Source organism: Anomaloglossus baeobatrachus, assembly GCF_048569485.1.
Source record: "Anomaloglossus baeobatrachus isolate aAnoBae1 chromosome 5 unlocalized genomic scaffold, aAnoBae1.hap1 SUPER_5_unloc_1, whole genome shotgun sequence".
Taxonomy (NCBI): domain Eukaryota; kingdom Metazoa; phylum Chordata; class Amphibia; order Anura; family Aromobatidae; genus Anomaloglossus; species Anomaloglossus baeobatrachus.
The window spans coordinates 1,922,802-2,052,689 of record NW_027441784.1 but is presented as its reverse complement, the minus strand read 5'-3'; the positions used below and the strand labels follow the sequence as shown (position 1 = coordinate 2,052,689).

Genomic DNA, 129,888 nt, shown 5'->3' with positions numbered 1-129,888 from the left:
CCCAGATGTTTGCAGAGAGCCCTCCAGAAGCGCGAGGTAAACTGAGTTCCTCTGTCGGACACAATGTGTGCGGGAAAGCCATGCAATCGGAATATGTGTTGTATGAAGGAGTCAGTTAGCTCCTGGGCAGAGGGCAGCCCGGCTGTTACGGTTGCTGCGAGCACTGGAGACTATGTCCAGATTTCTTGCTACTGCACATGTGCGAGCGCTGGAGACTAAGTCCAGATTTCTTGCTACTGCACATGTGCGAGCGCCGGAGGCTAAGTCCTATCTTGGAGCCATTGCACATGTGCGGGTGACATCATCGCTGACACGAGGTCACATGTCTCTGACACCTTCTATGCCGATTGGTCGCTGGTCATGTGCTTGTGATGCCTTGCTCGGTGATAGGCCAGCATGACGTCACTCCTGTCGTTCTGGCAGCGGATTGGCTCTGGTGTCCTCCATCTTGGATGAGGCACAGAGTCTATATAAGACCCTGACACACGCCGCATGGCGCTCAGTCCTCTTGGTTCATGCATAAGAGTAGACGCTCTGTGCGCGTTCCTCTAGGCATTCCTCTGTCTATGCTAGGTGAGCGCTACCGGCGGGGTAGCATTCTTATACCTTACAGCTTCGGCTGCTGTCCGTATCCTTACCTCTTAGGGGAGCGGACATAGGCAGGTGCCTGAGGCACATGGTCTGGCTGGGCCTTGTGGTTCGACTCGTAGGTGGACGTTGCCGCTAGGGTAACGTTCCTTATACTGCGTCTGGCAGTTGTTCGTATCCTCGCACACTAGGGGAGCGAACAGAGGTAGGAGCTTTGTGCGGCTTACGCTGCTGTTCGTCTCTTTTGCACCACTAGAAGAGCGGACCTAGGCAGGTGCCATATCTAGTGGTTCGTGTCCTCGCACACTAGTGGAGCGAACGCAGGTAGGAGCTTTGTGCGGCTTACGCTGCTGTTCGTCTCTTTTGCACCACTAGAAGAGCGGACCTAGGTAGGTGCCATTTCACACACATTGCCTTTGTCTCTGTGATTATTAACAGAGATCATTCCACACACCCTCCAAGTAAGGGAGGAATTGCTTTACTTACTTATTATATCCTTCTGTGAGTTAACAGAGGTATTGCACTCTGCCATAGTCTGCAGCAGAGTCTTTGCACGGTGGACCCTGACTGTCTGATACTCTTTTAAGTTATTATCAGACAGCCCCCCGTAACATTAGGACTGAGCCAAGGGTCTGGCAGTTATGGCAGAATATCAGCAGTTACACCGTTACATACAAGTACTTGAGTCACAGCTCAAGAGTATAGAGGATAAACCTCAGACCATGGTGACATCTGCACATGATCCTCGACTTGCTCTGCCAAACAGATATTCTGGCGATGCCAGATCATGTCGTGGTTTCATTAGTCAGTGTCAGATACACCTAGAGGTCAACTCTTCTCGCTTTTCTACGGAGAGGTCCAGAGTAGGCTTTATCATCTCCTTACTTCAGGACAAAGCCTTAGAATGGGCGACTCCCCTATGGGAGCGCTCTGATGTGGTTACTCTGAGACATCAAGACTTTCTTGATGCTCTTAAGGCGGTATTCATGGGTCCGCAGGTTACCCATGATGCGGCCCTGAGACTGTTAGATCTATCTCAGGGTTCGTTAGCCACTAGTTCTTATGCCATTGCTTTTAGAACTCTGGTGGCAGAACTAGATTGGCCAGAGAAGGTGTTGATTCCTATCTTCTGGAGAGGGTTGGCAGGCTATGTCAAGGATGCTCTTGCTACTCGTGAGGTCCCTGCTTCTCTGGAGGACTTGATCACAGTAGCAACGAGGATCGATGTACGCCATAAGGAACTTAGACTCGAGGTCTCTTCCTCACGCCCTAAGCATCGGGCTATTCCAGTTGTTGAGGGTCCACTACCATCTTCCTCACCATCTGAAACATCTCCCACTCCTATGGAGTTAGGTCATACGTCTTCCAGACTACGCAAGTCTGGTCCTCCTATATATTACGTATGTCGTCAGGCTGGGCACTATGCCAACAAGTGTCCTAGTCGTCAGGGAAACTCCCTGGCCTAGTAACCATTAGAGGGGGGTTACTAGAGACGTCTTCTGCACCCTCTAAGTGTTGTATCCCAGGTCAGCTCTCGTTATCTGAGAATACATGGCCTATTATGGCTTTTGTGGATTCCGGAGCTGACGGGACTTTTGTGTCCTCAGGATTTGTAAAGGGACACAATATTCCCTCTATCATGTTAGAGGCGCCTATTCCTGTCCGTGTTGTTAATGGAACTATGTTGTCTGACTCCATTACATTGAGGACAGTTCCCTTGAGCCTTTCCCTGTCTCAGGGTCACATAGAGGAGATTTCTTTTCTTGTTTTGCCTGAGGGTATAGACGACGTCCTTCTGGGTCTCCCATGGCTTCGTACTCATGCTCCTCACATTGACTGGGAGTCTGACAGCATTATTAGTTGGGGTTCGAAATGTCAGTCCCGATGTCTTCCCTTACCACCTAAGGTCATTGCGGTTGCATCTACTGATCTCTCTCCCATACCTACACCCTATCTGGATTTCGCTGACGTGTTCTCCAAACAGGGTGCTGAGGTTCTTCCACCACATAGGCCGTATGACTGTGCCATAGACCTTATCCCAGGTTCGGTTCCACCTAAAGGCAGGGTTTACCCCCTGTCGATACCTGAGTCGGAGGCCATGTCGACCTATATAAGAGAGAGTTTAGAGAAGGGGTTCATTCGTAAGTCTGTCTCTCCCGCGGGAGCTGGGTCTTTCTTTGTTCGGAAGAAAGAGGGTGATTTGCGTCCCTGCATAGATTAGAGGGGTCTCAACGCAATCACAATAAAGAACAAATACCCATTACCTTTAATTTCGGAGCTCTTTGACAGACTGAGAGGAGCTCAAGTTTTTACGAAGTTGGATCTGCGGGGTGCGTATAACTTGGTACGAATTCGAAAGGGTGACGAATGGAAGACCGCTTTTAACACCCGAGACGGTCACTATGAATACCTCGTCATGCCTTTTGGGTTATGTAATGCACCCGCAGTATTTCAGGACTTCGTAAACGATGTGTTCAGGGATTTACTGTTATCCTCAGTAGTGGTGTATCTGGACGACATTCTGATTTTTTCTCCTGATCTGGAGACTCATCGTCAGGATGTCGTTCGTGTCCTTTCCCGTTTAAGGGAGCACTCATTGTTTGCTAAACTCGAGAAATGTGTATTCGAGCAGTCCTCATTGCCTTTTTTGGGTTACATTATCTCACAAGAGGGCCTGGCTATGGATCCTGCAAAGCTCTCTGCTGTCCTGCAAGGGTCCGAACCTCATTCCTTGAAGGCGGTGCAACGCTTCTTAGGATTCATAAATTATTACAGGCAGTTCATACCCCATTTTTCTACTTTGGTGGCCCCTTTGGTGGCCTTGACTAAGAAAGGTGCTAATCCCAAAGCCTGGTCTACTGAGACATCTCAGGCTTTTGAGGCAGTAAAAAGACACTTTTCAACTGCTCCCGTTCTTCAAAGACCCGATGAGAGTAAGCCCTTCCTCTTAGAGGTTGATGCCTCTTCAGTGGGTGCTGGTGCGGTCTTGTATCAAAAGAACGGTGCAGGTAGAAAAAGGCCGTGTTTCTTCTTTGCTAAAAGCTTTTCACGAGCAGAGAGAAACTATACCATTGGGGATAGGGAACTGCTCGCCTTGAGATTAGCCTTGGAGGAGTGGCGTCACTTGCTGGAAGGAGCGAAACATCCTTTCCAGGTCTATACAGACCATAAGAATCTGATGTACTTACAAACCGCTCAGCGTCTGAATCCTCGCCAAGCCCGCTGGTCCTTGTTTTTCTCCCGCTTTCACTTCTCCATCAACTATCTGTCTGTGAGTAAGAATAACAAGGCAGACGCCCTGTCTCGCTCTATGCTTTCTACCCAGGAAGAGATTGACGAACCTCGTCTTATCCTTCCCTCCAGGGTTTTTCATACACTCTCCCCTGTGACGTTAGACCAAATCCCACCGGGCAAGACCTTTGTTCCGCCTGATCGACAGAATGATATACTGTCATGGGCCCACACCTCAAAGGTGGGTGGGCATTTTGGTATTAGGCGGACACGAGAGTTACTGGAGAGGTGGTATTGGTGGCCACACTTAGCCAGCCACGTCAAGAGATATGTCGGTTCCTGCTACTCGTGTGCTCGCAACCGTCCATTACGGCAGAGACCGGCTGGGCTCTTGCATCCTTTACCAGTGCCAGATAGACCATGGGAGGTGGTAGGCATGGACTTTGTGGGTGATCTTCCATGTTCACAGGGACATAGATTTGTGTGGGTCATTACGGACCATTTCTCCCGGATGGTTCATCTCGTACCGTTATCGAGAATCCCATCTTCCAGGGTACTAGCCAAACTATTCCTCAAGCATGTCTTTAGGCTTCATGGGATGCCAGATCGTATCATTTGTGATAGAGGCCCGCAATTTACTTCCCGTTTCTGGCGAGATCTTTGTAGCCTTCTGCAAATTGAGTTGAATCTCTCTTCGGCATACCATCCGGAGACCAATGGTTTGGTTGAGCGTACCAATCAATCTATGATTATATACCTTCGACACTTTGTTGCTGAGAACCACGATAACTGGTCCTCCCTCCTACCCTGGGCAGAATTTGCCCTTAACAATTCGCTGGCTGAGGCCACTGGGCAGACACCGTTCGTACTCAATAATGGGCAACACCCTAGGGTACCGGTACCGTTTCCCGCTGCTGCACCCCCTCCTCTTGTGGCCGACTGGGCAACTAATGCCAGAGAGGTTTGGGATCGGACTCAAGAGTCGATCCAAGCAGCTAAGGACCGTATGAAGACGGTGTCCGATCGGTTTCGTCGCCCGGCTCCTGTCTTTTCTCCAGGGGACTTTGTGTGGCTCTCTGCAAAACACGTGAGACTTAGAGTGAGCTCTGTCAAATTTGCTCCTCGCTTCCTGGGTCCTTATGAGGTTCTTCGACAGGTAAATCCTGTAGTCTACCAATTGAAGTTACCCGTCCATCTTAGGATTCATGACAAATTCCATGTCTCACTGCTAAAGCCGGCTATTTTACCTCACGCTCGTGAAGTGCACTCTCCTGCCTCTGATTCCTCTCGCTCTAGCTATGAGGTACGAGCCATAGTTGGTACTAAGATGGTTAGAGGGCGCAGGTTCTTCTTGATAGATTGGGAGGGTTACGGCCCGGAACATCGCTCTTGGGATCCTGAGGAGGCTGTCCATGCTCCCGACTTAGTTGCCGATTACCTGCGTCGCCGGGAGGGGGGCCCTTGAGGGGGAGGTACTGTTACGGTTGCTGCGAGCACTGGAGACTATCTCCAGATTTCTTGCTACTGCACTTGTGCGAGCGCTGGAGACTAAGTCCAGATTTCTTGCTACTGCACATGTGCGAGCGCTGGAGACTAAGTCCAGATTTCTTGCTACTGCACATGTGCGAGCGCCGGAGGCTAAGTCCTATCTTGGAGCCATTGCACATGTGCGGGTGACATCATCGCTGACACGAGGTCACATGTCTCTGACACCTTCTATGCCGATTGGTCGCTGGTCATGTGCTTGTGATGCCTTGCTCGGTGATAGGCCAGCATGACGTCACTCCTGTCGTTCTGGCAGCGGATTGGCTCTGGTGTCCTCCATCTTGGATGAGGCACAGAGTCTATATAAGACCCTGACACACGCCGCATGGCGCTCAGTCCTCTTGGTTCATGCATAAGAGTAGACGCTCTGTGCGCGTTCCTCTAGGCATTCCTCTGTCTATGCTAGGTGAGCGCTACCGGCAGGGTAGCGTTCTTATACCTTACAGCTTCGGCTGCTGTCCGTATCCTTACCTCTTAGGGGAGCGGACATAGGCAGGTGCCTGAGGCACATGGTCTGGCTGGGCCTTGTGGTTCGACTCGTAGGTGGACGTTGCTGCTAGGGTAACGTTCCTTATACTGCGTCTGGCAGTTGTTCGTATCCTCGCACACTAGGGGAGCGAACAGAGGTAGGAGCTTTGTGCGGCTTACGCTGCTGTTCGTCTCTTTTGCACCACTAGAAGAGCGGACCTAGGCAGGTGCCATATCTAGTGGTTCGTGTCCTCGCACACTAGTGGAGCGAACGCAGGTAGGAGCTTTGTGCGGCTTACGCTGCTGTTCGTCTCTTTTGCACCACTAGAAGAGCGGACCTAGGTAGGTGCCATTTCGCACACATTGCCTTTGTCTCTGTGATTATTAACAGCGATCATTCCACACACCCTCCAAGTAAGGGAGGAATTGCTTTACTTATTATATCCTTCTGTGAGTTAACAGAGGTATTGCACTCTGCCATAGTCTGCAGCAGAGTCTTTGCACGGTGGACCCTGACTGTCTGATACTCCTTTAAGTTATTATCAGACAGCCCCCCGTAACACCGGCCATGGGAACGAAGTGAGCCATCTTTGAGAAACGGTCCACCACAACCCATATGACCGTGTGTCCGGAGGATAAGGGTAAGTCCGTAATGAAGTCCATTGCAATATGTTGCCACGGAACGGAAGGAATGGGCAGAGGCAGAAGACGTCCATATGGTAGGTGCTTGGGTGTCTTGTTCCGGGCACAGGATGGACAGGCTGAGACGAAGGTTGCGACGTCTTTACGGAGGGACGGCCACCAATAGTGACGGACAATCGTACTCCAAGTCTTCTTCTGACCAGCATGGCCGGCGATCTTCGAGGCATGGCCCCATTGCAGGACTCTCTGTCTGTCAGTATCGGAGACATAGGTTTTCCCAGGGGGTATCTGAGTTAGAGCGACAGGAGCCACCGGAATGACTTTACTGGGGCTGATGATGGGCTGGAACGTCTCCTCCTCCAGCTCTACGGGCACGAAGGACCTGGACAAAGCATCTGCCCGCACGTTCTTATCCGCGGGCCGAAAATGGAGTTGGAAATCAAATCGAGCAAAAAACAAGGACCAGCGGGCTTGTCGCGGGTTCAGTCTTTGGGCTGACCGCAGGTACTCCAGATTCTTGTGGTCCGTGTAGATGATCACAGGGTATACTGCTCCCTCCAAGAGGTAGCGCCATTCCTCCAAGGCCAGCTTGATGGCCAGTAGCTCCCGATCCCCGATAGTGTAGTTGCGTTCGGGTGCCGAGAAGCTCTTGGAGAAGAATCCGCACGTGACCATCTTCCCGGAGGAGGATTTCTGCATCAACACTGCCCCGGCTCCTGAGGAGGAGGCATCCACCTCTAAGGTGAACTGTCGGTTCAATTCAGGGCGATGGAGAACCGGAGAAGAAGCAAACGCCTGTTTCAAAGAGCAGAACGCGGCATCGGCCGCCGGTGGCCAGTCCTTAAGATTAGCTCCCTTCTTAGTCAAGGCAGAGAGAGGCGCAGTCAGGGCAGAGAAGTGCGGGATGAATTGACGATAATAGTTTGCAAAGCCAAGGAAGCGTTGGATAGCCTTCAGTCCGGAAGGAGGAGGCCAGTTGAGGATGGAAGACACTTTCTCTGGGTCCATCTGCAGGCCAGTGTCCGAGATTACATAACCTAGGAAGGGAAAGGACGACTTTTCAAAGACGCACTTCTCGTACTTGGCGTACAGACGGTTCTCTCTAAGCCTTTGGAGTACTAGCTGCACGTTCTCTCTGGGGGTCTGTAGGTCCGGAGAGAAGACCAGGATGTCATCCAGATATACCACGACACAGACATAGAGGAGATCTCTGAACACGTCGTTCACCAATTCTTGGAAGACTGCCGGAGCATTACACAGACCAAAGGGCATGACACAATACTCGTAGTGCCTATCCCGAGTGTTGAATATGGTCTTCCATTCGTCTCCAGAGCGAATGCGAACCAGGTTATAGGCCCCACGGAGGTCCAACTTGGTGAATACACGAGCTCCTCGGAGCCGATCGAATAGTTCGGGGATGAGTGGCAGAGGGTATTTGTTTTTTACGGTGATCTGGTTTAATCCCCGGTAGTCAATGCAAGGGTGCAGATCACCTTCCTTCTTCTTGACGAAGAAAAAACCTGCTCCGGCAGGGGACGAAGATCTCCGAATGAATCCCTTTGCCAGGCTCTCGGTGATATAGGCAGACATGGCCCGTGTTTCAGCAGGGGACAAGGGGTATATCCTTCCTCTAGGAGGCGTAGTTCCCGGCAGTAAGTCGATGGCACAGTCGTAGGGACGATGAGGCCGTAGTACCTCTGACTCCTTTTTATCAAACACGTCCGTGAAGGACCAGTAGGCAGAAGGCAGTCCTGGTAGAGACTCTGGAACCGGAGGTCGTCGGATGGGCTGTATGGATTTCAGACATCTCTCGTGACACGAGGAGCCCCATCGGGTAATTTCACCTGTACTCCAGCTGACCGACGGTTCGTGTGCCCGTAACCATGAGAGTTCCAGCAGGATCTGATGAGACATGCGCGGGAGGACGTAGAAGGTGATATTTTCGGTGTGCAGGGCACCGATCCATAATTCCACAGGCTTGGTGATCAGCGAGACGGTGTCAGAGAGGGGTCTCCCATCTACAGAGGCAATCACCAGCGGTTTTTCTAGTGGGAGAACAGGCACCTGGTACTTATCCACCGTGGCCTGCTGGATGAAGTTGCCTGCTGCTCCGGAATCGAGATATGCCTCTGCCGTGAACCGGGTCTCTTCTGTAGTCACTTGAACAGTCCATGTCACGGAGTCTGAGAGAGTCCCAGCACCTAGGGTGGCCTCTCCTACCAAGCCTAGGCTTTGGAGTTTCCCGGCTTCTCGGGACAAGAGCGTAGCAGGTGTGTGCCATCACCGCAGTAGAAGCAGAGACCCTTTGCTAGTCGTTCTGCTCTGCGTTGCTCAGACTGCCTCAGGCGGTCAATCTGCATGGGCTCGTAGGTAGACGCGCCAGGTGACGCCGACTGGGGAGCGATGGACTTCAGTGGTGGGGAGGAGTGCCTTATCGGATGCCTCTCGCGGGACACCTCTTTGGATCGTTCCTGAAAGCGAAGATCCACTCGAGTCGCTAGAGCGATCAGGGCATCCAGGGTGGAAGGCAAGTCACGACCAGCCAGCTCATCTTTAATACGACCCGAGAGTCCCTCCCAGAAGGCGGCGGTTAGGGCCTCATTGTTCCACCCTAATTCCGAGGCCAAGGTGCGGAAGCGGATAGCATATTGGCCCACCGTCAGAGTCCCCTGACGTAGCCTGAGGAGCGATGAGGCGGAGGCGCGTCCGGGCTCGTCAAAGGTGCTACGAAAAGCCTGCAGGAACTCCTGGATGTTGGTGGTTACCGGATCCTCCTTCTCCCACAAGGGGTTCATCCAGGCCAGTGCCTCTCCCTCTAGATGGGACATCACGAACGCGACCTTGGCTTGGTCAGAGGCAAAAAGGTGCGGCAGCAGCTTGAAATGGAGGGAGCACTGATTTATGAATCCCCTGCAGGTCTTGGGATCTCCGGCGTACCGGGGTGGTGAGGCCAAACGAAGTTTGGAAGTATCCGAGGAGGCTGCCACGGGAACTGCGGCCGTGGACTGTGCAGTAGGAGCCTGAGATGCCAAGGACGTGGCAGTTGCTTGTAGCGTGTTCAGGCGGGTATCCACCAAGGACATGAAGGCCAGCATGCGGGACTGGGTCTCGCGCTGTCGTACGAGTTCCTGCTGCAAGGTGCCCAGCTGGGCCGCTAGTGCTTCGGCGGGATCCATGGCCTGTTCTAGCTGTTACGTCTGGGTGGTGGAAATACTGGACCGTACACCGGGTTCCCTTGGGGAGGCAGCCAGGCCGGTCACCCCGCCAGAGGGTCTTGATGCACGGCAGCCGAAGCACTATTGGTAGCAAGACAGTCCGTAGGGGAGCTGGAAGGTAGATGTCGCTGAGAACACGGAATTCTAGACGGTAGTCCGGGTGACGAGGCTCAGGGTCCGAGGCTGGGTTGTAGGGTCAGGCGGGATCCGGAACCTGCTGAGCGATGGGACGGGTCACCAAACGGAGCCAGGGACTGGAGACTGGCGGAGCTGCAGAGGTGGTGGAACATCCGCCGAAGTCACCGTCAGGGTACTGGCACGGACGTGGTTCGGAGCGGCTGGCGTGGCAGGACAGGCTCTGCGAGACAGACAGGGGTTAATACAGGACACAGCAATACGGGGACCTGAACTCCTAGCTTACTAAACACGTAGAACAGGCCCCGCCCACCAAGAAAGAGAATCCTAATATACCCTGTACCTGTCTATGCAATTTCCTGTTTCTAGGTGCTGGCCCTTTAAGAAAGGGTCAATGACCGCGCGCACGCCCTAATGCGCATGCGCGAGGCCCGTGTGCCAGAAGCCAGTCCAGGGAGCGGTGCAGAGGAAGCAGGAGTGCCCGGCTGAGTGTCCCACGTCGCAGAGGAGCGCCGGGAGCGGGGAGCTGGACGCATGGAGGGCGCAGGCGAGGAAGAGGAGGCCGGGACCGGAGTGGTGAGCCGGGGACGCCGCCGGGAAGCGGGGAGCGGGCCACGGGGACCGGAGAGCGGGGCACGGGGACCGGGAAGCGTGACAGCATCTACCGTCCAGTAAGCCTGACATCAGTAGTATGCAAAGTTTTTGAGGGCATTTTATGGGATGACATGCAAAAATATATTGCAGAAAATAATGTAATAACTGACAGACAGCATGGATTCATGAAAGATAAGTCGTGTCTAAGTAATATTTTGGGGTTCTATGAGGAGGTAAGTGCAAATCTGGATATTGGTAATGCAGCTGATGTGATTTATTTGGACTTTGCAAAGGCATTTGATACTGTAACACATAATAGCCTTATACCGAAGCTGCAGAAGCAAGGACTAGGGAAAACTATATACAAGTGGGTAAGGAATTGGCTAAAAGATGGGAAACAAAGAGTAGTCATAAATGGTATATTCTCTACATGGGCTATAGTAAGCAGTGGGTTACCGCAGGGATCTGTGGTAGGACCGATCCTTTTTAATAATGATCTTGTGGATGGGATTGATAGTAAAGTTTCAATCTTTGCTGATAACACCAAACTATGTAGGATATTAAAAAATGACCTTGATAGTACAATATTACAAAACAATCTGGATAAGATATTGGAATGGGCAGACACTTGTCAAATGAGATTTAATGTTGATAAATGTAAAGTAATAAACCTAGGACGGAGTAATCCTATAGCTGCATATATATTAAATGGAAGTAAACTCAGGACTACAGAGCAGGAGAAGAACTTGGGTAATCAGGATACAATGAGCAGCAGCACTCAATGTCAGGCAGCAGCTGCTAAAGCAAGCAAGATTTTAGGGTGTATAAAAAGAAAGATTAGATCCCGTGATCCCAACATATTGTTACCTGTCTATAAATCTCTTGTAAGGCCACATCTAGAATATGGATCCAGTTTTTGGCGTCACATTTTGAAAAGAACATTCAGAAGTTAGAGTCAAGTTCAAAGGCAGGTAACTAGACTACAAAGAATGGAAGGCCTCCCATATGATGAGAGGTTGAAAAAATTAGATCTGTTTAACGTAGAAAAAAAGACGTCTCAAAGGAGATCTCATTAAGGCCTGTTTCAGATGATAGTGATTCTGGTATGTATGTGCTTTTTTTTTTTTTTATATATACCAGAATCATGGACATACGCAGACCCATTATAATCAGTTGGTCTGCGCACACATCAGTGACTTTTCACTGACCGTGTCTCCGTGAAGCGTACACGCGTGTCCGTGATTGCCGCACGGAGACAAGTCTGTTTGTTTTTTTTGTTTTTTTAACTATATTTTTATTCAAATTTTTCAATAACATAACACTGGCATAATCGAATTCAGCATTGTAAATTCAATTCAAAAACATTACATTGTCATGTTTGATCATCCCAAATTCCATACCAATTTTTAAAATCAATAACCGTAACATGGCAAGATAAAGCAAAGGAAAGCAGCGACCCCTTAACCCATCATTCTTATCATTCCCCCCATTGAACCCTTGTGAACATGGTAATGACATACAATAAAGAAGTCCCACTCAAATCGGTTATTTCCCCCCTCTCCTTTTAGTCAGCTTTCGGCCTTTCCTCCCCCACCTCCAAGCCATCCAATGTATCCTTCAATTTTTCAGTATGATACCAGACTGTGTCTTTGAAAGGTGACATAATCCTGACTATCTCCTCCCGAGTACAATAGGCCAGTATGAATTTCTTCCATTTGTTAAAGTGCTGTCGTATTCTATCCGCCCTTCTTTCTGCATCCAATCCTTCTATTTCAAGAAGATGCATGAGCTGACCCAAGATCTCTTCAATCGCGGGGACCCTAGACTCCAACCAATTTTTTAGTATCGCTCTCTTGGCTGCCAGAAGTATCACATGTATAAGTCTGGGTGGGTTAGTCATCTTCCCTTTGGTATCGTTCCCCTCCTCCCAATGGTGAAAAATAGCGAACCCAGGTGAGAGCCGAACTTCAAGACCCCACACCTTTTGTATACAACTTTTGATCTGTGACCATAATGGACTCAAATGGGGGCAGGACCACAACCCGTGAAGGAGATCAGTTCCACTACTCTTACACTTAGGGCAATACGTAAGCCTGTCTGGCTTTGTTGCTGATGGAGGGAGATTAAAACCATAAATTGCCTTGTGCATAATTCTAAATTGGGTTTCTCGCCAATTCTCATTTAAAATTGATTTACGAAGAGCATTCCACCCTCCCCTAATTTTTACCCCCATAGACGGGTCCTCAAATTGTTTTTCCCAAGATTTAAATAAACCTTCCGGGTGCTGTCCTATTAATAGATCACGCATGGCTCCATAAAGAAAAGAGATAGATGATGAAGTTGAGTTCTTTACCAGACAATCAAAAGAGTTAAATACTACCTCCTGGGTCACATCATGCAACTGAGTCATTATACTATATCTCACTTGGTCATATTGGATTACTTGGTTAGGCCCCAGGCCATACTGTGCTATAATTTCGTCTCTACTCAACCATCTAGGCTCTGAGGTGTGCAAGAGATGAGCAACAGTCCTTCTACCCCTCACCTTCCACTCTTCAAACAGCTTATTGCTTGTCCCCTGCACAAACTCTGGATTCCCCCATATAGGCAAGTATTTGGATATTTTATGGGGAAGTTTGTAGTTTTTCCTCAACGCCTTCCACGCTGCAATCGTGTCTTTAAATAAGGAAGAGTGCTTGATTTTCACTGGGAGATTAGCCTGCCTAGTATGAAGCAATGCCACCAGATCCCAAGGTTGTGCATAGTCTCTCTCAAGCTCCAACGCTAAATAATGCCTAGAGCCTTTAATCCAATCCAATATATATCTAGTCAAACAGGCTATATTGTAACCCCGAATGTTCGGCAAACTCAGACCTCCATGAACCTTAGATGCCATCAACTTCTTAAGCCCTATACGAGGGCATTTCCCCCTCCAAATGAAGTGTGAAAAAGCTCTATTTAGCTGGACAATATCTTTATGCTTGAGAAGCAGGGGAAGTGTTTGAAGATGATACATTAATTTTGATATCGACATCATCTTAATTAGGTGGACTCTACCAATTAGGTTCAATGGAAGGTCGTGCCATCTTTTAAGATCTTGCTCTATTTGGCTCAGAAGGGGTGGATAGTTTAGACTATAGAGGGTTGCCGGAACCTTACCTATTTTAACTCCCAAGTATGTGATATATGACTTAGCCACTGTAATTCCTTCAAAAGGGTTCTGCTCCCGTGTTTGAACATTTGTCCCTCCCAGGTATAGGAGCTCGCACTTTGACGCATTAATTTTGAAGCCTGAGTACGCTCCAAACTCTCGCAAAATTTGTAAAATCTCGGGGACCTGCTGAGCTGGATTCGAAAGGAAAAGCAAAATGTCATCCGCAAAAAAAGCTGACTGAATTTGTCTATTATTTACAGAAATACCCTGGAAGGTGCTATGTGTAGATAACAATCGTACCAATGGTTCCAGAGCCAGATTAAAAAGTAATGGGGAAAGGGGGCAACCCTGTCTGGTTCCTTTCAGTAACGGAAAAGGGGCTGACAGATATCCTGGAATGTAAACTTGAGCCTTCGGATTTGTGTAAATTTCTCTAATGTAGGTAGAAAATGACCCCGAAAAACGCATTTCATCTAGAACTCTATAAAGCCATGACCACTCAATATTGTCAAAGGCTTTCTCGGCATCTATTGTAAGCAAAGCGGGAGATTCTCCTTTCAGAGGCCGAAGGTTAACCCTATCCAGGACAAGAAGAACTTTTCTAATATTTAGTGTCCCTGATCTTTTCTGAATGAAACCGGCTTGTGCTGGGGAAATCAGTTGGGGAAGAATTATAGCTAGACGATTTGCCATAATCTTTGACATTATCTTCATATCTAGGTTGATAAGTGATATGGGCCTATACGAACCTGGATCCTTCGGGTCCTTCCCCTGTTTAGGGATCAATTTTATATATGCCCGGTTATTATTTTGGAAAGACACATTACCGTCTAGTATGCTATTATACAGCTCTAGTAATGTAGGTAAGATCTCTTCCTTTACTGTTTTATAGAATTCTCCCGTAAATCCGTCAGGGCCAGGGGCTTTATAATTATGCATGGAGTTGATTGTCCCCAATACTTCTTCCCCCGTAATTTTGGCATTCAGAAAAGTGCGATGCTCTTCTGTGAGTCGAGGTAGTGTCACTTTAGATAAAAGATTATTATCGGGAAATTTGTCTCGCTTTTCCGACGAATAAAGGTTTCTATAATACGTGCCTAAAGTCTCAACTATTGTCTTAGGGTTTTTGTGTATCTCCCCCTTTTGATTTTTTATTTGCATGGGTCCCTGAGTTATAATCCTATTTTTCGCTAAGTTGGCCAGTATTTTCCCTGCTTTATTTCCAAAGCGATGTAATGTAGCTTCTTGCATTGACCTAGCCATTTGTTCCCGTTTTTCCGCCCACCCATTAAAAGCTCTTTGGGCTATTACCCATCTATCTCTATGGTCCCTATCAGGATGCTTTTGAAAAGAAGTATATGCTTCCCTCAATTTATGGGAGGTTTCAGTAAATTTAAGATGAGCCTTTTTCTTCAAATAGGAAACATGTGCTATCGTTCTGCCCCGTAATACTGCCTTCACCGTGTCCCATAATAACATAGGTGTGTCTTTATGTTGATCATTATGTACCATAAATTCCGTCCACCATTCCTTTAATTTCAAGGAAAAATCTTCGTTATCTTTAAGGAAGGAAGGCTATCTCCACAGATAGTCCGTTCCTCTGGGATAGATGTTTGCTAGGTCTAGCACCACCGGGGCATGGTCAGAAATCACCAAATCCTGGATAGTAGCTGAGTGGAGCGCACGTACCAGGTTCCATGAAATAAGAAAGTAGTCAATGCGAGACCAGGAGCTATTAGCATGTGAATAGTGCGTAAATTCCCTATCCTGAGGGTGCAATAGTCTCCACGCATCCCATAAGGCCGTGGCATTTAACAGAGGACGCATAACTTTATCATGGCCGCGCGGTACATTTGGGGGGCCTTTAGCATTTTTCCTGTCCTCTAGCACAGATACCACCGAGTTGAAATCCCCCCAATTATTAGATTAAAATGGGCATGTTCTAAAATGTTGGCCTCAAGTTGTTGAATGAATGATTTGTTGTTTTCGTTCGGGGCATAAATATTAAAGATTTTATAAATTCCTCCAGGTATCTCCACTGAGACCATCTGAACCCTACCTTCCGTGTCCGCATATGTTTCCAGGACTTGATGTTGTAATCTCCTACTGACTAATGTAATAACCCCTGCTTTCCTTTTAACTGAAGATGACCCATAGACTCCTCCAACCCACAATTTCCCCATCCTCTGCATGTCTGAACCTTCCAGATGAGTTTCCTGAAGGAGCGCAATGTCCGGTTTGAGGCGATTAAGGTGGCGTAATATCTTAATTCTTTTTTGGGGGGAACGTAACCCCTTAACATTCCAGGTGATTATTCTCATAAAGCACATGTAATAAATGGAAATCCTGCCTTTCGTTTACGATGTTTTTGCTGCCCTCCCTTGCCAACCAATTAGACAATTGAACATAGTGCTCACTTGCAATAATGCGAGTAGTAGTAATAATAACTCTGTGTAAAATCTTTGCTACTTCACTTGAATCCAAAATCCCCAAACATTTCAAACATCTCCCTCCCCTCCCCCCCCCAACTATACCATAATACTCAGACTTCACTTTTTTCTGATCATTTTCCAAGCTCAGTCAACCTTATACTTGTATAGCATTTAACCAATATAAAGGAGTGTCCCACCTACAAAGAAAGAGAGAGAAGGGAAAAAAAAAAGGTTCTCTTTCCTTTCCTCCGCCTCAGATTTCTTGAACTTTTTCCACTGCGGCTTCTCCAACCTAAATCAAAAGCAGGTGTCCCACCTTGAACTTTACACATCCGACATTTGTCTATTTGTCTCAGGTTCCCTTAAGTTCCTTGTTTTGTTGTCTTCGGTCCTTCGGGGAAGCTGTAGCGAGCTTCACAGAGCTCCCTTTGGTCACTTTCTGGTCCGGTGAGTCGTTGCGCCCTTGTCCTGGAGAATTCCTGAGGTCACGAGGACTGCTGATCTGCTCAATAAAGGCCTCTGCCTCCTTTGGACTTGAGAAAGAATTGTAGGATCCATCCTGATGTCTGATAATCAACGTTGCCGGGTACTTTAACTGGAAGCGTATATTTCTCTTAAATAAGGCTGAGCATATGTATGAGAATGCCCTCCGCTGCCGTGTGACCTCCGCAGAAAAATCCTCGAAGAGCAAGATGCGCGAGCCTTTCACCTCCAAGGGATGTTTCAATTTCTTGTATGCCTGTAATATTTCCTGTTTATCGGAGAAGTCCAAGTATTTCATTATGACTTGTCTTGGGCGTCTGTTATTTTCACTCTCATCACCTCTCCTTGGCGGACCAATGCGGTGCACCCTTTCCACTTTTCTCCTTCCAGCTACTCCCAGGGTTGTAGGAATAGTGGATTCACACAATGTACGTAGCTCACCAACCGGGTATGTTTCAGGCAGGCCGACAATGCGCAAATTGCTTTTTCTGGAGCGGTTCTCCAGATCGTCCACACGGTCCCTCAGGATCAGATTCTCCCTGGCCAGACGCATGACTGTAGTGTGGTCAGAGCTGAAGTCCTCCTCTAACGTCGACATTCTGGTTTCCATAGCCGCAACCTGTTCCACCGTCTCATCAAGTTGGTTCTGTATGGCACTGAGAGCTGTTGCTATTGATGCTTTAATTGTAGCGAAAATGTCAGGTAGCAAACGATTGGCGACTTCATCAGCCAGACGCTTATAATCCATACCCTCCATTGTTTTGAATACATCCGGGGTCCCCGGGGAATCCTCCATCTCCATCTGATGAGTATTTTCAGGTGACCGAGGGACACTTAATTCTGTATGGGCAGTCACAATCTTTTTTTCACACTGTATGCTGGATGTATGAGGATTTTGTGTTTTGGAGCTGCTGCGCAGCAGGTATCTTTCCATCAAATAGTGAATGAAGGGACGTAAGTTTTGACACTGATTTAGTGTGGGTTGTCAGACAAATCTTGATTCTGCTCCCCCTTTTGTTTATTCTCACTTTCACCCCTTTCTCCCCCCTGCCAGAGTTATATGAATTCTCACTGTCCTGTAACTTTGCAGGGATGTATGTTTAAACTTCCCTCCTTCAGCTTCCCTCACTTTTGCAGGAGCGTTGCACTGAGTCTGTATGTCTAGAGATTCAGCCCCTGCTTGTTATGCACAGGTCTGGACAGGATGGGGGAAGGGCCCAGGGATTCCCTGCTTTTTAACTCTGCTCTTTGCAGAACTTGTCAGTAGCATTGTTTGCTGCTGATATCTTATCAGGACTCCAGGAGATTTATTATTCTGCTGCCGGTTAACTGTTTAGTGCTGGGGGAGTGAGTGATCTGTGCAAGGTAAGCCCTCAGCTGTGTCCTGCTCTCTGTGTACAGATCTGATTTTAGTGCAGGGCAGGCTCCGGCGCCATCTTTATCACGCTGCGCTGTTTCAACTGATTATCTCCACGGCTCTCCATGAGCTTCCCTGCATGCAGCAACTTCACTCACCGGTGGTATGGAGCGGGGGAGGCTGGTGGGTTGTCCGGTATATATGTCAGAGCTGCAGGGAATGACAGAGCTCAGGCGTCCTGTGTCCTACATGATCAGCGCAGGATCCGGAAGTCCAAGTCTGTTTTTTTCTGGCATCACTGATATCCCACAGACCACACTATGGTGTGATCTGTGAAACACGTACCAGAAAAATACGGACATTGAAAATAAAAAGCATTTTCAACTCACCCAGCTCCAGCGATGCTCTGTTCAGCCTCTGCTCTCTGCAGCTTCCTGGCCGGCTCATTATGGCATGCATATTTATGAATTGGCCATAGCCAACCCGCAAGTAGGTGCAGAGGTGAGAGACAGCGGGGGCCAGATGCTGCAGAGCTGGAGAGTTCAGCACCATGGCCAGCAGGAACGGGACAGGTGAGTTTATGTCCATATGAAACCACGGAGTAAGTATCACGGATTGCACATGGACAACCCACGTGTGCTGTGAATCACACGGAGGGACATAGGCATTTTTAACAGTGGAAAAGTCTGTGTTTTTCACTGACGTGTGAAACAGACCTTATATGTATAAATACATGTGTGGTCAATATAAAGGACTGGCACATGACTTATTCATTCCAAAGATAATACTAAGGACCAGGGAGCATTCGCTGCGAGTGGAAGATAAGTGATTCCGGCAGCTAAATAGGAAAGGGTTCTTTACAGTTAGAGCAGTCAGACTGTGGAATGCCCTACCACAAGAGGTAGTAATGGCAGATACTATAACTGCTTTTAAAAAGGGGCCGGATGATTTCCTCAGTAAACACAACATTGTCGGTTATAAATGACTTAATGACAAAATGTATAATTGGTGGAGAAAGGTTGATCTAGATGGACCTAGGTCTTTTTTCAACCTATGTAATTATGTAACATGACCTTTGTGCAAAGAGAGAGGAGCTCACAGCAGAGCAGGTAAATAGTTGGTGTCCACCTACATGTATCTCTGTAGCCTAATAGTTAAAAAAAAAAAAAAAAGCGCAGGATAAACCCTTTAATCTCTCCATCTTCTCCACACCTGTCATCCAATTCTTGTATATGACGGAATCTAATTATAGTGAATGACACCCGGCTCCACACTCGAGTCTGATGCATGAGAGAATATACAACACTGTGAGCTGAGGTCTAAGGGAGAGGCCTGGAGAAACGTCTACCGAGACGCCCCAAATCTACAACACAGAGCGCGTCGGACCCCCGGGACTGAGCCCAGGTCAGAGAAATGGGGCTGTAAGGCCAAAAACATAATAATATGAGAGTTGAATGAAAAGTAATGCCTCTACCTTCATAACTCCTCACAGATGGCAGCGCTGGTATGGGGCAGGTACTGGACTGTTCAGTAGACTCTCCTCTACAGCTCCAGTTGGTGGGAAACCTTACAATGAACGGTTGTGTTGTTACAGTGTAAAGAATGGATCCTGCGCAGGCGGTCAGTCATTGCGATTTAGGCAATGTGCTGTCATTGAATTCCTGACAGCAGAAGGTGTCACCCCAAAGGACATTCATCAGAGAATACAAGCCGTGTGTGGTGATTGTGTTGATGTGCACTGTGCGTCGTTGGGCCAGTGGTAAGATTAAAAATGGTGAGGCGGGAACGTCTGACTTGTGTGACAAAGAAAGAGTTGGACGTCCTGTGACAGAAACCACGGAGTTACACATGGAAAACGTAGACATATTCAGGATGATGGTCGTATCACTCAGAGAGAAATTGTAAGCACAATCAGCATTTCACAGGAACGTGTAGTCACATTATTGCTCTGCTTGGTTATGGGAAGATCTGTGCACGATGGCTGCCCCGGATGCTGACGTCTGACATGAAAGCCACAGAATGGACATTTACCAGGAAATCCTCTCACGTTACGAGAATGAAGGTGACGCCTTTCTGCATTCAATTGTGACAGGAGACGAAGCTTGTGTACACCACTACGGACCGGAGCCGAAACGTCAGTCCATGGACTATCAGCACAAAGGCTCGCCCCAGAAAAAGACATTCAAGAACCCGTCCTCAGCCGGGAAATCCTGGCCTCAGTGTTTGGGGAGATGACGTTATCTATGGGGATTTCCTACAACGTGGAGAAACAATCACTTCAGAGCGTTACACCACAACGCTGCCAACTGTGAAACGGCGACTAACATACACTGAGGAGCTGATCATGTGACCCCTGACTCCTCCCCTCCATGTTACATCATCACAGGTCCTGTAAGCACAGAGCAGCCATATATCTAGTGTTGCGCTCTGCAGGTGGAGGTGTGTGGAGATTCCCCATTACTGGGGCAGGGGGCATTAACCCCTTCAGCTCTGAGACTATTTGGGGCGGGTGAGGTTCCTCTCTCTGTTCCTCGGATATAACGGCGCGGCTCTATCTGTCTCGGTCACATACGTTCTGCTGATATTCTGGCTTCTGTACTGGGAAATGTCGTCTCCATCTTGTTCTATTCTCAGTGTTTTCCCTATAGTGAAGGAGATTTCTTGTATCTCCAGTAATTGTATTATTACAGCGGATTCTCTATGATGTTACACTGTCATCTTCTCCCCATTCAGGTCCCTAGAATATCGGATCCTCTCAGTGAAGATCTTCTATAGAAGAGAATTCTCCTGATTGACCCATGAAGGATGGATATCGACAGGGACAAGATGGCGGAGAGGATATTACACCTCACCCTAGAGATCCTCTTCCGGCTTACTGGAGAGGTGAGAGATTCTGATGAGGTCACATTACATCATTCTTATCTATGGGAATAACAGATGGACAGAACTGGAGAGGTGAGGACTCTGGAAATGTCTGGAGTGAGATTTATTACTGTGTCTCTCCATAACCAGGATTACACAGTAGTGAAGAAGACCTCTAGTGAGCGCTGTCAGGCCCCTGTGTCTGAGGGATGGGGAAGACCCCTGAGCCCAATCACGGGGCCTCCACCTCACCCCCCGATACATGAGGACATCAATGACCAGAAGATCCTAGAACTCACCTACAAGATGATTGAGCTGCTGACTGGAGAGGTGACACTGCTGGGAATGCTGGGACATTATACAGTAACGCTATGAAGGGATCGGGGGTGACGGTATCATTGTATGTGTCAGGTTCCTATAAGGTGTCAGGACGTCACCGTCTATTTCTCCATGGAGGAGTGGGAGTATTTAGAAGGACACAAAGATCTGTACAAGGACGTCATGATGGAGGTTCGCCAGCCCCTCACATCACCAGGTAATAGGACTAAATACACACAGCCTATAATTATCTGTATGTAAGGAATGAATTCAGTCCCTGTATGTGTCTCCTCCAGTTCTATCCAGTAAGAGGACAACACCAGAGAGATGTCCCCGTCCTCTTCTCCCACAGGACTGTAAACAAGAAGATCCTGATGTTCCTCAGGATGTGTTTCCTCCAGTTCTATCCAGTAAGAGATATCTACTCATGTACTTTCTGCACTAATTTTCTGTTTACATTTTTAGGCTTTCTGCTGTGGGGTTTTTTCAGCTGTATTTTCTTTGCTTCTGCTTCTTCTGCTGTTTGTTTCTAGTGTCTTATCTATGTCGCTATGAAGGCAACTCAAAGACCTGCAGAGGGTTCATGAATACCCTGTTTCCTCAAAAAGAAGACCTACATTAAAAATAAGATCTAGCATGATTTTATGGGATTTTTGGAGAATACTTGAAATATAAGCCCTACTCCAAAAATAAGCCCTAGTTACTGTCAGGGCCAACATTGGGAAGAGTCAAACTGCGCAATTTCTCAGGAACCTCACTCTCTTAGGGTCCCCATCAGTTGTATTCTGAAGTTGATTGTTTAAGAACCTTTGATGACTTCAGAGTCATGTGACATGATGTAACCAAAGGTCTCTTAATTGCAGGAGTCTAAATTAATTGAATAGAACACAGGCTGGCATGCAGGACTGGCATTAGGGGAAATGGAGAGCAAACTGGGCAATTTCACGGGGCCCCCATTCTCTTTGCAGCCCCAGTGTTTATATATATATATATATATATCGATTATAGGACTGCTTAAAGACCTTTTTGACATCACGTCATGTAAGCAAAGGTCTCTTAATTACAGAAGTCTAAAGCTGAAGAGGAGACACGCTTGTGTGTGTGTGTGTGTGTGTGTGTGTGTGTGTTGATGCCAATTTTAACCAGCTTTGCCAAAATGGGCAGAGTTACAGCCGCACACTGAAATGCAAAGGTTTTGAACTATCAAAGAAGATGTAATAAAATTATTGCTGTAGAGAATATGAACTACTGGCAAACTACCCTGGAAAGAATGGAGACCCCTACAGAAGGAGATTTGACATCCAGACCCTGATTCATTAAAGCAATTATGGCAGAATTCTGGCATAAATCACTTCAAAAGTTCTCAAAAAATGTTGTGCAACACAGAGTTGTGAAAAAAATTGTTTCACGCCAATTTTAACCAGATTTGCCATAATGGGCAGAGCTTGGCCAGAAGAAGGGTGTGATGCCACCGCCTCTCTAATTCATAACAAAATGCAGTATTCCCTATGCCATAAATCTCACTCCAGTCCCTGACGTCATTTTTCAGTGTCCATCGCCGGTTTTGATGAATTGGAACCCTACTGTTTTTCTGCACAGACTGCAAGACCCTGCTACCTGCTTTGGTTACAAAGCCTAAGGGTTACTTTGCACGCTGCGACATCACTAGCATCGGCTAGCAATGCCGAGCGCGATAGTACCCGCCCCCGTCGCACATGCGATATCTTTTGATAGCTGCCGTAGCGAACAATATCGCTACGGCAGCTTCACACGCACTTTCCTGTCCTGCGACGTCGCTCTGGCCGGCGACCTGCCACCTTCCTAAGGGTGCGGGTCGTGCGGCGTCACAGCGACGTCACACGGCAGGCAGCCAATAGAAGCGGAGGGGCGGAGATGAGCGGGACATAAACATCCCGCCCACCGCCTTCCTTCCGCATAGCCAGTGGAGGCAGGTAAGGAGATGTTCCTCGCTCCTGTGGCTTCATACACAGCGATGTGTGGTGCCGCAGGAACGAGGAACAACATCTTATCTCCTATTTGTACGACATTATGAAAATGACCAACGCTACACAGATCACCGATTTTCGACGCTTTTGCGATCGTTTATCGGCACATCTAGGCTTTACACATTGCGACGTTGTTACCGGCGCCGGATGTGCGTCACTTTCGATTTAACCCTGACGATATCGCTGTAGCGATGTCGCAGCGTGCAAAGCACCCCTAAGGGTGGGCCATCAATGTTACAGCCCCATTAAATATCCGGCATCTGTCTGTAACTATTTTATGTTCGCCTTCGAACGAAAATCTGTTTGAAAAGGTCTATGCTGTGGATCAATGTTACAAGGAGATTTTTGCAGGTTTTGCCAACTGTCATGGCGGCGTCAGGATCTGTGGAAATTATAGATTATGGCACTCTGCATATTCACTTCTCTGATGTCTGTGAGCAGTGCAGGAAGATGCAGGCATCGAACCACAGGCTTGGGCAGGCTAGCAAGAGTTATACTCTGCTGGGCTGCTTGTTAATGTCTTTGATCACATGTTGTAGAGGAGAAAGAATCGTTCGCTCCCCTTCTGTATATGCTGGCTGGATTATTCCATTAATGCCAGCTATAGTTTACCTATACAGGTCTGGTGAGGTGTTGTGATCCAGACTTAAGCGTGGTTGTTGTGCATTATTACTGTGAGCTGTTGTGGTGCTAACCCTTGTTGTCTTTTTGTTGCTGCATTTCTGCTCTTGCTTTTCTCCTTAGTCTCTCACTGTTTATTTCTGTGAGTTTGCAATGTGTCCCATTTGTCTTAATCTGTGTTTCCCATCTGTCTTAATCTGTGTTTCCATCATACTCCTGCTCCTTCCTTTCCCGGGGAAGGCGGGGGGGACAGATTAAATCTGGTCAGGAGAATAGTAAGGTACAGGACTCTGGCATCTCCACCTTCAGGGGCAATCCAGAGGTTAGGAATAGCTTAGGGTCCCCTAGCGTGAGGGACAGTATAGGAGCCCCCTGTCCCTCATTATCCTGCAGTCACATTGTGAAAATCAATCAGATTATTTACTGTAGCACATTCCAGAGAACTGTTGCTAATAATGGGAGATCCGAATTAACGAAGATGTCACTCTAAAGGGGGCTTTAAATGCAGCGACATCGCTAGCGATGTCGCTCGTGAAAGCACCCGCCCCCGTCATTTGTGCGTCACGGGCAAATCGCTGCTCGTGGCGCACAATATCGCTAGGCCCCGTCACACGACTTACCTGCCTAACGACGTCGCTGTGGCCGGCGAACTGCCTCTTTTCTAAGGGGGCGGTTCGTGCGGCATCACAGCAACGTCACACGCCCGCCGTCCAATTGAAGCGGAGGGGCGGAGAGCAGCCGCAGGAAAGTGACGCCCACCTCGTTGCCGGAGGACGCAGGTAAGCTGTTGTTCCACGTTCCGTGACCCCGACGACATTTCATTAGATACGTTGTTGTGTGTAAAGCGGCCTTTAGATGTCGAAATTGAACAACAGATTCAGAATACATTTTTTCCTAATTTAATTTCTGATATTATGGTTTAAAAAATGTATTTTCAAGATAATATCATTAAAACATTCTGTTTATTTTTAGCAGATGACTGTATCGGGAGTTCAGATGGAAATAAAATATCTTCAGAATTTATAACAGATGATGAAAGTATCACACATGATACATATGAAGAGCATGCTGCTGTCCCAGATATACCTCCAGTCCTTCCTCGGAAAGATCTATCATCTGATCTTTTCAAACAAGTCCAAAATTCTGATTTATCACAGAATTGTAAGCAAAATAAAAGTTGCAGAAGGGATGTGGAACATGAAACGGCTCCTACAAGGGGGAAACTATTTTCGTGTTCAAAATGTGGGAAATGTTTTACCAGGAAATCACATCTTAAGATCCATCAAAAAACTCACACAGGGAAGAAGCCATTCTCATGCCCAGAATGTGGAAAATGTTTTACTCAGAAAATAACCCTTGCTAACCATCAAAAATATCACACAGGGGAGAAGCCATTTTCATGTTCAGAGTGTGGGAAATGTTTTATTTGGAAATCAGACCTTGTTAGACATCAGAAAGGTCACACAGGGGAGAAGTCATTTTCATGTTCAGAATGTGGGAAATGTTTTATTCAGAAATCACATCTTGGTGTGCATAAGAAAAGTCACACAGGGGAGAAGCCATTTACATGTTCAGAATGTGGGAAATGTTTTATTCGGAAATCACATCTTGGTGTGCATAAGAAAATTCACACTGGGGTGAAGCCATTTTCATGCTTGGAATGTGGTAAATGTTTTACTAGGAAATCAAGTCTTGTTGACCATGGAAAACTTCACACAGGGGAGAAGCCATTTTCATGTTCAGAGTGTGGGAAACGTTTTAATTGGAAATCAGAACTTGTTATGCATCAAAGAAGTCACACAGGGGAGAAGCCATTTTCATGTTCAGAATGTGGGAAATGTTTTATTCAGAAATCAGATCTTGTTGTGCATCAAAGATATCACACAGGGGAAAAGACATTTTCATGTTCAGAATGTGGGAAATGTTTTATTCAGAAATCAGCCTTTGTTAGGCATCAAAGATCTCATACAGGGGAAATGCCATTTTCATGTTCAGAGTGTGGGAAATGTTTTAATTGGAAATCAGAACTTGTTGTGCATCAAAGATGTCACACAGGGGAGAAGCCACTTTCATGTTCAGAGTGTGGGAAATGTTTTAATTGGAAATCAGAACTTGTTGTGCATCAAAGATCTCATACAGGGGAAAAGCCATTTTCATGTTCAGAGTGTGGGAAATGTTTTATTCGGAAGTCAAAACTTGTTCAGCATCAAAGATCTCACACTAGGGAGAAGTAATTTTCATGTTCAGAGTGTGGGAAATGTTTTATTTCAAAATCAGAACTAGTTATGCATCAAAGATGTCACACAAGGGAGAAGCCATTTTCATGTTCAGAATGTGGTAAATGTTTTACTATGAAATTAAGTCTTGTTGACCATCAAAAAAATCACACAAAATAAACCATTTTTATGTCCTGAATGTGGAAAATGTAATTCTCAGAAATCAGATCTTGTTAAACATGTGAAGAAGCAGCACAGGGAAGGAACCTTTTTCATGTTGTGAATAATTGAAATGTTTAACTGGTAAATCAAGTCTTGCTGACATCGGAAAACCAGCAGAGCAGAGGAGCCATTTTTGCTTTCAGAATTTGCCAAATGTTTTTATCATTAATCAGGTCCTGTTGTCAGATAAGTCACACGGGAGAAGCCATCACGATGTACCATAATTCAAAGGGTTTTATCCAAAAATCGGCTACAATTCCTTAAGTGAGAATTTGTGAGGGAAATTTCTTTTATTTCTTTTTAGTCTTATCGTATTTTTTGCACCATAAGACGCACCTAGGTTTTGAAGAAGGAAAATAGGGAAAAAGATTGAAGCAAAAAATGTGTTCATGAAGCACTGTTATGAGGGGGATCTGCTGCTGACACTGTTACAGGGGTAATGTCCCCCAATTCTCTACTAATATCCTGGGCTCCTTCTAGGTATATGTGTCTCCCATACTCGTATATATATCTTTCATCCTGGTATACATGTTGACCATGCTTATCCCATCCTGGTATATATGTTCCCCATCCTGGTATATATGGATCTTGCCTTAGTATACAGTATATGTCCCATCCTTGTATATATATATATATATATATTTCCCCATCACGCTGCACACATAAGACAATAAATGATTATACTCACCATCCCTCTGCTCTTCCGGTGCACGGTGTTCTCTTCTGATACTGGCAAGTGACTTCAGCATGTAAGCGGCACAGCGCATGACATTACTGCCATGTGCTCTCAGTTACACGCGGACGTCAGCTGCCGGAATATTCACTGCTCCCCACAGCCGGGATTATGTGCTTGGGGAGCAGTGAATATTCATTATCTAATAGACACACATGATCGCAGCCACAGCAGTATGCCGGCGGCTGAGTGATCATGTGTACCCGATATTAAAGAATGAATATTCACTGCTCCCCACGCTAATAATACCGCCCACATCTTGGTTGGCGCTAGCTTCATTGCCTAGAGGTGGGCGGGATTATGGTGTGGGGAGCAGGGAATATTCAATTTCTTTTTTAGCTGGCACAGTTTAGTTTTGATACTCGATTATGTTTAGAATCTCAGGTTTCCCACTGATTTATTTACTAAAAAGCGCAGCCTCAGATTGGAGATAGGAACTTAAGTATATCACATTGTATATAATTGAATTTAAAAACTTGTTGTTTTGTTAATAAATGCTTGTAAAATATATATTCTTCATGCCTGTCTTTGTCTATTGTCTAGATGCAATGATTTTGCCTCAGAACCTCTGGAGTTAACGCAGAGCTGTAGGCATTTCACACCAAAATAGCGAGGGGAGAATTGAATCACACTGCAGCCTAGATATGTGGAAGTTGTAAAGACGCTCTGGTCCCAAATCATCAAAGCTTTTATGCCAAAAAAAGTCACAAAAGCTCTGAAAAGTCTCAAAAATTCGGAACGTTGTTTCAACATTTGGTGGCTTTTGGCATTTTCACTCTAAAATTGGCACAGGTTGGGTGGGACGGGGGCGTGATATGACAACGTCTTTAATTCATGATGAGCTGTGGCGTTTTCCTATGCCAGAAATCTCACTCCAGTCCCTGAAGGAAGTAATATTTCTAGCATGGCACAAGGAAGCACATGCCACTCGTCAAACGCTCCAGATTCTTGACGAGGCATGTACCCCTTAATGAATCAGGAGTGGCCCCCACATAAATTGGTCCCTTTATGTTATAAAAATGATTTTTTTTTTACAAAGGATAATTGTAATAAAAAAAAATAAAGGATTTTATGTCTGATATCCAAGGGATTATATTTTTTGTGGGGCTACCCACAAATAGAGATTTGAAGTTGAAGTTCGGGTTCGGCTTTTTTAGTCGGACTTTAGATAAAGTTCAGTTCAGGAACCGAACTTGTCCTGAACCCCATTGGAAGTCACTGATTGGGCAGTTCGGGTCTCTGTCCACATGCAACCGGCCATAAAGAAAGCATTTCCATTTTTTTTCCTTGTACACAATACATCCTATAACAATGTTTTTATCCCCCATGAAATCCATTCAAACACTGCAAGCAGCTTGCACTGGGCCGAGCACCGAGTGTACCCGAGCACACCGATGCTAGATCAAGCAGCTAGAATACGTAACGACCCCAATCTCCAAACTCGAACACTGACTTTTTGTAGAAAGTCTGTATTTGGTACAAACACCGAACTTTATTATTTAGGTTCACTTGTCTCTGCCCACAAACCTTTATTACAGTTTAGATTATGGGTGTAGAAGAGACCAGAACTAAAAGGGCCCTATCTCTTGATGCAGAGCAAGTAACATATATGATACCTATGCTGGGGTTTTGTGAATTTATGTTTAATCTTTCTTTATTAAAGTAAACAAGAGAATTTACAGGAAGAAAAAAAAAGGAAGATTCAAATACGTGATTACTTCATGTCGGTGGTGTGGCCTGCATGCTGAAGGCAATGGCTGCTTAAGAGAGAAGCTCTGTGCTGTGGCTGTATAAACTGGCTCAAAGCTGCTTCAAATCGCTGAGAACTCTCCTCTGAAACAGTGAGTAATCCCCCCTGCACAGTATGCCAAAGGGTAGACCCCGGAAATCTGGCCCCCCAGCCAAGCTTACTGACTTTTATCCCGGGGATAGGGGATCCCCCTCTCCTCAGAAGATGTCTGCTGCTGCAGTGTCTCCCTTACACCAGGAAGAGACAGGGTTGGGAAGCAGTGTCACAGGCACTCCTCTCACAGAGGAAAGGCTGCAAGCCATGCTCAGTTCTCTGAAGTCATCACTGCAGGAAGATTTCAGGGATCTTAAGAACATGATTAAAGAAGTTAAAGAGGAAATCAAATCACTGGGGGACCGTACAGACCATGTAGAGTCTAAAATGGCTGAACTTGCTCAGTCACACAATGATCTGATTGATGCTAACACAGCACTAGAGGAGGAGGTGGGGATACTGAAAAACAAGCTTGGGGATCTGGAAGACAGATCCAGAAGGAACAATCTTAAAATTAGGGGCATTCCTGTGTCAGTAGCTGAGAAAGAGCTGCCAGATTTCTTTCACAAGTTTCTCCAACTACTGCTCCCAGAACACACAGAAAGAGATCTCATAGTGGATAGAATACATAGAATCCCTAAACCTAAAGGGATCGACCCCACTCTGCCCAGGGACACGCTGGCACGACTGCATTTTTATAAAACAAAGGAAGCAGTGCTCCAGATACTGAGGGATAACCCTATCCTCCCAGATGAATTTAATGATTTAAAGGTGTTCCCGGACCTGTCTGCTGCAACTCTGGCAAAAAGAAGAGAATTTTCCCAGTTCTCCAGAATCCTGAGGGAGCATGACATACACTATAAATGGGGATTCCCGGTGAAATTGATTATCTTCAGGGATTCTAAAACACATGTATGCCAGTCCCCTCCTCAACTGAGCAAACTACTTGAGTCCTGGGGATTACCCCTTACAATGCACTCAGACTGACGCCGGGAGCAGGGGGATGCTCAGAAGAAAAAGATCAATCCTGAGTGGGAACCAGCTTGAGGGAGTCTCGCCAGCCGCAGGCGTGTGTAGCTCTCATGTGACCTGTGATGTCACTTAAGCCCTCTGTTGTTCTCGCCTATGGCGAGCAAGTACTTCCCAGCTGTCCGGTAAGGATGAAGCTGAAGTATTCAAGTTTTTTTGTTTTTGTTGTTTTTTCCCTCCACCCGTGCACCGTCCCTAACTGGTCCTCCTTGCCTGCCTCTGCCTGCCCTATGCCTCTCAGTCGGCCTGCCTGGAAACATCGTCCTTTCTGGGATCCGCCATGAGTATTAAGTTTCTGTCTCTCAATGTGAAGGGTCTCAATTCTCCTGCAAAAAGATCCATGCTGTGGAGAGAAGTTATAGCATCCAAATGTGATATAGCATGTATTCAAGAAACTCACCTTCTTACTGATGACAATAAAAGGCTACTACATCCAAGATTTCCACATATGTTCTTTGCAAATGACTCTAAAAAAAAAAAAAGGAGGAGTGGCTATCCTGATTAAAAACTCTGTGTCTTTCAAAATGATTCATGTAACCTATGGTGCAGACGGGAGATATATTATTCTAAAGTGTCTCCTGAATGGGCTTTTGTATACCTTGGCATCGATTTACGCTCCAAACTCATCTCAACTAACATTTGCCCGGAAATTTTTCCAGATGTTTAGGAGCACTGCACAGGGGTCGGAGATAATCTGCGGGGACTTTAACACTCCAGTTCTTCGATCTATGGACTGCTCGGCGAGGTCCGCTAAGTCAGGAAAGGAACTGAAACAGTTGGTCGTGGAGTTTCATCTACATGACATATGGAGATACCTTCATGCATCGGAAAGGGACTATACTTTCTTTTCCCCAAGGCATCGGTCGTACAGCAGGATCGACTTCTTCCTGACGGATAGTAAGACTGTTCACAAGTGTACGGGTGCTGAAGTGGGTCTGATAACATGGTCGGATCATGCTCCGATAACTTTGCTTGTACAGGACTCTACTAGTGGATTTATGGTGCCTCAGTGGAGACTTAATACTAGTTTACTGAACCAAAAGAATGTTCAGGAGGAGGTTGTGGCAGGCCTGTTGGAATACTTTGGACATAATGACAATGGGGAGGTCTCTGACGAGACCTTATGGGCTGCACACAAATCAGTTATTAGAGGGCAGTTTTTAAAAACTGCATCATTCTTGAAAAAGCAAAGAGAAGCAGAAATTAAAGAAATTATAGCCCATATTCAACACTTAGAAACTATTAACAAGGCCTCCCCGTCGTCTACACTGTCCAGGGAAATTCTTACTTGCAGGTTTCAACTGCGATCCCTCCTGTTGTATAGATATGAACATAATCTTAAAAAGAGTAAATCAACTTTTTATGCAATGGGGGATAGAGCCAGCACCTTACTAGCTAGAAGAACAAAAAAACGGGAAATTAAATCTAGAATTGAATTTTTGAAGGGCCCAGACGGATCACTTATAAGGCACCCTAATGGGATAGCAGACGCCTTTGGCAAGTATTATGCTGCCCTGTACAATTTAAGGGATGACCCGCAAACCCCTCAGCCAACACCGGAAAAAATTCAGGAGTTTTTGGACGGTCTGGAATTGCCTCGGGTCTCAGACCGGCAATTAGAATCTTTAAATCTTCCCTTCACTATACAGGAAATTTTGGACAACATTAGAGCTTCTAAACGAAACTCAGCCCCAGGCCCGGATGGGCTTCCCTATGAATATTATCAGCAATTTGCTGCTATTCTAGCCCCTTTTTTACTAAAGACCTTTAATTTGTGGCAAACGACCGGGACTATTTCCTCAGAGAACCTAGAAGCAGTCATCACTACACTACCCAAACCGGGGAAAACGGCAGATACCTCTGGGAATTTCAGACCAATTTCATTGCTCAACTGTGATTTAAACATTTACTCAAAAATGGTACCCACCAGACCCCATAAAATAATCCCCTCCTTGGTAGCCCCGGATCAGGTGGGTTTTGTGGCGGGCAGGCAATCCAAAGATGGCACTAGGCGGATGCTGGATTTAATTGGGGTGATGGAGCAGTCGGGTGTCCCTAGTGTATTCTTGTCACTCGACGCCGAAAAGGCCTTTGATAGGGTGCACTGGGGATATCTGGAAAGAGTGCTCACGAAATTTGGTTTTGAAGGAAGAATTAAGTCATCTGTTTTAGCCTTGTACTCTCACCCAAATGCTTCAGTTCTAGCCTCGGGTTTTCGCTCATTAAAATTTTCTATAACCAATGGCACCCGCCAGGGGTGCCCGCTGTCCCTATTGTTTTTGCTCTGGTGGAGGGACCTCTGGCGGAGGCGATTAGGGTGAACCCAAACATAACTGGTATAAGGGTAGGGGAGCATGAACATAAATTGGGTCTATATGCGGATGATGTAATAATATCATGCACTAACCTTGAATATTCCTTTCCAGCAGTGATGTCCACCCTGTCGACCTTTGCTGAGGTGTCGTATTACAAATTGAATGCCACTAAGTCTTTAGTACTACCATTTAATGTACCCGCAAGGTCCAGAAGGATTTTGGAGGCAGCCTTTCCTTTCCAGTGGTGCGAAGACAGTATCCCTTATCTAGGTATCCGTTTGACACCAACCCATTCCCTAATCAGATCCAATCTCGATCACCTACTCAAAAACTTGGGTCAGGATCTAGGCAGGTATGAGTGTCGCGGGCGGAGGAGGGGACGCTGCGCTCTCCCACTGCTCGGGTCCGGCTGCCGCTGCTGCTGCTCGATGGTGGCTCGAGCGGTGGGCCGGATCCCGGGGACTCGAGCGGCGCTCCTCGCCCGTGAGTGAAAAGGGGATTTTGGTTGTGCGGAATTATTGTCCGTGACGCCACCCACGGTTGTGGTGATTTTGGTGACACCACCGCTGCTCTAGACGGGGATCCCGGGAGCGATAACTGGGAGCAGCTTGGTTGTTAGTTCTCCCCTCCGTGGGTAGGGGGTTGGTTGTCCCGGGGCCCGGTGAGGGGGTAGGGATGGATGGCAGGCAGGTTACGGGGCCTGGGGAGGTGCAGGGTCGCGGGGGCAATGCTGTGCCGCACGGCACGGTGGTACTCACTCAGCCCAATGATGAAGACACAGTCTCGGTAAAACACACGGCTGGATGGACGGGTCCCACAGACGGCTGCGGTGTTGTTGCTCCCGGCAGGTTGGTTGTGACTGCCTTTCCCTGCACCTAAGATGTCTGTACGGTTCCAATGGGTTCCCACCGGTAACCCGCTCCCCGGCTTGGATATGAGCCGGAGGAGCCCCTTTTGCCCGCAGGCGCTGGCCCTGAGAAACGGTTGCCTTGGCGGTGGCGGTGTCTCTCTCACTCGGTTGGACGGTTGCCTTCTGTCGGGACTTGACTGTTTGGAAACCCAGGAGGTCCCCTTCACTAATGGATTTGGCAAATTCACAGCGACTCCTAGCCTTGCCGGGGTCCGAAAAGCCCCTGCCAGATGGTGCTGGCTCTTCTTTGTGTACCGGTCCGGTACCGCCGGGCCACCGCCCGTCCACGGTCCTTACGGTAGACTCCAATCGGCCACTCCTGCAGACGGTCACCACCGTCTGCCAACCTTGCTGATCTGTCCGGGCCACACACCCGGACCAACTTCAGGCTGCTCAACTACTACTTCCTTCTGCTCACTTTCACTCCCAAACTCTATCTGCCTGGTTTTCCCGCCTCCAGGACTGTGAACTCCTCGATGGGCGGGACCAACTGCCTGGCCCACCCCCTGGTGTGATCATCAGCCCCTGGAGGAAGGCAACAAGGGTTTTGTGTTCTGGCTTTGGTGTGCCTGCTGGGAGTGTGGGGTGTGTGGGTGTTGTGCTCTGTGGCCCCTGGCTTGTCCAGGGCGCCACATTCCCCCTTAGTTAAATGCAGACCGTCCGCGGGCTGCCCGTCCATCACCGGTTTTATTTTCACCAACTGAAAAAGATAGAAAACGGTAACAGACATACAATTATAATAACATCTTCCCACATCGGGAGGTACTCTTACTTAAACGTTACTAACGGTTGCAAACGGTTACAGCTTCCGCTCTCTCCCACCCAAGCAACCTGGCCCTGATGCTGCCCCTAAGCAAACAGGCAGCACCCCTTGACCCCAGTCCTGCACAAGTTGCCCGAGCGGGTTCTGTCCTTTTCAGGAGACCCACGTCCATGGGGAACCCCTGAAACCCCCAGAGGATTGCCACCGGTTCCGGTGGTGGCTGGGCCCCAGCCTACTCCACTGCGGGCCCTTCCTCCAATCTGCCTCTCCGGAGGCGGTAACGGTAGAAGCTGTAACAAACATTTTTATTTACATGCCACTAGTTTGTGGTTGCCCTGCAAGTTCTCGGGCCTGTTCATAAAGAGTTCTTTATGCAACTTTTTGAACGGTCCCCACGGGGACAACAGTGCCAGCAACAACCGGTTTCAATCAGCATAAATCAGGTGAATCTTCACGGTGTCATTTACTTATCATTTTTACAAAACTTTCAAACGGTGAACAGCACTCTGGTGGTCCCAACGGGGACAACTTTTAGGCGGAGGACCGCCGCCTTTTACTGCTCAACAGTCCATTCTCAATCGCGGGGCTTTAGTGCCACCTACACATGGTGCACTGCTGTGGACCCCGATGGTAGCTCGCTGCGGGTGATCTTCCTCCATATTCATGCGGGCATGCACATCCGCTCTACACCCTTCTCGGGCATCGATCTCTCTGCGCAGCTGCCGTTGCCGCCGCTCCCAGTGTGGAGCACTTTTTGCTTGCTCCGGTTCAGCGTGTGCGGGGGACGGACCCAGCTAGAGTCCCTCTGTGTCGGCTACGACCGGCACATTCAGTAATGAGGGACCCCACTGTGACATGGCCTGCTCTGCCACCTGGCAGCTGCATCCCCGCCGTGCCTCCGGTGCATCTTTGCTGACGGCCTCAGCCTTCGGCTTCTTCCATGGAAGTGGATCAGGGTGGTCATGAGCTTCTGCTGCAGGTCGGTCCGCCGGGGCGGATTGGCAGGGTACCGCTACCGGTGGTGGTGGTAGCGGGCCTAGTGGCGGGGCAGCAGCAGCCAACACGGGTAGCGGGGGAGGTAGCAGGGCGAGCGGGTATGGACCGGGTCCCTCAGCCGCGATGACCGACCCACTAGGGGTACAGGGGCGTGGGTCACTTACCCTCCCTTCCAAGACTCCCTCCACCTCGCGTCTCTGTATGGCCGCCACCACTTCCGCCATGTCGGCCTCCCACTCCTCCAGGAGGAGCTGCATGCGGACCTGCAGACGGCTGCTTAGCTGGACGGTCCGGACTTCCACCCATGCTGCGGTGCCAGGCGCGGGGACCACGGTGTTGTCGGTCGGACTCAGCATCCTTAGCAGCGGCCTCTTCCAGGAACCAGTAAATGGCCGCAGGGTCCTGGCGTCCCTGCTTCCATAGCCGTGCTCACATGCGACCGGCCGCCATTTCGTCCCCCTTAGTCTCTTTCCGTCTCCTCCTCTATCGGGGCGGGGTTTAGGCCTTCGCACCTCCACTACTAGAGGAGACGCTCGAGCGGGAACGTTTCGCGCCCAAGATGGCGGCTTTTCAAATTTTCCGGCCGGACACCATCGGCGGTAACAAGGCGCACCTCTACCAGACGGCAGAGCGGTAGGATCCTGTTCATGATGCCAAGCTGTCGCGGGCGGAGGAGGAGACTCTGCGCTCTCCCACTGCTCGGGTCCGGCTGCCGCTGCTGCGGCCGCTGCTGCTGCTCGGTGGTGGCTCGAGCGGTGGGCCGGATCCCGGGGACTCAAGCGGCGCTCCTCGCCCGTGAGTGAAAAGGGGATTTTGGTTGTGGGGAATTATTGTCCGTGACGCCAACCACGGTTGTGGTGATTTTGGTGACACCACCGCTGCTCTAGACGGGGATCCCGGGAGCGGTGACTGGGAGCAGCTTGGTTGTTAGTTCTCCCCTCCGTGGGTAGGGGGTTGGTTCTCCCGGGGCCCGGTGATGGGGTAGGGATGGATGGCAGGCAGGTTACGGGGCCTGGGGAGGTGCAGGGTCGCGGGTCCAGCGCTGTGCCGCACGGCACGGTGGTACTCACTCAGCCCAATGATGAAGACACAGTCTCGGTAAAACACACGGCTGGATGGACGGGTCCCACAGATGGCTGCGGTGTTGTTGCTCCCGGCAGGTTGGTGGTGACTGCCTTTCCTTGCACCTAAGATGTCTGTACGGTTCCAATGGGTTCCCACCGGTAACCCGCTCCCCGGCTTGGATATGAGCCGGAGGAGCCCCTTTTGCCCGCAGGCGCTGGCCCTGAGAAACGGTTGCCTTGGCGGTGGCGGTGTCTCTCTCACTCGGTTGGACGGTTGCCTTCTGTCGGGACTTGACTGTTTGGAAACCCAGGAGGTCCCCTTCACTAACGGATTTGGTAAATTCACGGCGACTCCTAGCCTTGCCGGGGTCCGAAAAGCCCCTGCCAGATGGTGCTGGCTCCTCTTTGTGTACCGGTCCGGTACCGCCGGGCCACCGCCTGTCCACGGTCCGTACGGTAGACTCCAATCGGCCACTCCTGCAGACGGTCACCACCGTCTGCCAACCTTGCTGATCTGTCCGGGCCACACACCCGGACCAACTTCAGGCTGCTCAACTACTACTTCCTTCTGCTCACTTTCACTCCCAAACTCTATCTGCCTGGTTTTCCCGCCTCCAGGACTGTGAACTCCTTGGTGGGCGGGACCAACCGCCTGGCCCACCCCCTGGTGTGATCATCAGCCCCTGGAGGAAGGCAACAAGGGTTTTGTGTTCTGGCTTTGGTGTGCCTGCTGGGAGTGTGGGGTGTGTGGGTGTTGTGCTCTGTGGCCCCTGGCTTGTCCAGGGCGCCACATGAGTTGTCGTCGCTATCTTGGATGGCGAGAATTCAATCCTTTAAGATGACGTTCCTTCCTAAACTGCTGTACATGTTTAGGTGTCTCCCTCTTAAAATTCCATTTAGATATTTGATAAAACTGCAGTCGATGACCAATAAGTTTATTTGGGGTAATAAAAGAGCTAGAGTTGCTAGTAAGATTATGCATCTGCCATATGGAATGGGAGGTCTGGGTACGCCTAATGTGATGGCCTATTATAAAGCATCTCTTCTAGAATCACTCAAAGAATGGTGGAACACGGAGAGCTCCCATAGGTGGGTTCAACTTGAGAACTCTCTGACAGACCAGGGTTCGACGAGGAAACTGATGGAGGTGAAATATCTAAAATGTTCTAGGTCCACCCTGTGTCTCCCTACTATGACAGCTTCGATAGCCATATGACGCAGTGAGATGATCCCTAAGATCCAGGTCCCGCTGTCAGAAATTTCGCTCAGAGCATTAGAATCCCACATTCCACATACAAATTTGAGTAGATGGGAGGCAGCGGGTTTTGGAGTTTTGGCGGACTTTTACGATGGTGCAGAGATTAGGCCCTTCAACGATATACTTCGGGAGCACCCCTCCCTAAAGGGGTGTTTTTATCAACACCTGCAGATTCGCCATTTTCGAAGCATAAAATTCCCCCCGGGATCAAACCCGACCTTACCCACTGTTAAGGCGCTATTGTTTAAAAAACTATTGAGGCAACCGGGAATCTCTTTAACCTAGAAATGGTTGAACAACCCCTCTGACGAGCAAAAGCTCCCATACATGACAAAATGGGAATCAGATTTAGACATTAATACCTCCCCCTCGGCGTGGCATACTGCGACACAGTGGGTGCAAAGATCCTCAAAATGCATTAACCATTTGGAACAGCTGAAAAAGGTACATCTACGTTGGTACCTTACGCCGGCAAAATTGGTGCATTACATTCCCAACTACTCACCGCTCTGTTGGAAGGGCTGCCTCCAGAGGGGATCACTGGGACACTGTTGGTGGCACTGTCCGAGGGTCCAACCTTTTTGGATAGCAGTTTTCAGACTCATTAGCGAAATGACAGGTGTGCACACCAACCCCAACCCAGGTCTGGCAGTTCTGAATTTGGGCATAGACTCGTACCCGCAGAATTTTAGGGGACTGATTGTGCAAATTCTAATAGCTGCCAGACAGTGTCTGAGCCATTCGTGGAAGGCCACTGAAGCTCCCTCTGGAGCGGAGTTATATAGTAGGATCGACCAACAATGCCAATATGAATACTGCCTTGCCCACTGCCTAAAACAAAAAACTAGAATTCTTACAATATGGGAACCCTGGCTGTCATCCAGCCATGCAACACTTATTACACAACTATTCCCCGGGCAAAGAGCACCTAGTTGAGATAGAGCTGATGGAATCGGGGGGCTAAAGCATTGAGACCCTGACTGAGGCAGCAGGTTATGAGAGAAATCTAGGAGGAGTTGATGGCCCCGGCTGGTGGACTGGGGTTGGAAATGCAGGCAGGCATCTAACCCTCTACCCCTACTACCCCCCCCCACTTCTTCCCCAACCCTACCTTCTTCCCCTCCCCCTGTGTTCTTGTTCCCCCTTACTTGAATGAAGTCCCCATCTTTCCTCCCCTCTCCTCCCTCCCCATGTTGTTGTGTGGTTAAAGTGTAAGGCAGAGGAAATGTAACTGGATTGTCTTGGAGTATACTAATGTATGGAGCCCTCATGTGCGGGCAGTGGACAAATGTTCTCTTAATTTACCATGCATGATTTTGTATCTGCCGTGTTTTCAATAAACGGAAAGCAGTAGAGAGGAAAGCAGTAGAGAGTCAACGCGTTTCAAGAGTCTTAGCTCTCTTCATCAGGACAAGCTGGCAAAGAACATCAAATCATTGCCAGCTTGTCCTGATGAAGAGAGCTAAGACTCTTGAAACGCGTTGACTTGACCTGTGCGTGAAATAAAGAAGCATTGATCTGAAATTTCAGGAGTTGTCGGTCATTGGCGCGGTGTGAAACCCCTCTCTACTGCTTTCCGTTATCTGCCAACTGGGGACTGCTGCCGTGACCTGGAGTTACATGCCTGCATAGGGGTTGTGACTTTCACAACCTGATCTGGTGAGTAGGATTACTTATCTTAAGACCCCCTATATACCGGGGTAAGACCCTATTGCGCTTCTTTTTCCACAGAAATTACTGTGTTTTCAATAAAGACTAATTGGATTAAAAAAAACAAACAATTATTTTACTTTTTTGGATGAGTTTTTTGTTCAGACACAGGGTTGTTCGATGGGGTCCAAATTTTCCCCTTCTCTTGCCAATGTCTTTATGGCATGGTGGGAGGAGGAGTACATTTTTACTGATACAAACACCTTTAAATCGAATATCAATATTTTCCTAAGGTATATTGATGACGTGATAATTGTCTGGGAGGGGGGATTGGAAGACAGGAAAAGATTTATTTATTACATGAACAATAATCCCTGTAATATTTTTTTTACCCATCAAACTGATCCTACTTCAATTTCCTTCCAGGACCTTCAATTGACAGCTAATGCTGGTACTGATAGTGTGGATTGTGACCTATTCAGAAAGGCAACTGCAGGCAACTCCCTATTATATGCCTCTAGTTGCCATCCACGCCATGTCATCAATAATATACCTGTGGGGGAATTCATTAGAGCCAGACGCACATGCACTTCTGAATTCTCTTACCAGAAGCAATGTGATATTATTAAAAACAGATTCAAAAACAGGGGTTATTCCCCAAAGGTTATTGATCAAGCAAAGCTAAAATCTGAAAAGAAAAATAGAGTGCAATATTTGGAACAAAAATCCACTTCTTTTCCTGTGTCTGCACAAACCTCTCCCCAGGTAGTTTTTTCAACCTGTTTTAGTAGTGATTATTATCATGTCATCGATATTGTCAAGAAATGTTTACCTATCTTACAGGTTGACAACACCTTAAAAAATATTCTGTCTAATGGCGTGAGATTTGTGTCTAAGCGTAATACTACAATACCAAATCGCATCTCACCTAGTGACCACACAATGCCCAATAAGAATATAAGTCACTGTTCACATAATTGGTTACCCACATTGGGCTCCTACAAATGTGCTAAAAAAAATTGTGGTTTATGTAGGTTCATGCTTAATACCACCAAATTCACATCTTGTGCTAATAATCGAGAATTTACCATTAAGTCCTTTATTAATTGCGGTACCGCTGCAGTGGTCTACATCATCACCTGCACGAGCTGCCACGTCCAGTATGTGGGAAATACCTCCCGTACATTACGCCGCCGCATCTCAGAGCACGTCTATGATGTAAACCATACCACTACACGGAGCTTGTAAATGTGCATGCTGGCAATCTGACATCGCTCAAAGTGAACGCTGCAGAAAAAGTGATCCTCCCTAAAAGGGGTGGCGATTTGACAAAATTGTTACACCGCTGCGAAGCAAAATGGATAATTTTACTCAATAGCAGAATGCCGTATGGGCTCAATGTGAAAACTGAAATTTCAAATGTATTGTAAAAAGTCTATCTCATGTGCTACCTACTCAGTCGTGTTTCTACACATGTGATGTCATTTCTTTGTGATTTTTTTTTCCCCTCCCCCTTGACCTTTTTTAAGGGCTTTTCATTTGAATGGTGTTGTCTCAGACTAAGGAGGTGATCCTTGGGGCGTGGCCTGGACGGCAATGTGAGGAGACGTGTTTGTGGAGCTCTCCTGCAAACTCCCTTGATAAATCCCTGAATACCGCTGTTATCACTGCCTCAGCGGCTGTCAGGAAGATAAGGTGGTGAGGACTTATCTGGGGTGAGTCTGGTGGATGCAGAGAGGTGCCATGGTCCATCACAGGCAAAAAGATAATGGAGGCGGGAAAGTCCCCAGCTCTCAAGATGGTGCCATGACAAGGCAGGAAGCTGAGAAAGTTAATGCAGCCTGTCAGGAGAGGATGCAGATCGCTGCAAGGCTGGAGAAGTTTGCCTGGACTTCAGAGAAATCACATCAGCATATAGATAACAGAGGTGAGATAGGAGAGGAGGGAGAAGACAATGCCAGCTCTGATGAGATGGGGGATGGTGAAAAGCAGCAAGATAATACAGAAATGGAGAAAGCACATAGTGCAGAGGAGGCTCCAGAAAACCCCACCTTAAAGGACATTTTTGCAGTGGTGTCTTTTTGTAAAGAAGCTCTGACTACCCTGACAAAGCAAGTTAAGGGATTACAGGCAGAGGTTGCTGACATTAAGAAAGACCTCAAGAAAGCCGATCTGAGAACAGCGGCTGTGGAGAAGAGAGTGGGGATAACAGAGGATCATATTACAAAACTACAAAAGTCTGAAAAAACATTTGCACAGCAGATAGCTGAAATCATGGCAAAAAATGATGATTTAGAGAACCGCTCTAGAAGAAATAACATCCGAATTGTCGGCATCCCTGAGAAAGCGGAAGGAAGAAACCCCACTGAATATGTAGAAGACTGGCTCAGGGGGAAAATGGGTGCTAATGTCTTATCCAAGCTCTATGCCGTGGAACGTGCACACAGAGTTCCGATACAGCCACAACCAGCAGGCAGGGGCCCTCGCACTATGCTAGCCAAGCTCCTCAACTACAGAGACAGGGACACTATACTGCGAAAGGCAAGAGATATGGAGGATCTTATGATTGACGGCCAGAGAATTTCCATATACCCGGACTACTCCATTTCTGTTCAAAAGCTACGTATGACTTTTACAGGAGTAAAGAGGCGCCTGCGAGAGATGGGGGTGCAATACTCAATGATGTTCCCGGCAAAGCTAAGAGTGATGGCGTTGGAGCGGGTGCACTTTTTTACAACTCCGGAGGAAGCCATGCAGTGGTTGGACGCAAACGAAAAGTGGATCCGTTTGAAGGAATGAGCTGACTGTCTGAATCTGCAGTGTGTTGGAGAAGGCCGGCTGAGGCTCTACGACATCCTTAGGAGCTTACAGGGGACCCTTCTTGTTTTTTTTTTTCTTTTTCCTCCTTCCCTTTGGGATTGAGGTAGTATGCAGGGGGAATGCGAAGGGTTTGATGTGAGCTTCGCAGGACATGGGGACTGCCTAATTAGGCGCGGTGGTGGTATTTACAATTTGAGATTCCAGTTTAATTACTGTTCGCCATTTTACTGTTATTTTGGTTGAGTGGAATATGATTATACATAGACAGGGTGGGAGTGGAGAATTGTTGGAAAAGGGACGAGTTTTAAAATGTGTCTAAGAGGGGAAGGCGAGGGAGGTAGGGGGGAATTTAGTAGGGATTATGGACCAGGTTTGGAAAACCCGATGCTTCACGGGAGTACTCAAAAACTGGAAGTGGTGGGGAGCAGGAGGGGAGGGGAGCAGGGGGGAGGGGGGAAAGGGGTAGGGTGGAGGCAGCATGGGGAGATACTACAAGGTTTGATGGTTTTACTGGGTGGGATAATGGGGGATAGAATTAAGGTGTTGAGTTGGAATATTAGAGGGTTATCAGATAGGTCTAGGAGAGCGGCAATAATTAAATATGTTCAAGACCAGAACCCGTCAGTAATATGTCTACTAGAAACGCATCTAACAAAGGAGACAACGCATGTTTTAAATAGGAGATGGGTGCAGAAGGCCTATCACTCCACCTTTTCCAACTATGCAAGGGGTGTATCACTGCTGATCCATAACTCTATGCAATATGAAGAGATAGAAGTGTATGTGGATAAAGAGGGACAGTGTGTGGCCGTCAAGTGTAAAATATTTGGCAGACTTATGTGTATAGCTGCAATATATATACCACCTCCATATAAGTGCACCAAACTAAGGGAGATGAGGGAGTTCTCTGAGAAGGGGGGAGTAATCCCTTTTTTACTGGTGGGGGACTTCAATAATGTGATAGACCTGTACTGGGATAGGAGTAGTAGACCTCCAGGTATCCAGGATAGTTGTATGACTTCGTTTGGCACTCTTATTGGGGAACTTGGAATGGTGGATGCCTGGCGAGTGAGGAATGGGAGGGTATCCTGCTTCTCTTGTTATTCGGCTTCGCATAACACTCTGTCCCGCATTGACATGGCTCTAGCTAGTGATCTGATGGATGCAATGATAGGCGACGTGCAATATCTGACAAGAGTGATTTCAGATCATAGCCCAATTCTAGTGTCCATACGACGGGGGACCCTGACAGGGGGAAGGAGGGGAGAGTGGAAGCTTCATCCAGCATGGATCCGTCATATTAATATGGGGAATATAGAACGGGATCTTGGGGATTTCTTTATCCACAACGAGGGTAGCACTGGTCCGCTGGTGGTATGGGATGCGATGAAGGCATACCTCAGGGGGCTCCTGTTCAGGGATATCTGTAAACGTAAAACACAGACGAGGCAGGATCAGAAAAATAGCCTGGAGGCCTTAGATAAGGCAGAGCTGGAAGCAATCTGGAGTACTACTACGGACGCGAAGCAAAATCTTAGGCAGGCGCATGAACAGGTTAATAAGATGCTTTTGGAGAAGACGGTAAGGAAGCAGGCATTCCAAAAATTGCATTTTTATGAGGAGGGGGAAAAAGTTGGTCATCTATTATCGGTCATAGCTGCAGCTCAAAGGAGTAGTTCATTTGTGCATGGTATGGACACAGTGGAGGGGACACAGGTCACTGAGGTTGAGGAGATCCTTGGGGTCTTTAAAGATTTCTATCGCACGCTATATTCTTCTAGCGGAGAGTTGAGGGTGGAAGAGGTGGACTCATTTCTTGAGCGAGGTGAGCTTCCGGTGCTGTCTGTGGCGGATAGAGATAAACTGGAGTCACCTATTAGTATTGATGAACTGGAGGGCGCTCTGCATGGCATGAGCAATGACAAGGCACCGGGAGCAGACGGGCTACCAGTTGAAATTTATAAACAGTTAGAAGAAATCCTATTACCCAAACTATTGAAAGTCTTTGAGGTGGCGGAGGGGGAAGGTGTATTGCCTGAATCTATGAGAGAAGCAATAATAGTAGTAATTCCTAAGGAGGCTAAAAATCCGAGGCTTCCAGACTCATATAGACCCATCTCGTTATTAACAGCGGACGTGAAGCTTCTGGCTAAGGTGTTGTCAAACCGGCTGACTGGAGTTATATCTAACCTAATCCATATGGACCAATCAGGGTTCATGGCCAATAGGTCGACAGCTGCTAATATTAGGAGATTATATCTTAATCTACAGTTGCTGCCTGACAACCCTGGTCGGAGGGTGATCGCTTCGCTAGATGCCCAGAAAGCGTTCGATAGTGTTGAGTGGGGGTATCTGTGGAAAGTGTTGCAGCATATGGGTTTTGGCCCACGGTTTGTAAAGTGGGTGCAGCTGTTGTATAATAGGCCTACTGCTAAAGTTAGAGTTAACGGTATGACCTCCTCAGCGTTTGAGTTGCACCGGGGAACGAGACAGGGCTGCCCACTATCGCCGCTCCTATTTGCTATTGCAATAGAGCCTCTGGCGGCGGCCATTAGGAAAACAAAGGAGATCCATGGATTTAAGTATGGGCATTTAGAGGAGAAAATAGCTCTTTATGCTGACGATTTATTACTTTTCTTGGGGGATCCATCAGCCTCATTGGATCATGCCATGCAGATAATAGAGAAATTTGGAGAAGTTTCGGGACTGACCATTAATTGGTCTAAATAGAGCATCTTTAAAGTGGATGGGGAAGTAGCCTGGACAAATGAGGATACTGGGGCTAACAAATTGAAGAATGTGGACGAATTTAAATATCTAGGTATCCAGATATCTCTGCCAGTAGAAAAATACATACAGGTGAACTTATGGCCTCTCCTTAAAAAATTGAGAGCCAAGGTGGATGCCTGGAACAAGCTACATTTGTCAGTTGTTGGAAGGGTTAATTTGCTAAAGATGGTAGTAATGCCTAAACTCCTATACATACTGCACAATGCCCCTGTTTGTATTTCAAGGAAAAGATTTAAAGGGATAAACTCGCTGTTTAGGGACCTGGTGTGGGGTAAAAAGCAGCCTAGGGTGCGATTAGAGACTTTACAAAGGCCGAAGGATGAGGGGGGTATAGCAATCCCAAATCCGGAATTGTATTATATGGCGGCGCAATGTCAACACCTCAGGGGTTGGTCTGATCGAGAGAAAGATGGGGGCATTAAAGAAGTACTGGAATACATAGTGGGTAGAAGTCCATTGGTAATGGGACTAGAGGATGGTGCGGTGGGGCTCCTGGGTAGAACATCTACAATGGAACTTATAAATAAGACCTGGGATAGGCTGAAAAGGGTGAGAGGGGTGACCCGGTTAACTAAGTTTACACCTATCTGGGATAACAGTAATCTCCCGGAGATTCAGAAAATGGGGAATATTGAGGAGTGGAGACGCAAGGGTGTAATATACATGCATCAGATATTGGACGGGGGAATTGTGAAATCGTTCCCACAGTTACAGAGTGAGTTTCAGTTACCGGCGTCCGGCTGGCTCCACTACATTCAATTAAAACATGCGATTGCAGCCCAAGCGGCTAAACAAAGTGTGGCCATACAGACTGACCTGGTACTGGAGTATGTGTGTAAGGGCGGAGGAAGCACTAAAGGGATCATTTCTGGCACCTATAAAGATATACTACATACCTTTCTTTTAGACTACCCAATTAAAGCTAAATCTAAATGGCAGGAGGAAGTTGGGCCGATAACGGAGGAGGTGTGGGAGAGTATCTTAGAGTATGTCCCTAAACTTTCCATGAGCGAACCGGCCAGACTGTCTCACCTATACGTGATTCACCGGGTATATAGGTCTCCTTTACTGATGTTTAAAATGGGGTTGAAAAGGAATTCGGAGTGTCCAAGGTGTCAGGGATCTGACGCAGGTATTTTTCATATGATGTGGTCTTGTCCGAGACTGGTCTCCTTTTGGACTAAGGTTATCCACAAGATAGGAAGAACATATGGGTGTGTCCTCCCCAGGGAACCAGTGATATGCCTATTGGGATAAGTTGAGGAGCTTGGGGTGGAAAATACTATGAAAATTGTCATTGCTAGGCTGCTGTATGCGGCAAGAAAGCTAATCGCCAGGTCCTGGATTAAAAAAGACCCCCCGACCAGGGGAGAGTACATTAAAAGAGTGAAATGTATTCTTCAGCTGGAACAGGGAGTGTATGAAAGAAGGGGGAATGTTAAAATGTTTGAGAAGCTATGGTCTCCTTGGCTGCAATGCGAATAAGACTAGTGATGGACCAGTAAACTGGTCTGGGACCGGGATAGCCGTCTGAGACCTCTGAGGTGTGTGTTTTGTTTTATTTGTGTTACTAGTTGTTCCTCCTGCACAACGGGATGGTTGCTATACTACAGTTGGAGGGTATTATAAGTGAGTACTATATGGGATGTAGTATCGGGGAGAAGTGTTGCTGCCGGGGTGGGGGAGGGGGGCGGGAGGGGGAGTTAAAGGGGTAATAGATGTGATAAATTTAATTTGGATGCCGATTTGTTATTCTGTTGTATGTATTCTGTTTTAATAAAAAAGTATCTGATTTAAAAAAAAGGAGGTGATCCTCCGAAACGCGTACCTGTTTGAAAATTGCCACTTGTTTTTATACATATGGAATGACCTTTTAATCATTTTGGAATAAAGAAATTCGTTTTTTAAAATAATCTGGAACCTGGATGCTGGAAATTCCTTTCTTCACACTGTACTAGGGTGTACACAGCACAGATGCTGGATTATAGTGTTTAATATCGGTGAAATTTATCTCTCCCTTTCCCTTCAACTGCTGGAGTCATTTATAAGCTATACGGGGTTTTTACCCTCCCAAATATATGAGCGATATAGGTAGCTGATTCGCTTCTCCTCCTTAGGAGGCAAATAGATTGGGAGAGTGTGAAAAAGATAGAGAAGATATGGAAATTCTGTCATGTTAATTAGGTTATCACTACCCAGATATGAGAAACTGAAGATTTTCCATGTAACCAGAGTGGATTGTAAATTGTCGATATACAATTTGATATTAGTTTCATATAATCTGGCAGGGTGCCTCATCACGTTCACTCCCCGATATTTTAAAGAGCAGGTAGTCCACTGGCAGGGAGAACTCGATGCCCACAATGGCCTGGGGGGCTCGTAGCATCATTACCTCTGTTTTATCCCAGTTTATAGTATAACCCGATAACTCACCCATTGCTTCTACGTCTTGTATAAGTGAACCTAGAACTTCTTTAGGGTTGGCCTCGATCAGTAAGATGTCATCTGCGAACGCAGCAATTTTTAACTCCCTAGAGCCAGTCTTGCGTCCCCTAAAGGTAGGGGTCTGCAACAGATAACGTAGTAAAGAGTCAATGGAGAGGTTAAATAAAAGAAGTGACAAGGGGCACCCCTGTCTGACTCCTCGGAAGATGTCTACTGATGGTGTTGTATAACTATGTACTGTCACGCAGGTGATTGCATTTGTGTGTAGGTAGTGAATCTATTGTTGGAATTTTCGGGCGAATCCTCCCCTACCTAAAACCTCATATAAGAGAGGTCATGCTACTTTATCAAAGGCCTTTTCGTCATTCAGACTCATGAGCATTGCAGCCGGTTGCGATGGATCTTGGGCAAGGACAGTAGAGGCGACGGCCAATTGTATGTTTGCCACACTGCTTCGCCCCTGGGTAAAACCCACCAGGGCCCGGCAGTAGGACCTGTAAGTGGCTTGCCAGAATTTTCGCTAACATTTTATAATCGTGGTTGAGAAGTGAGATAAGGAGGTAAGACTGTGGCAGTTGTGGGTCTGTTTGTGTCTCCCACCTGTAGCGATCGCCCCAGGGACTTCACTCCACCTTCAGGGACGCCACAGGGTCTCCACTTTGGTAATTCTGGCGACAGGTATGTCAGTTTTATATATGTAGGAGTCGTGACGCCACTCACGGTTTACGGTCAGGGATATGGGTGACCGCCACTGCAGATTTAACGAGCGTCTGGGGCTGATGAAGTCTGCAGTCTGATGGTGTGGCCTCCTGTGAGTGAGGCTGGCCCCAGGGGCTCAGGTGTGAGGAAAATCAGGTCTCAGTCCAAGATGTCTTCCAACTGTTCTTTACTCACTTTTAGATGTTTTGTGAGGTACCCGGGCGATGCTGAGATTAAACCAGGTGAAACAAGGTATCCTTCAGGCTGGTCTAAGGGTAACCATTAACTCGCCTTCCTAGCACTTCTTGTTTCGGATAACTCCTGACTTGAAGTACTGTGGGATTCTTCCAGGGAAGTCGCTACTGCCTTTTCTCCCCTTTTTGGCCCGTTTGCCGGCAGCATGGACCAAGGCTTTAGGCTTGATCTCCCTTATGGGCCCCCTCGTTGCTGCTGAGGCTCGGACTCTTGATGGTTGGTGAGGGACTTGTAGTTCCCCTTACCGGCAGGTTTAGCAGATCAATAAATGGACTTCTACTCTAAGGACCTGTTCCCCGTGCGTGCCTAGTCCAGGAGTCCCCGTACTCGACCGACTGACTTTCTCAGCGTCTTTCTGACTGACTTGCTGGTAACTGTTCTCTCCCGCTAACGGCTACTACACGTGCAGGGTCTGACTCGCGTGTCAGCGCGCGTCCCGCTCTAGGCAACTGCCGCGCTTTACTCCCAGACTGGCTCTCCTCCTACTTTTCCTGACAGCCGCTGCAACCTAGCTTCCAGCCCCTCCCCCTACACCCCTTTCTGAGATGTGGAGGCAAACCCCCTCTGGGGTCTGCCCAAGGGTCCCCTCTCAAGGTGTGGGAGACCTGGTTGCTATGTCTGTGCCTACACACCCTATTCCAGCCTTTAGAATTACCTGGAAGCTCTGACCCAGCATGGGTCATACATCAATAGATACAGAATCATGAGTACAGAGAACTACAATTACTGATAATATCCAGCTATTAATATGAGAATAAAATTCCTATAACACGATTATAATGAACACAGAATATTGAATATTAATATGAGATTAACATTTCCATAACAACCTCATGTTGTGAGCCCTTCACCGAATCCAAGACCATGGCTCCCAATGGCGCAGTTACACACTCTTTTGGGGGCGTCCCTTTGAGGGGTCCTGTCACACCCCTGTCCTGGGTCTGGGCTCTTCTCCCTACACCCCGGGCTGCTGAACTTTCCTGTGCTCCACATTGGGCTTTGCCAGTATCCAGCGTGCTCCATGTGTGGAGCTTCCGAGGCCTATATAAAGCCGATCAATACATAAACCTGTGCCTTGTAGTGAGACTGTTATTATGTGCACAGCGACTGTCTGTGGTCTCCAGGACGTCTCCTGCTGCGGCTTCTTCTGCTCCTCGTCCCCGATCTTCCCTCACCTCTGCTAATGTCTGATTACAGCTTCCAGTGCCGCACTTTATGACCCCTGACATAAACTTCCCCTCACCCAGCACCATGACACCCAGCACAGCAGAGCCCTGCATACACTGAGGAGCTGATCATGTGACCCTGACTCCTCCCCTCCATGTGACATCATCACAGGTCCTGTAAGCACAGAGCAGCCATATATCTAGTGTGCGGCTCTGCAGGAGGAGGTAGGTGCAGGGTATTATATATCTAGTGTGCGGCTCTGCAGGTGGAGGTAGGTGCAGGGTATTATATATCTAGTGTGCGGCTCTGCAGGTGGAGGTAGGTGCAGGGTATTATATATCTAGTGTGCGGCTCTGCAGGTGGAGGTAGGTGCAGGGTATTATATATCTAGTGTGCGGCTCTGCAGGAGGAGGTAGGTGCAGGGTATTATATATCTAGTGTGCGGCTCTGCAGGTGGAGGTAGGTGCAGGGTATTATATATCTAGTGTGCGGCTCTGCAGGTGGAGGTAGGTGCAGGGTATTATATATCTAGTGTGCGGCTCTGCAGGTGGAGGTAGGTGCAGGTTATTATATATCTAGTGTGCGGCTCTGCAGGAGGAGGTAGGTGCAGGGTATTATATATCTGTGTGCGGCTCTGCAGGTGGAGGTAGGTGCAGGGTATTATATATCTAGTGTGCGGCTCTGCAGGTGGAGGTAGGTGCAGGGTATTATATATCTAGTGTGCGGCTCTGCAGGTGGAGGTAGGTGCAGGGTATTATATATCTAGTGTGCGGCTCTGCAGGTGGAGGTAGGTGCAGGGTATTATATATCTAGTGTGCGGCTCTGCAGGTGGAGGTAGGTGCAGGGTATTATATATCCAGTGTGCGGCTCTGCAGGTGGAGGTAGGTGCAGGGTATTATATATCTAGTGTGCGGCTCTGCAGGTGGAGGTAGGTGCAGGGTATTATATATCTAGTGTGCGGCTCTGCAGGAGGAGGTAGGTGCAGGGTATTATATATCTAGTGTGCGGCTCTGCAGGAGGAGGTAGGTGCAGGGTATTATATATCTAGTGTGCGGCTCTGCAGGTGGAGGTAGGTGCAGGGTATTATATATCTAGTGTGCGGCTCTGCAGGTGGAGGTAGGTGCAGGGTATTATATATCTAGTGTGCGGCTCTGCAGGTGGAGGTAGGTGCAGGTTATTATATATCTAGTGTGCGGCTCTGCAGGTGGAGGTAGGTGCAGGGTATTATATATCTAGTGTGCGGCTCTGCAGGTGGAGGTAGGTGCAGGGTATTATATATCTAGTGTGCGGCTCTGCAGGTTGAGGTAGGTGCAGGGTATTATATATCTAGTGTGCGGTTCTGCAGGTGGAGGTAGGTGCAGGTTATTATATATCTAGTGTGCGGCTCTGCAGGTGGAGGTAGGTGCAGGGTATTATATATCTAGTGTGCGGCTCTGCAGGTGGAGGTAGGTGCAGGGTATTATATATCTAGTGTGCGGCTCTGCAGGTTGAGGTAGGTGCAGGGTATTATATATCTAGTGTGCGGTTCTGCAGGTGGAGGTAGGTGCAGGTTATTATATATCTAGTGTGCGGCTCTGCAGGTGGAGGTAGGTGCAGGGTATTATATATCTAGTGTGCGGCTCTGCAGGTGGAGGTAGGTGCAGGGTATTATATATCTAGTGTGCGGCTCTGCAGGTGGAGGTAGGTGCAGGGTATTATATATCTAGTGTGCGGCTCTGCAGGTGGAGGTAGGTGCAGGGTATTATATATCTAGTGTGCGGCTCTGCAGGTGGAGGTAGGTGCAGGGTATTATATATCTAGTGTGCGGCTCTGCAGGTGGAGGTAGGTGCAGGGTATTATATATCCAGTGTGCGGCTCTGCAGGTGGAGGTAGGTGCAGGGTATTATATATCTAGTGTGCGGCTCTGCAGGTGGAGGTAGGTGCAGGGTATTATATATCTAGTGTGCGGCTCTGCAGGAGGAGGTAGGTGCAGGGTATTATATATCTAGTGTGCGGCTCTGCAGGTGGAGGTAGGTGCAGGGTATTATATATCTAGTGTGCGGCTCTGCAGGTGGAGGTAGGTGCAGGGTATTATATATCTAGTGTGCGGCTCTGCAGGTGGAGGTAGGTGCAGGGTATTATATATCTAGTGTGCGGCTCTGCAGGTGGAGGTAGGTGCAGGGTATTATATATCTAGTGTGCGGCTCTGCAGGTGGAGGTAGGTGCAGGGTATTATATATCTAGTGTGCGGCTCTGCAGGTGGAGGTAGGTGCAGGGTATTATATATCTAGTGTGCGGCTCTGCAGGTGGAGGTAGGTGCAGGGTATTATATATCTAGTGTGCGGCTCTGCAGGAGGAGGTAGGTGCAGGGTATTATATATCTAGTGTGCGGCTCTGCAGGTGGAGGTAGGTGCAGGGTATTATATATCTAGTGTGCGGCTCTGCAGGTGGAGGTAGGTGCAGGGTATTATATATCTAGTGTGCGGCTCTGCAGGTGGAGGTAGGTGCAGGGTATTATATATCTAGTGTGCGGCTCTGCAGGTGGAGGTAGGTGCAGGGTATTATATATCTAGTGTGCGGCTCTGCAGGTGGAGGTAGGTGCAGGGTATTATATATCTAGTGTGCGGCTCTGCAGGTGGAGGTAGGTGCAGGGTATTATATATGTAGTGTGCGGCTCTGCAGGTGGAGGTAGGTGCAGGGTATTATGTATCCAGTGTGCGGCTCTGCAGGTGGAGGTAGGTGCAGGGTATTATATATCTAGTGTGCGGCTCTGCAGGTGGAGGTAGGTGCAGGGTATTATATATCTAGTGTGCGGCTCTGCAGGTGGAGGTAGGTGCAGGTTATTATATATCCAGTGTGCGGCTCTGCAGGTGGAGGTAGGTGCAGGGTATTATATATCCAGTGTGCGGCTCTGCAGGTGGAGGTAGGTGCAGGGTATTATATATCTAGTGTGCGGCTCTGCAGGTGGAGGTAGGTGCAGGGTATTATATATCCAGTGTGCGGCTCTGCAGGTGGAGGTAGGTGCAGGGTATTATATATCTAGTGTGCGGCTCTGCAGGTGGAGGTAGGTGCAGGGTATTATATATCTAGTGTGCGGCTCTGCAGGTGGAGGTAGGTGCAGGTTATTATATATCTAGTGTGCGGCTCTGCAGGTGGAGGTAGGTGCAGGGTATTATATATCTAGTGTGCGGCTCTGCAGGAGGAGGTAGGTGCAGGGTATTATATATCTAGTGTGCGGCTCTGCAGGTGGAGGTAGGTGCAGGGTATTATATATCTAGTGTGCGGCTCTGCAGGTGGAGGTAGGTGCAGGGTATTATATATCTAGTGTGCGGCTCTGCAGGTGGAGGTAGGTGCAGGGTATTATATACCTAGTGTGCGGCTCTGCAGGTGGAGGTAGGTGCAGGGTATTATATATCTAGTGTGCGGCTCTGCAGGAGGAGGTAGGTGCAGGGTATTATATATCTAGTGTGCGGCTCTGCAGGTGGAGGTAGGTGCAGGGTATTATATATCTAGTGTGCGGCTCTGCAGGTGGAGGTAGGTGCAGGTTATTATATATCTAGTGTGCGGCTCTGCAGGTGGAGGTAGGTGCAGGGTATTATATATCTAGTGTGCGGCTCTGCAGGTGGAGGTAGGTGCAGGGTATTATATATCTAGTGTGCGGCTCTGCAGGTGGAGGTAGGTGCAGGGTATTGTATATCTAGTGTGCGGCTCTGCAGGTGGAGGTAGGTGCAGGGTATTATATATCTAGTGTGCGGCTCTGCAGGTGGAGGTAGGTGCAGGGTATTATATATCTAGTGTGCGGCTCTGCAGGTGGAGGTAGGTGAAGGGTATTATATATCTAGTGTGCGGCTCTGCAGGTGGAGGTAGGTGCAGGGTATTATATATCTAGTGTGCGGCTCTGCAGGAGGAGGTAGGTGCAGGGTATTATATATCTAGTGTGCGGCTCTGCAGGTGGAGGTAGGTGCAGGTTATTATATATCTAGTGTGCGGCTCTGCAGGTGGAGGTAGGTGCAGGGTATTATATATCTAGTGTGCGGCTCTGCAGGTGGAGGTAGGTGCAGGTTATTATATATCTAGTGTGCGGCTCTGCAGGTGGAGGTAGGTGCAGGGTATTATATATCTAGTGTGCGGCTCTGCAGGTGGAGGTAGGTGCAGGGTATTATATATCTAGTGTGCGGCTCTGCAGGTGGAGGTAGGTGCAGGTTATTATATATCTAGTGTGCGGCTCTGCAGGTGGAGGTAGGTGCAGGGTATTATATATCTAGTGTGCGGCTCTGCAGGTGGAGGTAGGTGCAGGGTATTATATATCTAGTGTGCGGCTCTGCAGGTGGAGGTAGGTGCAGGTTATTATATATCTAGTGTGCGGCTCTGCAGGTGGAGGTAGGTGCAGGTTATTATATATCTAGTGTGCGGCTCTGCAGGTGGAGGTAGGTGCAGGGTATTATATATCTAGTGTGCGGCTCTGCAGGTGGAGGTGTGTGGAGATTCCCCATTACTGGGGCAGGCGGCATTAACCCCTTCAGCTCTTAGACTTTCTTGCTGTTTTTCTCTCGCTGATTTCTATGAATCGTGAGGTTTTTGTTCCTTTTCCTCTGATAGATACAAACGCCCCAACTATGAGAGGCCGGAAGTGAGGAAACCCGTCTGCCCTCAGTCCTCAGCCCCTTTCTGCCCTCAGTCCTCGGCCCCTTTCTGCCCCCTACAGTATAATGTTTCCCCAGAATGTTCTCATTATATGTTTCCCTTTATTACCTCCAGTATTTGTATTATTACACCGGATTCTCTATGATGTTACATCATCATCTTCTCCCCATTCAGGTCCCTACAATATCGGATCCTCTCAGTGGAGATCTTCTATAGAAGAGAATTCTCCTGATTGCCCCGTGAAGGATGGATATGGACAGGGACAAGATGGCGGAGAGGATATTACACCTCACCCTAGAGATCCTCTTCCGGCTTACTGGAGAGGTGAGAGATTCTGATGACGTCACATTACATCATTCTTATCTATGGGAATAACAGATGGACAGAACTGGAGAGGTGAGGACTCTGGAAATGTCTGGAGTGAGATTTATTACTGTGTCTCTCCAAAACCAGGATTACACAGTAGTGAAGAAGACCTCTAGTGAGCGCTGTCAGGCCCCTGTGTCTGAGGAATGGGGAAGACCCCTGAGCCCAATCACGGGGCCTCCACCTCACCCCCCGATACATGAGGACATCAATGACCAGAAGATCCTAGAACTCACCTACAAGATGATTGAGCTGCTGACTGGAGAGGTGACACTGCTGGGAATGCTGGGACATTATACAGTAACGCTATGAAGGGATCGGGGGTGACGGTATCATTGTATGTGTCAGGTTCCTATAAGGTGTCAGGACGTCACCGTCTATTTCTCCATGGAGGAGTGGGAGTATTTAGAAGGACACAAAGATCTGTACAAGGACGTCATGATGGAGGTTCCCCAGCCCCTCACATCACCAGGTAATAGACAGGACTAAATACACACGGCCTATAATTATCTGTATGTAAGGAATGAATTCAGTCCCTGTATGTGTCTCCTCCAGGTCTATCCAGTAAGAGGACAACACCAGAGAGATGTCCCCGTCCTCTTCTCCCACAGGACTGTAAACAAGAAGATCCCGATGTTCCTCAGGATCATCAGGTAGATGGAGAGAAGGTGCCATGAAATCCCCCTATGATGTGTAGACGGCTGTGAAGGTCTTGTGCTCAGTCTTGTTTTATCCGCCAGTATTATATGGTTTATACTTGTGTAATGAGAGCCAGGGTTGGTCTGGCCCACCAGGGTAGCGGGGAATCGCTGTACAGGGCCGCGGGGCCGCCTGTGTCTCAGAGCCGGCGTTTATTGGTGGGCAGACTCAGCAGCTCATCCAGGGCCCCCACGCTCTAAGGGGCCCAAAGCCTTTCAATCATTAACTTCAGTGATTGTACACATTCTGTATGATCACTAACGTTTCTGCAGTTGCATGACTTTTAGTGACATCACATGTGTCATGTGACTCACCAAAGGTCCTAGCGGTGCACTGCGGGAGTCCCCAGGCCTGCACCGATGAGGTGTGCAGGCCTGGAGACTGCGCCGGTATTCAAATGTATGCGCGTCTTTCAGGCGCGCGTACATTTGTACAGTGCGGCCAGTGACAGGAGGCAGAGCAGCGCTGCACAGCCCGCACCGCAACGGGACGTCATCACCAGAGGAGGAGGATGTGACAGGACTGAGGCAGAGGAGCGCGCCTCAGTCCTGCACCGACATCATCATCACCGGGCCGCAGCTGCAGGGATGAAGAGGAGGACGTGCAGGCACAGGTAAGCGCTCCAGAGGAGCCGAAGATGTACAATAATTTTACATGAGGGGCTGCGGGTGGGGGAGGGACGGTGTTATTTTACAAGGGGCATAAAGAAGCGGTTGGGGACTTTATGGATCATATTATGGGTCAGTGGGGGACATGATAGGGCAGTGGGGGACATGATAGGGCAGTGGGGGACATGATAGGGCAGTGGGGGACATGATAGGGCAGTGGGGGACATGATAGGGCAGTGGGGGACATTATAGGGCAGTGGGGGACATTATAGGGCAGTGGGGGACATTATAGGGCAGTGGGATACAGTATAGGGCAGTGAGGGACATTATAGAGTAATGGAGGACATTATGAAGCAAATTGGCGCATTATAGGTTAGTGGGGGATGTTATGAAAGAAATTGGGACATTATAGGGCAATGGGGGACATAATAGGGCAGTGGGGGACATAATAGGGCAGTGGGGGACATTATAGGGCAGTGTGGGACATTATAAGGCAGTTTGGAACATTATAGGGCAGTGGGGGACATTATAGGGTAATGGAGGACATTATGAAGCAAATTGGGACATTATAGGGCAATGGGGGACATTATGAGGCATCAAGGATTGTGGAAGGCAGCGTAGTATAATGAGGAGGGGGGGGGATTTATGCAGCAATTTAGTATGGGGGAGATATTATAGAAAGAGCAAATTTTTGGGGGACATTTTGGAAAGGGGCTCTTTGTGAGGCTATTTTGGAGAGGAGCAGTGTGTGGGGGATATCTTGTGCAGGAAGCTATTAACATCCCCTTCTGATTCCACTTGTTTCCCCAGACATTAAATAAAAGGGGCCAGGATGAGGGACGTATATTATTAGTTTATGGTGGCACGTGGGGCATAATTACTGTAGGGGCAAATAAGGGGACATTATTACTGATGAAATATAGGTTACTTTTGAGGATATTGTCTTCCATGGGGGGAACAAGAGTCTGACGTGGTGTAGAAATACGGGAAATAGTGAGGAATGTGTTCTGGGAGTGATCGGCTATAGGTGACTGTTATTTTCTGCAGAGTCGCATCATGGCAGGAAGAAGTGATGGCGGTCAGCTCCGGATGAAGAGAAAATGTGAAGATGAATAAAGTCAGCTAGAGACGTCACTGGTAAGTCAGTGTATTACATGAACACACACACACACACACACACACACACACACACACTATACTTAACACTATTTACAGAGCTCCTGTGTATAATGTCACTGGTGAGCACTGTATTACCTATACACTATATACAGAATTCCTGTGCATTATGGCACTGATGATAATATTAGTGTTGTTAGTGTTGTAGTTTTTATTCCTGATCATTATTGTAGTATTATTTGTCCTTGTGTGGTAGTAATATGTTCGGTGGTCATGTTGTACTGATATTTGTCTCATGTGCGGTATTATTTGGCCAATATGTGGTGTGGTTAAAGTGTTGCAGTATTTCTCCCTTGTATGTGGTAATATTCGGTTACTATGTAGTCTAATTATGGTGTAGTAGTATTACTCTCTGGTATGTGGTTGCTTTTGATCACTATGTGTTGGTAGTATGTTATCTGGTCATAGTGTCGCGGTATTTCTCCCCTGTATGTGGTATTATTCAGTCACTTTGCGGTCTGGTCACAGTGTGGTGGTATTTCTCCCTTGTATGTGGCTGTATTTGGTCACTGTTTGGTGGTAATATACGGTCTGGTCACGGTGTGGCGGTATTTCTCCCTTGTATGTGGAATTATTGGTTGTGTTGTGTATGGAGGTCACTTTTTCTCTCTATAAGGGGGAGATTATTTCCAATAGAAATTAAATACTTAAACATTTAACCCCTCCCTGTCCTGTGACTATTACACTGCAGCACATATGCAGAGGTACTCCAGTGAAAGCAAGTAATCACCTTTACTAAGGCCACGTGCACACACTGAGTATTCAGTGCGTTTTTTACCCCAGTTTTTTAAGCCAAAACCAGGAGCGGTAAAATCAGAGGAAAAGTGTAATAGAAATACGGGCACCACTTCTGTATTTATTACCCACTGCTGGTTTTGGCTACAAATACTGATGTAAGATACTGACCAAACACTGAACGTGGCCTAAGGATAAGTGATAACTTATTCATCAGTGGGGTCTGATTGCTGGGACCTGCACCGATCGTGCAACTTTTATCCCCCATTACACTGGAGCTTGTGTCCGACTCGACCCCTGATCCGTTCATTCCCTCAGTGGCTGCGAGCGCTGGGCTTGTTATTATCTGGCTGCTCCACAGAGGATGAATGGAGCTGCGGTCACACACCCCACCTGCCGCTGCAAAAAGTTCCCCAATCTTCCGATCGGTGCGGTTTCCACTGGTCTGGTTCCACCGATCAATAAGTTATCACCAACCGAACCTGTAGATCAGTGATAACTTATTTTCACCAAAGACCCCATGACTGCAAACTACTGTAATTGTACATCCCAGTTATGGTGCACAATATAGATGTGCAGGATCCGCCTGTGTATGTGCCGCCCCCACGTCTGTAGCAGCCTGGCTGCTCAGATCCGGACCTGCTACGTGGCTCGAGGGATCCTCCGGACCCAGGGGTCACGCGGACACGCCAAATAAAAGAGGGACGTAGTTGTACAGGCTTGGCCGTACTCGGTTCATGACACCACCCATGGTGTGTGGTGAAGTGGGACACCACTGCTGCTGTTGTGGGGCACCTGGGGGAGATGTAGTGGCAGCTGGATGTTAACCCCTCCGTGGGTAGGGATGGTTGCCCCGGGGCCCAGTGTCTCTGTGCAGGGTATGGCGATGACAGGGGGCTGCGCGCCCGAACGTATCAGGGGACAGTTTGTTACTCAGTCAGTGAACCACATGAGTATTTTAGTAAACCAAGGGTGCCGGTGGCCGGCTGCTGCGGCCGGTTGTACTCTGGTCCCCCGCCCGGGCTGGTGGTCGCCGTCTTTCGCCTCTGCACTGTGTTTCCGTAGATTTGGACTTCCCGGTCTGGAACACGGGAGTTCGCTCCCGGTTGGCTGTGTACCTGAGGAGCCGTGCCCGCTGACGCTGACCCGTGGGATTCTATGGCCCTGGCGGTGGCCCTTTCCCTTTTTGTGGGTGGTTGTCTGATTTTGGGACTTTGGCTGGGACAGTACCTGTAATCCTGCCCTCAATCGGTTAATTATTTATGCCATCAGTTCCAGTCCTGGCTTCAGGGTACGAGTACCCCCTCTGTGCACGGTTTCGGGGTCGGGTCTCTCTGGTGTCTACACCGGCGGGCTCCAACCCTTCTCCGGTCCATCTCGGATCTCCGGCTGCCGTCTTCACGTCTCCTGCGGACGGAGACCGTCTGCCACCTAGCCAATGTACCAGGGCTCCAACCCTGGCACCTGTCAACTTAAACTGCTTACTTGACTCCTCACTGACTGACACCATCTGTGTCCCGGCTTAAAACTAACTGTTTTTCCCGCCCCGAGCTGTCTAGACCCCTAGGTGGGCGTTCCCTAACCGCCTGGTCCCGCCCACTGGTGTGTCTGTCTGGCCCTAAGGGGGGGTGACTAGGAGTTTAATTGACTTCGTTGTAACCCTGTGAGGGATGGTGTTATGTGGGGGCCTAATCTGTGACTCCTGGTTTTGCCAGGGCATCACATGTATACAGTCAGCGCTCCACTATAACAGGGATAACACTAATGGGTGTTTATATTTAGCTGTAGGGTGAGCCGCTAGAGTCAATTCCCCTGTTGGGCCCCAGACACCGCAATCCGACCCTGATGAGAGCGGTGGAGATGGCAGGATTAGGAGAGATAAGAGCTTTGATTCCTTTTAGTCCTCGTTCACACTACTGTATTTTCTTTGTCGCTCCATTGGGAGACCCAGACAATTGGGTGTATAGCTACTGCCTCCGGAGGCCACACAAAGTATTACACTTTAAAAAGTGTAACCCCTCCCCTCTGCCTATACACCCCCCCCGTGTATCACGGGCTCCTCAGTTTTTATGCTTTGTGTTGAAGGAGGCACACATTCACTCATGCTCCCATTTTTAGTCAGCAGCAGCTGCTGATTATATCGGATGGAAGAAAAGAGGGCCCCTAACAGGGCCCCCGGCATGCTCCCTTCTCACCCCACTAAGTCGGCGGTGTTGTTAAGGTTGAGGTACCCATTGCGGGTACACAGGCCGGAGCCACATGCCGTTTTCCTTCCCCATCCCTTAGGGGCTCTGGGAGAAGTGGGATCCTATCCGGTCATCCAGGCACTGGGACCGGGCTCCCTCCGCAGCCCCTGTGGGATTCTGCCGGACAGGAGACTGAGTATCATCAGGGACAGGGCCCTGCATCTACAGGTACTCTGTGTCCCCTTGGGGACGGTGCATGGAGCACCTTGGCCTCAGACGCTGCAGCGACTGCGGTGTGGTTATGAGACCGGGACTACCGCGCCGACCGCGCCTGCTTGCCGGCCGCGGTTTTAACTTTAGTCCCCGGCTTTTGCGGCCTAGTGCATTGAAATCCCGCCCCCGGGCCTGCCAGTCAGGGGAAAGGGCGGGACGGTCGGTCTGACGCCGACAGTGAGGGCTGGAGCACACTTAGCTGTCCTCCGCCCCCCTCACTAATCACTCTAGGGCACCAGATTCCCGCACTTTCTGTAGTTACGCCCACGGCTCCCTCCTCCCCTGTAAACGCCGACGGCCATGTTTTTAAGCACATTCTGCCGGTGGAGGACTTCTGGCTGCAGCTCTGGGAGACCCGAGGCTGGGAATCTGGTGGCCACACACCGCTTGTGCGGTCGGTAAGCCACACCGGTCACCCGGTGCTGGTACCCCTAGAGTGCCGAACTGTATATATATATATATATATATATATATATATATATATATATATATATATATATATATATATATATATATATATATATATATATATTTTATTTGTATACATTTTCTCGGTTCGGCTGTACTGTTAGCTTGTGGCTATATATCCCTCAGTGATCATTCTCCTGGGAGACAACATGTCGTTCACAAGGAGCAAGGGTGCCAAGACACAGGGTTATTTTGCAACCTGTACCTCTTGTGCGGCTATGCTACCTGCAGGTTCCACCTACCCTCACTGTGAACAATGCTCTGGCCCTGTGGCACTCGCTCAGCCGGAGCCTGGGGCACTGGGGGGGACCCTCGGCCCTGGTAGAACCGCCGGCTACCCCTGTACAGGTGGCAGGGACAGAGTTTGCAGTTTTAGCTGAGAAACTCTCTGAGTCACTTTCACAATCCATGGCACAGTCTATAGACAAATGGTCTGCTAAAATACTAGAAGCTTTGCAGTCCAGACCGGCCCTTACTCAGGCCCCGGGCACTGCGGGATCGCCCCCAGGGCCCTCTCGGTCTGCGACGAAGCGTGCTCCTGGGGTGGCCTCTAGTTATTACGTGGAGGACTCCGGCACGGACCGCAGTCCCAGACCGGCTAAGCGGGCTTGCTTAGAATCTTCCCCGACTTCATCACGCTGCTCGGGGTCTCAGCTTGAGGACTCTCTAGAGGATGAGGCGGACGTAGCAGCACAGGACTCTGACCCTGATGTTGCTCTCAATCTTGATACACCTGAAGGGGACGCCATAGTAAATGACCTTATAGCGTCCATCAACCAGGTGCTAGATCTATCTCCCCCGCCTCTACCTGTGGAGGAGTCGGCTTCACAGCAGGAGAAGCACCAATTTAGGTTTCCCAAACGTACACGGAGTGCTTTCTTCGATCACTCTAACTTCAGAGATGCTGTCCAGAAGCACAGGGCTTTCCCGGACAAGCGCTTTACTAAGCGCCTTAATGACACACGTTACCCCTTCCCCCCTGACGTAGTTAAGGGTTGGGCTCAATGTCCCAAGGTGGATCCTCCAGTCTCTAGACTGGCGGCTAGATCCGTGGTAGCAGTGGCTGACGGTTCATCGCTCAAGGATGCCACGGACAGGCAGATAGAACTCCTAATGAAATCCATCTATGAAGCCACAGGCGCGTCCTTTGCCCCAGCCTTTGCAGCAGTGTGGGCACTCCAGGCTATCTCAGCTTGTCTGTCTGAGATTAATGCGGTCACCCGTACCTCTGCTCCGCAAGTAGCGTCTTTGACTTCTCAGGCGTCGGTATTTTCATCCTACGCCATGAATGCTGTCCTGGACTCTGCTAGCCGTACAGCGGTAGCATCCGCCAATTCGGTGGCAGTCCGCAGGGCCATGTGGCTACGCGAATGGAAGGCAGACTCTGCTTCCAAGAAGTTCTTGACCGGTTTGCCTTTTTCTGGCGACCGACTGTTTGGCGAGCAATTGGATGAAATTATTAAGCAATCCAAGGGAAAGGACTCGTCCTTACCCCAGCCCAAACCAAAGAGACCTCAGCAACGAAAAATTCAAGCGAGGTTTCGGTCCTTTCGGCCTTCAGCCAGATCCCAATCCTCCGCGTCCAACAGGCCACAGAAGAGCCAGAGAAACTCTTCTGCATGGCGGTCTAAGTCACGTCCTACAAAGACCGCCGGAGGCACCGTCTCCAAGGCGGCCTCCTCATGACTTTCGGCCTCTCCAAACCGCATCCTCGGTCGGTGGCAGGCTCTCCCGCTTTTGCGACGCCTGGTGGCCACATGTCCAAGACCGATGGGTGAGGGACATTCTGTCTCACGGTTACAGGATAGAGTTCAGCTCTCGTCCTCCGACTCGTTTTTTCAGAACATCTCCGCCCCCCGAGCGAACCGTTGCACTTTTTCAGGCAGTGGACACTCTGAAGACAGAAGGAGTTGTGATTCCCGTTCCCCTTCAGGAACGTGGTCGCGGTTTTTACTCCAACTTGTTCGTAGTGCCAAAAAAGGACGGGTCATTCCGTCCCGTTCTGGACCTCAAATTGCTCAACAAACATGTGAGAACCAGGCGGTTTCGCATGGAATCCCTCCGCTCTGTCATCGCTTCAATGTCCCAAGGAGACTTCCTAGCATCAATCGACATCAGGGATGCCTATCTCCATGTGCCGATCGCTCCAGAGCATCAACGCTTCCTGCGTTTCGCCATTGGGGACGAACACCTTCAGTTTGTGGCACTGCCTTTCGGCCTGGCGACAGCCCCACGGGTCTTCACCAAGGTCATGGCATCTGTTGTGGCAGTCCTACACTCTCAGGGCCACGCGGTGATCCCGTACTTAGACGATCTTCTAGTCAAGGCACCCTCCCGGGTGGCATGTCAATACAGTCTGACCGTTGCTCTGGAGACTCTCCAGAGGTTCGGGTGGATCATCAATTTCCCAAAGTCAAAATTGACTCCGACCCAATCACTGACTTACCTCGGGATGGAGTTTCATACTCTCTCAGCGATAGTCAAGCTACCGCTGGACAAACAGCGTGCGCTGCAATCAGGGGTACAATCTCTCCTTCGGGACCAGTCACACCCCTTGAGGCGCCTCATGCACTTCCTGGGGAAGATGGTGGCAGCAATGGAGGCAGTTCCCTCTGCGCAGTTTCATCTGCGTCCACTCCAATGGGACATTCTCCGCAAATGGGAGAAGAGGTCGACGTCCTTAGACAGGAACGTCTCTCTTTCTCTGGCAACCAAGACGTCACTTCAGTGGTGGCTTCTTCCCACTTCTCTGTCGAAGGGAAAATCTTTCCTGCCCCCATCCTGGGCCGTGGTCATGACGGACGCGAGTCTGTCAGGGTGGGGAGCGGTTTTTCTCCACCACAAGGCTCAGGGAACCTGGACTCCGACAGAGTCCTCCCTTCAGATCAATGTTCTGGAGATAAGGGCAGTGTATCTAGCCCTAAAGGCTTTCCATCGGTGGCTGGAGGGCAGGCAGATCCGCATACAGTCGGACAACGCCACGGCGGTCGCGTACATCAACCACCAGGGCGGCACGCGCAGTCGTCAAGCCTTCCAAGAAGTTCGGCGGATTCTGCTGTGGGCGGAGGCCACAGCCTCCACCATCTCCGCGGTTCACATCCCGGGCGTAGAAAACTGGGAAGCAGACTTTCTCAGTCGCCAGGGCATGGACGCAGGGGAATGGTCTCTTCACCCGGACGTGTTTCAAGAGATCTGTTGCCGCTGGGGAACGCCGGACGTCGATCTCATGGCGTCTCGGCACAACAACAAAGTCCCGGCATTCATGGCACGGTCTCAGGATCACAGAGCTCTGGCGGCGGACGCATTAGTTCAGGATTTTTCGCAGTTTCGACTGCCTTATGTATTCCCTCCTCTGGCAATGCTGCCCAGAGTGTTGCGCAAGATCAGGTCCGACTGCCGCCGCGCCATCCTCGTCGCTCCAGACTGGCCGAGGAGGTTGTGGTACCCGGACCTGTGGCACCTCACGGTGGGTCAACCGTGGGCACTTCCAGACCGCCCAGACTTGCTGTCTCAAGGGCCATTTTTCCATCTGAATTCTGCGGCCCTCAACCTGACTGTGTGGCCATTGAGTCCTGGCTCCTAGCGTCCTCTGGGTTATCTCAAGAGGTCATTGCCACTATGAGACAGGCCAGGAAACCAACGTCAGCCAAGATCTATCACAGGGCTTGGAAGATCTTCTTAGCCTGGGGCTCTGATAAGGGGTTTACCCCCTGGCCGTTTGCCTTACCCACGTTTCTTTCCTTCCTTCAATCCGGAATGGACAAGGGTTTGTCTCTCGGCTCTCTCAAGGGACAAGTATCGGCGCTTTCCGTGTTTTTTCAAAAGCGTCTAGCCAGGCTTCCGCAGGTCCGCACGTCCCTGCAGGGAGTTTGCCACATAGTCCCACCTTACAAGCGGCCGCTGGAACCCTGGGATCTCAACAGGGTTCTACGGGCTCTTCAGAAACCACCTTTTGAGCCGCTGCGGGATGTCTCTCTATCACGTCTTTCGCAGAAGGTGGCATTTCTAGTCGCAGTCACATCACTTCGGAGAGTGTCTGAGCTAGCAGCGCTGTCATGCAAAGCTCCCTTCCTGGTGTTTCACCAGGATAAGGTGGTTCTGCGTCCGGTCCCGGACTTTCTCCCTAAGGTGGTGTCCCCCTTTCATCTCAATCAGGATATCTCCTTACCTTCATTTTGCCCTCATCCAATTCACCAATGTGAAAAGGATTTGCATTTGTTAGATCTAGTGAGAGCACTCCGGATCTACGTGTCTCGCACGGCGCCACTGCGCCGTTCTGATGCGCTATTTGTCCTTGTCGCTGGCCAGCGTAAGGGGTCGCAGGCTTCCAAGTCAACCTTGGCTCGGTGGATCAAGGAACCGATTCTTGAAGCCTACCGTTCTTCTGGGCTTCCGATTCCTTCAGGGCTAAAAGCCCATTCTACCAGAGCCGTAGGTGCATCCTGGGCACTGCGGCACCAGGCTACGGCTCAGCAGGTGTGTCAGGCGGCTACCTGGTCGAGTCTGCACACTTTCACGAAACACTATCAGGTGCATGCCTATGCTTCGGCAGATGCAAGCCTAGGTAGGCGAGTCCTTCAGGCGGCGGTGGCCCACCTGTAAGAGGGGGCCGTTTTCGGCTCTTTTTATCGAGGTATTCTTTTACCCACCCAGGGACTGCTTTTGGACGTCCCAATTGTCTGGGTCTCCCAATGGAGCGACAAAGAAGAAGGGAATTTTGTTTACTTACCGTAAATTCCTTTTCTTCTAGCTCCTATTGGGAGACCCAGCACCCGCCCCTGTTCCCTTCGGGCTGTTTGTTCTTTTGTGTTCACATGTTGTTCATGTTGAATTGTTCTTTTGGTTCATGGTTTCAGTTCTCCGAACATCCTTCGGATTGAATTTACCTTAGACCAATTTATAAGTTTCCTCCTTCCTGCTTTTGCACCAAAACTGAGGAGCCCGTGATACACGGGGGGGTGTATAGGCAGAGGGGAGGGGTTACACTTTTTAAAGTGTAATACTTTGTGTGGCCTCCGGAGGCAGTAGCTATACACCCAATTGTCTGGGTCTCCCAATAGGAGCTAGAAGAAAAGGAATTTACGGTAAGTAAACAAAATTCCCTTCTTCAGTGCTATCCATAAAATAACACAACGTCTCGCCCTCAGACCATTGTTATTGGATGTGGCTGTGCAGATGGGGATTTTCTTTCTCACTGACAGAATCTGCGTGTGAGAATAATCCCAGCATCCTCTAGTGCCTTCTGTAAATCGGATGAGACTCGTCCATTCAGGTCTGTGTCTGCACAAACCATCAGATTCCCACCAGCTCCACCATACAGCAGACATTGTGTTACGGATACATTGCAGTTCTGTAATGGAGGAAGCTGTAAATGGTCTTGTAAATTATTAATAGCGGCTGTAAATACCGGATTGTATATGGATGACAAATAAGAATAGACTTGTCCTAGTTTTCTGGATGAAGCTGTGATGATTCTTTATCCGGCCGTGTGATCCCGGCATTAGAGGCCGTTACATCCCGGGAAGAGAGGATTTATCTACAAAGTGTAAAATCTTTCCCTTCCCTGAATATTTCTGCCTCCGGTCACATCCCGTCTGCCGGTATAACGGGCTCCGCACCACAAAACTCACATCCAACTCATCAATTGTGGTGTTTTTTTTGTTTGTTTTTTTTCTATGCTGCTTTTTTTGTCTTCTCGTATCATTTTATGTTTTTTTTCCAAATTCTTCAGAATGTTGCAAGTGGATCATGAATTTTGCGCACAATAGAAACGCTTTGTATTTTTTTTCCTTTGTTTGTGACTTTTTAGTCCAAAAAGTCTTGTCTTCCTAAATGGCGGCAAGTTTGCACCAAAATATTTCTGACAAAATGTCATAATTTTTTAGGTTGAAGGTAAACATACCTTTCCTTGAAAAACTATTCACACCCGGTGAACTTTTCCATGTTTTTTTACATTACAGGCACAAACAAGTGGATTTTATTGGAGTTTTATGTGATAACAACACAAAGTAGCAAACATTTGTTAAGTATAAAGGAAATTATAAACGGATTTTTAAACATTTTAAGAAATATAATTCTGAAAATTGTGATGTGCATTAGTATTCAGCCCCCTGAGGGAATATGTCGCGGGCGGAGGAGGGGACGCTGCGCTCTCCCACTGCTCGGGTCCGGCCACTGCTGCTGCTGCTGCGGCTGCTGCTGCTCGGTGGTGGCTCGAGCGATGGGCCGGATCCCGGGGACTCGAGCGGCGCTCCTCGCCCGTGAGTGAAAAGGGTGGGGATTGGATTGTGGGGATTTGGCTATTGTCCGTGACGCCACCCACGGTTGTGGTGATATTGGTGACACCACCGCTGCTCTAGACGGGGATCCCGGGAGCGGTGACAGGGAGCAGCTTGGTTGTTAGTTCTCCGCTCCGTGGGTAGGGGGTTGGTTGTCCCGGGGCCCGGTGATGGGGTAGGGATGGATGGCAGGCGGGTTACGGGGCCTGGCGAGGTGCAGGGTCGCGGGGGCAGCGCTGTGCCGCACGGCACGGTGGTACTCACTCAGCCAATGATGAGGACACAGTTCTCGGTAAAACACACGGCTGGATGGACGGGTCCCACAGACGGCTGCGGTGTTGTTTCTCCCGGCAGGTTGATGGTGACTGCCTTTCCCTGCACCTGTGTACTGTAAACGGTTCCAATGGGTTCCCACCGGTAACCCGCTCCCCAGCTTGGATATGGGCTGGAGGAGCCCCTTTTGCCCCCAGGCTCTGGCCCTGGGAACTTTAGCCTTGGCGGTGACTGTGTTTCCCTCTCTCGGTTGGACTGTTGCCTTCTGTCGGGACTTGGCTGCTGGGAAACCCAGGAGGTTCCCTTCGCTAACGGATTTGGCAAATTCGCGGCGACTCCTAGCCTTGCCGGGGTCCGCAAGCCCCTGCCAGATGGTGCTGGCTTCTCTTTGCGTACCGGTCCGGTACCGCCGGGCCACCGCCCGTCCACGGTCTTTACAGTAAGCTCCAATAGGCCACTCCTGCAGACGGTCCCCACCGTCTGCCAACCTTGTTGATCCGTCCGGGCCACACACCCGGACCAACTTCACGCTGCTTAACTGCCACTTTCCTCCTTCCACTTTCTCCTACAAAAACTAATCTGCTTGCTTTTCCCGCCTCCAGGACTGTCAACTCCTCGGTGGGCGGGGCCAACCGCCTGGCCCACCCCCTGGTGTGGACATCAGCCCCTGGAGGAAGGCAACAAGGGTTTTCGTCTGACTTTGGTGTGCCTGACCGGGAGTGTGGGGTGTGTAGGTGTTGTTCTCTGTGGCCCCTGGCTTGTCCAGGGCGCCACAAATACTTTGCAGGACAAACCTTTCACTGCAAGTACTGCTGCCAGTCTCTTGGGGGATGTGCAAAGCTGGTAAACACATCTACAGGTCACATTTTTGCCCCTGCTAATTTATAAAACAGCTCTATCTCAGGTAAATTGGATGAAGGCGTCTGTGAAGAAATTTTCAATTCTTATTCTTTTGCTTTTAAAAATATCCATTATTCTATAAAGACCAAATTTGTAAAGTTTATGACTTATAGTTGTCCTGTGGACAGATTCTCCCCCTGAGCTCTGGATCTCTCTTGCTTTTCCTCTGACCATAGGCCTCTTGGCTGCTTCTCTATAATTAGTGCTCAGGACCAGACCAGGACTTGTCTTCTCCTTCATGTCATACATGTTAGCGTTATTTCAGCGGCCAGTGATCGGATATAAAGTCTCCAGTAATTATATTACTATACAGGATTCGTTATGATGTTACATCGTCATCTTCTCCCCATTCAGGTCCCAACAATATCGGATCCTCTCAGTGGAGATCTTCTATATAAGAGAATTCTCCTGATTGACCTATCAAGTATGGATCTGGACAGGGACAAGATGGCGGAGAGGATATTACACCTCACCCTAGAGATACTCTTCCGGCTTACTGGAGAGGTGAGAGATTCTGATGACGTCACATTACATCATTCTTATCTATGGGAATAACAGATGGACAGAACTGGAGAGGTGAGGACTCTGGAAATGTCTGGAGTAAGATTTATTACTGTGTCTCTCCATAACCAGGATTACACAGTAGTGAAGAAGACCTCTAGTGAGCGCTGTCAGGCCCCTGTGTCTGAGGGATGGGGAAGACCCCTGAGCCCAATCACGGGGCCTCCACCTCACCCCCCGATACATGAGGACATCAATGACCAGAAGATCCTAGAACTCACCTACAAGATGATTGAGCTGCTGACTGGAGAGGTGACACTGCTGGGAATGCTGGGACATTATACAGTAACGCTATGAAGGGATCGGGGGTGACGGTATCATTGTATGTGTCAGGTTCCTATAAGGTGTCAGGACGTCACCATCTATTTCTCCATGGAGGAGTGGGAGTATTTAGAAGGACACAAAGATCTGTACAAGGACGTCATGATGAAGGTTCCCCAGTCCCTCACATCACCAGGTAATAGACAGGACTAAATACACACGGCCTATAATTATCTGTATGTAAGGAATGAATTCAGCCCCTGTATGTGTCTCCTCCAGTTCTATCCAGTAAGAGGACAACACCAGAGAGATGTCCCCGTCCTCTTCTCCCACAGGACTGTAAACAAGAAGATCCCGATGTTCCTCAGGATGTGTTTCCTCCAGCTCTATCCAGTAAGAGATATCTACTCATGTACTTTTTGCACTAATTTTGTGTTTACATTTTTAGAATTTCTGCTGTGGGTTTTTTCAGCTGTATTTTCTTTGCTTCTGCTTCTTCTGATGTTTGTTTCTAGTGCCTTCTCTATGTTGTTATGAAGGCAACTCAAAGACCTGCAGAGGGTTCATGAATGCCCTGTTTCACTGAAAATAAGACCTAGTTACAGTCAGGGCCAGCGTCAAGAGGAGTCAAACTGCGCTATTTCTTAGTAACCCCAGTCTCTTAGGGACCCCATCAGTTGTAATCTAAGGTTGATTGCTTAAGGACCTTTGATGCTGTTGCGGGCGGGGAATTGACCTTCAGCAGGAGGGGGGGCACTCGAGACGCTCGGATCCGGGCGGTTGATGTGGCTCTAGTGGCAGCCGGACCCGGGCGCAGCCGTCCGTCAACCGCAAGTGAAAAGGGGGTAGTTATTATACAGGGGAGGTTTGTCAGTGACGCCACCCGTGGGTTGCGGTGATTGTTGGTGACACCGCCGCTGCCTTGGTATGGGGGTGCTCGGGGCTGATGGAGCGGGGCAGCAGGATGTTATCCCCTCCACGGGTATGGGAGGTGTTGTCCCGGGGCCCAGGTGTTGGTGGGATGGAGTGATGGGGCACAGTCTGCGGGGTTGGACCGGATGATACCAGTGTACTCACTGTTTGAATAAAGTCACACAGAGTCCAGATAGTAAACCAACTGATGATAACTGGTAGCCTCCGGAGGGGTGTGCTTGGGTCCCGCACACCGGTTGACAGAACAGGGGCCCTTCCTTCTGCACTTTTGGTTTGTGTCTTGTGTGTTGACTAGTCCGCATGAAACGGGGAAGTCCACTCCCGGTGTCTTTTCTGTGGGAGCTGTGGCCCGCGAGAACTGAACCATGGGATCTTAACAGGAACTTGCAGACGCCCTATCCCCCTCGTTGGGCTTCCGTCTCGCATCTGGGCTGTCGGTGGGACAAGACTTGGAATCTTGTCCCCTGCTGGTTAATTAGAAAGGTTCTTGAAGCTGTCCTCGCTCCAGGGTTCAGGAACCCCGACTGTGCACAGCCTCCGGACCGGATTCCCGCTGTCGGCACCGGCGGGCTACAACCCTGCCCCGGTCCACTTAAGGTCTCCCTCGACCGGATCTCCATCGCCTGTGGCCCAGCTCTGCCGTTTGCCACCTAACCTAGTCAGGTTAAGTAGTCCGGGGCTCCAACCCCTGAGCACCACTTCACAATCCTCCCACTTCAACTGTCTAGCACTGTTCTGTGTGTTTCCCTCCCCTGACACCTCAGAACCCCTAGGTGGGCGTCACCATCTGCCTGGCCCCACCCACTGGTGTGTCCCTATTGTCTTGGGGGGGTGACTAGGGTTTGATGGCTGGTGTTGGATACCTGTGTGTGGGGTTTTGTGTTGGAAGGCCAAGGAGGAGGGAGTCCTGCACCTGGAAGATGGATTCAGTCCTCTGTGACAACCTGATTTTGTCAGGGCGTCACAATGACTTCAAAGTCATGTGGCATGATGTAACCAAAGGTCTTTTAATTGCAGGAGTCTAAATGAACTGAACAGGACACAGGCTGGCATGCAGGACTGGCATTAGGGGAAAGGGAGAGTAAACTGGGCAATTTCAGAGGGCTCCCATTTTCCTAGTGGCCTTAGTGTTTATATGCCAATTATAGGACTGTTTAAGGACCTTACTGACATCACGTCATGTGACCAAATGTCTCAATTGCAGGCGTTTCAAGCAGAAGAGGAGACAGGCTGGTGTGTGTGTGTGTGTGTGTGTGTGTGTGTGTGTGTCAAATGTCAAAAGGGGCAGAGCTTGGCCAGAACAAGGGTGTGATGCCACCAGTTCTCTAATTCGTAACAATTGCACCGTTCCCTATGCCAGAAATCGTACTCCAGTCCCTAATGTCATTTTCAGTGTACATAGCCGGTCTTGATGAATTGGAGCCCAAATGTCTATCTGCACAGACAGCAAGACCCTGCTACATGCTTTCGTTACAAAGCCTAAGAATAGGCCATCAACGTTACAGTCCTGGACATCCCCGTTAAATTTTCACCATTTGTCTTTATTTTATTTTCGTCTTGGAAAAAAAATCTCTTTAAAATTGTTTATGTTGTGGATCAATGTCACAGATGTTTGCAGGTTATTCAACTGTCAAGGCAGTGTCAGGATCTGTGGAAACTACACTCTGCCTGCTAACGTCTCTTATGTCTGTGAGCAGCGCAGGGAGACACAGGCATCAAACCACAGATTTAGGCAGGCTAGCAAGAGTTAACCTCTGCTGGGTTGCTAGTTAGTGTATTTGACCAAATGCTGCGGGAAGCCAGTATCATTCTCTCCCCTCCTGTATAAGCTGGCTGGGCTATTCCATTAATGCCAGCTATAGGTTACCTATACTGTTAGCAAGAAATTGGCCATAATAAAGTATTAACTTATGGGACCACTCAGTAGTGTCCCATAAGGAATTGCCTACTCCATAAAGCATAAATGACTGGAGAAAAGAAGGAGATACGGCAAAGAACATGTGTGAAAAATTCCATTTTATTCATAAAAATATCATATATAATAAAATCACAACAATATGTGGTCAAAAGGACAAGGATCGGACAGGAGGTGGGGGAAGGTGGGTTGGGGAGGGGGGGGGGCCTGAAGCAACCAGGGTGAAGAATCAAGTGACTGAGTTGCCATCAATTGTAGGGCCAACCTATAGTAAGGAGCTGGTGGTGAATTGGGGCCAAGAGAGAAAATGAAGGATATGTGTCATGTGAACCACATGAGATATGCAACCAATCAGCAAGTGGGTATACATGCATGTAGTAAGCCCATCTGGAAAATGTGAAACCACAGTGGAAATAAGGCATAGTGACTGCGCGGGGCCACAGGCGAGGACCAAGTGACTCCTCAATTTGCACATAAAGAAATGTATATATATACTCATGCACAGCAAGTCTGAGCCAGGTGCACCGCGCAATCAAGGGGCCTGAAGATATGGAAAGGTTTTCTCAATTATAATTGTGGCAAAGGAGCTGAACCAGAGGGGGCTACTAAAGTATACATGCAAAAATAATCACCGGCTGAGGCAGCACACATGTAATCTCCCATTATGTACACCACAGACATGTAAGAGTTAATACTGGTGCTGCACAGAACCAAGGGAGAATTTAAGGCAATACCAGGCACAGGGTTACTGTGCAATTATTAGTCCCAATCCAATTCACCATGCAGCCAAGGGAAGGCGGAACAATGGAGGGGCAACATAAATAAGTATACCTGGTGGTTGGTTCCGAGGGGCAGGAAACAGCCTCCTGACAGCTGTTTCGCAGCGTTGCTTTTTCGAAGGAGGATTGCTCCCACATCCTCAAGCCTCCCCCCCCCCAACCCACCTTCCCCCACCTCCTGTCCGATCCTTGTCCTTTTGACCACATATTGTTGTGATTTTATTATATATGATATTTTTATGAATAAAATGGAATTTTTCACACATGTTCTTTGCCGTATCTCCTTCTTTTCTCCAGTCATTTAGGTTACCTATACTGGTCTGGTGAGGTGTTGTGATCCAGACTTACGATTGGTTGTTGTGCATTATTACTGTGAACTGTTGTGGTGTTAACCCTTGTTGTCTTTTTGTTGCTGCCTATTTATTTCTGTGAGTTTGCTATTTGTCTCGTCTGTCTTAATTTGTGTTTCCTGTCTGTTTTAATCTGTGTTTCCATCATACTCCTGCCAATCACACGCCAGGGTGTATGCTATGGACAATTATACGCTTCTGTCGTTGCCTGAATCTTTGGGAGGAATGCTGTGTGACGGTGTCCACACGACCTCCTTGGTCAAACAATATATTGCTGAACGATGTTGCGTCGTTTATGAGATGGGTACGTGTGACCGCTACAAAACGACCTATGAGCGATCTCGGCAAATCGTAGCAGCGATCTGGGCGTGTCACATCGCTAACGAGATCGCTAGCAATATCGTTGTGTGTAAAGCGGCCTTTAGATGTCGAAATTGGACAACAGATTCAGAATACATTTTTTCCTAATTTAATTTCTGATGTTATGGTTTAAAAAAATAAATATACTTTCAAGATAATATTAAAAAAATAATAACATTGTGTTTTTTATTTTTAGCAGATGACTGTATTGGGAATTCAGATGGAAATCTAATATCTTCAGAATTTATAACACATGATGAAGGTATCACACGTGATACATATGACGAGCAAGTACAACAGAATTGTAAGCAAAATAAAAGTTACAGAAGGGATGTGGAAAATGAAACGGCTTCCACAGGAGAGAAGCCATTTTCATGTTCAGAGTGTGGGAAATGTTTTATTCAGAAATCAAACTTTCTTAGACATCAGAAAATTCACACAGGAGAGAAGCCATTTTCATGTTCAGAGTGTGGGAAATGTTTTATTCAGAAAACAGCTCTTGTTAGGCATCAAAGATCTCATACAGGGGAGAAGCCATTTTCATGCATGGAATGTGGGAAATGTTTTATTCAGAAAACTGCTCTTGTTTTGCATCAAAGATCTCATACAGGGGACAAGCCATTTTCATGCTTGGAATGTGGGAAATGTTTTATTCAGAAATCACAACTTGTTTCGCATCAAAGATCTCATACAGGGGAGAAGCCATTTTCATGCCTGGAATGTGGGAAATGTTTTATTCGGAAATCACATCTTGTTTTGCATCAAAGATCTTATACAGGGGACAAGCCATTTACATGCCTGGAATGTGGGAAATGTTTTACTTGGAAATCAGAACTTGTTAGCCATCAAAGATCTCACACAGGGGAAAGGCCATTTTCATGCTTGGAATGTGGGAAATGTTTTATTCGGAAATCACATCTTGTTTTGCATCAAAGATCTCATACAGGGGAGAAGCCATTTTCATGCCTGGAATGTGGGAAATGTTTTATTCGGAAATCACATCTTGTTTTGCATCAAAGATCTCATACAGGGGAGAAGCCATTTTCATGCCTGGAATGTGAGAAATGTTTTACTGGGAAATCAGAACTTGTTAGGCATCAAAGATCTCACACAGGGGAGAGGCCATTTTCATGCTTGGAATGTGGGAAATATTTTATACAGAAATCAGATCTTGTTAATCATCAAAGATCTCATACAGGGGAGAGGCCATTTTCATGTTCAGAATGTGGGAATTGTTTTACTCGGAAATCACATCTTGTTAGTCATCAAAGATATCATACAGAGGAGAAGCCATTTTTATGTTCAGAGTGTGGAAAATGTTATTTTACAAAATCAAATCTCGTTAAACATCTGAAGAAGCCGCACAGGGAAGGAACCTTTTTCATGTTGTGAACATTTGAAATGTTTAATTGGTAAAACAATTCTTGTTGACCATGAGAAAACCCACACAGTAGAGGAGACATTCTTGCATTCAGAATTTGGCAAATGTTTTTATCATTAATCAGGTCTTGTTGTCAGATGAGTCACATGGGAGAAGGATTCATGTTATACCGTGAGTCAAAGGGTTTTATCCTAAAATCAATTGCTCAAGTAAGAATTGGTCAGGGAAAACACCATTTTCTTTTTAAACTTACCGTATTATTATGACCATAAGACGCACCTATGTTTTAGAGGAGGAAGATAGGAAAAAAAATTGAAACAAAATATGTAGTCATGACGCACTGTTGTGAGGGGGAACCTGCTGCTGACATGGTAAGGCTGCTTTCACACATCCGGTTTTAGCAGAGCCGGCCAATCCGGTTCTAAAACCTATGCAACGGATGCGGCGAAAAAAACGCATACTTTGCATACGTTTTTACATGCGGTCCGTCTGGTTTTTGCCGGTTGCGGCTGGCTACTGAGCATGCGTAGTGCAAAAAAACGGATGTGATTTTTGCCGCAGGACGCTTTATCCGGCGTCCATAGGCATGCATTGGAAACCGCGACGCATCGGCCGGATGCGGCGCGATGCGGTTTTTTTCGCCGGACAAAAAACCGTGCCAGGCAACGTTCCATCCAGCCACCGCATCGGCTAAATATGCCGCATCCGTCAAAAACTGGACGGAACGCAAGGCCATGCGGCACAATACGGCGCTAATGTAAGTCTATGCGAAATAAACGCAACCGGCGGTAAAAAAAAACGGTTGCGTTTTTTCTGCAAAGCGCCGAATTGTGCCGCACAGGAAAAACCGGATATGTGAAAGCAGCCTTATAGGGGTAATTTCCCCCCCTGATTCTGTACTAATGTCCCCCATTTAGGCCCCTTTCAGTAATGTTTCTCTCTTCCTGGTGTATATGTCCCTCATCCGGGCAGATATGTTCCCCATCTTTGTCCCATAATAGTATACATGATCCCCATCCTGGTATATATGGCTCTCATCTTGGTATGTTGGTGTTGGGGTGGTTTTCGTGACGCTACCCACGGGTTGTAGTGATGCTGGGCAGCACCGCTGCAGTGAAGGTGGCGGGCTTCCGGGAGCGGTGTCGGGGCTCAGCTTTGGTGTTAACCCCTCCGTGGGTAGGGGCGGTGTGTCCCGGGGCCCGGTTGTGGGGAGATATGGTGCGGGGCACAGTGCTGCGGTGTGATGCGGTACTCACGATTTAGTCACTCAGGGTCTCTGGTAAACCAACCAAGATGTAGAACGGGCGGCCCACAGCCGGCTGCAGCACTGGACGGTGTGACTGGGTCCCCTTTCTCCTGCACCTAACGTAAGTGGACCACGGTGCCTAAGCACGGGTGGTCTGCTCCCCGGCGGATATGTCGTGGGAGCTCCTTTGCCCGCAGGCGCTGGCCCTTGGATTTATGGCCTCTGGCGGTGGCTGCTATCCAGTCGGGTTGGGCTGTTGCCTTCAATCAGGTCTTTGGTTGGGAAAGGACCCCGTGAGGTCCAGACCTCAATCAGTAAATTCGACTATATGGTGGCCTACGGCCTAGTCAGGGTCTGAGTACCCTTCCTGGTGCTCCGGTAGACTGCTGGCTCCCCGGTTCGGGTCCGGCGGGCTCCAACCCGGTTCCGGTCCTACGGTTCCACCGGTCGTGTTCCCGGTCTCCTGCAGGCGGCCACTGCTGTCTGTCTGCCTGCCTGCCTGACTGTGTGAGGGTCCTAGGCTCCGACCCAGGCCCCTTGCAGCGCTGTGTGTCACACTCTGCTCTCCACTCAACTGTGCCAACTGTACTCCTCACTGTCCACAACTGGACTTTACTCCTTACTATCCAACTCTGAACTTCACACTGCACTACTCAGACTACTGTCCACGACTGGACTGAGATGCTTCCCTGCCTCAGGCCAGCAGACTTCTCGGTGGGTGTGTCTTTCCGCCTGACTCCGCCCACCCGGTGTGCCTGTCTAACACTGAGGGAGGCAATCAGGTCTTGATTGACGGATGTTAACTTCCTAGTGTGGGGGGGGTGTGTGTGTGGTGTCTACTAACCTGTGACCCCTGGTTGTCCAGGGCGTCCCATATATGTTTCTCATCACGCTGCAGACATAAAAAAACAACTGATTATACTCACCATCCCTCTGCTCCCCCAGTGTGCGGTGTTGTCTTTGATGCTGGCAAGTGACTTCAGTGTATAAGTGGCACATCGCATGACGTCACTGCCATGCACCTACAGGTACACGCGGACGTCGGGTGACGGAATATTCACTGCTCCCCACACCTAGGATTATGGGCGTGTGGAGCAGTGAATATTCATTCTCTAATAAAAAACACGTGATCACCGAGCTGCAGCAGTTAGCTGGTGACTGAGTGATCATGTGTGCCTGCTATTAATGAATGAATATTCACTACTCCCCATGCTCATAATCCCGCTCATCTCTCGATGCCGGCTTCAGTGCGTTGAGGTAGACTGGATTATAAGTGAGGGGAGCAGTGAATATTCACTTTTGTTATTAGCGGGCACACTGTTAGCCCTGGTTAGACCCCCCCCCCTTTTCTACACAATTATTTTGGGGGGGAGGGTGTATCTTAAAGTCCGAAAAATATGGTAATTGGTTAACAAATAGTAAGAGTAAAAAATTACAATACAATCAAAATCGTATAACATAAAAGGGCACAATCATTGTGAATCTGTCTGACCGTTTCAGGCTCCACCCTCTTTCATTAAACTTCTTTTACATTTCAGACTAAAAATGTCAAAACTCACTAAATGTTTGAACAGTTAAGGTGTGTGATGCACAAAATGTGTGACTTTTACACAATAGTTCTTGCGCAGTAAGATAGATGAATTTCCCCTTAAATAGTGCTTATCACAAATCTGTGGCTGCCTTTATTATTTACTAAAACAGTGGAGTGCCGCGGATTAGTGAATTTTCTAAATATAATCCAGTACCAAAACTTTTGGAAGTGTCCCTAATGTCCCCAAAAGGAACTTCCAGGTTGTGAGATCCCACAACCCTCAGCGATCACTGATTGTGTAAGAGTGAGCTCTACGACCCCAGCTCTGCGGCATCCTTCTTAAGCAGTTCAGTAAAATCTTAACGGGAAGGTGTCGTCCAAAAAAAATAAATAAATAAATAACTTAAAAATGTGAAGTATTAATGTTTTGCTCAAATATTATTTGTTTTTAATTGAGCAAAATAAAAAAATAAAAAGTTTGATATTTTCCACTCTGAAACACTAGAGGGAGCAGCTGCTGAAATCTGAAACTGTAGAAATAGCCTGGATTACAGCTGCAGTAAAGTGGGCGGAGTCTGCTCCTGTGTGTGATGTCACCTCCCCCTCCCAATCTGAGGGTTTCCAAAGGATAACACAGAATGAAGTTTAGATCACAGTGCGGAGCCATTTTGTTGGTGACAAGAAATGTCTAAAGTGTCACCAAGGACAGCAGGAGTATCACACAGGATAGGATTAGATACACAGCTCATCAGACAGTATTACACAGGAGAGGATTAGATACATAGCTCAGCAGACAGTATCACACAGGAGCGGATTAGATACTCAGCTCAGGAGGCAGTATCACGCAGGAGAGGATTAGATATACAGCTCAGCAGACAGTTCCAAACAGGACAGGATTAGATACACGTCTCACCGAACACGTATCACACAGGATAGGATTAGATACACATCTCAGGAGACAGTATTACACAGGAGAGGATTAGATACTCAGCTCAGGAGGCAGTATCACACAGGAGAGGATTAGATACACACCTCAGCAGACAGTATCACACAGGAGAGGATTAGATACACACCTCAGCAGACAGTATCACACAGGAGAGGATTAAATACACACCTCAGCAGACAGTATCACACAGGATAAGATTAGATACACAGCACAGCAGACAGTATCACACAGGAGCGGATTAGATACTCAGCTCAGGAGGCAGTATCACACAGGATAGGATTAGATACACACCTCAGCAGACAGTATCACACAGGAGAGGATTAAATACACAGCTCATCAGACGGTTCCACACAGGACAGGATTAGATACACGGCTCACCGAACACGTATCACACAGGATAGGATTAGATACACAGCTCAGCAGACAGTTCCACGCAGGACAGGATTAGATACACAGCTCAGCAGACAGTATTACACAGGAGAGGATTAGATACTCAGTTCAGGAGGCAGTATCACACGAGAGGATTAGATACACACCTCAGCAGACAGTATCACACAGGATAGGATTAAATACACAGCTCAGCAGACTGTATTATACGGGAGAGGATTAGATACTCAGCTCAGGAGGCAGTATCACACAGGAGAGGATTAGATACACAGCTTAGCAGACAGTATCACACAGGATAGGATTAGATACACACTCAGCAGACAGTATCACACAGGATAGGATTAGATACACAGCTCAGCAGACAGTATCACACAGGATAGGATTAGATACACAGCTCAGCAGACAGTATTACACAGGAGAGGATAAGATACACGACGCACCAAACATGTATCACACAGGAGAGGATTAGATACACAGCTCAGCATGCAGTATTACATAGGAGAGGATTAGATACTCAGCTCAGGAGACAGTATTACACAGGAGAGGATTAGATACACATCTCAGGAGACAGTATTACACAGGAGAGAATTAGATACTCAGCTCAGGAGGCAGTATCACACAGGAGAGGATTAGATACACACCTCAGCAGACAGTATCACACAGGAGAGGATTAAATACACACCTCAGCAGACAGTATCACACAGGATAAGATTAGATACACAGCACAGCAGACAGTATCACACAGGAGCGGATTAGATACTCAGCTCAGGAGGCAGTATCACACAGGATAGGATTAGATACACACCTCAGCAGACAGTATCACACAGGAGAGGATTAAATACACAGCTCATCAGACGGTTCCACACAGGACAGGATTAGATACACGGCTCACCGAACACGTATCACACAGGATAGGATTAGATACACAGCTCAGCAGACAGTTCCACGCAGGACAGGATTAGATACACAGCTCAGCAGACAGTATTACACAGGAGAGGATTAGATACTCAGTTCAGGAGGCAGTATCACACGAGAGGATTAGATACACACCTCAGCAGACAGTATCACACAGGATAGGATTAGATACATGGCTCACCGAACACTTATCACACAGGATAGGATTAGATACACAGCTCAGGAGACAGTATTACACAGGAGAGGATTAGATACACGGCTCAGCAGGCAGTATCACACAGGATATGATTAGATACACAGCTCAGCAGATGGTACCGCACAGGACAAGATTAGATACACGCCTCAGCAAAGAGTATCACACAGGAGAGGATTAGATACACAGCTCAGCAGACAGTATCACATAGGAGAGGATTAGATACACAGCTCAGCAGACTGGTCCACACAGGATAGGATTAGATACACGGCTCAGCAGATAGTATCACACAGGACAGGATTAGATACCCAGCTTACCAGACAGTATCACACAGGATAGGATTAGATACACAGCTCAGCAGACGGTACCACACAGGATAGGATTAGATACACAGCTCAGCAGACAGTATCACACAGGGGAGGATTACATGCACAGCAGGCAGTATCACACAAGGGAGGATTAGATACACGGCATGGGGGGGTAGCGAGGGGTTTCAATGAAGACGGTAGCAGCAGCAGCGGGGGAGGGGCAAGGAGAGTGGGGGGTATCATTGGAACATTGGAGACAGTAGCACCTGCGGTGGTGGGGGGAGGGGCGTAGGTACTTACATGCTCTGCATGCATACGCACACAAACACACAGCTCTGCTGCATGCTTGCCGGCAGCGGCGGAGGGGGAGGAGAGCGGGGCTGGATAGAGCGGGGGGAGGGGGTGTCATTGGAATCGGTAACAGCGGGGGGAGGAGAGGCGGCCCGGCGCCCCGTACTCATACATCCCGGAGGTTGACAGGGGTAAAGTGGAGCAAACATCATACGCTGTGTGCGCCACAATGATGGTGCTGATCTACTCCCTCTGCTGTGATCTGGATAGCCCAGGGGGCGCGTGCATTTCACAGCAGATGCCTTCTCTAATGTTACTAAATGGGGTCGGAGCCCGACTATCAGAGTCTATGCACAGAGGGCTGCCATAAAGGAGGTGAGTATCTGTCCTTACAAACACCAAATCCAAGATGGCAGCGCCCAGTGCCTTTAGTAAAACTAGAATTAAATAAAAACTAAATAAGCAATGATTTTAATTTTGTATTAAAAATACTTGTTTTCATAATCACTATTATTAATATAAAAATAAAAAACTGCGACACCTTTCCTTTAAACAAGTATATGACCGCGCTGGATTAGTTGAGAGAGCAATGTATCGTGCTTAGAGCAGCTGCAGAGATTTGTGGGATCCCGCTCTGCACACTGAGATCCCACAAAATGGAAATTCAGGCTCCACTTTGCAAGTAAGTTGGGTATTTTGAGAGCCTTTAGGAACATTTTTGAAAGGTTTTGATACTGGATTATATTTAGATAATTCACTAATCTCAGGTTTCCCACTGCTTTATTTACTAAAAAGCGCAGCCCCAGATTGGAGATAGGAACTCTGAAGTATATCACATTGTATATAATTGCATTTCAAAGCTTTTGTTTTGTTAATAAATGCTTGTAAATATATATTCTTCATGCCTAGCTTTCTCTATTGTCTAGTTGTGATCATTTTGCCTCAGAACATCTGTAGACATTTCACACTAAAATAATGGGGGTAGAATTGAATCACACTGCAGCCTAGATATGTGGAAGTTGTTAAGATGCTCTGATCCCAATTTATCAAAGCTTTTATGCCAAAAAATTGTCACAAAATCTCTGAAAAGTCTCTCAAATATTTGGATCAATTCAAAGTGGTGCCAAATTTTGGCGGCTTTTGGCATTTTCACTTTAAAATTGGCAAAGTTTGGGTGGGACGGTGGCGTGACAGCACAGCTCCTTTGTCATTTTACCTGTTTACCAAAACATTTTCAATATACAGTTATGTAATCGATATGCATTTTTAAGTGCTGATTCTCAGCTTTAATTTGAGGGTATTAACATACTAATTGGAACCAGGGTTTAGGAGTTACAGCCCATAAACATGTAGCGGTCTCTTTAAAAAGAGACCAAAAGTAACTGGACAATTATCTTAAAAGCTCTTTAATGGGCTGCGTAGGATATTCCCTCATGAATCCATTATAAATTAAGCAGATAAAAGGTCTGGAGCTGATTCCAGATGTGACATTTGCATTTGGAAGCTGTTGTTGTAAACCCACAACATGCGGTCAAAGGAGGAGAACATCATTAGGATAAAAAATTAGAGCTAGTAGTAATGTTAGGGGTGGCCAAATCAGAAATTTGGTATAACAAATGAACGCACTCGAGAGCATGGGAACTCAAAGAGGTCTGGATGTCCAAGGAAGACAATAGTGATGGGTGATCACAGAATCCTTTCCTTAGTGAAGGAAAAGTCCTACACAACATCCACCCAAGTGAAAAAACATTCTCAAGAAAGTAGACGTTTCAGTATCTAAGTGTGGCACCTGCCTTGGGAGCGATCTATAGAATTCCACCCACATTCACCTCTATAGATGTTGCTTCTTTGGTTGAACTGCAGAATACTACAACTCCCAAGGTGCCATGCAAATCTGGGGGAGGAGGAAACAGGACGGGGGGGGGGGGGGGGGTGGAAGGAAGTTGATCCGTCTTGGAGGGGTGAAGCTGCCACTCTGTGTGATGAGAGACTGAGTTCTGAAGCTAGAGGATGCACTATTAGTAGGAGCTGCTGTCCTCCAGGTTTATCATGCCGAAGAAGGATTTTGCCTGCTGTACCCACTGCTCTCTGCAAGCCATTGAATCCAGAAGCTCCAGTGTGGAATAGTCTGAGAAAACAGACCTGCTGCAGACAGAAGTGAGTAGGACATTGCTGTGACTTGTAGTTCTACAGTTTGAGAAGTGTGAACAAAAGAGAAATACGAGTATATATGCAAATTCAAGAATTTTATTAATGGAGATAACACGCAAGACAGCACAAAATCACACTTAAAATTGCTACCAGAAAATCAAAACATCACAAGGGGTACAAGGTTTATATTTATTTGATTAATGTAAAAGTTTCCTGTCTGTCTGACGTAGCCGTGGAAGAGGTGGGAAAGTCTAAATGACGGGACTAAATATAATGTAAGCAAGACACTTAATGACATGGACCAGACTCCATTGCATGATTTAATAGAATTACTAACAACTATGAGGTTGGGAGTAGAAGGTCCTACAATGAGGTGACAGTAACAGGGGAAACCACAATGTCACCAGGTATGTATAAAACATAACCCATTCACTCATGCATAAGATTTGGTTAGAGGATTCTGACCCTCGAGTTCGAGAATCAGAATCATGGGAGGATAATAATTATGCAAGGAGAGTTTAGCCCTAGTCATCAGTAGACACCAATTAAATACAAGGATGCATGGAACAAATCAGGGGCCCAAGTACAGAGTACTAGTGTAGATGTTAACCTAGATTAACCTGAAGTATACCACGTGATAACAGGGTAAACCTGGATGAGATCATGACATTAAAATAGTAAAGTGCGTGTGAACATAGCCATCCAGGAATCGTGGTAAGTATGTATACAAATACAGGTTAAAATAATTACCTAGAAAAACTGTGGTTCAGGTAATAAAACAGGGGACCCTGAGGCATAGTAACACCTATGCACACATACCCAGAAGAGTTAGGATCACCACCGACGCGTGTTTCACGGAGGTATTGTTGCTTTCTCAAGGAGGAAGACCCTAATGGCAGTATAAACCCAGTAGGTATAAATAGCCTCTGTTAATTATCATTGCCGTCAAGTGTAACAATCCCTCAGCCGAGGGATATGTGATGGAGAGAACAATAACGCCCATCAAGCAGGTGATAGGGCATCACCTAGATAGTGGGCGGAAACCTAAGACAGGTCACATGATGATCACTGAAAAAGGCGGATTATAAGAAGATCACAAAGATTGTTAATAGTAATCGCAATCTGACGTGGCAGCACTGGTAGCATGGTACGCTACTGATAATGAAAAACAAATGTACAAGAGACGTGAAACATCTAGTGTAAGGTGAACCGGGGAGTATCTCACATTACCCAGATGTCCCGCCCTCCAGCCAAGTCAGGAAGGAACACGTGGTGCCGAAGACACGTAACCCCGGCAATCACGCGATCCAACCCGGCATTAGACATAACAGGGCGTAACACAACACATGGTGGATATACTTCCAGGAGTCACGCCTCCAGCCAGTCACAAAGCAGACACGTAAAACGTAAGAGGTACGTCTGCACAGTGACCACCCAGCCAATCCCAGATTGAGGACAAGTATAAAGAAAACATATATTAGTATAGATCAGCATGTTCTTCTGCCAACATATCATAACAAAACATAAATCTATCACATCCGATTCACGTCCCCACCAGGGCAGGTACATAAGACCATAAGTCACTTAGTGATCGCTTATAGGACACAGATTATAAAAAAAGCACACACCTTGCTAACCGCAATCACAGCAAGGCATAATAATACTAGTAGCACAGTACACCGCTAAGGTAAGGGGACAGTTATATAAAATGGGAATCATTTAGCGCCAATGGTCTGGAAGTGTCCCACACTGCTGGAGTATCCAGCCCTCAGGCTGAGTCAGGAAGGCACACGTGCGAGGACGTGTAACCCCGGCAACCACGTGAGCCAACCCAACATCAAGCATGTCAGGGCGTGAAACCACGCATAGTTGACGTAGTCCTAGAAATCCCGCCCCCAACCAATCACAGAGCAGGCGACTATAGCGCCGGAGACGCATCAACACAGCAACTTCCGGGCCTATCCCCGATTCAGACGGGCATGAAAGGGGGTGTGTAATAAATTAATACATCCTATTATCAGCAAAACACATTGCAAGACACAAATGCACCGCCCCAGGTGCACATTACGAGCGGGGCAAAACAATAGCCCCTGCGACGAACTGCCAGCAGACTAAGAACATTTGTATAAACATAGAGGTACAAAAATATCAAAAATAGTAAACATTAATGCTGCTTCAGCAGACTAAACTTGTAAAGTAGGGGGAATGAGATATATATTAAGGATAGAAAGAAGGCTTATAAAGAACATGCTGATCATTAGATCATATGTCACGTTAAAAGTATACCATTGGTCATAGAGTATAAATACTTCAAATATAAATATAGTAAAACGCCAATAGAAAAATAGATCAATATATATATATGCTTCCAAGATAATCGTTTGTTGTACCAAACACAATAATAGTATGACAACAAATACACACATATGTCAGGAGTATATCAATGTGTGGTATTAAGATCGTAGAATAGCAGGAACGTCCATTCAGATGATGTGAGACCAACATATACCAGAGAATATGGACAGGTAGCATAGTAAATCACGTGCGTGGTAGCACATGTGATATGATGGTGTATATTCATTGTCCGTGTGTCGTCCGATGATGAGAAAGTCGTGGCGCGGAGGATATTAGGACAAGCGACACACCGCCCACAGGGAAAACATCCCTGTGTTGGGCCGGATTGGAAAGCGGAGGAATATAATGACTCCTTACCAGGATGTCACGGAGATTCTTAGCACGGCGAGCTGTCATAAGGGAACCTGAAGGGAGTATGTCTGCCAAAATTGGATCTGTGCGTAGAACAGGCCAGTGTCTATCAAGGATGCCCCGCATCATCTGCCATTGGTTGTTAAAGGTTCCTATAAAGCAAATAGGAGGGTCAATATGTGGTTGTTGTTGTTTACAATTATATTGAAGGAATTGTGTGCGTGGAGTTCTTTTGGCACGTAAATACCCCTTCTTAATGCAGCGATTGCTGTATCCACGATCCTGGAAACGGCGTTTGAGTTCTGCGGCCTGTTTTTCAAATGACTGGTCAGAGGAGCAGATCCGCCTAATCCTTAAGAATTGGCCGGTCGGGATGGCGCGTATGGTGGCAAAGGTATGGGCTGAGGATGCATGCAGCAGGGCATTGACTGAGGTGGATTTCCGATACATACTAGTTTGTATGAATGACAAAGGATCCACCTCGATGTTGATGTCCAAAAAGTCAATGCACCTGCTGCTATTTTTATATGTCAGTTTTATATTAAGATTATTAGCATTCAATTGACCCATAAATGCATCAAGCTGCCCCACCGTGCCCTGCCAAAAAAATAATACATCATCAATATATCTGAGCCAGCACTGCACATGGGAGCTGGCACTGATGCCCCCATCGCCAAAAACCAACCTCTCCCACATGCCAAGGAAGAGGTTGGCATACGAAGGGGCACAGGCCGCCCCCATGGCAGTGCCATGCTGCTGCAGATAAAATAGATCTTTAAAAATAAAAAAATTGTGCGTAAGTGCAAAGTGGAGCAGCTCAAGGATGAAGAGGTTCAATTTGCCATCACGACCGCCCATATCAAGAAAAAGGCAGACCGCCTTCAGACCATCAGAATGTGATATGCATGTGTAAAGGCTCTTCACATCAGCTGTTACAATCAACATATCCTGATCCATAAGGATGCCGTCAATCCTCCTGAGGATGTCCGTCGTGTCACGGACATAAGAGGGCAAGGTTTCTACTAGAGATTTTAGATGATAATCAATAAATTTACAAATTGGATCACACAAGCCGTCTGTGCTGGACATAATAGGATGCCCCAGGGAATTAAGGGCATCTTTATGGATCTTAGGTAATAGGTAGAATGTAGGCACCTTTGGATATTTAGTGGAGAGCCCCGCCATCATTTTTTATCAATAATGCCGCTCTCGCACGCCGCCTCCAGGATCCCCAGAAGGTCAATAGAAAACCGCTGCAAGGGGTTAGATGGCAGCCTCATGTTGGTGTCCTTATCACGAAACTGTTGTAAAGCTTCTTTCTCTTAATTCTCCACTGCCCAGATCACTATATTGCCCCCCTTGTCAGCTGGTTTAATAACAATGTCATTATAATTGCTCAGTTCAGAAAGAGCAGATCTTTGTTTATGAGTTAGGTTATCACCTTGTCTCTTAACCGTGATTTGTTTAAACTTATCCACCACTAATCTAGTGAAGACCTCAACGGTAGGACAAAGGGACAAGGGGGGAAATCTAGTAGATCTGGGCAGTAGCGATTTTGGGAACACACCTGTAGAGACACTGGACTGTTCAAGCAGAAGATCCTCAAGGGTCTGTAACGCCTCCCTCTCGGCCGGGCTATCCAAACCACTATTGTCTCGTTTATGATGAAGTTTTTTCAAAACTATCTTGCGTGCGAATAAATGTACACCTTTAATGCTGAAAAAAAGTCGAAATGATTAGTTGGTGAAAATGTTAGGCCCCTGGACAGCATGTCCAACTGGGCATCAGAGAGGGTGCGTGGAAAGGTTAATCACCTGTAGTTTGTTTTTGCCGTGTTTGTCATTCGATTTAGCTGATGTTTGCTTATTCCGGATAGACTTAACACGGGCTCCCACGCTTTGTTCAGACTCACATACTCCATTTGACATCCCGGAGGACGAACCGCCAACAGAAACCAATGAAGACATAGAAGCTGATTGGCCATGAGACAAAGTCTTGGCTCGATAGCCCAGACGTGATCTAGAGTGCCACCTGTAGACCGTCGTATTGGTGTAATCTGACAGGTCCCTATTATATTTCTTTAATTTTAGGCCACTAATTTCCTTTTTTAACTTAGAAAGGCCTTGCTCAATCTCCGTTTCCATCCTGGTAATCCGCTCAACTGAGCAGTTATTTTTAATAGATTTTTCCAACTCCTCCAATTCTGTCTCCATCATGGTTAAAGAGGCACTGTTGTGTTTGAGAACTGTGCTGGAGCAAATTACAAGGCCTTGCTAAAGAGGACTTTTGATTGCACTAACTGGGAGTTTGCATAGGACCAGCCCTGGGGAAATACTGCCTTCATTACTTTAAGTGCACCAACGTACAGCAAGCGTGCCAACAACCGCGGCAACTGGGGCCCCAATTTGGGACTGTGTCATTTGTGAGGCTGCAGCTGTTAGTTGGTAGATAGTAATTAGTCAGCAGAGTGTCTGGTGTAGGTTAAAGAGGAAGCAATACCCTTAACCTTCAGGTCTATTGCAAAGAGCCCCTCCTTAATTTTTGTAGAATACTGTATAACATTACCTGTTGTTCACTTTTATTTGCTTTTCCCCTGCAATTGCCAGTTTTCATCGTCCTGCAAATAAACCTGTTAAGATTTCTAACATCAGTTATTGTTAGTGTGTACGGAGCGTGGGCAGAGGTTTCCCGAGTCAACCCCTAGCAGAAGACAAAGACCTTTCTGCATTTCCCTAGAGCTCCTAGCAAGATTCGAGTGGAGGCACTGCGTCATATCAAGGTGAGAACTACCGAACACCATGCCCCAGCGGCAGATTAAGGCTGGGGCCACACGGGGATCTACTGCGATCCTCTCTCATGACACTCGGCTCGCGCTGTCAGCACAGCAAAGCCGCGTGTCATGCGTGTGTCCTGCGACTGAGGTCCGACCGTGTGAGCGGACCTCAGCTGCAGGGGTCTGCCAAACGCTGAGGAGGGGCGGGCAGGAGCTGCAGAGGGGAGGGATTTCTCTCCCTCTCTCCTCCTCTGTAGCCGGCTATTGCGATTCTTGCTCTGCACTTGTGGGACACCTGAATGGGTGCGAGAGAAAAGAGCCTCGCATTACAATCGCAGCATGCTGCGATTGTTTTCTCGGTCCGATTAGGGCTAAGAAAATAATCGCTCATGTGCGCTGACACACAGGCTAAAATTGGTCCGAGTGGAATGCGATGTTTTATCGCACTCCACTCGCACCGCTTTTCACGCCGTGTGGCTTAGGCCTAAAGGGGTGTTACATAAGAGTACCATAAAGAGAAGACGTCATGAGTGCAAATACAAAGGGTTCACTAAAGGGAGCAAACCATTAATCAGCCTTAAAAATGGAAAGGCCAGCTTGGACTTTTTCAAAAATCATCTAAAGAAGCTGCCTCAGTTCTGTAAAAGTTCTATCGACAGATGAGACTAAGATCAATCTGTACCAGAATGATGGGAAGAAGCAAGTATGGAGGAGGCTTGGAACGGCTCATGATCCAAAGCACACCACATTCACTGTAACACATGGTGGAGTCAGTGTGATGGCCGGGCATGCAGGGCTAACAATGGCCCTGGGTCACTAGTGTTTATTGATGATGTGACTGAAGACAGAAGGAGGCGGATGAATTCTGAAGTGCACAGGGCGAGTCTGAGGCTTTCTGCTCAGGTTCAACCATTTGCAGCAAAGTTGATCGGATGGCGATTCACAGAACAGATGGACAATGACCCAAAATATACTGCAAAAGCAACACAGGAGGTTTTTAAGGCAAAGAAGTGGAATATTCTGCAATGGCCGAGTCAATCACCAGATGTGAACCCCATTGAGCTGCATTGCACATGCTTAATACAAAACGTAAGGTAAAAAGCAACACAAACAAGCAACAACTGAAGTCACTACAGTAAATGCGGCAAAACATCACAAAGGAGTGACTGTCTGTGGTCTCCAGTATCTCAGCTGCTTGTCCCCAATCTTCTCAGACCTCTGCTACCTGTCTGTTTGTGGATTTCTGTGCCGCACTTTATGAGCCCCTGACATAAACTTCCCCTCATCCAGCTCCATGACACCCAGCACAGCAGAGTCCTGCATACACTGAGGAGCTGACCATGTGACCCTGACTCCTCCCCTCCATGTGACATCATCACAGGTCCTGTAAGCACAGAGCAGCCATATATCTAGTGTGCGGCTCTGCAGGTGGAGGTAGGTGCAGGGTATTATATATCTAGTGTGCGGCTCTGCAGGTGGAGGTAGGTGCAGGGTATTATATATCTAGTGTGCGGCTCTGCAGGTGGAGGTAGGTGCAGGGTATTATATATCTAGTGTGCGGCTCTGCAGGTGGAGGTAGGTGCAGGGTATTATATATCTAGTGTGCGGCTCTGCAGGTGGAGGTAGGTGCAGGGTATTATATATCTAGTGTGCGGCTCTGCAGGTGGAGGTAGGTGCAGGGTATTATATATCTAGTGTGCGGCTCTGCAGGTGGAGGTAGGTGCAGGGTATTATATATCTAGTGTGCGGCTCTGCAGGTGGAGGTAGGTGCAGGGTATTATATATCTAGTGTGCGGCTCTGCAGGTGGAGGTAGCTGCAGGGTATTATATATCTAGTGTGCGGCTCTGCAGGTGGAGGTAGGTGCAGGGTATTATATATCTAGTGTGCGGCTCTGCAGGTGGAGGTAGGTGCAGGGTATTATATATCTAGTGTGCGGCTCTGCAGGTGGAGGTAGGTGCAGGGTATTATATATCTAGTGTGCGGCTCTGCAGGTGGAGGTAGGTGCAGGGTATTATATATCTAGTGTGCGGCTCTGCAGGTGGAGGTAGGTGCAGGGTATTATATATCTAGTGTGCGGCTCTGCAGGTGGAGGTAGGTGCAGGGTATTATATATCTAGTGTGCGGCTCTGCAGGTGGAGGTAGGTGCAGGGTATTATATATCTAGTGTGCGGCTCTGCAGGTGGAGGTAGGTGCAGGGTATTATATATCTAGTGTGCGGCTCTGCAGGTGGAGGTAGGTGCAGGGTATTATATATCTAGTGTGCGGCTCTGCAGGTGGAGGTAGGTGCAGGGTATTATATATCTAGTGTGCGGCTCTGCAGGTGGAGGTAGGTGCAGGGTATTATATATCTAGTGTGCGGCTCTGCAGGTGGAGGTAGGTGCAGGGTATTATATATCTAGTGTGCGGCTCTGCAGGTGGAGGTAGGTGCAGGGTATTATATATCTAGTGTGCGGCTCTGCAGGTGGAGGTAGGTGCAGGGTATTATATATCTAGTGTGCGGCTCTGCAGGTGGAGGTAGGTGCAGGGTATTATATATCTAGTGTGCGGCTCTGCAGGAGGAGGTAGGTGCAGGGTATTATATATCTAGTGTGCGGCTCTGCAGGTGGAGGTAGGTGCAGGTTATTATATATCTAGTGTGCGGCTCTGCAGGTGGAGGTAGGTGCAGGGTATTATATCTAGTGTGCGGCTCTGCAGGTGGAGGTAGGTGCAGGGTATTATATATCTAGTGTGCGGCTCTGCAGGTGGAGGTAGGTGCAGGGTATTATATATCTAGTGTGCGGCTCTGCAGGTGGAGGCAGGTGCAGGGTATTATATATCTAGTGTGCGGCTCTGCAGGTGGAGGTAGGTGCAGGGTATTATATATCTAGTGTGCGGCTCTGCAGGTGGAGGTAGGTGCAGGGTATTATATATCTAGTGTGCGGCTCTGCAGGTGGAGGTAGGTGCAGGGTATTATATATCTAGTGTGCGGCTCTGCAGGTGGAGGTAGGTGCAGGGTATTATATATCTAGTGTGCGGCTCTGCAGGTGGAGGTAGGTGCAGGGTATTATATATCTAGTGTGCGGCTCTGCAGGTGGAGGTAGGTGCAGGGTATTATATATCTAGTGTGCGGCTCTGCAGGTGGAGGTAGGTGCAGGGTATTATATATCTAGTGTGCGGCTCTGCAGGTGGAGGTAGGTGCAGGGTATTATATATCTAGTGTGCGGCTCTGCAGGTGGAGGTAGGTGCAGGGTATTATATATCTAGTGTGCGGCTCTGCAGGTGGAGGTAGGTGCAGGGTATTATATATCTAGTGTGCGGCTCTGCAGGTGGAGGTAGGTGCAGGTTATTATATATCTAGTGTGCGGCTCTGCAGGTGGAGGTAGGTGCAGGGTATTATATATCTAGTGTGCGGCTCTGCAGGTGGAGGTAGGTGCAGGGTATTATATATCTAGTGTGCGGCTCTGCAGGTGGAGGTAGGTGCAGGGTATTATATATCTAGTGTGCGGCTCTGCAGGTGGAGGTAGGTGCAGGGTATTATATATCTAGTGTGCGGCTCTGCAGGTGGAGGTAGGTGCAGGGTCTCTATTATTTCCTCTCCTTCGTTCTCATGTTATTGTCTTTTCTTTTATGATGAGGCTGAAGTCGGTTTCTTATTCGGGTTTTTCCTGGGTTTTTTTTTTTCAGGTTTTTATCAACAAAAATAAAAAATCCCAACAATATTATCCAGTGCAGTGCGGAGCCCGGATGTGAATAACTTACAGGGAAGGGAATAAGTATTGGATCCCTCGCTGATTGTGTAAGTTTCCCTCTGACAAAGACATGAACAGTCGATAATTTTAAGGGTCACTTAATTTTAACAGTGAGAGATAGAAAATCCAAAATAAAATCCAGAAAATCACATTGTATAAATTCTATACATTTATTTGCATTTTGCAGACAGAAATAAGTATTTGATCCCTCTGAGAAACAAGACTTAATACTTGGTGGCCATCCCCTTGTTGGCAGCGCAGCAATCAGACATTTTTCTAGTTGATGAGGTTTGTGCATATGTCAGGGGAATTTTGCTCCACTCCTGTTTATAGATCATCTATAAATCATTAAGATTTTGAGACTGTCGCTTGGGAACTCAGAGCTTCAGCTCCTCCATAAGTTTTCTATGGGATTAAGGTCTGGAGTCTGGCTGGGCTTCTTTTTATGCTTGGATTTGCCATTTAAAAACAAAATCACCTAATGGTTTTAATCTGAGGTGCGATGTTATGTTTCATTATTAGAATTTGTTTATGCTGTTATACGTTTGTATTTTTTTATATTTGTATATACATACAATTTTTTACTTATATGTTGATTGTATGTTTTCCTTTTTTTCCTTTGCTTGTGTTGATAACGTGTATTGTGTGTTTCTACTGATTAAGTCCACTCCATACCTGATTGGCTGGAGTGGACTTATTATATACCATATGGGTAAATGTTTCCATTGGGGTTGACAAAGAACACAGACCATGTTTGAAACGTGTTGCTGTTTCCCATGTCTTTCTGGCCCCATTTCATTATATCTTGATGTATGTCCATTTTTTTTAAATTAATAAAGAATTGAAATTTTTTTAAGTACAATTCAGAAGCTGGATCTCTTCTTCTCAGCCCCCAAAGAAAGCGGACACCCTCAGAAGAAAGCAGACACCCCCCCCAGACCAGACCCCAAACAATTACAGTTGGCAAGTACCGATGGTGGATGAGCTCTCACACAGAGATCTGTGTCGCTGTTAGGTCCCTCACCGTTCCAGCTGCATTGCACTGCAAAGCTGTGTATACAGTGACAGAGAAGGCAGAGGCAGTAATAAACCATCTCTGCCTTATGTAGAGATGGCCGGATTTCCTCTCCGTTGCTACATGTTTGCGTATAGATGCACTGCTATGTAATGACATTGTAGAACATCACTGCAGAGTAGGAGTCAGATGGCCCAGACGTGTAAAGTCTACGAGGTCCGAAACCAGTTAGGAATATCTAAACTTTTTTATTTACATAATTTTTCTAGTTTAGGAGTGAAATATAATGTGGACACATTTTGTTGTTGGGTTAATTTTCATTATTTTGCTGCCTTCATACAAGAAATGGGTGGTAAATTGTGCGCGTCAGCGAGTGCACAGATCTGTACACCATCTATGGAGCTCTGTGACCCTTGTATAAGAGGGACCCCGCTACGGTCAAACTTGTCTCCGTGATCTGATTTCCGTACAAGCGCTCTCACTGTGCCGTATCACTAGAGTCTTGAGATGGGGAACCGATTCGCAGGACCCCGATGCAGAGGCCAGGTCAGTAGTCCACGGGGGCTGAACAGGAGCCATGTGAACATTTTCTTTTATTCATAATAAACAACAGAAGGAAATGGCACAGGCCCCATATGAATCAACGCCGGGCCCCTCTGCGTCCGTTAGAAACAAGAATACCTTGAATCCTAATTCCATTGCCCTGTTCTTAACTGAAAAACTCAGAAATGTTTAGTTTTTGCTCTTTCGTATTCTCCTCTTATTCCGGGAGCAATTGTCCTTTTATTTTTCAATCCACATTGCTGTATGAAATTTTTTTTTTTGAAGATGACTCATAGTTTTTCATTTTACCATAAAATGTACTGGAAATTAAGTAAAAATTCAAAGTACGGTGAAATAGTGAAAAAAAAAAAAAATTCCACCATTGTTTTTACTACATTCATTATGTGCTGAAAGTGAGCGGTCAGCGTGATTCTCCAGGTCAGTGTGATTACAGCAATATCAGATTTTATTATTTAGCGGTGACTAGAGATGAGCGGACCCGTGGACGTTCGGCTTCTCCTGATCCAGCTGAACTTTTGTAAAGATCGGTTCTGGACTTGGACTTGACCTGAACTTTATTTGGAGTCATTAATTGGGCAGGTCATGTCTCCAACAACATGCAGCCATAAACCATCACTTCCGGCAGATTGTGGATTTTTTCCATTTATTTCTTTTTCTTTGTGCACACTACATCCAATCACGCTGTTGTTACTCCCAGTGTGAGCCGATCAAACGCTGCAAGCGGCTCATACTGGGCTGTGCACCAAGCGTACCCGAGCACCGCGATCCTCGCGAGAGTGGTTTATATACGTAAAGCATCCGAACTTCGAACATGACTATTGTTTTCTGGGGTTCTGATTTTGTACCACAACTTCAGGTTCGCTCATCTCCAGTGGTGAATAAAAATCACTTTTGTAAACTTGTAACTTGTTTTTTTTCTTGATGAGCCGACATTTTCATTGATACCATTCTAGATGCAATATGGATAACTGATCACTTTTCATTGTATTTATATTGCTATAAAAATAATGTGCTACTTTTATCGGTCGGTTTCACTACTTACATAGCACATTTCATATTGACATTTTTTTCCTACCCAAATGATATCTTACCTCCATTAATTTTACATATGGGTTCATCTCCTTCCCATTCAGGTCCTTATAATATCGGATCCTCTCAGTGATTTTATTCTGTTTTAAGAAAATTTTCTATCAAGGATGGATATGGACAGGGACAAGATGGCGGAGAGGATATTACACCTCACCCTAGAGATCCTCTTCCGGCTTACTGGAGAGGTGAGAGATTCTGATGACGTCACATTACATCATTCTTATCTATGGGAATAACAGATGGACAGAACTGGAGAGGTGAGGACTCTGGAAATGTCTGGAGTGAGATTTATTACTGTGTCTCTCCATAACCAGGATTACACAGTAGTGAAGAAGACCTCTAGTGAGCGCTGTCAGGCCCCTGTGTCTGAGGGATGGGGAAGACCCCTGAGCCCAATCACTGGGCCTCCACCTAACCCCCCGATACATGAGGACATCAATGACCAGAAGATCCTAGAACTCACCTACAAGATGATTGAGCTGCTGACTGGAGAGGTGACACTGCTGGGAATACTTGGACATTATACAGTAACGCTATGAAGGGATCGGGGGTGACGGTATCATTGTATGTGTCAGGTTCCTATAAGGTGTCAGGATGTCACCGTCTATTTCTCCATGGAGGAGTGGGAGTATTTAGAAGGACACAAAGATCTGTACAAGGACGTCATGATGGAGGTTCCCCAGCCCCTCACATCACCAGGTAATAGACAGGACTAAATACACACGGCCTATAATTATCTGTATGTAAGGAATGAATTCAGCCCCTGTATGTGTCTCCTCCAGTTCTATCCAGTAAGAGGACAACACCAGAGAGATGTCCCCGTCTTCTTCTCCCACAGGACTGTAAACAAGCAGATCCCAATGTTCCTCAGGATGTGTTTCCTCCAGCTCTATCCAGTAAGAGATATCTACTCATGTACTTTCTGCACTAATTTTGTGGTTACATTTTTAGACTTTCTGCTCCGGTGTTTTTCAGCTGTATTTTCTTTGCTTCTGCTTTTTCTGCTGTTTGTTTTTAGTCCCTTCTCTATGTTGTTATGATGTCAACTCAAAGATCTCCAGAGGGTTCATGAATACCCTGTTTCCCCAAATAGACGACCTACACCTAAAGTAAGACCTAGGATCATTTTATGGGATTTTTGGAGAATGCTTGAAATAAAAGCCCTACTCCAAAAATAAGCCCTAGTTACAGTTAGGGCCAGCGTTGGGAGGAGTCAAACTGCACAATTTCTCAGGAATCCCAGTCTATTAGGGTTCTCATCAGTTGTATTCTAAGGTTGATTGTTTAAGGACCTTTTTATGACTTCAAAGTCATGTGACTTGACGTAACCAAAGGTCTCTTAAATGCAGGAGTCTAACCTGAACAGAAGACAGGCTGGCATGCAGGACTGGTATTAGGTGTAAGGGAGAGCAAACTGGAGAATTTCACAGGGCTCCCATTCTCCTAGGGGTCCAGTGTTTATATACCGATTATAAGACTGCTTAAGGACCTTTTTGACATCACCTCATGTGACCAACGGTCTCTTAATTGCAGGAGTCTAAAGCTGAAGAGGAGATAGGCTGGTGCAGCGTCGGTCTTGGGTGCCTGGGTAGCGGGGAAACCTCCGGTAGGTTCCGACCTTGTCTTCAATCTAAGCTGTCCCCGCCCGCCTGCAGGGGCCCCTGCCGCCGGGTGTATTAAAATGACCATCGGTCCGCAGCCACAGGTGACGATACTACATGTAGCAGTCAGATTATGTCATAATCTGACTGCTATATACACGTCCCGACGGTCATTTTAATACACCCGGCGGGGGGGGGGGGCTCTGCAGGTTGCCAGAGCTACAGGGGGGCAAAAGGGACGGTCCTGACCTGGAGCTCATGAGCTGCAGCACTGCAGGGGCAGAACAGAAAGCTCCTTCCAAGAAGAAGAAAATGCAGTGCTTTAGCAGCTAGGACCTGCGTATGACTCATGCCCATATGACCGTGTGAGAGGAGCCGGGCAGGAACTGATGATGGAGATGTACCTGCCAGTAATGAGGTAATAAGAGACAAGGGGTGCTTGGGGGGAGGGGGTGTGCAGGGTGAGAGGCATATGAGGGGCCAGACTGTGACAGAGGGGTGAAAAGTGATACAGGCTGTGTGGTACATGGGGTTTCAGTGTGTTTGAGGGAGGGGTAATTTGGGGTACAGCCAGTCTGTCTCAGATCTGCAGGGCATGAGGGTGCTGGGTGTGATTTGGGGGGTGCAGGGTGGGTGTGATTTGGGGGGTGCTGGGTGTGTGTGAGATTTAAGGGGTGCTGGGTGTGTGTGAGATTTTGGGGGGTGCTGGGTATGTGTGAGATTTTGGGGGTGCAGGGTGTGTGTGATTTGGAGGGTGCTGGGTGTGTGTGATTTGGGGGTGCTGGGTGTGTGTGATTTGGGGGTGCAGGGTGTGTGTGATGTGGGGGTGCAGGGTGTGTGCTCTAGTCCCTGCTGTGTGACATGAGTGAAGTCCACACAGTAACCATATATCAGTAGGGATTAGTGAAAGAGGGATAGCAGCAATCAGAGCATGGGATGGGATTGGGAAAGCTGGGTGCTGAGCTGAAAGAAAGGCGCTCTCTTACTCATCACCCAGCTTTCCTATGTTCTGATATCCGTCTTGTCCTCCAATCCCCAGCTCACAGCTTTCCCATTCCCTGAAGCACTGCAGAATATGTTAGCACTATATAAAAATAAAGATTTGATTTGTTCATGGGAAAGCTGGGTACTTAGGACTAGAGATGAGCGAACCGGCCGTGGTTCGGCTCGAGTTCGGTTCGTCGAACGGAGGACTCGTTCGAGTTCAGTTCGGCGAACGTTCGACGAACCGAACTCGAACCAATAGGCTATAATGGGAGGCAATCACAAACACATAAAAACGCAATATAAATGTACACATACAGTTAATAAACATTGCCATAACACTTACCGGTGCCCGCGATGCTTCCTGCACTCTGTCTCCTGTCACTATTCCTTCCGATGATCGCTGTGTCCTCCCGATAACCAGCACTGACAGGTCCTTCCGTGACGTCGTCAAAATAGCCATGTGACCAGTCACGTGGCTATTATCTCATTGGCTACAGACTGGTCACATGGCTTTGACGTCATGTCCTGTCCTAGGTCCTGTCATTGCACTCTCCGGTACACAGTGCACATTTGTGTATCGCCGTGTACCGGCGACATGCTCTAGCACACGGTCGACTCCCCGTTCCGTTAGGGACCGGCTGACACAGCCAATCATTAACGGAGATCACCGTTGCCATAGCAACGCAGTTAGCGGTGACGTCACCGCTAACCGCGGCTCCGGGAATCACATGATCAGAGCACCGTTGCTATGGTAACGCGTCTGTCAGCGTTACCGCTGTTACCGCTAACAGCCAGCAGCACTGATCACTCACGGAGTGAAGGCTGCACGCTGCTTCCCGTGCAGCCTTCACGGAGTGAAGGCTGCACGGGAAGCAGCGTCTTCCCCCATGCAGCAGTGATGGAGCAGAGCTGCATTTGTTGAACGAGAAAGACAGAAGACCATGGATCGTGGAGGGCTGACAGGGGGTAATAAAGATGGAGTCTCTAATGTGTCTGTGTATTTATTTCTATTAAAGTATTTTTTCTCTGTGTGGTGTCTTTTTTTTAACCCTTTATACGAGATTCTTAATGGCCGGGTCAAACGTGCCTGACATTAAGAATCTCTGGCTTAATACTAGCTAGTAAAACAAAGCTAGTATTAACTCATTATTACCCAGCAAGCCACCCGGCTTCAGGGCTGTTGGAAGAGTTGGATACAGCGCCAGATGATGGCGCTTCTATGAAAGCGCCATTTTCTGGGGCGGCTGCGGACTGCAATTCGCAGCAGAGGCGCCCAGAAACCTCGGGCTAACCTGTGCTGCGGATTCCAATTCCCAGCTGCCTAGTTGTACCTGGCTGGACACAAAAATGGCCTGAGCTTTCTGGGCCCCACTGCTGCGAATTGCAGTCTGCAGCCGCCTCAGAAAATGTCACTTTCATAGAAGCGCCATCTTCTGGCGCTGTATCCAACTCTTCCAGCACCTGCCTGCTATACCTGGCTAGCATACAAAAATATGGCGAAGCTCAAGTTTTTTGGCAAAAAAAATAAAAAATGCTTCCCTGGATTTTCCATTGCCAGTGAAGGTAACAACAAGCAGTGGGGGTTAGCAGCCAGTAGCTGCTTGGATTACCCTTAGCTAGCAATACAAAAAATGCAGCGGGAGCTTATACATATTTTTTTAATTTATTTATTTAAATAACTAAAAACAAAATGGGCTTCCCTGTATTTTGATTGCTGGACATCACAGTGCTGTAAAAATAAAGCTTTAAAAAAAATGACGTAGCGCTCCGCGGTATTTTTGATTCTCAGCGCAGATAAAGCAGACAGCTATGGGTTGCCACCCACATCTGCCTGCCGTTACCTTGGTTGGCAATCAAAATACAGGGAAACCCATTAATTTCTTCTATTTAAAAAATAGTTAAAAAAAAAATGACGTTGGGTCCCCCCATTTTTGATAGCCAGCTAGGGTAAAGCAGACGGCTGTAGCCTGAAAACCACAGCTGGCAGCTTTACCGTGGTTGGGGATCCAATGTGGAGGTCCCCCCAGGCTCTTTTTTTATAATTATTTTATAAATATTAATAATTACACAAAAAAAGTAGGGACAGCTGTGGTCTGGTATTCTCAGGGTAGGAAGGTCCATAGTTATTGGGCCTTCACAGCCTAAAAATAGCAGGCCGCAGGCACCCCAGACGTGGCGCATCCAATAGATGCGCCAATCCTGGCGCTTCACCCCAGCTCATCCCGTGCCCTGTTGCAGTGGCAAACGGGGTAATAAATCGGGTTGATACTAGCTGTAAAGTCACTTGAGATCAAGCCCAGCAGTTTGTGATGTCATGGCGTCTATTAAGTACCCAACATCATAAACTGTCAGTACTAACAAAAAAAATCGACAAAAGAAATTTATTTGAAAAAAACAGTCCCCAAAACATTCCCTCTTTCACCAATTTATTGTAAGAAATAAAATAAAGGGGTCCCACGACGACTCTGGACCGTCTAGAATATGGGGGGAGACACTCAGGGAACGTATCCCCCATTTTCTAGGAGTGCAGACCCTTCATGTGAGGAGTGTGGGTGCAATGAATCTGCACTCACTCTCCCCGGGTCCACAGCAGCAGAGTCCATGTCGTAATGGTTGCTACCAAAGCTGCAATGCCCTGCTCATGAGGTAAGGGCATGCCTAATCAGGAGAACTATTCTACATTTCCAAACATTGGTATTTGCTGATATTATTGCTATTCCACCTACTATATATTGGAGATAGGATCTTGGAGATGGAATACCCCTTTAAGTCCAGTTATCCAGCTGAATGATTACTAAACAACATAGCTCGCTATTTAGATGTGTTTTCTTGTGGCATATAATGGACTCTCATGTTTGGTAGTCGTTCAGCAGGGAAACTATAAAAGCAAATCCCTCCATTTGGAAATGTAGTATATAGCTCTCCTGATCAAGTATGTTCCTTACCTCATGAGCAGGGCATTGCAGTAATAATAATAATTTATTCATTTATATAGCGTTATTAATTCCATGTATGTCTTTGGAGTGTGGGAGGAAACCGGAGTATCCAGAGGAAACCCACGCAAACACGGGGAGAACATACAAACTCCTTGCAGATGGTGTCCTTGGTGGGAATTAAACCCATGACCTCAGCGCTGCAAGACTGCAGTGCTAACCACTGAGCCACCGTGCCGCCCATTTAGCTTACAGATGCATAACCACCACTCTCAGAACTTGAGCTGACAGCCGCTCTGTGCATGCGGCAGCGTCTATTGTGAAGGAGAGGGCCGCGGGGGATCAACGCTGCACAGGTACCGTGGGACACCGGGGAACACCGATGGGGTTATAGGGGGTGACCTGGCAGGGCCTGGGGAGGAGTTTTCTGTCGCATGTGTCATGGCACATGCGACAGAAATCAAAAGAGTAGGGTGAATGCGGCCGGCGCGCTGCTGTGCGCGCGGCCATCTTGGATTTCTGGGAGGGCATCAGGGGGGGCACTTTGGCGACACCAGGGGACCGGGTAGGAGATTTATGATGTTTGTTTATGCCAGATGGGAGATAAATAATTTTTTACCGACACTGTCATTTACTGTAACGTTATCATCGGTGTACACCTGTACGGTGTATACCTGTGATCACGTGAGCGGGGACCGGAAAAACCGTCCTGAATCATGATCTCCAGGGTCTCAGCTACCCCCTGAAACCCCGGAGATTTTCTGACGCTGGGGGGCGTTATTCACTTATTTCTGCCTGCTGTTTATAAACGGCAGATCAGAATAAGGCTACATTAACACGACCGATCCATTTTTGCGGTCTGCAAAAAACAGTCCGTTTTTTTTCACGGGTGCATCCGTGTGGCATCCGTTTCCGTTCCGTAGACTGTCCGTATGTCATCTGTTTGTCATCCGTGTGCCTTCTGTATTTTTTGCGTACTGCAAAAAAACTGAAGGAGGGAAAATACCCAGGATCCATAGCTTCAACCTACATGAGACGGTCACATGTTCACTCCAGTGCCATTTTCTACTGCTTTTCACAGCATAGAGCGCTCTGGTGATTTTCTTGTGCTTGTGCACTTCATATCAGTCTTTTCTGTCATTATAATGGCAGAAAGACACATAATGTACCACTCTCCTGCATTTTGTAATTTTGCACCCTTTGGTGCCTTTCATGTGGCACTAAGGGGTGCTTAGCTTTGTATTTAGCCAAAAAAATTAAAAAAAAAATGACGTAGGGTTTCCCCTATTTTTGTAGCCAGCTAGGGTAAAGCAGATGGCTGCAGCCTGCAGACCACAGCTGGCAGCTTCACCTTGGCTGGTAATCCAAAACTGAGGCACCCCACGCTGTTACTTTAAATTAAATAAATAATTTAAAAAAAAAAAAAACACGTAGGGGTCCCCCCAAAATTGCATCACCAGCCAAGGTAAAGCAGACAGCTGGGGTCTGATATTCTCAGACTAGGGAGGTCCAAGGTTATTGGACTCTCCCCAGCCTAAAAATAGCAGGCCGCAGCCGCCACAGAAGTGGCGCATCCATTGGATGCGCCAATCCTGGTGCTTCGCCCCAGCTCATCCCGTGCCTTGGTGCGGTGGCAAACGGGGTAATATATCGGGTTAATACCAGATGTGTAATGTCACCTGGCACCAAGCCCTGGGGTTGGTGAGGTCAGGCGTCTATCAGATACCCGACATCCCAAACCCAGTCAGTAATAAAAAAAATAGACGACAAACACATTTTTATTTGAAAAAACACTCCCCAAAATATTCCCTCTTTAACCAATTTATTAGAAAGAAAAACAAATCCAGGTCTGGTGTAATCCAAGGGGTTCCCATGACGATCCACACTGTCCCAGTCAATGAAGAGCAGGATGTTCCCCATTGGCTGGGAGAGCAGTGCAGTGACCTGAGCTAACATCAATGGGTCAGCCCAGGTCACTGCAGGGCATGACAAGTGCTGCTGTCAGGGAGGTACATTACCTGCGCTGATCTCCTGCACACTGACTTCAATCACACTTCAACACAGCCAAGTATCGCGAGTGGCCCGTGACGTCACTGCTAGTCAGTCTCGGGTCGGAAGCGAGAGAAGGTGATGTGACAAGCGGCCATGGAGGACAGTGACAGCGCTGAGAACGGGACTTCATCACCGCAGGTAAGCCGAGCGGGACGATGTGTGCAGAGTGACAGGTGGGCGGAGCCTAGCGGGACCATGTGTGCAGGGTGCCAGGTGGGCGGAGCCTAGCGAGACCATGTGTGCAGAGTGCCAGGTGGGCGGAGCCTAGCGGGGTAATGTGTGCAGTTACAGGTGGGCGGAGCCTAGCGGGACCATGTGTGCAGGGTGCCAGGTGGGCGGAGCCTAGCGAGACCATGTGTGCAGAGTGCCAGGTGGGCGGAGCCTAGCGGGGTAATGTGTGCAGAGTGACAGGTGGTCGGAGCCTAGCAGGACGATGTGTGCAGAGTGCCAGGTGGGCGGAGCCTAGCGGGACCATGTGTGCAGAGTGCCAGATGGGCGGAGCCTAGCGGGGTAATGTGTGCAGAGTGCCAGGTGGGCGGAGCCTAGCGGGACGATGTGTGCAGAGTGCCAGGTGGGTGGAGCCTAGCGGGGTAATGTGTGCAGAGTGCCAGGTGGGTGGAGCCTAGCGGGACGATGTGTGCAGAGTGCCAGGTGGGCGGAGACTAGCGGGACCATGTGTGCAGAGTGCCAAGTGGGCGGAGCCTAGCGGGGTAATGTGTGCAGAGTGCCAGGTGGGCGGAGCCTAGCGGGACCATGTGTGCAGAGTGACAGGTGTTCGGAGCCTAGCGGGGTAATGTGTGCAGCGTGTCAGGTGGGTGGAGCCTAGTGGGACGATGTGGGCGGAGCCTAGCGGGACCATGTGTGCAGAGTGCCAGATGGGCAGAGCCTAGCGGGGTAATGTGTGCAGAGTGCCAGGTGGGTGGAGCCTAGCGGGACTATGTGTGCAGAGTGCCAGGTGGGCGGAGCATAGCGGGGTAATGTGTGCAGAGTGACAGGTGGTCGGAGCCTAGCAGGACGATGTGTGCAGAGTGCCAGGTGGGCGGAGCCTAGCGGGACCATGTGTGCAGAGTGCCAGATGGGCGGAGCCTAGCGGGGTAATGTGTGCAGAGTGCCAGGTGGGCGGAGCCTAGCGGGGCAATGTGTGCAGAGTGCCAGGTGGGCGGAGCCTAGCGGGACCATGTGTGCAGAGTGACAGGTGGGCGGAGCCTAGCGGGACCATGTGTGCAGAGTGCCAGGTGGGCGGAGCATAGCGGGGAAATGTGTGCAGAGTGCCAGGTGGGCGGAGCCTAGCGGGGCAATGTGTGCAGAGTGCCAGGTGGGCGGAGCCTAGCAAGACCATGTGTGCTGAGTGACAGGTGGGCGGAGCCTAGCGGGACCATGTGTGCAGAGTGCCAGGTGGGCGGAGCATAGCGGGGTAATGTGTGCAGAGTGCCAGGCGGGCGGAGCCTAGCGGGACCATGTGTGCAGAGTTCCAAGTGGGCGGAGCCTAGCGGGGCAATGTGTGCAGAGTGCCAGGTGGGCGGAGCCTAGCGGGACCATGTGTGCAGAGTGACAGGTGGGCGGAGCCTAGCGGGGTAATGTGTGCAGAGTGTCAGGTGGGTGGAGCCTAGCGGGACGATGTGGGCAGAGCCTAGCGGGACCATGTGTGCAGAGTGCCAGATGGGCGGAGCCTAGCGGGGTAATGTGTGCAGAGTGCCAGGTGTGTGGAGCCTAGCGGGGCAATGTGTGCAGTGTGCCAGGTGGGCGGAGCCTAGCAAGACCATGTGTGCTGAGTGACAGGTGGGCGGAGCCTAGCGGGACCATGTGTGCAGAGTGCCAGGTGGGCGGAGCATAGCGGGGAAATGTGTGCAGAGTGCCAGGTGGGCGGAGCCTAGCGGGGCAATGTGTGCAGAGTGCCAGGTGGGCGGAGCCTAGCGGGGCAATGTGTGCAGTGTGTCAGGTGGGCGGAGCCTAGCGAGACCATGTGTGCTGAGTGACAGGTGGGCGGAGCATAGCGGGGTAATGTGTGCAGAGTGCCAGGCGGGCGGAGCCTAGCGGGGCAATGTGTGCAGAGTGCCAGGTGGGCGGAGCCTAGCGGGACCATGTGTGCAGAGTGCTAGGTGGGCAGAGCCATGTGTGCTGGCGGCGGAGTGCGACGTGGGTGGAGCCTAGCGGGGTCATGTGGCGCTGAGGACGTCAGTGTCGTGGACTGCTTGGCTGGGGACAGGTGAGTGTGAGTGTGTGTGTGTGTGTGTGTGTGTGTGTGTGTGTACATGCCGCGTGCAGGAGGGGGCGGAGTGAGCTGAGCGGGGAAGTGTGGGCTTCCTGTACGTAACTAGGATAAATATCGGGTTACTAACCAAAGCGCTTTGCTTGGATACCTGATGTTTATCTTGGTTACCAGCTTCTGGCAGGCTGCCAGCGATGGCTCCTACACACTGTAGCTGTAAAGAGCCCTGCTTTTTGCTGCTAGAACCGTTCTCGAACGTAACTAGAACTATCGAACTTTAGCAAAAAGCTCGAGTTCTAGTTCGATCTAGAACAGCCCCCAAAATCACTCGAACCGCGAACTGGAGAACCACGAACCGCGCTCAACTCTACTTAGGACAAGCTGACTATCAGAACATAGAAAAGCTGGGTGCTGAGGGAAAGAGCCAAGTGTCAGTGTCATTATCCCGTACCCCCATTATCAGTGTCATTATCCTGTACCCCCTTAGTGTCATTATCCTGTACCCTTAGTGTCAGCGTCATTATTCTGTACCCCCAGTGTCATTATCCTGTACCCCCAGTATTGGTGTCATTATCCTGTACCCTCAGTGTCAGTATCCTATACCCCCAGTGTCAGTGTCATTATCCTGTACCCCCAGTGTCAGTGTCATTATCCTGTACCCCCAGTGTCCGTGTCAGTATCCTATACCCCCAGTGTCAGTGTCATTATCCTGTACCCCCAGTGTCAGTGTTATTATCCTGTACCCCCAGTGTCAGTGTTATTATCCTGTACCCGCCAGTGTCAGTATCATTATCCTGTATCCCCAGTGTCAGTGCCATTATCCTGTACCCCCAGTGTCAGTGTCATTATCCTGTACCCCCAGTGTCAGTGTCATTATCCTGTACTCCAGTGTCAGAGTCATTATACTGTACCCCCAGTGTCAGTGCCATTATCCTGTACCCCCAGTGTCAGTGTCATTATCTTGTATCCCCAGTGTCAGTGTCATTATCTTGTATCCCCAGTGTCAGTGCCATTATCCTGTACCCCCAGTGTCAGTGTCATTATCCTGTACCCCCAGTGTCAGTGTCATTATCCTGTACTCCAGTGTCAGAGTCATTATACTGTACCCCCAGTGTCAGTGCCATTATCCTGTACCCCCAGTGTCAGTGTCATTATCCTGTACCCCCAGTGTCAGTGTCATTATCTTGTATCCCCAGTGTCAGTGTCATTATCCTGTACCCCCAGTGTCAGTGTCATTATCCTGTACCCCCAGTGTCAGTGTCAGTATCCTATACCCCCAGTGTCAGTGTCATTATCCTGTACCCCCAGTGTCAGTGTCATTATCCTGTACCCCCAGTGTCAGTGTCATTATCCTGTACCCCCAGTGTCAGTGTCATTATCTTGTATCCCCAGTGTCAGTGTCATTATCCTGTACCCCCAGTGTCAGTGTCATTATCCTGTACCCCCAGTGTCAGTGTCATTATCCTGTACTTCCAGTGTCAGTGTCATTATCCTGTACCCCCAGTGTCAGTGTCATTATCCTGTACCCCCAGTGTCATTATCCTATACCCCAGTGTCAGTGTCATTATCCTATACCCCAGTGTCGGTGTCATTATCCTATACCTCAGTCTCAGTGTCATTATCCTATACCCCAGTGTCAGTGTCATTATCCTGTACCCCCAGTGTCAGTGTCATTATCCTGTACCCCCAGTGTCATTATCCTATACCCCAGTGTCAGTGTCATTATCCTATACCCCAGTGTCGGTGTCATTATCCTGTACCCCCAGTGTCAGTGTCATTATCCTGTACCCCCAGTGTCATTATCCTATACCCCAGTGTCAGTGTCATTATCCTGTACGCCCAGTGTCAGTGTCATTATCCTATACCCCACTGTCGGTGTCATTATCTTGTACCCCTAGTGTCAGTGTCATTATCCTACACCCCAGTGTCGGTGTCATTATCCTGTACCCTCAGTGTCATTATCCTGTACCCTCAGTGTCATTATCCTGTACCCCCAGTGTCAGTGTCATTATCCTGTACCCCCAGTGTCAGTGTCATTATCCTGTACCCCCAGTGTCATTGTCCTGTACCCCCAGTGTCAGTATCATTATCCTATACCCCAGTGTCAGTGTCATTATCCTGTACCCCAGTGTCAGTGTCATTATCCTGTACCCCAGTGTCGGTGTCATTATCCTGTACCCCCAGTGTCAGGCGCATTATCCTGTACCCCCAGTGTCATTGTCCTGTACCCCCAGTGTCAGTGTCATTATCCTGTACCCCCAGTGTCATTATCCTATACCCCAGTGTCAGTGTCATTATCTTGTACCCCTAGTGTCAGTGTCATTATCCTACACCCCAGTGTCGGTGTCATTATCCTGTACCCCCAGTGTCATTATCCTATACCCCAGTGTCAGTGTCATTATCCTGTACGCCCAGTGTCAGTGTCATTATCCTATACCCCACTGTCGGTGTCATTATCTTGTACCCCTAGTGTCAGTGTCATTATCCTACACCCCAGTGTCAGTGTCATTATCCTGTACCCCTCAGTGTCATTATCCTGTACCCCCAGTGTCAGTGTCATTATCCTGTACCCCCAGTGTCAGTGTCATTATCCTGTACCCCCAGTGTCATTGTCCTGTACCCCCAGTGTCAGTATCATTATCCTATACCCCAGTGTCAGTGTCATTATCCTGTACCCCAGTGTCAGTGTCATTATCCTGTACCCCAGTGTCGGTGTCATTATCCTGTACCCCCAGTGTCAGGCGCATTATCCTGTACCCCCAGTGTCATTGTCCTGTACCCCCAGTGTCAGTATCATTATCCTATACCCCAGTGTCAGTGTCATTATCCTGTACCCCAGTGTCAGTGTCATTATCCTGTACCCCAGTGTCAGTGTCATTATCCTGTACCCCAGTGTCAGTGTCATTATCCTGTACCCCAGTGTCAGTGTCATTATCCTGTACCCCAGTGTCAGTGTCATTATCCTGTACCCCAGTGTCAGTGTCATTATCCTGTACCCCCAGTGTCAGTGTCATTATCCTGTACCCCCAGTGTCGGTGTCATTATCCTGTACCCCCAGTGTCAGTGTCATTATCCTGTACCCCCAGTGTCAGTGTCATTATCCTGTATCCCCAGTGTCAGTGTCATTATCCTGTATCCCCAGTGTCAGTGTCATTATCCTGTACCCCAGTGTCAGTGTCATTATCCTGTACCCCAGTGTCAGTGTCATTATCCTGTACCCCAGTGTCAGTGTCATTATCCTGTATCCCCAGTGTCAGTGTCATTATCCTGTACCCCAGTGTCAGTGTCATTATCCTGTACCCCAGTGTCGGTGTCATTATCCTACACCCCAGTGTCAGTGTCATTATCCTGTACCCTCAGTGTCATTATCCTGTACCCCCAGTGTCATTATCCTGTATCCCCAGTGTCGGTGTCATTATCCTACACCCCAGTGTCAGTGTCATTATCCTGTACCCCAGTGTCAGTGTCATTATCCTGTACCCCCAGTGTCGGGGACATTATCCTGTACCCCCAGTGTCATTATACTGTACCCCCAGTGTTAGTGTCATTATCCTGTATCCCCAGTGTCAGTGTCATTATCCTGTACCCCCAGTGTCAGTGTCATTATCCTGTACTCCCAGTGTCAGTGTCATTATCCTGTACTCCCAGTGTCAGTGTCATTATCCTGTACCCCCAGTGTCAGAGTCATTATCCTGTACCCCCAGTGTCATTGTCCTGTACCCCCAGTGTCGGTGTCATTATCCTGTACCCCAGTGTCAGTGTCATTATCCTGTACCCCAGTGTCGGTGTCATTATCCTACACCCCAGTGTCAGTGTCATTATCCTGTACCCCCAGTGTCAGTGTCATTATCCTGTACCCTCAGTGTCATTATCCTGTATCCCCAGTGTCAGTGTCATTATCCTGTACTCCCAGTGTCAGTGTCATTATCCTGTACCCCCAGTGTCATTATCCTGTACCCTCAGTGTCATTATCCTGTACCCCCAGTGTCAGTGTCATTATCCTGTACCCCCAGTGTCAGTGTCATTATCCTGTACCCTCAGTGTCATTATCCTGTATCCCCAGTGTCAGTGTCATTATCCTGTATCCCCAGTGTCAGTGTCATTATCCTGTATCCCCAGTGTCAGTGTCATTATCCTGTACCCCAGTGTCAGTGTCATTATCCTGTACCCCAGTGTCAGTGTCATTATCCTGTACCCCAGTGTCAGTGTCATTATCCTGTATCCCCAGTGTCAGTGTCATTATCCTGTACCCCAGTGTCAGTGTCATTATCCTGTACCCCCAGTGTCGGGGACATTATCCTGTACCCCAGTGTCAGTGTCATTATCCTGTACCCCAGTGTCGGTGTCATTATCCTACACCCCAGTGTCAGTGTCATTATCCTACACCCCAGTGTCAGTGTCATTATCCTGTACCCCCAGTGTCATTATCCTGTACCCCCAGTGTCATTATCCTGTATCCCCAGTGTCGGTGTCATTATCCTACACCCCAGTGTCAGTGTCATTATCCTGTACCCCCAGTGTCAGTGTCATTATCCTGTATCCCCAGTGTCAGTGTCATTATCCTGTACCCCAGTGTCAGTGTCATTATCCTGTACCCCCAGTGTCGGGGACATTATCCTGTACCCCCAGTGTCATTATACTGTACCCCCAGTGTTAGTGTCATTATCCTGTATCCCCAGTGTCAGTGTCATTATCCTGTACCCCCAGTGTCAGTGTCATTATCCTGTACTCCCAGTGTCGGTGTCATTATCCTGTACTCCCAGTGTCAGTGTCATTATCCTGTACCCCCAGTGTCAGTCATTATCCTGTACCCCCAGTGTCATTGTCCTGTACCCCCAGTGTCGGTGTCATTATCCTGTACCCCAGTGTCAGTGTCATTATCCTGTACCCCAGTGTCGGTGTCATTATCCTACACCCCAGTGTCAGTGTCATTATCCTGTACCCCCAGTGTCAGTGTCATTATCCTGTACCCTCAGTGTCATTATCCTGTACCCCCAGTGTCATTATCCTGTATCCCCAGTGTCAGTGTCATTATCCTGTACTCCCAGTGTCAGTGTCATTATCCTGTACCCCCAGTGTCATTATCCTGTACCCTCAGTGTCATTATCCTGTACCCCCAGTGTCAGTGTCATTATCCTGTACCCCCAGTGTCAGTGTCATTATCCTGTACCCTCAGTGTCATTATCCTGTATCCCCAGTGTCAGTGTCATTATCCTGTATCCCCAGTGTCAGTGTCATTATCCTGTACCCCAGTGTCAGTGTCATTATCCTGTACCCCAGTGTCAGTGTCATTATCCTGTACCCCAGTGTCAGTGTCATTATCCTGTATCCCCAGTGTCAGTGTCATTATCCTGTACCCCAGTGTCAGTGTCATTATCCTGTACCCCCAGTGTCGGGGACATTATCCTGTACCCCCAGTGTCATTATACTGTACCCCCAGTGTTAGTGTCATTATCCTGTATCCCCAGTGTCAGTGTCATTATCCTGTATCCCCAGTGTCAGTGTCATTATCCTGTATCCCCAGTGTCAGTGTCATTATCCTGTATCCCCAGTGTCAGTGTCATTATCCTGTACCCCAGTGTCAGTGTCATTATCCTGTATCCCCAGTGTCAGTGTCATTATCCTGTATCCCCAGTGTCAGTGTCATTATCCTGTATCCCCAGTGTCAGTGTCATTATCCTGTATCCCCAGTGTCAGTGTCATTATCCTGTATCCCCAGTGTCAGTGTCATTATCCTGTACCCCCAGTGTCAGTGTCATTATCCTGTATCCCCAGTGTCAGTGTCATTATCCTGTACCCCATTGTCAGTGTCATTATCCTGTACCCCATTGTCAGTGTCATTATCCTGTACCCCAGTGTCAGTGTCATTATCCTGTATCCCCAGTGTCAGTGTCATTATCCTGTACCCCAGTGTCAGTGTCATTATCCTGTACCCCCAGTGTCGGGGACATTATCCTGTACCCCCAGTGTCATTATACTGTACCCCCAGTGTTAGTGTCATTATCCTGTATCCCCAGTGTCAGTGTCATTATCCTGTACCCCCAGTGTCAGTGTCATTATCCTGTACTCCCAGTGTCGGTGTCATTATCCTGTACTCCCAGTGTCAGTGTCATTATCCTGTACCCCCAGTGTCAGAGTCATTATCCTGTACCCCCAGTGTCATTGTCCTGTACCCCCAGTGTCGGTGTCATTGTCCTGTACCCCCAGTGTCGGTGTCATTATCCTGTACCCCAGTGTCAGTGTCATTATCCTGTACCCCAGTGTCGGTGTCATTATCCTACACCCCAGTGTCAGTGTCATTATCCTACACCCCAGTGTCAGTGTCATTATCCTGTACCCTCAGTGTCATTATCCTGTACCCCCAGTGTCATTATCCTGTATCCCCAGTGTCGGTGTCATTATCCTACACCCCAGTGTCAGTGTCATTATCCTGTACCCCAGTGTCAGTGTCATTATCCTGTACCCCCAGTGTCGGGGACATTATCCTGTACCCCCAGTGTCATTATACTGTACCCCCAGTGTTAGTGTCATTATCCTGTATCCCCAGTGTCAGTGTCATTATCCTGTACCCCCAGTGTCAGTGTCATTATCCTGTACTCCCAGTGTCGGTGTCATTATCCTGTACTCCCAGTGTCAGTGTCATTATCCTGTACCCCCAGTGTCAGAGTCATTATCCTGTACCCCCAGTGTCATTGTCCTGTACCCCCAGTGTCGGTGTCATTATCCTGTACCCCAGTGTCGGTGTCATTATCCTACACCCCAGTGTCAGTGTCATTATCCTGTACCCCCAGTGTCAGTGTCATTATCCTGTACCCTCAGTGTCATTATCCTGTACCCCCAGTGTCATTATCCTGTATCCCCAGTGTCAGTGTCATTATCCTGTACTCCCAGTGTCAGAGTCATTATCCTGTACCCCCAGTGTCATTGTCCTGTACCCCCAGTGTCGGTGTCATTATCCTGTACCCCAGTGTCGGTGTCATTATCCTACACCCCAGTGTCAGTGTCATTATCCTGTACCCCCAGTGTCAGTGTCATTATCCTGTACCCTCAGTGTCATTATCCTGTACCCCCAGTGTCATTATCCTGTATCCCCAGTGTCAGTGTCATTATCCTGTACTCCCAGTGTCAGTGTCATTATCCTGTACCCCCAGTGTCATTATCCTGTACCCTCAGTGTCATTATCCTGTACCCCCAGTGTCAGTGTCATTATCCTGTATCCCCAGTGTCAGTGTCATTATCCTGTACCCCCAGTGTCATTATCCTGTACTTCCAGTGTCAGTGTCATTATCCTATACCCCAGTGTCAGTGTCATTATCCTATACCCCAGTGTCGGTGTCATTATCCTATACCCCAGTGTCAGTGTCATTATCCTATACCCCAGTGTCGGTGTCATTATCCTGTACCCCCAGTGTCAGTGTCATTATCCTGTACGCCCAGTGTCAGTGTCATTATCCTGAACCCCCAGTGTCAGTGTCATTATCCTGTACCCCCAGTGTCATTATCCTATACCCCAGTGTCAGTGTCATTATCCTATACCCCAGTGTCGGTGTCATTATCCTGTACCCTCAGTGTCATTATCCTGTACCCCCAGTGTCAGTGTCATTATCCTACACCCCAGTGTCGGTGTCATTATCCTGTACCCTCAGTGTCATTATCCTGTACCCCCAGTGTCAGTGTCATTATCCTGTACCCCCAGTGTCAGTGTCATTATCCTGTACCCCCAGTGTCAGTGTCATTATCCTGTACCCCCAGTGTCATTGTCCTGTACCCCCAGTGTCAGTATCATTATCCTATACCCCAGTGTCATTATCCTGTACCCCCAGTGTCAGTGTCATTATCCTGTACCCCCAGTGTCAGTGTCATTATCCTGTACCCCAGTGTCAGTGTCATTATCCTGTACCCCAGTGTCGGTGTCATTATCCTACACCCCAGTGTCGGTGTCATTATCCTGTACCCTCAGTGTCATTATCCTGTATCCCCAGTGTCAGTGTCATTATCCTGTACCCCAGTGTCAGTGTCATTATCCTGTACCCCAGTGTCAGTGTCATTATCCTGTATCCCCAGTGTCAGTGTCATTATCCTGTACCCCAGTGTCAGTGTCATTATCCTGTACCCCAGTGTCAGTGTCATTATCCTGTACCCCCAGTGTCGGGGACATTATCCTGTACCCCCAGTGTCATTATCCTGTACCCCAGTGTCAGTGTCATTATCCTGTACCCCCAGTGTCGGGGACATTATCCTGTACCCCCAGTGTCATTATACTGTACCCCCAGTGTCAGTGTCATTATCCTGTATCCCCAGTGTCAGTGTCATTATCCTGTACTCCCAGTGTCGGTGTTATTATCCTGTACTCCCAGTGTCAGTGTCATTATCCTGTACCCCCAGTGTCAGAGTCATTATCCTGTACCCCCAGTGTCATTGTCCTGTACCCCCAGTGTCGGTGTCATTATCCTGTACCCCAGTGTCAGTGTCATTATCCTGTACCCCAGTGTCGGTGTCATTATCCTACACCCCAGTGTCAGTGTCATTATCCTGTACCCCCAGTGTCAGTGTCATTATCCTGTACCCTCAGTGTCATTATCCTGTACCCCCAGTGTCATTATCCTGTATCCCCAGTGTCAGTGTCATTATCCTGTACTCCCAGTGTCATTATCCTGTACTCCCAGTGTCAGTGTCATTATCCTGTACCCCCAGTGTCATTATCCTGTACCCTCAGTGTCATTATCCTGTACCCCCAGTGTCAGTGTCATTATCCTGTATCCCCAGTGTCAGTGTCATTATCCTGTACCCCAGTGTCAGTGTCATTATCCTGTATCCCCAGTGTCGGTGTCATTATCCTACACCCCAGTGTCGGTGTCATTATCCTACACCCCAGTGTCAGTGTCATTATCTTGTATCCCCAGTGTCAGTGTCATTATCCTGTACCCCCAGTGTCGGGGTCATTATCCTGTACCCCCAGTGTCATTATCCTGTACCCCAGTGTCAGTGTCATTATCCTGTACCCCCAGTGTCGGGGGCATTATCCTGTACCCCCAGTGTCATTATACTGTACCCCCAGTGTCAGTGTCATTATCCTGTATCCCCAGTGTCAGTGTCATTATCCTGTACCCCCAGTGTCAGTGTCATTATCCTGTACCCCCAGTGTCAGTGTCATTATCCTGTACCCCAGTGTCATTGTCCTGTACCCCCAGTGTCAGTGTCATTATCCTGTACCCCCAGTGTCAGTATCCTTATCCTATACCCCAGTGTCAGTGTCATTATCCTGTACCCCAGTGTCAGTGTCATTATCCTATACCCCAGTGTCGGTGTCATTATCCTACACCCCAGTGTCGGTGTCATTATCCTGTACCCTCAGTGTCATTATCCTACACCCCAGTGTCAGTGTCATTATCTTGTATCCCCAGTGTCAGTGTCATTATCCTGTACCCCCAGTGTCGGGGTCATTATCCTGTACCCCCAGTGTCATTATCCTGTATCCCCAGTGTCAGTGTCATTATCCTGTACCCCAGTGTCAGTGTCATTATCCTGTACCCCAGTGTCAGTGTCATTATCCTGTACCCCCAGTGTCGGGGGCATTATCCTGTACCCCCAGTGTCATTATACTGTACCCCCAGTGTCAGTGTCATTATCCTGTATCCCCAGTGTCAGTGTCATTATCCTGTATCCCAGTGTCATTATACTGTACCCCCAGTGTCAGTGACATTATCCTGTACCCCCAGTGTCAGTGTCATTATCCTGTACCCCAGTGTCAGTGTCATTATCCTGTATCCCCAGTGTCAGTGTCATTATCCTGTATCCCCAGTGTCAGTGTCATTATCCTGTACCCCAGTGTCAGTGTCATTATCCTGTACCCCCAGTGTCGGGGACATTATCCTGTACCCCCAGTGTCATTATCCTGTACCCCCAGTGTCAGTGTCATTATCCTGTACCCTCAGTGTCAGTGTCATTATCCTGTACCCCCAGTGTCAGTGTCATTATCCTGTACCCCCAGTGTCGGTGTTATTATCCTGTACCCCCCAGTGTCAGTGTCATTATCCTATACCCCCGTGTCAGTGTCATTATCCTGCACCCCCAGTGTCAGTGTCATTATCCTGTACCCCCAGTGTCGGTGTTATTATCCTGTACCCCCCAGTGTCAGTGTCATTATCCTATACCCCCGTGTCAGTGTCATTATCCTGTACCCCCAGTGTCAGTGTCATTATCCTGTACCCCCAGTGTCGGTGTTATTATCCTGTACCCCCCAGTGTCAGTGTCATTATCCTATACCCCCGTGTCAGTGTCATTATCCTGTACCCCCAGTGTCAGTGTCATTATCCTGTACCCCCAGTTTCGGTGTTATTATCCTGTACCCCCCAGTGTCAGTGTTATTATCCTGCACCCCCAGTGTCAGTGTCATTATCCTGCACCCCCAGTGTCAGTGTCATTATCCTGTACCCCCAGTGTCAGTGTCATTATCCTGTACCCCCAGTGTCAGTGTCATTATCCTGTACCCCCAGTGTCGGGGTCATTATACTGTACCCCCAGTGTCAGTGACATTATCCTGTACCCCCAGTGTCAGTGTTATTATCTTAGGCTATATGTAATTACTCTTCAGGGGGCCTCTATATGTGATGATAGTACAGGAGGGGCCTCAATATAAATACATGGAAATAAAAAGCCTGATCTGCCTATAGAGCAGTATTGTCAGAATACACAGGACTTGTGAAGGGTTTATCCAACATGTAATACTAATGTGGAAACTATAGTGCGGCTTTTCTAGGCCTCTGTCCCCTCAGAATGACTGGTCACATCCAGTGCAGACACTGGGGGCCGATCATTACCTGGTAATGATGTAATGTGTGACGGTGGAAAGAGAAGAGAATTCACCAGAGTCTCCACATGGAAGAGTGTATGGAGGGTAATGCTTCACACCTCCACATACTGACTCATACGCCCTGTGCGCAATAGAAAATGGCATTTCCTTAAGAAAATTCCGCACCCTCTGGCAGAATTCTGCACCCGCGGCAAAAAAACGCACCAAAACCTGCATGCGGATTTGCCGTGGTTTGTTGCATTTTTGGTGCGGATTTTCCACGGTTTTTCCGCGGGTTGGTCCCTGCAGTTTTTAACCATTATTTAATGGCAATAACGCAGGTACCTGCGGAAATAAAGCGACATGCTACTTCTTGCTGCAGAAATTCTGCAGCAAAACCTGGAGAGGAAAAAAAAACCCACAGTGTGTGCACAGTATTTTGATTTTCTCATAGATTTTGTGGAGAAGGACTGCAGGAAGGTTACGGACAAATTCTGCAGCTTTCCTGCAGCAAAATCTGTGGCAAAAAACGCAGTGTGCGCACAGGGCCTAATAGGGGATTTCTCAGATAGATGGTGGCAGAGGTGGATTCATTTTAGTAATCTTTTCCCTCTGAAGATGCTGGATAACATTTTGCTTCTCTTTGATTATTGTTTGGCTGATGGACTCGGTGGTTTACCTAGTACAAGGAATGTCCGTGTGTAAGAAAAACTGCGAATGACTGTAAATAACAGATTCCATTATTATCTACAATAAATAGGCTACAAGAAATCCTGTGCTATCTGCAGGCACAGGACAGGTCTCTTCTGCGCACTGTAGAGTTTGCTAAAAGGCGCATGTTAGGCTATGTGTCCACGTTGCTTTTTACCTGCTTTTTACCTGCTTTTTTGCTGCTTTTTCAACTGCAGCGTTTAATGCCAAAATAGATGTGTTCTGCTTTTCAAGCAAAGTCTATGGGAATTTGGGTTTCTTGTCCGCACTATGCAGTTCAAACTGCAGCCTTTTTCTGGCAGAAATTTGGTCAAAAACTCTGCTTTGCAGTGCAAAACCCAAATGGCAAAACCAATTGACATGTGAATTGTTTTTGCCATTTGGGTTTTGCACTGCAAAGCTGAGTTTTTGTCCAAAGTTCTGCCACAAAAAGGCTGCAGTTTGAACTGCATAGTGTGCACAAGAAACCCAAATTCCCATAGACTTTGCTTGAAAAGCAGAACACATCTATTTTGGCATTAAACGCTGCAGTTGAAAAAGCAGCAAAAAAGCAGGTAAAAAGCAATGTGGACACATAGCCTTATACTGAGAGAAGCCAAAAATGATCAAGTAATAAAAACGTTTATGGTAGCTATAGTGCGAGCCCCCAGAGTCAATTATCCTGGTAGGCCCCTGGCACCCCAGTCTGACCCTGGGATGGTGTCTTACAAATCGGCGCCGCCATAGCCACAAGCAGCCTGCTGTGGTTCCTGCTGCGCCCAGGCATCAGCCGCTGTTTTTGGCCGAGCCTTGGGTCGTCCAGCTGGCTGCTTCTTCCTCCACGGCTAAGTGTGGAGAGGCGGCTAGGGCGCATGCGTGACGCCCTAGCAGCAGTCGGACTGCTCGGCAGACACTTTGATGAAAAACAAAAAGGTTTTTTACGGGGGAGAATATTTGTGACGCCACCTGCGGTGTGCGGTAATAAGGAATACCGCCGCTGCTGTATGGGAGTGCCGGGGCTGATGGTGTTGGGGCAGCCTGGTGGTGATTCCCTCCGCAGGTAGGGGCCCCGGGACTCAGGGTAGGGAATAGGTAGGAACAGCCTATATTGATATAGGGCCGGCAGGGCGCTGGGGAGCCAGGGTACTCACTCAGGTGTGATGACGCATTCAGTGGACACAGACTCTGAGGTAAACAAAGTCTCTTGGTACTGCTGCACTCGGTGACTGCACGTGCGGTGGTCCCTTTCAGTGATTCTGTGGTGGACTGGAGCCTTCCTCCATACACTGTATACTGTGTGTGTCCCTGGCCCCGTTGGCTTGAAACCTTCGGGTCCCGTCCCTCTTTTTAATTGGGACCTGCTCTTAGCAGCTGGCACGTGGGATTTTCTGTGACTGCTCTGTGTGGGAAGTCCTATCCCTCCGCTGTGCTGACGCCGCTTATCTCTGAGCCGTCAAGTACAGGCCACTGTCTGCGACCCAGCCAGGCTCTCCTCAGGGAGCTCTTAATCACCAGGTCCTCTCTCTTTTTCAGTTACTACCAACTGTCTAACTGACTCCTCCCACCAGCCTGTCTGACTCATAGGTGGGCGGTTCCTTTCCCAGCTGGAACCACGCCCCTGGTGTGCCTGACAAGTGTAGTGTTTGGGTGACTAGGATTTGTGCTGTTAGTACAGAATCACTGTTGCGGACCCCGGAACCAAGGAGGGTGGGCCCTGCACCAAGGATAGAGAATAGTGCAGTTCCCTGTGACACCCTGGACCAGTCCAGGGGCGTCACATTCCCCCTTGGTTAAACGTAGCTCGTCCCCGAGCTACAGTGCACCCAGAGTGTTTGTTTATTTTTATCTGCAAAAAGTGAACATTTTAATAAGAAAAACATATCTATCCATCCCACGCAGGGGAGGCACTTGAACCCAACGTTTCGCTTTCCCAATCCTTCATCCCACCCCCAAAGTTCCAAAAGGAGGCAAGCCACCGCTCCTGTTGGTGGCCAGACCTGGGCCATATGTCTCCCAGGTCTCTCCTCCACCTGTGTCTTCTCCTGTAGGTGGGGATGCAGTCCGTGGCTATGAATGGGAAATAACCATTTACAATAGCACCAGTTCATGCTGGCTACCACCAGTCCTGTAGCCAAAGGTCCATTTTCAATAAAACTTATCATTGGTCGTCAATCAGGTCATGAATCCAGGTAATTAAAATAAATCAACATTCTTCTTATCAACACTCTATATCAACATGTCTTACATGACTATCTTTAGCATGGAAAATAGTAGAATTAAAAGCATGGAAAATACTAAACATTTTTAAATTTACTCTATATTTAGACTATTTACATTAGGGTAGAGTAGCCGGGTTCCGCTACCATTCCTCATCTCTGAACCTATGTGGGGGCTGACCAAAGTTCACACGGGTGGACCTTCTCAGCTCCTGGCTTCCCTCTAACCCTTGTACTGTGGTGTTTGCTACTACCTGTTCCCCACTACTGGTGCTAGGTGTTGTAGGTGGTAATCTACGTGTTCGTGGTGCTGGTATGGGTACTTCTCTAGGTGCAATGATTTCAGGCCTCCTTGGTTCTGGTTCTTCCGCGGGTTGCGGGAATGTGAGTACAGGCACAATCACTGCTCCATTGTACATAGGCCAATCTTCCGGGAAGTCACCTAGGATGGTGTGGATCACTCTCTTCTTTTTCTCAGTCACTTGAGGTTGGGGCTGTTCTTCCTTCTGGATGTTCAGGGGTTCAGGGCACTTTTTCAAGTGGTCACGGGAAATTACAGCTGTGGTTCTTCCTTGGTCCTTGCTGACAAGACAGGTCTTCTGGTTGTTGAAATTGGAAGGCTGGACCACATATGGCTCTCTTTCCCACTGGTCGTCCAGTTTATGCATCTTTCTTTTTCTTTTTAAGACCACTTCTCCTGGTGAAAATGGAGGGGCTTGGGCTTGCTTGTTAAAGCTTCTTTCTTGCTTTTCCCTACTTTGGTCCAGATTCTCCTCGACATACTCTTGAATTTGCCTGTATTGAGCTCTACGCTTGGTATCCCAATCTGCATTTGGGGAATAAACTTCAGGCATCTCAACTTCCATCTCCAGATCCACTGGCAGTCTCCCAGGTCTAGCCCTCATGAGATAAGCGGGTGTGCATTTAGTGGAACTCACAGGAATACTATTGTACATGTCCACAAGATCTGGCAATTTCTCAGGCCACTCGTTCCGCTCCTCAAGGGGTAGAGTTTTTAGCAGGTTGATGACTACATAGTTCATCTTCTCACACATCCCATTTGTTTGTGCGTGGTAGGGGGCAGTGCGTATCTTCTTACACCCATACAATTTACAAAATTCCTGGAAGATTTCTGCTTCAAAAGCGGGACCTTGATCTGTTAGGACGTGATCTGGGTAACCGTGGGGTCTGCAGAAATGTGCCTGGAAAGCCTTCGCCGCAGTGCTGGCAGTTAGATCTTTGACAGGTACCACCACCAGGAATCTTGAATAGTGATCTACTATGGTGAGTGCATAGGTGTACCCATTCCTGCTTGGTGTGAGCTTGACGTGGTCTAAGGCAACGAGTTCTAGAGGCTGGGTAGTTACTATTGGTTGCAATGGCGCTCGCTGACTGGTGCTATCTTTTCTCCTTAATGTACATGGACCACAGTTCCTGCACCAAGCTTCTATGGTATCTCTCATCCCAGTCCAATAAAAGCGACTTCTCAGCAACATTTCCAACTTCTTCCAACCAAAGTGCCCAGCTCTATCATGATAGGCCTCCAACACCACTGGTGCATATGCTGTGGGTATTACTATCTGGCATATTCTCTCATGCGTTTTTGGATTAATGAGACTTCTGCACAACTTGCCTCCATGGAAACACAGACGACTTCTTTCTTTCCACAATTTCTTAGCTTCTTCTGGAGCATCTGGTTCAAGGTGTGAATCAGCCTCGGATATCAATGCCTTTATCAATCTGATTGCAGGGTCATTATCTTGGGCTTCTTGCCAACCATGGTGGGGCAATGGGTTGAAGGTCGCCTCTTGCTGATCACTATAATATCGGGGTTTCACTCTATCAGTAGGGCGATGGAAAGCAGGTATCTCAATCTCCTCCAGGTCATCTTCATGCCTCCCATCATCACACAACTGGGGCATCCTGGACAACGCATCAGCGTTGGCGTTCTTGCGACCAGCCCTGTACTTTATAGTGAAATCGTAATTTGCCAGTCGTGCTACCCACCGCTGCTCCAAAGCTCCAAGCTTCGCCGTGTCCAGGTGTGTCAACGGGTTATTGTCTGTATATACGGTGAATTTTGCAGAAGCCAGGTAATGCTTAAACTTCTCTGTCACTGCCCAAACAAGTGCTAAGAACTCCAGCTTGAAAGAACTATAGTTCTCAGGATTTCTTTCTGTTGGACGGAGTTTCCTGCCGGCGTATGCAATCACCTTTTCCTTGCCATCCTGTACCTGGGATAGAACAGCTCCCAGTCCCACGTTGCTGGCATCAGTGTACAGCACAAATGGGAGGTTATAGTCAGGATATGCCAGAATCTCATCTCCTGTCAAAGCTGACTTCATCCACTTGAAGGACTTCTCCTGCTCCTCACCCCATGTGAATGGAGAGCCAGAAGTCTTGCCGTGCTTTCTTTGTCCGACTAGGAGATCTTGTAAGGGGGATGCCATCTTGGTATAGCCTTTCACGAACCTCCGGTAGTACCCCATCAATCCCAGGAATTGGCGCACCTCTTTGATGTTCTGAGGCCTGGGCCAGTTCTGGATAGCTGTGATTTTCTCAGGGTCCGGAGCCACACCTTCGGCACTTACCACATGCCCCAGGTATTGGACTTTGGGCTTCAGCAGGTGACATTTGGAGGGTTTTAGTTTCATCCCGTACCTGGAAAGGGCTTCAAATACTTCTGCCAGATGTCCCAGATGCTCCTCATAGGTCTTGGAATATACAATTACGTCGTCCAGGTACAGCAGGACAGTCTCGAAGTTGCAATGGCCCAAACAGCTCTCCATGAGTCGTTGAAACGTACCAGGTGCATTGCACAGCCCGAATGGCATGCTGTTAAATTCACATAATCCCATCGGGGTGGCAAAGGCGGTCTTCTCGCGATCCTCCTCAGCAACGGACACTTGCCAATAACCACTAGTGAGGTCAAGGGTAGAGAAGTAATTTGCAGATCTTAATGCAGTCAAGGACTCTTCAATTCTGGGCAGTGGATAGGCATCCTTATGTGTGATGTTGTTAATTCGCCTATAGTCCACGCACATCCTCATAGTGCCATCTTTCTTCTTCACTAGGACTAGCGGGGCTGCCCAGGGGCTGCAACTATCACGGATGACCCCAGCCTCCTTCATACTTCTCAGCATGTCTTTGGCACACTGGTAGTGAGCAGGTGGTATGGGCCTATACCTTTCCTTTATAGGTGGATGAATGCCTGTGGGTATATGATGCTGAACCCCTTTCACCCTCCCAAAGTCTAATGGGTGTTTACTAAACACTTGCTCATACTCCTGAACCACCCTGTAGACCCCTTGTTTTTGATGTAGTGGAGTGGAGTCAGTACCTACATGTAACTCTTGACACCACTGTTCTTGCTGAATCTGGGAACTGTCTGTGGCTGACTGATCTGGTGTGGCTGAGGACTTTACTGTCTGGATGAAATTCTCACTCACAGTGTACAATTTGGCTATGGTAGCATACCTGGGCAGTCTAACCTCTTCCTCCCCGCAATTCAACACTCGCACGGGCACTCTCCCCTTACGGACATCGACTACCCCTCTGGCTGTCAGTACTGTAGACCAGTGCTCTGAAGGCAGGGCCTCTACCACTGCCTGGTAATTCTGTCCACGGGAGCCTACAGCTGCCCTGCACCATATCATCATCTCACTCCGTGGGGGCACTACCACAGGAGCTGCATCCATTACCCGTACACCGCCAATTTCCCCACCAGACAAATTTACCTGTTGCCTCTGCTGGAGGTCTCGAATCTCTCTTTGCAGGACCCTCTGGCGTCCCGTTCCTGCAGTTTCAGAGAGCTGTTGGAGAAGAAACAATACTTCCCCCATACAATTCTCAATAACATTAGTCCCCAAAATCATCTTAGGGTTCCGGTCACTAGGGTCATTCTGCACTACTATGAGTCCTTGGCGTGCTAACTCCACCCTGCCCACCTTGATGGTTACCTCCTTGAACCCGAGTTGTGTTACTGGTAAACCATTTACAGCATAAATGGTGAGGTCATTGTCCGGTGGGGCGAGTTCCTCAGTTGACCAGAATTTGCTATACAGTACTTGGGGTATAGTTGTTACCTGGGAGCCGGTATCAAGAAGTGCTGAAGTCGGAATCCCATCCAAGGTGATGGAAACGATGGTCCTTCCTCCAACATACCGCTCCCGCCAGTCTGCTGGGCCTTGTTGATTTAGTCCTGGGGAGTGGCCCTTGGCCCCAGGGGTGGCCCGTTTAAAGGACAATAACGGGCGTAGTGACCAGTCTTGTTGCACCTATAACAAACAAGGTTTTCATACCGGTCACGGTTCCTTCCTCTGTATGTCGAGGTCCTCCCTCTCATCCAAGGGACGTCATCTGGGCAGTTAGCAAGCTGGATCTTCTCCGCCGGCTTGGTCTTGGGCTTGAGCTGCATTGCCTCTAGGATCCTTGCAACATCACTGCTCAGCTGCTGCACCTGTAAAGACAAATCACTGGTATCGCCTGCAGGCGCTGCTGGGGTCTTTGGCTCTGGCAGTGCTCTAACAGGAGGTGGCACATGTAGAGGAGAAGTGCCGGCTTGCCAGGACGTAGCAGGAGAATCAGTTGGCTCTGGGGTTTGCAAAGCCTTGATGGCTCGGTCTTTTAAAACAGCAAAGTCCATTGCAGGATATTCCAGAGTCCACAGCTGTAGCTGCTTGCGGTCCTCCACTGACCCCAGGCCTTGCAGAAACTGTTCAACAAGCACCTTGTTTCCTTCAGCTTCACTGATGGGAATGGTTAGTTTGAGAGTCCGTAGCGCTGATTGCAGCCTCAGAGCATAGTCTCTAATGCTTTCTTGTGGCCGCTGCTTGCAGTTGTAAAACTTTATCCGGAGTTCTGCCTCAGTGCGGTTTTCAAAGGAAAGTCGCAGACGTTCAAAAATGGCAGATACTGAGGCCCGGTCCTGATCTGTCCAGGTCTCCGCCTCCAGCTCTGCGGCGCCTGATAACTGGCCGAGTAGTACAGACGCTTGCTGCCGGTCATTCATCCCAAACATATCCAGGAGTGTGCGGATTTTTCTTTTTGAATCCTTGCAGAGTGTCAGGGGAACCATCATATTGTGGTAGCCAGGTAGCGCCTGGCACATACGGTAAAGTCATTGGCATTATCTGCGCGGTCGCTCGTGCGTCCATGTCACCTTGATCTTGAGGGGGAACTGCCGCTGCGCTCGCTTCACCCGGCGCCAACATCTTTCTATGCCCCCTTGGTTTTCAGCAGCAAGATGGCGGCAACTGAATTTTTTTTTTTTTTTTATTCACTTTGGGCTCAACAGTTTTGGAGAAGGCGCACGTCACCCAGGTTAGTGGGTCCAGTCCAATCCTGTTCGTGACGCCAAAAATCAATGTGTGACGCCCTAGCAGCAGTCGGACTGCTCGGCAGACACTTTGATGAAAAACAAAAAGGTTTTTTACGGGGGAGAATATTTGTGACGCCACCTGCGGTGTGCGGTAATAAGGAATACCGCCGCTGCTGTATGGGAGTGCCGGGGCTGATGGTGTTGGGGCAGCCTGGTGGTGATTCCCTCCGCAGGTAGGGGCCCCGGGACTCAGGGTAGGGAATAGGTAGGAACAGCCTATATTGATATAGGGCCGGCAGGGCGCTGGGGAGCCAGGGTACTCACTCAGGTGTGATGACGCATTCAGTGGACACAGACTCTGAGGTAAACAAAGTCTCTTGGTACTGCTGCACTCGGTGACTGCACGTGCGGTGGTCCCTTTCAGTGATTCTGTGGTGGACTGGAGCCTTCCTCCATACACTGTATACTGTGTGTGTCCCTGGCCCCGTTGGCTTGAAACCTTCGGGTCCCGTCCCTCTTTTTAATTGGGACCTGCTCTTAGCAGCTGGCACGTGGGATTTTCTGTGACTGCTCTGTGTGGGAAGTCCTATCCCTCCGCTGTGCTGACGCCGCTTATCTCTGAGCCGTCAAGTACAGGCCACTGTCTGCGACCCAGCCAGGCTCTCCTCAGGGAGCTCTTAATCACCAGGTCCTCTCTCTTTTTCAGTTACTACCAACTGTCTAACTGACTCCTCCCACCAGCCTGTCTGAGTCATAGGTGGGCGGTTCCTTTCCCAGCTGGAACCACGCCCCTGGTGTGCCTGACAAGTGTAGTGTTTGGGTGACTAGGATTTGTGCTGTTAGTACAGAATCACTGTTGCGGACCCCGGAACCAAGGAGGGTGGGCCCTGCACCAAGGATAGAGAATAGTGCAGTTCCCTGTGACACCCTGGACTAGTCCAGGGGCGTCACACATGCGCATGCTGATTTGCCCCAGCCAGAGCCTATGTCCAGTGTTTCACCTGGTGAGCATGCTCAGCCTGATAACTTTATCTCCTCATCTTTTGCCCAGCGGCATGCCATTCTGCTGGTACAAATGCCAAAGCCAGTGAGAGTCCGTGTGGTTCATGGGTCCTTTTTAAGGTAATTCACCACCGAACGGTGGCCATTACCCTTGCCATGTCATATGGGCATAGGGAGACCATTTCTTTTCTGGTTCTCCCTAAGGGTGCAGATGATATTTTGATGGCCATGCCTTGGCTGAAGCGGCATTTCCCACATATCGAGTTGTCATCGGGGAAGATTGTGTGGTGGAGAATGTTTTGTAGCTCACACTGCATATCTCCATCTCCTATCCATCGCACAGTAGTACCTGTGGCGACTACGAACCATCCAAGTGGGGGGGGGGCGCAAGAGGAGGGGGATACTGTTGCAAATTGGCACCGCCATAGCCACAAGCAGCCTGTTGCAGTTCCTATAGCCAGTGTTTCGCCTGTTGAGCATGCTCAGCCTGATAGTGCCATTTCTGAGGCTAATTCCTCAGTTCAGGCTACTGGGCATACTCCCACACTAAAGGCTGCTTTACACCAGACAATCTATCGTGCGATAGATCGTCGGGGTCACGTTTTTTGTGACGCACATCCAGCATCGCTGGCGATGCCGGCCTGTGTGACACCTCCTAGCGACGCAGTATCGCTCACAAATCGTGAGTCGTGTACTGCTCGCTAGGTTCCATAATATCGTTTAATTTAGTAGTTCATCATTTCCGGGGTAGCACACGCCGCTCCGTGTGACACCCCGGGAATGATGAACAGCAGCTCACCTGCGTCACGCGGCCGCAGCCGGCTATGTGAAGGAAGGAGGTGGGCGGGATATTTACGTCCCGCTCATCTCCGCCCCTCCGCTTCCATTGGCCGGCGGCCGTGTGACGTCGCTGTGACGCCGAACGTCCCTCCCACTCCAGGAAGTGGACGTTCGCCGCCCACAGCGAGGTCGCACGAGAGGTAAGTATGTGTGACGGGGGTTACTGACTTTGTGCGACACAGGCAGCGATTTGCCCGTGACGCAAAAAGGACGGGGTCGGGTACGATCGATTGTGAAATTGCACAATCGGTCGTACCTTGTAAGGCTAGCGCCACACATCCGTGCCTCCGGTACGTGTTTGGCATTTTTTACACGTACCGGCGGCACGGAGACACGTACAGAAATGCTACCCTATGGTAGCAGGCACACACACGTAAAACCACACGGAACGTGTGTCCGTGTGCGTTTGTACGTGTGTGCGTTTTTCAAAGCGCTGACATGTCCGTTTTTCACCGGCAGCACGGGTGTCACACGGCCCGCACCCGTACCACACGGGTGTAGTGTGGATGCGGTCCCGTGTGACACGCGCCGGAGAAAACACACATGTCAGTGAAAAAAAAACAAAACATTAACTCACCTTCTCCAGCCCTCCTGTCTCTGCCGCTGCTGCCTCTTGCTGCCGACCGCCGCTCATTATTCTCATTGAATATTCACTTCACTGCCTGGCGGCAGCAGCAGCGGGGAGACGGGAGGGCTGGAGACCGAGGATCTGCACCACGGACAGCAGCGCGGACTGCAGGAAGAACCAGGTGAGTATGTTAATTACCGGTTCTACGTGTGCTATCGCAGATAGCACACGTAGAACACACGTGTCCCGCACGTACCAGAGACACGTACTTACCTGCACGCAAAACGCAGGGAAAATACGTGTCTCTCGGCACGTGCGTGAATTTCACGTGAGTGTGGCAGAAGCCTAAAGAAGCCTTTAGTGTGAAAAGCCTCTTTGCTCAGGTACTTGGACTCCGTTCTGTGTCCAAGTCCTGTGTTGTGCCTACTGAGCATGCTCAGGCACTTAGTGCATTGGAGGCTAAGTCCCATAAGGACTTCACTGGGTATGTCTGAGAGGTGGCAGGCCCTGATAGGCTGGATAGCATGAGGTGTCCTGATGATGTGGAGACTCCGGACTGGCTCGCAGAGGCCCGTCCCTGTGACTTGGCACTCCACCAATGGTGATCAGACGATGACTGGTAGGGTGTTTGGGGCAGTGCTGTCATTGTGCTATCAGTGATGTGGCAGGTCTGAGTAGACCGCTGGTGACGTCACTGATGATGTGGCAATCCGCTATTGGCCCCTAGAGGTGCCATTGTGGCTCACCCTGGCTTTGGGGCGGACCAGTCTTCAGATGCACATTTTCAGGCCTATAGTTCTGGAAGCGGTAGGCAGGGTTAGGCATCCAATGCCTGTCATGCCAAGATTTGTGGTTCAGCAAGATAGGGGTCAGGTGCCGCACTTCCCCTCCTATTGCTCAAGTCCTGTTGTAGCAGCTCAGTGGAGTTAACTGGGCTGCGGCTGCTGTGCCGACTGTCCTGGTGTGCCCCCTACTCACACGGACAGTGTATTTCAGGAACCCTGTGGTGCCAACAGGGGAGTTCCTGGTGTGGGTTTGTGGACCCTGTGGCATTAACAGGATACACAATAGTCCTGGTCCAAGTGACGTTTAACTTGGATCAGGTTCATATTATTTCAGAGCCACCAAGTTCTTTATTATCCGCCTGACCTACGGGTTGCCAGCAGCTCCTTTACCATCTTGGAGCACAGTGGATCTCGACTGGCGATTGGGATATTCACCAACTTTATCCTAATCCGCCAGTTCCCCCGTAACTTGGTGTGTGTGTGTTTATGCCAATTTTAACCAGCTTTGCCAAAATGGGCAGATCTTGGCCAAAACAAGGGAGTCACCGCTTCTCTAATTCACAACAAACTGTAGTGTTCCCTATGCCAGAAATCTCACTCCAGTCCCTGACATCCTTTTTCAGTGTACATCGCCGGTCTTGATGAATTGGAGCCCTAATGTTTATCTGCACAGACTGCAAGACCCTGCTACCTGCTTTGGTTACAAAGACAAAGGATAGGCTATCAATGTTGCAGTTCCGGACAACCCCGTTAAAAATCCGGCATCTGTGTCTAACTTATTTTCGTCTTCGAAAAAAAATCTCTTTGAAATTATCTATATTGTGGATCAATGTTACAAGGAGATTTTTGCAGGTTTTGCCAGCTGTAATGGCGGTGTCAGGATCTTTGGAAATTATAGATTCTGGTACTCTGCATGTTAATTTCTCTGATGTCTGTGAGCAGCTCAGGGAGACACAGGCGTCGAACCACAGGCTTGGGCAGTCTAGCAAGAGTTATTCTCTGCTGGTCTGCTTGTTAATGTTTCTGATTACATGCTGTAGAGGAGAAAGTATCGTTCGCTCCCCTTCTGTATATGCTGGCTGGACTATTTCATTATTGCCACCTAAGGTTTACCTATACTTATCTGGTGAGGTGTTGTGATCCAGACTTACCGGTGGCTGTTGTGCATTATTACTGTGAGCTATTGTGGATCTAACTCTTTTAATCTTTTTGTTGCTGCATTTCTGCTCTTGCTTTTCTTTTTAGTCTCTCACTTTATTTCTGTGAATTTGCAATGTATCCTGTCTGTCTTAATCTGTGTTTCCATCACATTCCTGTCCCTTCCTTTCCCGGGGGATAACAGATTAGATTTGGTCAGGAGAATAGTAAGGCACAGAACTCTGGCATCTCCACCTTCAGGGGTAATCCATAGGTTAGGAATAGCTTAGGGTCCCCTAGCGTGAGGGACAGTATAGCAGCCCCTTGTCCCTCATTATCCTGCAGTCACATTGTGACAATCAATCAGATTATTTACTATAGCTCATTCCAGAAAACTGGTTCTAAGAATGGGAGATCCGAATTAATGAAGATGTAACTCTTAGATGTCGAAATTAGACAACAGATTCAGAATACATGTTTTCCTAATTTAATTTCTGATGTTATGATTGAAAAAAAAATAAATGTACTTTCAAGATAATATCATTAAGAAATAATAACATTGTGTTTATTTTTAGCAGATGACTGTATTGCGAGTTCAGATGGAAATCTAATATCTTTCGAATTTAAAACAGATAATGAAGGTATCACACATGATACATATGAAGAGCATGCTGTTGTCCCAGATATACCTCCAGTCCTTCCTCGGAAAGCTCTATCATCTGATCTTTTCAAACAAGTCCAAATTTCCGATTTATCACAGAATTATAAGCAAAATCAAAGTTACAGAAGGGATGTGGAACATGAAACGGCTCCTACAAGGGAGAAACCATTTTCATGTTCAAAATGTGGGAAATGTTTTACCAGGAAATTACATCTTAATATCCATCAAAAAACTCACACAGGGAAGAAGCCATTTTCATGCCCAGAATGTGGAAAATGTTTTACTCAGAAATCAAATCTTGTTATGCATAAGAAAATTCACACAGGGGCGAAGCCATTTTCATGTTCAGAATGTGGGAAATGTTTTACTAGGAAATCAAGTCTTGTTGACCATGGAAAACTTCACACAGGGGAGAAGCTATTTTCATGTTCAGAATGTGGGAAATGTTTTAATTGGAAATCAGAACTTGTTGTGCATCAAAGATCTCACACCGGGGATAAGCCATTTTCATGTTCAGCGTGTGGGAAATGTTTTAATTGGAAATCAGAACTTGTTGTGCATCAAAGATGTCACACAGGGAAGAAGCCATTTTCATGCCCAGAATGTGGAAAATGTTTTACTCAGAAAATAACCCTTGCTTACCATCAAAAATATCACACAGGGGAGAAGCCATTTTCATGTTCAGAATGTGGGAAATGTTTTATTCGGAAATCAAAACTTATTGAGCATCAAAGAATTCACACAGGGGAGAAGCCATTTTCATGTTCAGAATGTGGGAAATGTTTTATTCAGAAATCAAATCTTGTTATGCATAAGAAAATTCACACAGGGGCGAAGCCATTTTCATGTTCAGAATGTTGTAAATGTTTTACTAGGAAATCAAGTCTTGTTGACCATGGAAAACGTCACACAGGGGGGAAGCCATTTTCATGTTCAGAGTGTGGGAAATGTTTTAATTGGAAATCAGAACTTGTTGTGCATCAAAGATGTCACACAGGGGAGAAGCCATTTTCATGTTCGGAGTGTAGGAAATGTTTTGTTCGGAAATCAGAACTTGTTGTGCATCAAAGATCTCACACAGGGGAGAAACCATTTTCATGCCCAGAATGTGGTAAATGTTTTACTAGGAAATCAGGTCTTGTTCACCATCAAAAAAATCACACAAAATAAACCATTTTTATGTTCTGAATAAGGAAAATTTAATTCTCAGAAATCGGATCTCGTTAAACATCTGAAGAAGCCGCACAGGGAAGGAACCTTTTTCATGTTGTGAATAATTGAAATGTTTAACTGGTAAATCAAGTGTTGCCGACATCAGAAAACCAACAGAGCAGAGCAGCCATTTTTGCTTTCAGAATTTGCCAAATGTTTTTATCATTAATCAGGTCCTGTTGTCAGATGAGTCACACGGGAGAAGCCATCATGATGTACCATAATTCAAAGGGTTTTTTCCTAAATTCAGCTACAGTTCCTTAAGTAAGAATTTGTGAGGGAAAGAACCATTTTCTTTCTTTTTAGAAATTATTGTATTTTTTGTACCATAAGACATACCTTGGTTTTCAAAAAGGAATATAGGGAAAAAATTAACGTAAAAAATGTGGTCATGAAGCACTGTTATGGGTAGGATCTGCTGCTGACACTGTTACGAGGATAAAATCCCACAATTCTGTACTAATGTCCCCCATACTGGGCCCCTTCCAGGTATATGCGTCTCCCATATTCGTATATATGTCTTTCATCCTGTATATATGTTGCCCATCTTTATCCCATCTCGGTATATATGATCCCCATTTTGGTACATATGGCTTTTGTCCTAGTATATGCCCCCATTCTTGTATATATGGCCCTCATCTCGGGCCCATTCTTGTATATATTTCCCCATCATGCTGCACAAATAAGAAAATAAATGACTATACTCACCATCCCTCCGCTCTCCCTGTGCACGGTGTTCTCTTCTGATGCTTGCAAGTGACTTTAGCATGTAAGCAGGGCAGCGCATGACATTACTACCATGCGCCCCCAGTTACACGCAGACGTAAGCTGCCAGAATATTCACTGCTCCCCACAGCCGGGTTTATGGGCTTGGGGAGCAGTGAATATTCATTCTCTAATAGATACATGTGATTGCCCAGCCACAGCAGTAAGCCGGCGGCTGGGTGATCATATGTACCCGATATTAAGGAGAATGAATATTCACTGCTCCCCACGCAAATAATACAGCCCACCTCTTGGTTGGCGCTGGCTTCATTGCCTAGCGGTGGACGGGATTATGGCATGGGGCGCAGTGAATATTCATTTTCTTTTTTAGCTGGCACACTGTTAGCCCTTTTGAGAGCCTTTAGGAATGTTTTTGAATAGTT

At 48.2% G+C, this 129,888-nt stretch overlaps 1 protein-coding gene and 1 long non-coding RNA gene across 2 annotated transcripts; both read left to right on the top strand.

Annotated features, from left to right (window-relative positions):
* The first annotated feature begins 20,249 nt into the window (after positions 1–20,249).
* Positions 20,250–21,027, top strand: LOC142258736 (uncharacterized). The gene is made up of 3 exons (XR_012727858.1): positions 20,250–20,353; positions 20,578–20,727; positions 20,857–21,027. It is a non-coding gene; the product is annotated as an uncharacterized LOC142258736 (long non-coding RNA).
* An 81-nt stretch (positions 21,028–21,108) lies between these two features.
* On the top strand, positions 21,109–129,568 carry LOC142258770 (uncharacterized). Its single transcript, XM_075331371.1, is given in 10 exon segments — positions 21,109–21,241; positions 21,321–21,434; positions 24,624–26,044; positions 68,455–68,566; positions 72,707–73,863; positions 73,865–74,002; positions 94,014–94,229; positions 94,311–94,434; positions 94,518–94,631; positions 127,443–129,568. Coding segments are annotated over 10 exon segments (4,785 nt in total). The 3' UTR covers positions 128,699–129,568.
* Positions 129,569–129,888: the final 320 nt, after the last annotated feature.